General features: G+C 38.8%; 1 protein-coding gene across 4 annotated transcripts; it reads right to left on the bottom strand.

Annotated features, from left to right (window-relative positions):
• Positions 1-9,556: 9,556 nt before the first annotated feature.
• On the bottom strand, positions 9,557-119,413 carry ST7 (suppression of tumorigenicity 7). Of its 4 annotated transcripts, none has more exons than XM_039222879.1 (15): positions 119,334-119,413; positions 107,711-107,870; positions 97,354-97,408; positions 96,609-96,724; positions 95,069-95,144; positions 92,841-92,909; positions 90,786-90,940; positions 87,810-87,907; positions 61,493-61,607; positions 41,981-42,053; positions 40,446-40,548; positions 24,412-24,562; positions 14,348-14,440; positions 11,442-11,581; positions 9,557-10,605 (listed from the first exon to the last, which is right to left on the bottom strand). In XM_039222879.1, exons 1-15 carry the CDS (start codon positions 119,409-119,411, stop codon positions 10,486-10,488), a joined length of 1,602 nt encoding a protein of 533 aa, XP_039078810.1. In that variant the 5' UTR covers positions 119,412-119,413; the 3' UTR covers positions 9,557-10,485. The 4 variants fall into 4 exon arrangements, with proteins under 4 accessions (XP_039078810.1, XP_039078811.1, XP_039078812.1 ...); XM_039222881.1 differs by lacking the exon at positions 9,557-10,605 and adding an exon at positions 10,615-10,765; XM_039222880.1 differs by lacking the exon at positions 92,841-92,909.
• Between the last annotated feature and the right edge of the window lie 24,766 nt (positions 119,414-144,179).

A 144,179-nucleotide genomic window follows, 5' to 3' on the forward strand; every position in this document is an offset into this window, starting at 1 on the left:
TTGGGCTCTGTGTTGTCAGCACAGAGCCTACTTTGGATTCTCTGTCTCCCTCACTCTCTGCCCCTCCCCTGCTCTATCTCTTTCTTTCTATCTCTCAAAAATAAATAAACATTGGGGTGCCTGGGTGGCTCAGTCGGTAAAGCGTCCAACTTCGGCTCAGGTCATGATCTCATGGTTCATGGGTTCGAGCCCCACATTGGGCTCTGTGCTGACAGCCAGCTCAGAGCCTGGAGCCTGTTTCAGATTCTTTATCTCCCTCTCTCTCTGACCTTTCCCTGCTCACACTGTCTCTCTCTCTCAGAAATAAGTAAAACATTACAAAAAATAAACATTAAAATTTTTTTAATTAAAAAAAAGACAAGGCAAAAAGTACGGTTGACTGTACCAACAAATCCAAAACTTGTTTCTTTGAAAGATGAGATCAACTTTGTGAAGCTGACTAAAGGGGGAGAAAGGGAAGAGAGCAAATATATACAAAATTAGGAATCAGAAAAGAGAAATAACCACAGATACAGAAATATTAAATGTATAATATAATTAAATAATGTAATTATAAATATGTATAATTTATAATATATATATATAATGTGTTACTCTGTTGTAACACATTTGAAGGCCTAGAGAAAATGGTAATTTCCTAGAAAAATATCAACAAAACATAAGAAGTGGAATATTGGCACAGAGCAGTCACCACTGCAGGTAATAAAAAGGTGATCAAAGATCTACTGTGAACAAAGCACTAAAATCAGATGTTTCATGTCTGGGTTTTATATAATTGTTGGAAAGCAAGTAATATCAATGTTTAATTATTCTGGGCCATAAAAAATATAGAAAGCTCCCTAATTCTTTTTATAAAGGCAGAATGACTTTGATACTAAGTACTGATAAAAGAAGTCAAAAAAAAAAAAAACCTACAGATCATTCCTATTTGGTCGTATTGTATTATTTCATATATACACTGCTGGATTCAATTTGCTAGTATTTAATTTAGAAGTTTGCATCTGTATTCCAATAAACATGTCTACACTGAAGATTGTCCGGCTGGGAGGAAGGATCTTCATAGAGGAAAGCCCATCCGAATGGATTCTGATGTCCCTTCATATAGAAATAAAAGAAGGCAGGAATGAAACTTGGATTCCAGTGGCCATTTCAACAAGAAGACAGGAACCATGGACCTTGAGCTAAAAGTGTCAAGAACCATGTAAAAATGATCATCTTAAAAACTTTCTGTCATATTGGTTGGTTCTGGCTCTGCCTCTCCACAGGTTTGCATGAAACCCTTAACAAGGCCGGAATGCTTGTCCTCAGCGGCAGCAAAACAAGGCAGGAGGTGAAAAGACAGCAGCGTCCCTGGCATCCAGGCCCGGGGAGATCAGAATGGCAAGAGTGAGTCATGGTCACTCTTAAGAGCTGAGTACAGTGGCTGAAGAGAGAGGCAGGGGAAATGGAGCACTGAAGAGAGAGGCGGGGGAAAGTCACAGCTTCTGTCCAGTGTGACTCTGGGTTATAAGATCAAAGGTTTATTAAGTTGGTTCAAGTTAGAGAAACCTCCCTCCTCCTCACATGATTAGGGCCTCTCATGGACCATGGACTCATTTCCTTCAGCAATCTCTATCATCTGTGTGTCTTCATTCTGTCCCCATCTTTTCTCCACCTTTACCTCTCCCGTTCACTCCCTTTCCCCCTCAAAGTCTAACTTTTACCTCCCCCCTCCATGAAACTGCTTTAATGTCCTAATTTTAAATTCTTGTGTTACAATTCTTTGCTGCATCTCCGGCAACTGCAGTTTCTCACAATTCACACTGGGCCATATCCACTTGCTATTGCCTACGGACTCTGTAAACTTTACCGCTTAAAGCTTATTGTAAGCTAGAGTCCCAACTCAGATCAAAATCTCTTTGGACTTTGGTTTTCCCATCTGTTAAGTCAAATAACTGTGTTAGATAATTACTACATTTTCTTCAGAAAAATTCATATAAGCCACCTTGGTTCTTCTCTGCTGGGACCAAATCCTTTTCTCTGTGAATAAAATTTTATTTGTATCATGAATTGCATTAATTTATTCAACATATCGTTTCAGCATCCACTTCAGGTCAAGATTTTTGTTAGAGGAAGAAGAAGTGAAACTGGGCAGGCACAGCCACTGCCCCCAAGAGTAGCCCTATTGGTGTGGATATAGGGGATCGACCTCTTCTGAGATAATTTCCTCAGAGCAGGAGCCAGCGCCTCTCCCCATCAGGGCTTTGCACAGAGGCAGTAGAAAGAAAGACTTGCCGAAAGCGTGAGGAGCCCTTGTGCACTGAAACACTGCCTGCCTACTTACTTTGCTGGTGGATGAAGGCCAGGAGCCGGCAGCAAGTCCAGCTGGGAAGGAGAGAAGGTGGTGGTGCTTTCCTTGCACGCTGCCTATTTTAGCGCTCCTGGGAAAAGTTTCAGGATTCTAAATAAAACGGAAAACAAACTATGTAAAGGACAGTTCTTTTTTTTTTTTTTAAAGCACTGGATTGAGATTTTAAATAGAGTACTTTTCACTTCAGATAGAGGATTCAATGTTATTTATTTTTATTCTTGTGTGTAAGTAAAGCCAGATGTTCAGCAGGTGTGAATCGGAGGCTTTCAAAGGTGGTGAGGACAAATGACGATTTTGGTTCAGATCGCTAAGATGTTCAAAGAACACTTATATTTAAACACCAAGAATACAAAAATGAAAATAATAATAATAAAGTGCCCTGATGAGAAAACATTGTAAAAATAGCAATGTTGAAAAGTGCTCAGGTTCTACAAGACTGTTGGGTCTGTAGCTTCTCATCAAAAGTTTTTTTCTCACAGTGAATTTTCATAAAGCAAAACCAAAGTGATTCCTAGAACTACATTCTGAGTTCTATTCCATGAGTAGAATCTCTGAACTAGAACAACTTGTCACGGCACATGCATTTCATTTCATTCATGCTGCCTGTCATTCATTGTGGAAGCTGACTTTGTGCATGTGGCCTATGATAAACGACAGTTTGAGGCTGAGAAAGATGGTACATTTTTGCCAAAGACATTCCATTTCTCAAACCGCCGACTGTAGGAGTTCTAAGGGCCTCCTGAGATGAGTTCCATCAGCAAAGAAAACCATTGTGGAATACTCAGAAGATCTGGGTCCTTAGTAAATGAAATATAAACCCATAGATTTATTTGGGACGTCAACACTTTTAAGGCTGGAAGACACAGGAAGACACAACTGGTTGCTGCAATACACAAAAGTTTATTTTTGATTTCTTTTCTTTTCTGAAGGCAAAATATAATAGAACTGAACATCAATGAATTTTGTACAACAAAAACAGCTTTTAATATGGAACAGACAGTCCATAAACGATTTAAAATCTTGGAATGGCTTCCCTTTTTCAAAGTCATGCTTTCTTGCAGTCCACGAGGAGTTGGCACGACGAGACGGTGGCAGCCTGCTGGGTGAGGTGAGGGGAAGGATGGGTGGGCTTCCCTAGATCCGCGTCAGCTGGTGCCACAGGCTGGATGGGAGGATGCTTTCCACTTTCTCCATGACAAAGTTTAAGGGGGCAAACAAAGTGCTGAGGAACTGCAAAGAAACCAGAAAGGCACAGTCAGGAGAGATCTCATTCAGGGCTGTAAAATGAGCCTCTCCAACCTATACTTGCATCTTCAGTCTCGGTGTTACATTGTCTCAAAGGCTGCAATTTTATATTTATGTTTATAGGAAAACATAGTTGATGACCACACCTGAATTCCAGCCCCCATCCCCAGCTCTGACAGGTAAGCAGGGAGGAGGAGTGTCTGCTGGCTGGCCCGTTCACTCCTGACGGCACACCCACAGTTCCCAGGCCTTCTGATCTGTCTTCGGGATCTGCTGGCTGCCCCTGTAGATGACTAGTGCCATCAAAAGGGACTGACAGTTGGGTGACACGTAGACAGGAATTAAAAAAGATGGTGACAACTTAGACCACCTGGCTGCCTCCCTGGGTATAGTAACCACTTTAAGTGGAAAAGGAAATTTTAAAAAGGCAATTTGTTACATGGCTGTGAATTGCTTTGGGATCCTATTGTCTCCCCAAATACCTCAGTAGCCCAGGCTTATTTCTGAACTGCCTGCTTAGTGGAGAGCATCATGGGAGCCTGGGGGCGGGCAGCAAACTGTCCAGTCCATGGAGGACATGTCCTTGTTGAAGATGTGCTGCTCTGAGGAGATCTTTGGGATCTCTTTCATTTGGCTTCTAACCTCCTTTCTGCTTATCATGTAGAGAACAATGCTCATTAACTGTGTCTTTTAAGAAAGCCAAGTGCCTCACCTGAGACTCATTTAACATAACCTCAAATTTGCTCTGATCGTGTTCTTGTGAAGAATCAGCTTCATTCTGCAAACCATCTAGCCTCTGGCAGAAGAGGTCCCCTAACAGAGCCCCACATGAGAGAGAGGGGTTTGGGTGGTTTCCATGCTCTCCGTCTGTTCAGAACCAAGGTATTATCTAGAGGTCCCCTAACAGAGCCCCACACCAGAGAGAGAGAGGGGGGTTTGGGTGGTTTCCATGCTCTCCGTCTGTTCAGAACCAAGGTATTATCTCTTTAGGGTTCAATACCTTGTTCTTAGGCTGTGGTGTCCTTTGTCCTAATCCCTTATCCTCAGCATAGCATGGTCTATACCACCAAGGGTAGTTTGTAGCAGAGGGTGAACATGGCTCTGAGGTCAAAGTTGTAGTATATTTAATGAAGTTAAAACAGGCTCCTCCATTGATCATATGTTCTATGTATTTCAGATCTTCAGGAAGGGGTAGGCAGGCAAGTTTCCAAAATTCACTTGCCGTCAGAATCTTTCCTTTTTTCTTGTTGTTTTTAAGAACCAGTAGAATATTACTTGGGAAGGTCTGTGACACATTATAGCTGGACCATGAAGTGTGACATTAGTATAAGGAAACTCAAGATAGTATAAGGTTTGGCATCTTTCCCCATGCTCTATCTTTTACATCAATTAAATATATTTACTCAGTAAGGCACCTAAGTTCTGGATCAGATATAAAGGAGTCTGGGACAAAACTCCCATTGTCAGGTAGCTCAAAGCCTGGGGTCATGGGGGAGGGATAGGTGACCACTAAGATCTTCACACAGCAAAGTAACAGTGCCAGATAGGCCATCATAGAATGGAAGATGGGAGATAAAAGCATCAGGAAGGTTCAGAAAAGGGAGAGAATCCATTTGTTGAAAGGATCAGGAAAAACTTAAAATGGAGCAACTGAAATAGACCACAACAGATGGTTGGGATATCAAAGATGCAGATGGTGCAATGATGCTAAGGGAGAAATATGAGCAGTTAAGCTTTTCAGGCTCAATAAACAGCTGGAACAGAAATGGGAAAGTAACTAGTATGCTCAGAAGATAGTAAATAATTCAGTTTAGCTCAACAGTGAAGAGTTCAAAAGTGACCAGAAGAGCTCTGGGGAGGGCCTTGAATGCCAAGTTGGGTTTGGAGTTAAGAAACAGGCAGCCATGTTAGCACTTGAGCAAACATGGATGGCTCTTTCACAAGTGGATCTTAGATATATGGCAATTTCTGGTAACCTTCTGAAACTGTCCTTTGTTGCACGCACAAAACCATGTGGGATGCTCTCCCTGTGGCCCAGGAATGAATAATTACTGCCCAAACCTGCCAATGAGGGAGTTTGTAAAATCCTAGTAATGAGAAGATTGTTTATGAAAATCCTAGTTATGAGATTTCATTTGTTTGTTTGTAATCTGAGACCACCAAGCCTCCATAAAACACAGCATTTGCCTATAATACTAGTTCTATAAAGAGGAGCTAGGTGCTAAAGTAGTCCGGATAAACCAGAGATGCCAACAGAGGTTGTCAGATAGGGCTCACTGAACAAGGTGACGCTGCTGGTGAAGTTATCATCTCCTAAAGACTTGACCTAAAATAGATTTAGAACTATCAAAGTTGTGATGGAGCGGGTAAGGAACTACTGAAGTATTAGCATGAGCTACTGTGGTTAGATGAAATGCATGGCTCAAGGTCTGTATTCTGGGCAATTTCATGCACTAAATGTGGGGACATCAAGGAGCCTCAGCTTGGGTAACAGAGTGAATGAAGAGGATGTTACAAAGTTGGTTCAAAATAAGGCCTGTTTGCTTGTTTGCTTTGTTTTGGGCACTGACCTGACTTGTATTAAAAGAACAAAAGTGGGGGCTCTGGAAATCTAGAGGGGTGTCCCCCACCCTGTGTGATGTCTGTAACTGCCCCTCTTCCCATACTGCACAGCAAGACACAGTGGGCCCTGCCTCCTTGGACTTCACCTGCACTTCTCAATAAGGTTCACAGGAGAAATTAAATCCTACCACCTCCAGTATGTGTGATGATTTACTGCTCTCCCTCCTATCCAGAGTGGCCTGTTCTTAGGAGAATTGAGAAAAGAATACCCATAACCTTCTCCTAAAGATCCGAATTCTCTTGCAGAACCCAAGCAGAGATGTATACCTTTTATTACTAAGCTACCTTCCTCCTTAGCACCCCTCCCTGCATCCTCTTCCTCATCCCTCACTCACAGGGAAGAAGCAGACAAGGTAATGAGGTGTCTGAAGCTGATAAGCCCTCTCATTTAGTAACCAGATAAAGGTGAGTGGGTTTCGTCAGGAGATATATTTAAAAAAAAAAAAAAAAAGTTTGGTGGAACATGCCTTGCTTAGGATGTTCATTTATACTTGTTTGCATGTTTGAAAATCAGACAATACTTTTTGGCCAGAGACTCAACCAATGTGTAGAGAAACAGCAATTTCACTTACAGACTTGGGAAATTTATTGCCTGAAAAGTTTAGTCTGAATGAGCAACACCAGGCACCCCTGGAACAGCTCATCTATCTCAACGTCCAAAACTTCTGTCCAGAGGCCAGAGATACACGGTCCAAAATGCACTGTGATTCAATCAGTGTCTTATGGTGAGAAAAGGCAACTAACTAATAAAAAAGAGAGAGTGACACTTCAATCACCTGATCCTCCTTTTCCCGAAAAATCATTATTTAGAAGAAGGTCAGGGCTCCAAACATGCTTCGTTAACATTCAAAATGCCTCTGCTTATCTGAATAAGTTCCAGGTGCCTTATGCAATCAGACAATTGACATTTCACTGTAATCAATATCAGACTTCAAAGAGGTCAAGGCCTATAAGTGAAGATGAGAGGCAGAAGTCAGAGGGCTCAGTCTCAGTGAAGGAGAGGGATCAGAGGAGGAAAGACAGAGCCTTTCAAAGCAGATGGGGTCAAAATGCTGACCTTCCCACATTCTGTGAGGGGCTGGGTTTGGGACGATAACTTATTTATATGAGCAACCTTATCTTGGTAACCAAACATTCTAGGAAGAGTTAGTCTTAAGTCATTGAGGTAGATTAGATTAGGGGGTAAAGCCAGCTGAAGCCTCTCATTTTACTATTTTCTAGTGGCTCCCACTTCGTTGTGAGCTTCCTTACTGGCTGCATATCAACATATAAACACACTGGAGCGTTCCCAAGCTGTATGTAGCCCGGGGGGTGCCAGTGCAATCTCTCCCATCTACTAAAAGTCATTATCCCAGGGATATTATCTCAGGCGGGCTGAGAAAGTCGTTTTCACAAGCTGCAAATGGTTGCGGGCAGCCTATAGGGCAGCTGTGATAACGTGCAGAAGGCTTCGTGAGAGGCCTGCAGCAGTGAGGAGGGTGAAAACATGGGGGAACACTCTGGGGACAAGGTGGGGGTAGAGAGATGGGGCCTGTCTCCTTCAGGCCATCCATCTTTCTTCCACACAAAGTCTCTCTAAACATTTTGGAAACTGTTAAACCTTAAGGAAGGGCAAGATGAATGTGATCTTCCAGGCAGAGATTTAAAAGCAAATTTATCCAAACTATATTTGGAAATTATGAGTAGCTGACCAAACGACTGCCCCTGGTAGAGAATAAAATAGGAGGACCATAGGCAAACTGATATTTTATTCAATCATCTGATCTAGATCCAAAACCAGAGCTTTGGAAACATTAAATGACCCATAATGAGCATATCACTCTGATATTCTGAAGGCAGTAGAGCCTCTTCTAGGGAACACCTCATTGTGTTCTATTTACTATCCTCCGTTCCCCCAGGCCCTTCCCTGCTTAATGCAATTCCAGGCCACTCATCATTTCATTCAATATGGTGGTCTCAGGCCTGGCTGCACACCTGAATAGCCTGGGAAGCCTCTGAAAACTTAAGATGCCCGTGTCGCACCCCAGGCCAGTGAAGTCAGAAGGCAGGCATTAGACACTTGTAAGGTCCCTAGATGATTCCAAGGTATAGCCAGGGTGAAACATCTGTTACCTTAGAAAACTTTCACCTCAGTGGTACTGGCAGAACACCACGTACTTGCAAGTGGCTGCTCAAATGTTAAGCTTGCTAGAGACCAGTGTTCTCAGAAGCAGATATGGTGCTCAACCCCCCACTCAGAACCTGCTGGAATCCTTGTTAAAACCACAGATTTCTGGGTGCTAACACTCAAGATTCTGAGTTTCTGGTGGTGGGGCCAAGTGAATTTTATGTACCCTAGAGGGTGAAAATCTCTATTCTGATTCAAAACTCCCACCAACTGCTATTTGTTTGTTTAATAAAGAATAGTGGAACAATGACATATTTTTACAAAAATGCTCTTAAAAATGTTTAAGAGAGGAACATAAAAGGAGGAAATATAATTGTCTACTGTTGTAAATATATTCCTATTTTAAATTTTACTAAGTTAAACTCTATTCAGAATTTTGGCAACTATTTTTACTCAGAGGTTGGCTTGGGAGCACAGTGATGAAGAGTGGAGGTCCATAAACTACAGAACATCCAACACAGAAGGTCCTGGGTTTAAAAATCATGTTATGTACAGAGGCGCCTGGGTTCACCGGTTGGGTGGCCGACTTCAGCTCAGGTCATGATCTCACAGCTTGTGAGTTCAAGCCCCACATGGGGCTCTGTGCTGACAGCTCTGAGCCTGGAGCCTGCTTCAGAGTCTGTGTCTCCCTGTCTCTCTGCCCCTCCCCCACTCACATTCTGTCTCTGTCTGTCAAATACACATTAAATACACATTAAAAATTTTTTTCAATTAAAGTATAAAAATTATATCATCTACAGAAGACTTCAGGAAATTTGAGATGTTCTAGCAAGAGTCAGAGGTTAGAGGTGGCCATGAATAATACAGCTAATGGATGTATTAGCTGTCATAAGAATTTGTAAGAAGGAGACTTGTTGAATATAGTTTTGGAGGTCAGAATAGGAACAACAGGTGGATATTAGACGGAGGCAGATTTTATCATATAAAGAAGACTTCTGAGTGATCCAACAATGAAATGGGCTTTGATGTTAAATAGGAAAGTCCTCTATCACTGAGAGTATTCAAGAAGAGTCTAGATGACCTCCATCCAGCTACTGTTGAAGGCAATTTGTTTAAGGTCCCTTTCAACTCTGAGAGTCCATGATTATAATTACAAAAGAAGAGGAGAAATGCTAAATGTATCTGATTTTTATGTTGATTCTTTCTGCAGAAACCACTACCATTTATTTATTTAACAATCATTTATTGAAAACCTACTATGTGCAAGGCACTGTGCAAAGCTTTGGGGATACAGATATGAGGAAGACACAGTCCTGCTCTCAAGGAGCTTACATTCTAAAAGGGGGACAGACAAGTTTTCAACAATTATAGTACAATAAATGTGATAACATAGGTATTCGCAGAATACTGTGGGATCATGGAAGAGAGACATCTACTCAGCTTAGGAGAAACTTAGAAAGAAAGCTGAGTATAAAAGAGCGAAGAGGAGTTAGTAGTGTGGACAAGCCAATGTGGTGATGGGGAAGGGCACTCCATGCAGAGCAAACGGCATGTGCAAAGGCAATGAGGTGTACAAGAAAGAGCCTGTGCATCTGGGAGTGGTGAGTCACTATGGTCTAAGAGCAGTGTTTATGCAAGAGTTGGGAGAGATGAGGCTAAAGAGGCAAGCAAGACCAGATCATAAAGAACCTTGCATACCATGCTAAAGATCTGGGACTTTACCCTGAAGTTGGTGGGAAACCTTTAGAGGAATTCAAGCAGGGAAGTGACATGCTCAGACTTGTGATTTTGAAAAATCATTCTGGTGTCAGTACGAGAGAAAGACCGGCAGAAGCTGGAACTGGAAGCAAGGACACCAGTTAAGACTGTGGCAGAGGAGTCCAAACAAGAAATAACAAGACTGAAACTAAGAGAGAAGTTACGGGGAGCGAAGCGGGTAAGGAGGGATGAATTGCATTTACCGAATGCCTGGTAGGGTAGGAGGTTAGACCCGACAGACTGGAGCTGAGACAGGGAGGACGGGGAGAGTGAGAGAGAGGAGCCTGGGAGGCATGCTGCATCTCTGGCTTGAGTAACCGGGGGAGGAAGGCAGCGCCACTGCCAGAGGTGGGGGATAGAGGCAGGGGGTGGCTTTGCTGGTGGGGGAAGAAGGGTGATGAGTTCAGTTTTGGAAATGTTGAGATTGAGGTGCCGGTGGAATTTCCAGTTCATCTTCAACATGCATGAGAATACTCTTGCAATTCCAGTCCCTGAACTCTGCAGACCAGAAAATGTCAATCATCTGGAAAGGGATGAAATCAATCCCGCCAAGTTAGAGATCATCTTTTCTGACTCCACTCGCCTTGAGATCAGAATGGAGTTCCAGCGAAACCAGTGATACTCTTCTCCTTATTCCTTCTGTTTGAAACTCATCTGTGGCAAAATCCTTAAACTTCTCCTCACTGCATGTGCAGGTTAAAATGGTCGGTTTTCAACAGGGAAACAATGGTTCTTGATTGTCAGTGCAGATGGCTTTTCTTATTAAAGCTCCTCTCCACAGCCCTCCTTAAAGACTCTAACTGGATTTCCATATTCTAAATGTCATGTCTGTATACTTCTTCATACAAGTTCTTAATATACTTCTTAATTACAAGCCCTTCACACACCCTCAGTTCAGCCCCCCAACAAGCCAACAGTTTGTAGCCATTAAAATATTTTTATTGAAATCATCTTTGAAAATGTAAATCTCATCTTTATTCAAGGAAAGACCCACAATAGCTAAAGATTAGAAATAATGTCATTCAACTTATGTAAAACTGAATAATTTCCCACACATTTTCTCATTGACTAGGATTCCCTTATTTATTTAATCCTTTTAGACTTCATGCTTTTTTGCAGTCTGGGAATTTTTTGTGAAATGAGGCAAGGCATGCATTCACAAGCAACCTACACTCTTCTCGTCTGACTCTAACCTTTTGATTCTACTGATGAAAATGAAAATTAAACAGCGAGCAAATGATCAATACAGGTGTATCCATTTCTACACGACCCTCCTTCATGTCTCTTCTGCTGCTTCCCTTGCCCTCCCTTGGCTTCCCATGCCCCTTCCCTCAGGCCTCCCTCTCGGCAAATACTCACAGCTTTTGCAAAGACCCCCATAAGTTCCGGGAACTGGTGTGTCAAGAGGGCCAGCATGGCTGTGAAGGAACACAATCCAGCAGTGAAGAGAATGAAGAAGGGAAGCTCCTTCTTTGGGTAAACTGAGACTTCATGGAAAGCTGTGGAGAAGATGCAGATGGGAACATGAGTGATGCAGTGAAATGTGTTCTTGGGGAATTTCTGTATGTGGGACTGGGTTTTCAGAGCTGTGGCCGAAGCCTCTTGGAAATGAGAAGGGCAGGGCACTTGAATGAACCAGGGCCAATATCTGTGCCAGCCTGTGGCTTGCTATCCGCTTCTCCCAAGTCCATGTTCAACCTTGAGTGCTCTACTTGGGAGGCATGATAGGGCTACTTTGAGGATGTCACATATTCTGGGGCAGGAAGAGTAACACCATCTATGCCTAATATGTAGTACTGCTTTCTCGAAAGGAAACAAATAAAACAAAACCTTATTCACACTATAAAATACATGTTCATTGGACAAGACCTGGAAAACCCAGAACTAAGTATGTGGGGAAAAAAAATCTTTCTCTAGATTTTGACCTTCCTGTAATTTTTTAATCATTATAATGAGGTGATATTAGTTTATCTTGTATTTTTTCCTGGCACACTCTAAGTTTGTCGGTGGAGGGAGCCACCCTGATAGACATTCAGCAAGGACCTCACATGCTGGCCAATTCAATCTACAAAGGTTGGAGATCAAGGCTGTAGGGGTCATCCGGCACAACTGCAGAAGGAGAACCACTGTGATAAATACGCTTCCAACAATCACCAAAAAATAAAAAATAAAAATAAAGATAATAATAACTGGTGCTCTTTAGAGCACCTTCCATAACTTTAAAGTTTCAAATGTTGGGTTTGGGGAAACCAAAGAACAGGTGGCACCAATGCCAATGGAACAGACTCCCTGCTTTCTGCTTACGGTGTGGCTGTGGGCAGCCTGGGGATTGGGGGTGCCCTCCAGGGGAGGGAAGGCTGGCCTGCGCAGAGATGTGAGCTCTGGCTGCAGGCGCCCTAGCTGAGGGGGTCATAAAACTGCCTGTGAGCAGCACTGCCACTTAAACCGAGAGGGTCCAAGTGCTTCATGTTCTTTAGGAAATCCAAGATCTGAAGGCCTTTCTGCAACCGTTCAGCTCTCATTACTTACAGTCCTAAATCATAATCCACTCGGCCTGAAAGTGAGGGTGGAGAGAGCAGGGAGGGATACAGCACAAAGAAGTGTGCACACCTGAATCCGGGCCATCTGCCTGCTGGGATTAGAAAGAAGGGTGCAAGCACACTTGGGGCCTAATGTTCAATGAGGGTACTTTTAAATTGCAAAACATGGGTAGCATTTAAAACCATCAGCCCTTTTTGTATCCACACCATCCTTGCAGTCAACGCCTAACCCCCGAAATATTTTGAGGGGAGATCAGATTTTGGGCGATGGCATTCAGTTTAAGAAATGCGAGTCATAATTTTCTATTTCAGGTCTAGAAAGATTACGCCTATGAAGTTTCTTTTAAGAGCTATAATCTTGTTCTAATAGTGAATCTAGTCCCATAGAAACTTAATTAGATTCAATTAAAACATTTTAAAACTTTGCTTTTCAGAAAAACTGCCTTCCTTACTAGGAATGGAAATTTTAACAAGGATCTCCCTGAAGGAGGAGTACAGAGGTAAAGCGTGGGCACACGAAACAGGAATTTCTGAAATCGAATCTAATGTAGCGTGAGGTATTTTCACACTAAAACTTGGATGAGGAGCAACACATCACTAAGCTCTCCCAGCTCCATAAGGAACGAACTTGACATTGCCTCTGGCCAGCATGGAACAGGTGAGCCACCTCCTGCTGCTTCAGTCTAAGACAGAAACTCATTTTGCATCCAGACTCCCCCCCACCCCTTCAGGGATTTATGACAGGCTCAATAGTGTTGGCATTATACAATTTACTACCAGAGCACCGAGGGCTCCAAACTTACACTATTCCTCTGGGCTCTGAGATACACTATAACTGGGGCAGGTCAAAGGGAGGCAGTGACAGGAAAGAGGGCAAGGTAGAGAGAATAGCCAAAATTTGGAGCTTATTATCTGAGGGGGGAAAATATGTTCTAAGTCAGGGCCACATGAAGAGCCTGGACAGGATCCCTGAATACAGTATGATTTGCTAATAGCTATTTAGCAGGCCTTGTCAGAACAATGTTGTATTACAGTAAACCAAATCATTCTTTCCACGTGCAGTATGGACCAAGAGACTGCCAGCTTATAAGGCTCTTGAGGGCAGGGTTCCCCTCTCCCCGCTGCATACAGTGCTGAGGCCGCACATGTGTTCTGCACTTGTCATGCCACCTCGCAACGTGCAGTCCACGAGCTGCTCACGGGAAATCCCTCTGGCCCAGAGCATTGCATCAGCACCGACAGCATGCCCGCCCTGCCCCACGAGGGCCTCTGGCAATGATGCCAGGACCCTGGCGCTGCCCTCTCCTCCGTGACTCATCTGCAGTACCCTCTGAAGTCAGTACTTCCTCTTCAAACTCCAGGCTGTGCAGACTGCATCTGACCAGCTGGGCCATGCAAGGCGGAGCCATGCACAGTCAACCAGCCCGAAACTAGGGGTCTCTGTGCTCAGGCCAACCAGTACGATAGCTCTTCATTTAAATTTCAGTCCTTGGAGGGAGGTCTTTCCCTGGGATGAATCTGGAGAGACTTGGAGTAGCAGGATGCCAAACCCACTCACATAACTCACTTTAATGCATATGCTATCCAATAAGGACAGGGCTTGAGAGAAGAGTAGTAAAAGACAAGGAACACTGTAAACATTTATCATTCCCACCTCTTCCCATCCCCACATTCATTCACACCACCCTCACCGGCTAAGGAGGGGAATACAGAAGTGAGACTTACACGGAAGCAGCTCTCGGTCTGCTGTTTCTGTACAGATTGGGTAAGGATAAAACAGATGCCCCTTTTCCAAGGGATAAGGGATCATCCGAAAAGCTGAAAATGAGAGAAAATATGTTAGAGGTTCAATACTTGTCCCATAACTTCTCAATTTCAAAAGGGGGCTTTCGAGCATTTTTATAATGGTAAATAGTCCTACAAGTAACTCCCAGAAAGGATGCAAGAGTTACCCAAACTCTGAGTTACGTGCCAGAGAAACTGTCAGAGATGCATTATGATGTATGACTCACACATTAATCTCACACTATATATTCTGGGCAAACCTCACGGAACTGGGTGGGGAAGGGGGGCAGGGGAGTAGGGAAACCATCAGCTCAATGCCCAGGATTTCCTCATCTACAAAGTATTATTAAAATGTCATAAGCACTAATTCAATATAGCTCAATTGATGGTAATAACACAAACCTGGATTGCAATGCTTCCCCAAGAAGCAAATGGGGATTGACTAGTTGAAGCTTGCTATAGATGTACAAATATGAGAGGCATTCTACCATGTCTATTTAAAAAATATGTCTATGTGGATGCGAATTCCAACCGAACTGGACAAAAACACAAACCCAAAAATGCATGACTTCGGAGGTATTTAAACTTTAAATGAAACTTTTCAATCTTCAATACCATGTGAGGGGAAAATGGATCTGGAGAGATTGATTATCTGTGTTTTGATGATGTCAGGCCACCTAAATTCTGCTCTTGTGGCTTCAGATAACATGAGGTCTCACACTGAATTACGGCTTTCCAATCAATCCATCCCTTTCCATTATCACGTGTGTTAGTCTCCCTGTTACGGTGTCATCAACATGTTAGTCTCACTGTTGCTATGAACGCAGTGCTCATGGAGTAATTTTTCTTCGACAGATGTCCTTTAACTACAGCACGCTGTACATGTAAAGTATAAAAATGACACCCTATACTGGCAATGTCACATAATAATCCTTGCCTTCATGTGTATCAAAGAGGGGTAGGTAGGGGCAACACAACAATATTTTTAGTCTTAAATGTTGCATTTCAAGGAATCGTAGCTACATCCTCAGCTGTGTAATTACCTCCACCTTCTCAAAATACCATCAATGTACATATTTATCTTTTGCATACTTATTTCAAACAGGAATCAGAAACAAAGAATGTTCTCCCTCAGAAGAAATGACAAGGTTCCATTGTAACCAGCATCAGTGCACATATGGTATTTATTCTGGTGTCTGAATATTATTTAAAAGTAAAAACATTATGTATGTGATTCCAGCATTTGGAATGCAGTCAATCTACACCACAGTGGTATCACTCTGAGGTTACAGCACATTGCCATGGAGAATATAAATCACTAGAAACGTGGGATTAGAGCACAGCCGGTTTGCTGGCAGTTTGCTGAGGTAAAAATGTTATCTATTTTCCTCTTGTAACAGAAACCTCTTAAACAGAGATTAAAACATTAAAAACACCCCAGATTTTAACTCTTCTTACAATGAAAGGCTCACCCTAGTTCAATCAGACTCTTCTTTCATGTGGACAAAGATGGCTTCTGCCCACTACAGCGAACAAGAGGCGCTCTCTGCACAGGTTGTTAGTGCACAAACATCACTCAAAGGCATCAGTATCTCTCAATAGGTTTGCAAGACAAGGAAAAAAAGTACAAAACAAAACCTGTGCGTTTATAGGATACGCTAAAATCTCTTCTGGGAAGCAGTGTGTTTAAATTTAAACAGCAGTATGGCAGGATTTTAATTCTAGTTCCCATAAATGAAGGCTGCTATGAAAGCATCCCAAAAATGTGGAAAAACCTACGTGGAAGTGTGTGTGTGTGTGTGTGTGTGTGTGTGTGTGTGTGTTTTAACTCCAGATTCTCTGTGCACGACAGGGCTGCTGTAATTATGAATCTGTTCAGGTTCACATGATGTAAATAAACCCTCAGTTTTCAAAGTGGCAATAAATTTGAATGCTAAATTTTGCTCAAAATTGAAGTCAGTTTACACTTCAGGGAGCAATTTTTTAAACGAAATATAGGAGTGCAAGATCTTGAGAGTGTTCAACCATAGAAATCAAAGATGCCAGATCTTTTTTGCTGCAGTGTTTGGCGTGCATATGGGATTCTGTGCATCAAGTTAGTCTTTTCCTTCTAGTCAGTTCTGGTCTTTTTGGGGATGGTGATTACATAAAACTTACACACATGCACACACACACACACACACACACAGCCATCTTGCACTGTCCTCCCCACCTCACCCCCTCCCACGGCAACCTCCACGACTGTAAAGATGCTTGTGGTGCTCTTAAAATCTCATTCTCATGTCAGTTGTCATTTACATCGAATTCAGAAAATAAGATTAAGCTTTTTGGCTCCACTAAACAAAAGCAAATACAATTTCTGTTTGCAATTCTATCCTTGAGCCACCCTGCTGTGCAGGGACCAGCAGAGTGAGAGATAAGCAGTGGAGGTCTGGGGAGAGTGGGAAGATGCACTGCAGAAGCCCCCACCCCCCCAGCTTCACCTCCCACCTCTGGTCCCCTCGCTGGAAAGACAAGAACCTCATGGCTTCAGCTGAACATCCAGAAATTTTGCAAGTGCAAGTAGTTACACACTGATTTGGTGGGGGAAAGAGGAATAAGAAAAAAAAGGGCATCTATTTTTATTAATTTTATCTATTTTATAAGTGACTACAAAGTTCCTAAAAATCTTTGTCTGGAAAAACACACGTTTCAGAGGAATTAAAAATGTACATGTATTTGGATAAAAACAAAAAAAAAACCTGGGTCGCTCCAAGTTAATGCAGAATACACACATGGTGTTTCATTTCTTCATTTTCCTCCATGTGCTGTCACCTCTCCTACCTTGACTTCTGTTGTGCCGTTGAGGAAGAGGCAAAATGAAATGGGGAGCTAGTTAATGAACACATAGGGCCTCTTCAGCAAAATCTGAGGCCTTACACTGCCGTCTCGACCCCTGACCAGACATGTTTTCTAAGCCCTGTGCCTTCCACTGTTGTGCTCATCAGAGGCCCTACACTAATACTGGGGAAAAAAATTAACAGAACCAAAGAAGGGGCAGAAGGATGGAAACATGAACAAATTAATTCCCAATTTTCCCATTGATTTCCAGTGACCTCTTATCCTACCTGCTAGATAGGCAAGGATAGAAAATAATGTGGGATATTTTGTCTATGTTGGCCTTTTTTCAAAGAGGATCTCAGAGAACTTTATATTTGTAACAGCAAGAAGCGAGTTTGAATCCTAGCTCCACCTTATTAAAATGTGAGTGCTTGAGGCAAACCATGAGAGACTCTTGAATGCTGAGAACAAACTAAGGACTGACTGGTGTGGGGGGGGAGGGGGGAGATGGGCATGGAGGGGGCACTTGTGGGGATGAGCACTGGGTATTATATGGAAACCAACTTGACAATAAACTATTTGTAAAAAAAATAATAAAAATAAAACAAAAAATAAAACAAAAAAATCTGAATGATCCAAAAAATCTAAAAATATAATTGAAAAGTGAAATCTCTCAGTCATTCTTCTAGCTTGTCATCATAACATTCACCATTTGAAATTGTTGAAGTAATAGTAATTACAATGACATGCTTTTTCAGTATTTTATAAAATTGTTAAGTGATATAAATGAAATGAATTTCTTTTATGTAAGGTCTTTTTGGAAGGATAAAATATTTAAACATAATCAGTGATCATATTCATCTATTTTAAGTGCTTGATTAATAAAAAGTATCTCATTCTAAAAAAAAAAAAATGTGAGTGCTTCCTCAGGCATCAGGGATAGATAGGTGAGCCATACCCTGTCCCTGCATTGATAGAACGCAGGGCCTATGGCGGGAAACAGATGATCCAATAATCATGAAGGTCAGTGTGAAAGTTTCCCCGTGATAGGGCCTCCATGTTGTGTATAGCTAATAAAGGAATAGTGGAGCTAACAGCTAAGGATGAGCTAAACTTGTTTTTGTTTTTTTTTTTTTTAATTTTTTTAATGTTTTTATTTATTTCTAGGAGAGAGAGAGACAGTGTGAGCAGGGGAGGGTCAGAGAGAGAGGGAGTACAGACTGAAACAGGCTCCAGGCTCTGAGCTGGCAGTCAGCACAGGGACCGACGCGGGGCTCGAACCCACGAACCGCGAGATCATGACCTAAGTGAAAGTTGGACGCTTAACCGACTAAGCCACCCAGGCGCCCCTGGATGAGCTAAACTTGACCAAGCTGACAACTATATGACTATATCATTAGTCTGTGTCCAGTGTCTGTCTGTAAAAATGAGACTACTCTAGACTCTGAGAGGCTTTAAGGAAATAAGTGTCTAAACTTGGGGCCGGATGATCCAGTAAAGGTTAGTTTTCTCTTTAACTACTTTCTACTAAACCCAAAGTTCCTGCTTTCTCTATCAGGTCATACTCTTGCTAATAAGTATAAATGCTCCTTGGTTATAAACAACTAGAAGTGCAAATGACAGAGCAGAAAACTACCATCAGAATACAAATTTTACATTCTCACCTTTGAATGTAAAGTAGGTAATTGGCTATAAAGGCTAGTTGTCTTCTGTGAGGCATTTGGACACAATAATAAAGAATTCTAAAGTCAAAAAGCCTGGGTTCTGATCCACATTCTTTCACTAGTTCTGTGGTCTTGGGAAAATCACCTTCCCTTGATTAAACAATGTACCAGTCCAATTCTGAAGGGAAATTCTATAATTTTATAGCAGATTCACTAACTTGCTGAGGACCCCCAACACTCAAACACTCTGTTCCTACTTCCATGACAGAACTGCTGTGTGCACACTGTACGTTACACATGTGTGCTGTGTTTATATACGTATATGTGAGCATACAGGAGCTGATGTGTATGTGTTTGCACACACATGTTCATGTTTCTCTCAAAGCATTTACAGGTCTTATTCATCCTGGTCTCTCCAACACAATGTCTGGCACAAGGAGAAACTCAGAAAGGGAGGTGATGGGCATGGGGGAGGGCACTTCTTGGGATGAGCACTGGGTGTTATATGTAAACCAACTTGACGATAAACTATTAAAAAATTAAATGTTCAATGAATAAAGGAATAAGTAAATTAATGCACAATCAAGAAGAGACAGAGTTTTCCTTTTAAAAACTCAGGCGGATTCAAATTATGGCCCATCACCAAGATAGAATAAATGAAAGGGACAAGCTGGTCCTACTGGGCAGTGGGTGAAGAGGCATTCCATGATATCTGAAGACTGGCTATGAGAATAAGTTAGCTATGACCAGAAACTTTAGCTGACCGTCACTTTCTCCCAAATTATAAAATTTAGCATTAGCTCTAAGGGGTGCGGTGTGGGGAAATCTCTCTTCAGCAGTCCAAAATGTGCCAGCCTTTGGGAGGAAAGGTTTGGTTAGAGGAAATGCCCCAAGGACCACATCTTACAGCAAGTAGCATTTACCATCAGGTTCAAAGAGAATAAATTAGAATCAGAATTTCATCCTATGCTTCAACAATGGGCCATTTTCTCCTCTCAAAGGAAATATTCTGCTTTAGTCCCCCTAAAAAACACCACCTTCAAATCTTATACATTATTTAGTGAATTCTTTGGGGGAGAAAAATCTCCAAAAAGAAAATAAAGAGTCTTACTTGGTCAAGTGGGAAAAAATGGGAACAAAGAAAGGCTAAGTGATTTACCCCATGGCATACTTGTCTTCTGATATATAGAACTAAGATAAGTTAAATCTTAAAGTTCACAGTTGCGATCAGCAGACTACCCTGCTTTATAAAATAAATATAGCTAAAATGCGCCTTGTAAAGACTGAGGTAGGAGGAAGATAAGGCCACATCAGTACTGAATGTAGGTAAACCATAGATATGCCATTTAAAATAGGGCCCCATAAGGCACAATAACTGCTATAAATAAGACCCAGTTCAAATGAGATCCCTCATTTATATGTGTTTTGTATATTCAACTCAGACTTGCAGAAATATGTGTGTGTGTGTGTGTTTGTGTGTGTGTGTGTGAGGATAACCAGAACCTACAGTGTTTAAAATAAGTGTAATTCAGATAAGGTGGCAGCTGCGTAATGACCTAAGAAACATATTTTTAAATCTTGTAAATTAAAGCTTTTCCCCTTTCTTGATTATCTTGACTTTGAGGAACATATTGTGCAATTTCAGAGGGTGGGATAGTGATGAATCAAACATTTTAGAAACCTTTGAAATGCTGATGTATTTGTGGTTGAGGACTCAGGGTTTTTTTTAACCACCATATGTTTCAAACCCAAACAATCTCTGCCATGCATCAGCTGGACTTTGGGGTTTTATCAAAAATGTGAATTATTTTAGCCTGATTGGTGGGAAACTCACTTACTTCCACAAGATGACTAATACTCATAATAAACTCATTAAAGCGCAAAGCAAAATATATCTCCATCCCTACTCCTAAACCAACACTTTTGACAGAAGAATTTTTTTTAATCTCCAGAAGATCAACTGACTAAAAGAATACTCATTTTTAACATGGGAACTGGTGAAATTAGGTACTGTTACCTTCCTCCCTGAATTCCCTTTCTAGTGAAATGGAAAAGTTGGAAGGGAGTTGGGGAATGGCCTTAAATTTCAGAATGAACCAAAAAAGATATAAAGGACAAAACCTAAATGATGAGGCTGGTGATGTCAAAAGGTGCCACCACGTGGTGTACTGCAGGAAGTGCAGCCTCCTGCACTCAGGCACAGGCGGTCTGAGGGACCTTTGAGGGAGAAGGAGCACTTCACCTACTGTTAGATGCCTCAGAGCAACTGCCGTGAAGCCCAACACCCTGGGGTGGGGAGAAGGCAATCAATATCATCTGTGATTCACAGTGTTGAGAAACTGGGTAAATTAAGTAAATACTACTACAAATAGCGAACTCAGAAATGTAATACAAGTCCTCTAATTTAAAAGAACAAACTGAGGATGGATAGGGGTTGGGGGAAAGGGAAAAATGGGTGATGGGTACTGAGGAGGGCACTTGTTGGGATGAGCACTGGGTGTTATATGGAAACCAACTTGACAATAAACTATATTAAAAACAAAACAAAACAAAATCTTAAAAAAAATAAAATCCAAACTCTGATGCCTCCATCAGACAGGAAGCATTGTCAAAAGACTACACATGACTGTCTGAAGTTAAAGTGGTGATTCTTTCTTCTAAACTGCATGAGAGATTTAGAGCTTTGTTCACAAAAAAACTATAACTTTGTAGTGAAACATTTTTTATAAATATATGTATATACCTATATACACATATACATAAATACACATACATAATGTGCTTGTAGATAAATACATATGCTTAGTGAGAAAATTAGAAAAATAGAAATATGAAGAAAAAAATCTCTTAAAATACACTAAAGATGTACTTATTTCCAGTCTCTTTCCTTTGTTTATATGTAGAATTTGTATTTTATAAAACTAGGCTCATTCTATATTTAAAATGTTTAAGTCAACATTCAACAACAAAAATATAATTTTATATAGAATGAGTAACTTTCTAAACACTAGAAGAAGTTGTGGTGTAAATTGAAGTCTTCCAAGCAAACATCTTAGAGATAACTGATCCTCTTGTGCTTAATCTATTCAGGCAAAATCTAACTACCTGGTATAGAAAAGAAGACTGAAAAGAAAGTGGACTTGGGTTTACATCCTGGCTCTCCCAACAGTGGCTGCAAGACTTGCAACGAGCCACTCCTCTCAATGACCGTGTTCCTCTCTTACACAACTGACGTGGCCACCTCTCTCCTGTCTAACTCAGAACGCTGCCAGGAAGGGTACATGAAATGATAGATATGCAAACCTTTGGTAAATTACCCAGCTATTATATACCCACTCCTCAAGGTGCTTGGTATTCTCCAAGGCGCCTGTGCCTACTAAGCACTCACACAGTTCTCATCTAGAACTGAAATGGGATTGGCTCTCTTTTCAAAACCTGAATAGTAGTGCAACTTCCGTGGAGTGGTTTCTATTTATCTGTAAGGATCAAATGCAGAATTTCTCTTTCCTTGAGGTCCTTGACTGCCTTACCTTACAAGTTTATGTCTAAAAATTCATCTCTTCTCTTCATTCCAATAAAATCTGAGGTAATCACATTCCCCCAACATTCCCACTCTGCTAGATTTTGGAGTTCACCAGGTCACTGAACATTTCTCTAGATCCTTTTGTCCTTCCCAATTGATTCAGAAAATCTACCCATTGTTATCTGATTATGTGGGTAACTAATTTCCAAACAAAATTTCCAGGTATTCCTCATGGGATTTTCTTTTTATTGTTATGCCATTCCTAACACCATGTCTCTATCACTTCTTGCCTCCCTGCTTTGATCCTTTCTATACAACTGTAACTTTCTCGTCAATCAACTGGTAAGCTTCTTTTGCTATGTTTCCCAAATGCTAATCTGTAAATATGTCTTTATTTGGTTAGTCAATCTATCCATTTAATTTTTCCACAACTAATCCTAGTTAAGGCTTCTAATGGTCAATCTTGCCGGGCTTTTTCTCTTTCTCATGTTCAAATAAAAATTCCTTTTCTCTTTTTTGGGTAGAACCCCTTAAATGTGATAATAAACCCAGCCCAGCAGGGACTGTATACATGCTCACACATGGCCTCAGTGGAGTGTGCTGTCCTAACTTAGGGCCAGGACACCTGGAGCATGTTATTACACGTATAGAGTGGGAGTGGAAAAATCAACCAAGTCAACACCCCTCAAGTTATGAATAGCAAATTATTTAACTAAACTTACTATAAATTCTCTAAAGAAATATTTTCAAAACTGAACAAACAACTTTGTCAACTTGTGTCCCATCTCTATCAACTTACTTTTACCCCCTTCCCTGTGGCTGCCCACCCCCCAACCCTGCCCCCTTCCTGCATCAGCTTGGATTCCTGCTGGATTTGGGAGGGGCAGGAAAAGGGAAGAGCAAAGGATTATCAAAATAAAAATGGAAGCAGCAAAGATAAACAGAGTGAAGGGGATTAAAAAGACATTCCTTTGTGAGGCTGATCAGAGTAGGAGTGAACTAAGAAAAAATTATCAGAAGACTACTTGTTTTGTTTCTCTATGAGAGGGGAAAAAAAACCACCCTATGCTACATGTTGTGTTTGTTTTGCTTAAACTAATGACAGTGTGTCAATGCACATATTGTCCAATAATCTGTAGTCTTGGGCCTTTTCTCTCAATTTACATTCTTCTAAACAGCCCTGCCACTTAGCATAATGTCCTTGCTTATGACACAGTCCTAGATCTTCAAGGCTTGGTTCAAATCTTATATGACCCATAAGGTTACCCATGACTGCTCCACCCCATAAACCTCTCCCTTCTAAAAAGATCACTGGGAAGCTGCTGTGTGCTGGTTTTTCCTCCCAACGAGACAAGATGCTTCTCCAGGTCAGAGAGCATTGTCTCACCTGCAATTAAAGCCTCTTCTCCTTACATAGAATGGGGTACACCTGCCACATTCTCAGACTGATTTATCCTGGCATCTAGCTGATAGGCATTATCCATGAACACACCAGTGCTACACCTGCCCACTGAAGACGAGGGTCCTGTGGCCACTGCTCTTGTTCTGAAGCATAATGGCTGACCCAGCTGCAGTGGAGAAGAACTATGCCTCTTTAGCCAATCCTCCTAGAAAAGCTATCCAGAAGTGGTAATCAGAGCCCAGCATAAGGCCTAACCCCAAGCCAAAAATTCCCATGATGCTGAGGGGGTGTTCAGTTCTCCAAAGAGGGCTTTCCAGTTATAGAATGCTCCTCTGCCAGAACAGTCCAGATTCATCCTATCCATTGTATAAATTTGCTTTTTTAAGGTTTAAGGACGGCATCACCTTAGTAACACCTACCACTGCTGGGGAACTGAAGAGCCTCATTAACCATCATCGCTCAGTGATGGAACATTGCAGAGAAGAGCTATAGATAGGCAAATTGTCATTATTCATCATGAACACTCAGGGTAAAAACAGTTTTAGCATCTTTTCATGCTCTTAAGAAAATGTTTCAAAGAAAGAAAATTACTTACTGCCTTCCCACGTACAATGCAAAAGATTCAAAGCCCCTTCCACCCTCTTCCAGTGCGCCAGGTGAAAGAACGCATACGCTATTGCTTCACTGTCCCCTCGCTTCAGGATATGTTCTGGGGGTAGAATTAAGCTTTTCATTTCTAGTAGGTACTGAAATAAAAAAGGCAGGAGACAGATGAATTAATACATTAGTAATGTGGAATTCAATACGGAGAATAGAGAGTGTTGATTTCCCTAAAGCCACCACTCATAAGCATTTCATCAAACCTGCATCCTTGTTAGTAGTACATTTGAAGGCAATTATTAAATCATCCACAAACCAAAGTACGCTAACAGATAGTTAGCCTTGCACTAGTTTCCTACAGTGAAGATCAGAGGTGTTCAGGGTAAGATACTCTAATCAACAAAATATATAGAGACTCAAACGGCAAAAAGGAAAATTTAGAAGACACAGTAAGTTGGTATAATTTTGTAACCAGAATGAAAATACCTAAAATGGACACATGAAGGTTAAGAAGTCATATGACTAAAGCAACTGTACTAGAGAATTGAGACTGACTAGCACTGCCCATTAATGTTTTCTATACAGCTTTATTAAGGAGAAGGACTAGTCCTGTGAAAAGAGCCACGCATTGCTGTTCACAGGCTGGAGGGAGGAGGTGCGAAAGCCTGAGCCCAGGAAGACCTCAGGGAGGGGAGCAGCACAGACCCCCAAACTATACAATTCTTTTAGATCCTTTCTCAAAGATTGAAGGGCCCTCAGCTTATGCCTCCTCATTCCTTTCTTCTATGAAGGAGATGGGATCACAGGGCCAGAATGGATTCTTTGCTGTTTACAACACAATAGAAAGGGAAGCAAATTTAGGGTGGTATTTTATATTCGCAAATGTTAACTTCTTTTTGCTGGCTGGCTTCTTCCTGGGCTTCACTACACACACACACACACACACACACACACACTCCACCAACAACCACCACCATCACAACAGCCCATGCATCTCCTTTAGAATGGACATGATCAGATGATGGAGGGATGTGTTTAATGAGAATGGGACAAACACAGCAAAATGAAGTGCTAGGAGAAGAGATGTTCAACAATGTTAATGTTGGAAACAACTGCCTATGGACTTATCTATCAGTGGAATTTATAAAAGAGGGTGAAGGATGGAAGAACCCTGGTATAGGGAATGGAGGTTCTGATATACCTATCAGCGCTCTGTTATCAGCTCATTGTGGATTTATGTGCTTTGGGCACTCTGGGTGTAGTTGCTTGTATGCTTCCTCTCCTGTTGGCACATCCAGTAGCAGGATGCACTGCCTGGCAGGAGCCAGGAAGACACGTTCTGGCCCCTTGGTTCAGCAAATGAAACTTTCCTCACTCTGGGTCTGTGAGGTGAAGAGATCTCTAAGCTCAGGCCTCAAATCAGGACAGGTAACAAAGTGAGACAGTCTGTTCAGAGTGCAGCAGAGAACAGCAATACAGCCGGCTCATCTGGCGGGTTGTACGTAAAAGGCTCTCCTTCGATAGAAAGACCTCCATAGGAAGACCTCTTCCCAGACTGCTCCATGAAAGGTGTTTATTACTTGATGGGAACTCCTCAAATATAAGTTCCAAAAGAACTTTTTGGTCACATGGCTTTTAAGTTCTACAAGTCACTGTCTTCTTCCTCTATCTTGTTTTAATACAGTGCAGAGCAAAAATCTTTTTGGGAAAATTACAATTTTGGTTAGTAATCCAACCAGTATTACATTTATAATGAATAGCAACCATGATATAAATATAAAGGTGAATTTTATGTTCAGAGATATTTGGTTATCCTCTTATGATCTTGTTACCTCAAATGAAGCTATTACACTGTATGTAGTCACTGCTCATGATGGTCTTAAAAGAATCCAAGGTGAAGAGTCAGGAGAACGATATGTAACATGTAAAGTGCTATTAATTAATTGTATTAATTGTTTCAGAGTAAGAGAAGAAAAATCATTTGGTTACTCTTCATAATCATCAGAACAAAGAAAAGGGAGGGGCGCCTGGGTGGCTCAGTTGGTTAGCATCTGACTTTGGCTCAGGTCATGATCTCACAGTTCTTGGGTTCAAGGCCCTCATCGGGCTGTGTGCTGACAGCTCTGAGCCTGGAGCCTGCTTTGGATTTTGTGACTCTCTCTCAATAATCTGCCCCTCCCTTGCTCGCTCTCTCTCTCAGGCGCAAGTGCATTCTCTCTCTCGAAAATAAATAAACATTAAAAAAATTAAAAAGAAAAAAGGAAAGGGAAATTTTCTTGCCTAATAAGAGCCCTAGGATAAGATTTTATTTCTGAGTTTCTAATAATTATTTATAGCCACCCTACCTACCAAACGGTCTAATTTTTAAAGAAAGAATATGCTATATGAACTTTGAAACAAACTAAATATGAAAACCATTAGCACATGTGGCTCAGGTATACAGAAACTTCTTCAAGTCTCTGAGAATCAGATGGTGGCTGAAAGAAAAGCATAAACTACCATTCTTTTTATTTCTATGATTAGGAAAGCCTTTCGAAGAGATTGCATTAAGCATCTATAAGAGAACTCTTTTCTTGACCTAAGGAATCTTCAGGAATAGGGGCCCCTGAGAAGAAACAGGCCTGATAGCCACCCATATTTGTGGGTAGACATTGAAACAAAGTGAGGGTGGGGTAGAGAAAAACTTTGTATGCAGAGGAGTAGAAAATTACCTATAAAGGGATATAACAGATCTGCATTACCCAATATGGTAGCATCTCCCACATGTGACTATTTAGATTTAAATTAATTAAAATCAAATTAAACTAAAAATTTAGTTCCTGAGTCCCACTAGCCATATTCCAAGTCCTCAAGGGCAGCATATAGTTAATGACTACCACATTGGACAATGCAGAGACACTGCTGTTAACACAGAAAGTTCCACTGCACAGCACTTCTGTAGACAATGGAAGTTTCCAATCTTCAATTAACTAAAACAACTTTTAACATAAAAATTTTTATAGACATCCATGATAGGAATTATAAGTATAGTATCTTTTGATTGAAAATAGACAATATGGCAAAAAGCTACAATAAATGTAATAAAGCAAGAATTCATTTAAAAGCATTGTTGGCCACAGGGCATCTAAATATACTGGGAAAATAGTACACGTGTGTGAGACAGATGGTTTACTCAGCTTGCAGCCTGAATGTGGTACATATGGCTTCAAGGACAGCATTGTCCATAGCCCCAAATCGGGCCATGAGGTAATGCTGTTTTTCCTCTAAGCTGCATCTGATCTTTGCGTATGTGTACTTTTCACTCACTGCCTTATATTTGTTATCTGTGTGCCTTTCCCCTCAGCTGAATCATTTGATCCTCAAGAGCATGAATCTCACTTCCTAAAAAGTCTCTCAAAATGAGTATCCTTACTCTAATCGGCCTCATGAGGATAACCAGAGCAACTCACCAAGGATACTTAGTTATCTTCTCATTGAATCTACTTTATGGCAGAAATAGGTTATGCCTATAAAGGAGATTTATACTCCAGTATAGTTCCAAACAAAATGTTGGCTCTAACCAGATGATGAAGGCTAATAACAACAATGTGTTATGTTTTTGGCCAGGCTTAAAAATGGCTGGCAAGATCAGTTCTCAACATGTGCAACATTTAAATTAGAAAGGCATGGAACAACATTTCACATCTTACTTGTCAAGAGAAAAATAAATGGAAGAGGGCAGATCCCTATCCACAAGTATGCAGAAATCAATTAGAATAGCTGTAGCTCACAAATCAGAGAACACTCTCTGCCTGTCGGTAATAATTATTTGGCTTCTATTAGCTCAGCCAGCATTCCATGCTATCTCGCCTGCCACCCTGCCTCTAACTTCCTTCCCAGATTCTCAAATCACATTGATCTTGAAGTACAGGCTTCTAAAGGTTTCGGAAGCAACTTTCAAAATCTATTTGTCAGAATATGGTTCCTTATGTCCATAGGAACATGAAAGTCAGAATGTATAAAGAGAAGCTGATTAGTGCCTTTTTATGGAGGTATTTACGCAGAGGCAGTTCACCTGTCAGGAGATCTGGCCCATCAGAGGTGACTGCTCAGTTCTCTTCTGTTAAGGTCTTAACATTATATAATAATTTTAGTGAAAATTATCCCAAAGTTACCCTTCACATAGATATTAATGTCAGGGAATTAATTCCTATCCCTTTTTTTTTTTTTTTGATTTTCAATACCAACAATGGAAGTTATATGAAAATCATTAGAAAAGAAATGGAAACAAACAAAATGAAAAAGTATAAACTGATTTTAGCACATTTAGCTAAACTTAGGTAAATTCAACAACACATTTAGGTAAATTTTAGCACATTTAGATGATGGCTACCAGGTTGCTCCCAAAAATTAGTTAGTGGAAGAATACTAGCATGAAAAAATGTTCATGATTTATTACCAAATGAAAAAAAAAGTGTTTCATACAGATTATGATTTTGGTAATTAAAAATGTATATGCAGGCATTAAAACTTTGGAAAGTTACAGATTGAATGTTAATGATAGTTAAATATTTGATTTTATGGGAGAATAATTTCTTTTGTACCTTTTTAGTGCTAAGTTTTCTGTAATAAGTCATTTTTATTTCTCTCTTTCTCTCTCTCTATATGTATGTGGATATGTATGTATATATGTAATACAAACCTATTTTCTAGACTTGTAATGAAAACATAAAAAACAAACCATACAAACAAAAACAAAGATAACCAGGGACAGCAATTTTTGTATGATTACAATGCTTTGGTACAACTAAATCTGGGAGAGGCTAAAAGCCCAGAAAAGATGCTTTACATATATCAGTAGAGTTCAGAGAATAAAACTAGTGCTATTTGGAAGACATGCTATATATTTTCAGTTTCAATGTTGCCTACTCCCTGGATTCACTAAGACCCACATTGGAATAGGACAAAAATACCACAAGTAGCCATGGCTCTCTGGGGTCATGCTGTGATGGAGAATAAGGCGCACAGCACCATGGCCCCATCTCCCCTCCTCTCATATGCTCTCTGCCACTTTGACTCACCGTTTGAATCCCAGTCTATTGTTCCACTCTGAGACCTTGGACAAGTTACCTGATTTCTTTCAACCTTAGCCTGCTCATCTGTTAGAATAATGAAAATAGATGTCTTGCTAGTTTTAACTTTTGAAGATTATACAGGAAAATATATGTAAAGTACTGACACAGTACCTGACATCTAAGCATTCACTAAACAGTAGCTACTTTTGCCAACAAAAAATTGAAATGTTCATATTACTGTGGAGATAAGTTATGCTTTTTGTGTGTGTGTCCCATAAACTACTGAGTCTGCTTTTAGATTAAATGCTTCAGCAATTTTACAGTAGTCGCAGGTCAGCTGAAAAGAACTGGCTACTGGGGGTCCCTAACTAACCAGTCTGGAAACAAGCACAATGCAAAGCTGAATTGCCAAATTATACCCGGTGATCTACAGTACCACCCAGGGGCCCTCTTCACAACGTAACTGCTTCTTGCAGGCTCATTTATCTATTTATCAGTTATTCTGCTTCATTCAAAGATACAGGAATGTCCACAGTGTGTCACAAGGAAAGATATGTGAGTGCCCGCAGTGTATTCTAATGACACACCTATGGGGGCAGCTACAATACACTTCAAAGGCACCTAAAGCATACAGGTGTGAATCAGTCAGGTCCCTATCTGGAGGACCCCTAATCTTTGTAGGACTCTGAGTGTGTGTGTGTGTGTGTGTGTGTGTGTGTGTGTGTGTGTATAAAGACAAAGAAGCAATACAATTCAACACAATGACTGCCTTAGGTCAGAGGTATATATAGTTGACCCTTGCACAATGTGGGTATGAACTGTGTGGGTACACTTGTATGTGGATTCTTTTTCAATAAATGTATTACAGTACTGTAAATGTATTTTCTCTGCCTTATGATTTTCTTTTCTCTAGCTTACTTTATGTGAGAATATAGTATATAAAACATATAACACACAAGATATGTGGTAATCAACTTTATGCTATTGGTAAGGCTTCTAGTCAATAGCAGTAGGCTCTTAGTAGTTAAGTTTTTAGGGAGTCAAAAGTTATATGCGGATTTTCAACTGTGTGGGGAGTTGGCACCCTTAACCCCTGCCTTGTTTAAGGGTCAACTTGACTTAGTACTAAGGAAACAAATGAGAGGCGTTGTGTCTGAGAAGGTTTCACAGAAAAAGGAAAGTATGGGTCAGTCTTACTAAATAAATTAGTTTAGCTCCAACGATGGTGGGGGATTAGGGAGGCAGAAGTCCCTGCAAGGCTGGGCAGAGGCACCAAAGCATCAAAGGGCATAATGTGCTTTAATCATGAGGCACGTAAGTACTGACATGGCAGTAACCGCCAACACTGACGAAGCACTAACAAGAGTCAAATGTTACCTCAGGTTCACCTTACAAAAACTCTGCGATGCAACTAATATGATTCTCAGTTTACACGTGGCAAAATGAAGGCATTGGGAAGGTAAGTAGCTCGACCAGGATTGCATAAATGGTATGTAACAGAAACTGCTCTGGAATTCAGGTTTTAAGCTATTCTCCAAGAGAAGCAGGAAATGTCGATTGTAAAAAGGTCTTCCATGACATGCTCCAGAGTGTGACCTTCACTCTGAGTTATTCCATGGTTTTCAAACTTTGAGAAACAGCAAAAAATAATTGTTCAGAAGAAAAAAAGAAACTTAAAAGAGAGTATGTGAAATTGATGTAAAACAAAGCTGTGGGGGACTCTGAGGGAGGGACCCAAGGGAGGTCCGAGGGATTCTTATGGCTCTTAGGAAGACACTTTGAAAACAGCTGCAGGGGGCAATTGGGAAATGAGTTGGTACAGTTTGTGGCTTTGAAAGAAATGGGCAAGTCATGTGCAGAACCACTAGACAGGGACGAGACTGAAATTAGCAAAGTCTTCAAAGCTCCTGTCATGGTTTGGGTGAGGGGGTAACAAAACTTAGGCAGATTTCCCCACGACTTGGTGCCTGGCTGAATCTGAGGGTAAGAAAAGGCATTCAGGGTGACTGTGGATGTCTAGTTTAGGGTACTAGAATCAGGTGCGAGTGTCAGCTAAGATGAGGGCACAAAAGGATACACAGAGTCCTCGGAGGGACAGTGGGCGTGCAGGTCTGGAGCCTGGAAGTGAAGCTGGAGACAGGGATTTGGGTGTGCAGGCAGCGGGATGCTGGGGCAGCAGGAGCACAGAGATCTCACAGGAGAGCTTTAAGAAAGAAAGGACGGGTAGTGAATGATGCTCCCAGAGAACCAACCTGAGGGATGGGCAGGGGAGGAAATGATGCAGGAGGAGAGGGCCCAGAAATCAGAGTGACCCAGAGAGAAGGCAGTATGGAGCCAAGATGGCCTTGTGGTAGAAAAAGTGGTCAGTGGGACAGAAGGCCGAGGAGAGATGATGTAGGATGAGGTTTGACAAAAGGCCAAAGGATCTGGTGACCGAGGGAGGGGTAACCTTGGTGGCAGTGGCCTTGATGGGAGCAGTGACAGTGCTTTTTTGTTAGAGAAAGGGACCTTTCAAAAACTGTCTACTCCTGAGAAATGTAGCTAAAAACTGGTTTCTGCTCACTTTCCTCTGGGTCATATTTCCACAATACAGTCTCCTTACTCTAATCCAAAAAAGCTTTGGAACAAAATATGACTCAATTCAAAGAAACTTATATTGAAATAATATTTCTAAAATGTACCATTGATATACAATATCACAGACAATCTGCCAAAGTATTTTCAGTTTCTGCTTCCACGCTTCAAGCATTTTTAAATGCTAAAACCCACTACACGTTTTGTTTCCTAAACTGGATTAAAAAGCAATTTTATACTCTGTCAATCAGCTTTACCAAGACATAAAGGGAGGATTGCATTAGTGTTTGCATGAAATAGAATTTCCATCACTCTAACAAGGTCCTGTGGATACTCCATTAGCATATACAATTACCAGGATGTTTTTCCCCACAAGCCTCTTAAAATCCCCACGAAATAAGGATTTCTAGATTAACATTAGATGAATTTTCTTAAAAAATGTAAATTTTTTCTGGGAATGCATTTCTGTCATAACATTTTTCATTCTTTCCTCTCTGCTTTATCATGACTTCCCACACTCTGAGACTTAAAATTTAAAACTACGCATCTATTAGCCTGGATGCTCACATCAATATTCTGTCAAGCCTGGACTGTCCTGCTGGGAAAATGAGCTTCAGGAGCGTGGCAAGCCCCTTTCTCCAGCACACTCAGGGCCTGCCCAGTGCACACCCAGCCGCCCTGGGTGGGGCCAGTAGGAGGAACCCATGGGATACCAGTGCTAGTATTATAGGCAAGATGAAGATAAAAGCTTTCCCTTCATTGGTGCTGATGATTTTTCTGGATTTTTCTCCTTCAACAACTCCACCCACAGCACCCAAGAATCTCAAGCTGCTGGGGCTCCCTCAGCCCCCTGCTGCTCCTCAGAATGTGTGTGGGCCCTCTAGTTCAATGGGTCAGACTGCATATGCTTGGGGTTTCCTTGTGGTGGTAGTGATGGGTCACAGGCTTCTGTTATTTTCTAAACTGTATACACAGAGGTGCCTTGGGATTGTTGGGCTACCTATTTCTCATCCCAGTTTCAATCACAGCAGTTCTACTTTTACTTGCTTTGTTGATTAAGGCTTCGCATAAGATTGTATTAGAAGGAAAAGTTTATTGCTTTAAAAAAAATCATTATTAGTTACTTGGCATTGTTGTTTTGGTGGCAAAGAGCAGGGATGGCTATTCCAGAAAAAAAGGAGACAGAGGTTGGAAATGGGTAACTCTTAATCAGCCACAAGCAAGGGACTTACCAACATTTACAAACTGGGAATTCCAGAAGGCATTAGCTGTAGCCAGAACATACTAGAGCCTCCTCTCAAATCTGTAGGCCTAAAGGGACCCTGTGGGTACTCAAGGTCAGGGGCACTGCAGTGCCACTGTTACAGTCTCTAGTTGTCCTTCTCACTAGATGTTTCAAGAAGTACTTGTTAATGCATTTTTCTAGGCAGCATCTATTGTAGCCCAGCCAACCAAAGCAGAAATAGAGCTAAAAGTACCAGGAAAAAGATGATGAAAGCCCAACACACATCAAGCGCCTACCACGTATTGGATGAATTACACAATGTAATTCCATTTACTTTTCATCAGACCTATGAAGCCTTTATTTTTATCTCCATTTTATCAAAAAGGAAACAGGCAGGGAGCTAATCAACTCCCCCTTCCCACGGTTCCCTTTGGACCAGGGACAAGAAGTAGTGAGAGTCCCTGTTTCAAATGCTTTTGGACCGTTTCAATGACACTTCACAGGTCTGCCTACCTTTCTGTTGCTACCCTTCGCTCTATCATTACATTAATGTATTCTCCTGGTAATAACAGGAAGTCTGCATGATGGGCCTGACAATTCAGAAAAGAATAAAAGTCCATGGCTAACAATGTTTCATCTTACTAGTGGTGGCAAAGAAATGCAAACTAAAAGAACAGAATTCTATATTTGAACCTAATCATAAATGTTTATTTTTCTTCTTTGTTTTCTTTTCTCAGTCTTCAGCAAACTGCTCAGTGCTGGTAAGAGTGTGACAAAATGGTAAAGAAAGTGTTACCTGCTAATGGGGGTGGGGGGTGGTATAAACTACCACAGTCTTTTTAGGTAAGCAATTTGGCAATAAATATTAAGAGCCCCGATGTGCTTCTATATGTTATGCTGTAATTCTCATTTTGTATATCTATCCTAAGGAAATAATATAAAGACCCAAATATCTTTATGCCCCAAAGGTTTGCTATTGGAGTTGAGCACCTGATGTCTGCAATAGAGGACACAAGAATTAAATCATTCTTTTCAACAAATAATGCTGGGAAAACTGGATTCCACATGCACAAGAATGTAATTGGACCTTTATCTTATACCATACACAAAAATCAACCTAAAATGCATTAAAGGTTTAAATATAAGACCTAAAAGTATAAAACCCCTAGTGGTAAGCATAGGCAGAAGCTTTGTTGGCTATGACACCAAAAGCATAGGTGACAGAAGTAAAAATAGACAAATAAGACTATATCAAAGTAAAGAGCCTCTGTGCAGCAAAGGAAACCATCAACTGAGTGAAAAAGCAACCTGTGAAATGGGAGAAAATATTTGCAAACTACACATTTGATAAGGGGTTAATATCCCAAATACACAAGAAACTCCTACAATTCGATAGCAAAAAAACAAAAACAAAAACAAACGAAAAAAAACAAACCAAACCAAATAACTTGATTAAAAAATGGGCAAAACACTTGAATAGCCATTTCTCCAAAGAAGGCATACAGATGGCCAACAGGTACATGAAAAGATGCTCAAAATCACAAATTATCTGGGGCGCCTGGGTGGCTGTTGGTTAAGCATTTGACTTTGGCTCAGGTCATGAACTCATGGTTCATGAGTTTGAGCCCTGCATTGGGGTCTGTGATGACAGCTCAGAGCCTGGAGCCTGCTTCAGATTCTGTGTCTCCCTCTCTATCTGCCCCTCTCCTGCTCATGCTCTCTCTCTCTCTCTCTCAGAAATAAAAAAAAACATTAAATTTTTTTAAAAAATCACAAATTATCAGGGAAGTGTAAATCAAAACCACAATGAGATATCACTTCATACAAGTTAGGATATATGAAGCCATTGTCAAAAAAAAAAATAGTGTAACAAGTGTTAGTGAGAAAGTGAAGAAATTAGAATTCCTGTGCACTATGTCAGCAGGAATGTAAAATGGTGCAGCCACTATGGAAAACAGTATGGAGATTCCTCAAAAAATTAAAAATAGAACTACCATATGATCCAGTGATTCAAATCTGGGTATTCATCCAAATGAATTGAAAACAGGATCTTGAAGAGATATTTACACTCCAATCTTCATTGCATCATTATTCATAGTAGCCAAAAAGTGGAAAAAACCTAAATTGCCATCAACTCATGGATGGATAAAGAAAACGTAATATACACACAATGGAATACTATTCAGCCTTAAAGAAGATGGGAATCCTGTTCTGTGCTGTGCCGTGGAATAGCCTAGAGGACATTATACTAGGTGAGATAAGCCAGTCATGGGACAAACACTGCATGATTCCACCTAGATGAGGTATCTAAAGTGGTCACACTCATAGAAGCAGATAATACAATGGCGATTACCCGGGGCTGGGAGGAGGGAGGAATGGAGCGGTGCTGGTCCAGTGGGCATGGGGTTTCAGTTATTCTACAGATCTGTTTTACAACAATGTGCATACAGTTAACAATACTATACTGTATACTTAAACATTCGTTAAGAAGGTAGATTTCATGATATGTGTTTTTTGACATAAAATAAGGAAACAAACCATTCAGAAAATAGTTACTAAGAAAATTTTAAAGTGTTTGACAGTATACGGCTAAAAGACTTGGACTCTAGTGGTAAGTTAGAAGATAGCCTTTTAAAGGTCAAAGAACCATGAAAATCTGATGATTCTCCTCCAAAAAGAATAAATATGCCCACAATTCCCAACCATAAAGTACAAATTTAGAGCCTCATGTTAATTTCTGTAAACATGTATATGCTATGTGATCATGATCCCAAAGTATTAAAATGCATGGGGAAATAAGGCTAGAAGGAAATAGTCTTAAATATGACTAGGTGATAGGACTATGGATAATTTCCTTCTATTTTTAAAAAATATAATAAAAAATTTATTTTTATAATGCCACTACAGAGGTGAAAAAAAATCTAATACCTTACTCTTGTTTCAGAAAGTTGTCAGAAAATGAAAATTTATCTTTAGCACCCTGAAGGAGCTAATGAAACATCCTCCAAACCAAAAAGCTGTCTCTTTGCAGGGAAATACTTGCAATGTAGCTATAGCAAACTAAGGGTATGTAGCATTAGTAAAAACTCAGATCTGTGTGGAGTGATGAATCACTGGCAGAAAAGCACCACCCTCCCAGGTAAATCTTGACATGGTTAGTGATTTCTTGGATATGATCCCAAAAGCATAGGCAACAAAAGCAAAATAAACAAGTGGGACTATATCAAAATAAAAAGTTCTGTGCAGCAAAGGAAACAAAATAGAGCAAGGTGGGTGGGGAAGCATATCTGCAGAGAAAGCAAAAGAAAAAGCTAAAACTAAAAATCCAGTAAGCTATAACAATATATAGATGAAGGTATATATAGAAGAACCAAGACGTGCATGGCCTTTCATTTGTCCAGCATCATGAGTGAAATTTTCTTTCAAAAATGAAGAATATTCCCTGTCCATTCAAAGCTCTTATTTTAATACCATTAAATGGGAGATACCCTCTAACAGTGTAGGGATCTCTTCATCTTTTTGAACCGTGTACCCAGTTCTTAAAAAATCAGCAGCATCATGAAGATCCTAACACACTGGTCATCCTCAAAAGGGGGTAAACAGTAATTTCATAGTCAATGCACTGCAGTGAGAGATCACAGAGGGGAGAGATTGATTCTGGCATGAGGGAGGTACAGGCTTCCTGGTGGTGACTTTTAATGGTGGGGGTGAAGGGTGAGTAGGATTTCCTTAGAGGAAACAAAGGGGGAAGGGGAGGAGAATGTTTCTGGAACAATGAACAGATTGTTAGAAGGAGCTGGAAGAAATGAAAAACAAGCTGGGTCAGATTATGAAGGGTCCTGAAGAACCATTCAAGGAGTTTATAACTTCCTCTGTAGTGTTGGGGACACGGCTGCAGTTCCTAGGGAGAGGAGTAATGCAATTCAGTTTGTATAGGCTGCTTCCTCCTTGTAATTTGCTGCAATCCAAAGCTTCAGAAATACTTGGCCACTTAAGAGGCTCCCCTTCAAAAAGAGACTCGTGGCTTTTTACTATTTTTATTTACTTTTGGGTCCTGAGGTGTGTTTAGGAGAGACGCTCCCTACTCTGCATGTTTGCAGGTGAAGAGTGTTCTGAAGAGTAACCCTCCTGAAGTAAATAACTGACATTTTTCATTGGATACTGAAATATCAATGATGCACCTCTGCTTACTAGAAAGCCAGATAGACCTAAGTTGGATGTTCATGAAAGGCAGTTCTCAGCTACTACATTTGGTATGTTTTCTCCCTCCAACAGACTGTAATTGGGTAAAACAGCATGCAGTTGTTGAAAATTTCTGTGGCAAGCCACTGATGACTTCCTTTCATAGAGAAAAAGAAACCATGGAAGTGTTTAAGGTAAAATAATATCTTAACAAAATGTGAATTGTCCCCAAGTGTTTTGGAAAGTGATGTGCCTGCCATCATTTGAAGGCTTCAAGTCTAGGCTGGTCTGCAACTTGGTGGGAGAGTGAGGGGCAGGGGAGGGTGATGTTTAAGGGTTAGAGAACCCAGAATTAGTTCAGGCTCTGTCACGTACTAGCTGTATAACCTGAGCAGGCTACCTAACCTCTCCAAACCTGCAGCACTCTCATCTGTAGAGCAGGGATAATAACATAATGCACCTCACGGTGTTGTTATGAAAAATAAATGAGACGTTCACTTAGCACTGTGCTCAGCACACAGTAAACATTCAATACAAACCAATATTAAAAATAATCATCATAATATCATTATGAGGAGACATTCAAGCTGAGAATGGGAAGGTGTCCTAGATGATTTCTAAGGCCTCTTCTTATACCAGGAGTCTAAGAGTTTTAAGAGTTTATATCTTTCATTGATGTCTCATTTGAATTAAGGCTATTTTCTGCCTGAAAAGGCACCAGTGTGTGTGTGTGTGTGTGTGTGTGTGTGTGCACGTGCGTGCACATGTTTACCGGAAGTATTAGCAAGCAGTCCAATAAAACAGTAGATCATGTATAAAAGATGCAGGTATTAGCCTGCATATAGTACACATGTATCAAAAGTGTGTGGTTAACTCTGAACGTAATTTTGAACATTGACTCACAGGTCCTTTTCCTCATGAAAATGTCAATAGACAAAGAGGCTCTGGAAAAAAACTCCCCCCCCCCCACCCAGGACAATCACCAACAAAGCAAAGTGGTAGAGAATCGGTTTACCTACGTACCTTATCTTTTCTCCAGTTAATAATTAAAAAGTAAAGTTAATTCAAGTATTTCAAATGTTCCCACTTAAAATAATTCTATTTTGCAGGCAGAGTGCTAGCTGACTCAGTTAAATTTTTCCAAGGTAGCCTTAAACTATTTCTTAGGGCTTTTAATATTCTTCTAGAGGTTCAATAAACCATGTAAGACCTTTATCACAGAATTACACTACAGCTTCAACAAAAATATCTAACCAACAAGTATTGTACCAGTTTTCTATCTACCTCAAGTGCTGGGATCACAAAGCTCTGGCTGGTACAACTGGAAGCATTAAGACCCAGACCCCAGACTTGAGGGGCTTCCAAAAAGTCAAATATCAATAGTTTTAAGACTTTGTGAAAATACAGTGTTGAAGTATTTTCAAAGATCTTTGAATATATTATCTCACTTGGTCTTTATCACAAAAGACAGGTAAGGCTTATATTTTTATCTTCATTTGAAAAATGAGGAAAAACTTTGAGTTCAGAGATGCTAAGCCCTAAGCTCCCCCCAAGGTTAATAAATGACAGAACCAGAACTTAAACCCAAGTTTTAGTCTCAGAAGCTAGGACTCTATTGCTCAATACAACTTCTAAAAGATCCTATTCATGCTCACCGTATGACTCTATAGTTAAAGAACAGCATTCAATAAATATTAATTGATGACCTAAGTTGGCTGTAGTTCAGGACAATATTTTCATGATTAGCTTTAACCTTTCATCAAATTTGAATGAATACTTTTAACTTAGCTGAAAAGATATTCAATAGAAAGAGATATTTTATACCACCCTATATACAATGCCCAAGTCTACAAATACTATGTTGATCATTATCCACTGGAACTAGAGTGTGTAAATATATCCTTCACCAACTGTGGCACTGTGCGCCATTCTTCCATTTCCTGTTTTGTGAGAAAATGAGCATGACCTGAGTAAAAGCTCAGAAATGAGGTTAGGTCACTTATCCCGGTCACTCTGAATACCAACAAAATAAAGTAGGTTCCATAAGTCGTCACATACACACATACACAGACATACACACCATCTTTTGCACAGTACTTCAAGAAAAAAAAGGAAAAGCTTTCCTTTGTCATTTTTTACCAGTGAAAGCCTTCATTAGGCATTTTTCCAAGAAAACTATGCCTTGTAGTGCCTGTTGGAAATTATATAAAGTTTCCCACAGGTCAGAATGCACTTTATAATATCGAGAAACTGAAAATAGCCCTCAGCAATGTGCCTATCACATACCAGGTACTCAAATAGAGGTAAATAATAAATACAAAGCCATCCCCCAAACAAAAGATTATAGAAATATCCTCTATCATGATGACTCCTTTAAAATCAAATTTAGAAAAAAAATATATAGGAAATCCTGGGTATTTATAAACTGTTCAATCATGCAGTTAACAATTAAGACAAACATCTCCTACTATATATACCTACTAAAACAGCACTCACAAGTCAAAAGAAAAACACTTCTTCATACTTGAAGGTTCTCCCTATTATTTTCTTGCCAATACTGATTATCATTTATTTGTAGAGACAGAGAGCATCACATTAATCAGTATTTTTTTCACCATTTCTATTCACCACAAGGTTCATTTCCTGAGTTAGGTCTAAGTTAAGACTATAACTTAACTGGTGTGAAATTCCTATCAAATGCATCATTACTCTTAGGATCTCCATATTTTGCCAGTTTCAGACTTCCTGGCCTGCCCCGCCTAAGCTAGGTCTATCAATATACCTTAATTATATGAAACCTGAAAATCGGCCCAAAGCCTCTCGAATGTAGCTTTTGCTTAAAAATGAAGCCGACAGCCATAGACTAATAGGGCCTCAACATTCACTGGCTGCAATTCACTTTTTTATATGGGGTGTATTCGAGACATGACACTGTGGTCACTGAACACTTTTTCTGCTATCACAACGAGTTTCTGTGGGATTCCACAGACTCACTTTTGGCACGTGTGGGTTGAATTCCACAGCTCTGTGAATGGCCTCTACTGCATTCATCTCTGCTGTGCTCAGCCCCCGCCGAGATGCAGCCTCGGGAGAGAATCTGAAAAGCAGAAAGACAAACACCATCCAGTTGGGACCGCTGCTTGGGCATCAACCCGGAAAGGTATCTACACGTCAAGGGCCCACAGAACCACAGCGAGCCAATGGCATGAGCTCTCCAAACCTCCACTACATGGAACCTCTGAGTGACCTCTCAGACCGAGGCCAACAAAAACCCCAGCAGAAGCAGAAAGCGTGCTTGCGTCTAAGCTCGGCAGGAATGAAATTCAGCTGTCAAGTCTCTCTGTCTAAATAGCTAATCTAAATCTTCTATGAGGTACCTGCTCAGGTCAGGGGAGGGGGTAGGACTGACGAGGGCAGACAGTGTGGGAAAAAGAGAAAACCAGGTTACAGAAGAGCGCACTTGTTTAAAAACAGAACTAGGGAGAATTTTAAAGGAGGCTCCCAACCCAATGTCAGTGCTGCGATGCAGCCTCCTCCGCAGGCAAGCCTGCTTGGGGCCGTTCCGGCAGGGGGTGTGCTGCCCGAACTGCGGGCCAGACACCTGCCCGAGTGAATGAAAAAAACCAGACCATGCAATCTCTTTCTCACCTCACACCCAGGGCTAACTCCAGAGCTGTGCTTGGCAGGCAGACACCACAGGGGAAGCTGTGACAACCCTGGCCCTGCCCTCCCAAGCTGGAGTCGCTGTGTAGGGAGAAAAGATGTTGCAGTAGGTACTGGCGATCTACAGGATAAAAAAGAATGAAAGAAAATTACTTCGGTCTTGAAGTGCACACACACTTAACAGCAAACCTGTCTGACATAGCAGAGGCTGTTTTCGTTTCCTGTTATCTGCTTTTCGGTGCTTCGGAGGGATTGTATCGGGGAAATGGAAGCGTTTATGAACTCAGAAACAGTTAAGCCACTGTTCTCTTTCACCTGCCAGTCATCTTGGATGTTTATGGAAATTCTCTATGCCAAAGTCACCTGCCTGAATAAAACCGAGATGGCAACTCAAAGCAAACGGACCCTGGGTGGGGAGTTAGTTTGGATCTGATGAGTCAAAGAATGGGAGATGATCATCCCCTCTGCCATCTTACATGTCTGTAATGACTACTACCCAGTCTTGGACTCTTGACGGAAGAGGAATACGCAAAAAATGAGTAAAAGGAAGGCATTTTGTGTAAGCCCCAAGCAGGCCTTTTGGTATCTACTGTCTGACAAAAAAAAAAAAAAAAAAAAAGTCACCTCAGAGGTATAGAATTTCACATAAATCCTTCTTTAGGGGCCCATACACCCTTGCAATACCTGGGGATATATATTCTCTCCTTCTAGTAGTGAAAGAAAAGATCAGCAGATTTTAGAAAACGCATGCTCATAAGCGGGGATCTCATAGACTAAGAGAAACTTCCAGAGAAAGCCCTCAGAGGCAACACATCTCCTTAAGTAGGGTCAGGCATTTAGTACCACACAAGTTATTATTCACTTACTTGTCAGAGACAGCTCTTGCTTTGAGCAAGGCAGCTGTATAGCATATTGTTGCCGACTTTGGTAAGCTTATATCTGTTAGAGAAAAAGAAAGTAGAAACTCTTATAAGTTTGCAGGAATAAAGAACAATATTTTTAATCCACTAGCATTTTAATCATGTAAGCCTAATAAAGCACAAATTAAGAATATTTTAATGCATACAGTACACAGCTATTTCTTACGTATAAGGGTGGTATGTAAAATTGTGGGTAATTCATATTTTTGTGAATAATATGTTTAAAATCTACCAGACTGATTCTTTAGCAATCTTCTATTTAAGATATGGATTTTCATATAGTGAATTTAATTAAGCAGAGAATAGCTATAAATATATGCATTTAAATATTACAGGCAAACAGGACCTCTGTGGCACTTGTAAAAAATTCTCAACAGGTGTATGAAATACTAATGTGAAGAAAAAATATTACCTGGATCTTTTTTTAAAAACACACCTAAACAGGGGCACCTGAGTGGCTCAGTTGGTTAAGCCTCTGGTTCTTGATTTTGGCACAGGTCATGATCTCACAGTTGTGAGATCAAGCCCTGAGTCAGGCTCCGTGCTGAGAGCTTGGAGCCTGCTTGGGATTCTCTCTCCCTCTCCTTCCCTCTCTCTCTCCCCGCCACCTCTAAAAGTAAATAAAGAAATAAACTTAAAAAAAAAACCCTAAATAAATTATTTTTTAGTGGTCACATTTAAACCAGATTTGCTTTGCATTAAATTTCAAGAAGCTCATATTCAGTTTTTTGTTTAAAAAAAAAGCAATACATTTATTATAACATATATGAGAAATCTTTATATATAAGGATATATATGTGAAATCTTTGGAAATCTATACAATTTTTGTTCTCTCAAACCCAAAGGAAATCCCCTTTCATATGAAGCCTCATTTGTTTCTCCAAGAAACAGTTCCTCTCAGTTTGTGTAGGAAATTCCACATGGAGAAGAGGGAGCAGGTAATAGATTCAGATGATGAGTTTAAAGGGAAATAAAAGTAAAAGATATGAAAGAGAATAGATAAATTAAAAAAGGGTAGTCCCTTTCAGGGAAAAAAATTGTGTTTAAATTATAACTCTCTTTCTTACCTGAATAGTATTTCTTAAACACTGAACCATATTTATACTATGACAGAGAAATATCATCTTAATTCAGGCCAGGGAAAAATACACCATTCCCAGTGCTGCAAAAACCACTCTAGGTTAGAGAAACTCTTATCACCTGGAATGCCCTGCCAGCTTCTTCACTGGGCTGTTTTCAACTTCAAAAGCATTACATTACAGTGGACAAAATCCAAAAGGAGCAAAGGAAAGAGAGAGAGAGAGAGACAAACTGAGATACAGACTCTTAACTATAGAGAACCAACTGACGGTTACTAGAGGGGAAGGTGGGGGGAATGGGTTAAATAGGTGATGGGTATTAAGGAGTGCACTTGTGATGAGCGCTGCGTGATGTACAAAGTGTTGAAGAGCTATATTGTATATAACCAATATAACACTATATGTTAACTGGAATTAAAATAAAAAGTTGGAAAAAATAATTACATTATAGTAAGAATGGAGGGGAAAGTCCCATAACCAGTCCCATAATAGAGAGCCACAGAAGAAAATAAGTTCATAAAAGAATAACAGTCCTTAATCCAATAGTATTTACCACCAATTTCAGCATGAGGAATTTCTTACTGAGGGAAATTTCAATGCCATTGATAAAAAAATAAATAAATATTCATAAAAATCCCAACAAAGAACTGAAAGGGAAAGAGGTCTTTGTAACCCTGATCTCATAAATTATATTCAAACAAAATTTCACCACCATATACATAGTGTAAATGATGTGCTTAGGACTAAGAAAAAGAAGAAAAGAAAGCCAAACACCTATGGATTTGTCTTGTTGCTTTTCCAGCATCTAAACATTTAACTGCTTCCCAGTGAAGGAAATCAATCCAAGAATCAAATATCTTGTTTATTAGGGTTCATTCATTGACCCTAATTGGAAGGTAATAAAACTGCAGATAATACACATTCTACTTAAAAGTTCAGATTTTTTTTCAAAGTTCAGACTTTTTATATAAAAAGTATCCTTATCTTGTTTCCATCCTTCCTGGTGTGATCTGTGTTCCTTCTGTGCTAACCTAGCGTCTTTCCATGAAGTAGGGACTGATGAAAAGTCCAGGAAAGGAGGTGAAGCTCAACACAGTGGTCATAATTATCTGGAGGTCACAGCACAAGATGAAACCTCACTTGATAAACTAAAGAAAACCTGTTGTTAAGGATTTAGCTTCCCAATGAGAAAGATTAGATTGTTTTGATGGTTACCTAAACAAGCAAAGTGACATATTCACCCAGTTGGAAATGCAGAAAAACATAACAATTGAGGTATACCAGTGAAATACAGATGCCCAATCAATGTAAATCTTTAATCTAGAACCAGACCTCCTCATGCTCATGAACAGGACATTTTCAACTAGAAAGATGCAACAGAATTCTGCAACATTACAACTGCTATAGTGCAATTTTCCCATAAAATTTTTTTAGCCATACTCCTTCACTATATGTAAAGTTGGTGGTATATGTGCAGAGTCATAATGCTTTAAAAATAACCAAAAATATCCTTTAATCAATATCAAATGGGAAGAGGGGGGAAATGTAAATACTCCATTCCTTCCTCACTGGTGGCATGTTGATTCCATTTGTTTTCTTTTTACTTGAGTAAATTATTTCTATTCTTATTTCTTCACAAAAATAAAAAAAGCAAGAAATTCTTGCATAACTTGTTTATTTAGGTAGTTTCAAAGTTTTTCTTCTAATGCTGTCAAAACAACTTATCTATTTAGTAATGGCAGTTGTCTCTAAGTGAGAAATCATTCTAAAGAAATTGATCCTAAATTTCCCTGTAGGTAAAGCATCCTGTTATTCAAATAAGGTTTTCTTTTACAACATATTTTTATAATACTAAACCTCAATTTAGTATTTTTTTTATGTTTTTTATTTATTTCTAGGAGAGAGAGAGAGAGAGAGAGAGAGAGACAGCGTGAGCAGGGGAGGGTCAGAGAGAGAGGGAGTCACAGACTGAAACAGGCTCCAGGCTCTGAGCTGGCAGTCAGCACAGAGCCCGACGCGGGGCTCAAACCCACGAACCGCGAGATCTTGACCTAAGCGAAAGTCGGACGCTTAACTGACTAAGCCACCCAGGCGCCCCTACAACATATTTTTAAAATGATGTTTATGTTTGACAATAAAAAGCAAAAGCTTTACATTTTGCCTACCCCAGCAATTCCACTTCAGACACTTTTTCCTAAGAGAAAAAGTCATGTGCATTAAAAATGAGCCTTAAAGATGCTGATGACAACAGTTTCCAATGGTGGAAAACTGGAAACAACCTAAATGTTCAATCACAGAAGATTAGTTAAGGTGCTGTACATCCACAGGGTACAATTCTACGTAGTCATTAGATAATGTGGTGGAAAAGTATTTAATGATCTGAGAAAATGGTGCATTGTTGTACATACACCAATAAGTAAAATAAGTTTATAAAATTATGATGTCATACGTTTTTAAAAAGCATTTATATGCGCAGGGATAATAAAACTGGAATTATATACACAAAATATCAATAGTATTTCTTTTTGAGTGGTGGGATTATAGGGAATGTTTTTCTATTTATCTTTATTTCCAAAGCTTCCCATGATGTACACATAAATAAGTGAATTTTTAAAAGATAACAATGATGCTATATAAAAGAATTCTGTACTACAAACTATTGGAAGCAAGTTCATAAGCAAATATGTTGGTGGAACCAGACAGAGACAGCATAGAGAGACAAAGGTAGAACTTAAATGAAGTGAAGTCAATCAGAGACCTACTGCATATACTTACATACTTCACGAAAGTGTGATCCTTTTGCAATGTGCACTGATTAACCACATTTTAATCTAATAACTGCCTAACATCTAAATCAGAGGCCAGAACTGCATGTTTTGGCTCACTTTTAAGAAACACCATATACAGTACCTTAGGAGAAAGCTCATTACTATGGGCTGCTCACTCATGAGCACTACCTCTTTCTTTAAAAATTATGCTGAAACTTGGTTGCTGTTGCCTGTTATAAGTTTGAAACTTACAGACTCATAGAAAGTTTGAAATAATTATAGGCTCACAGAAAGATGTGAAAATAGATGTGAATGCTTCTCTCAGCCTCCCCCAATGATGATATCTTATATAACTGTAGTATAATATCAAAACCAAGAAACTGACATTGGTACGGGACTATTAAGGAAATTGCAGACCTTGTTCAGTTTTCACCTTTTTTTTGTACATGCATTTATGCGTGTGCATAGTTCTATGCAATTTTATTCCATGGCCAGATTCATCTAACTACCATCACCACCAAAGTACACAACTGTTCCAAAGGAACTCTCTTGTGTTACCCCTTTATTTGTAACCTTTCCACCCATACCTGTCCCCCGGCGACCACTAATCTATTCTCTGCCTCTGTAATTTTGCATGTCTGCCATGATTTTATGCTTTTACCACTAGGGAAATGGATAAAATGATAAGGGAAACAGAGTGGCTAACAGTAGTGATGAAAACAAGTAGTATCAGAAGTTCTGAGCAGGAAATAACAACAACAAAAAAAGCTGAGTTCCAATATTGCTTGTAATTCATTCAGAAATTTATTTTGAGGAAGGAACTTAAAAATCATTCTAAGTCCAATTTTGTATGAACACACTCTGAACTATGCAGTGCCTGTCTTTTATAAGTGCCACATACCTACTGTTATTACAAAAAGTCCTTCTAAGAATTAGAATCCACATAGTCTCTTCACAATGGTGTTGGGAAAACTGGAAGCTACATGCAAAAGAATAAAACTGGAGCAATTACTAACAGTATACATAAACATAAACTCAAAATGGATTAAGCACTTAAATATGGTACCTGAAATCATAGAAATCCTAATAGAGAGCATAGGCATTAATTTCTCAGATATTGGCCACAGCAGTATTTTTCTAGATATGCCTCCTCAGGCAAGAGAAACAAAAGCAAAAATAAACTATTGGGACTATATCAAAATAAAAAGCTCTGTACAGAAAAGGAAACAAGAAAAAAACTAAAAGACAACTTCCTGAGGGAAGATAATATTTGCAAATGACATATCAGATAAACCCCAATATATGTATAGAACTTATACAACTCAACAAGCACACACACAAATAATCCAACCAAAAATGGGCAGAAGACACGAACACATATTTCTCCAAAGAAGACATCCAGATGGCCAACAGACACATGAAACAATGTTCAACACCCCAATCATCAGGGAAATGCAAATCACACCTGTTGGAATGGCTAAAACCAAAAACTAAGAAACAAGTGTTGACAGGAATGTGGTGAACAAAGAACCCTTCTGCACTGTTGGTGGGGATGCAAACTGTATAGGCACTCTGGAAAACAGTATGAGGTTTCCTTAAAAAATTAAAAACAGAATTACCATATGATCCAGTAATTCCAGTACTGGGCACTTATCCAAATAATACAAAAGCACTAATTTGAAAAGATGAAAGCACTTCTATGTTTATTGCAGCTTTATTGTAATAGCCAAATTATGGAAGCAACTCATGTGTCCACTGATAGATGAATAGATAAGGAAGATGTGGTATATACATGCAATGGAACATTACTCAGCCATAAAAAAGAATAAAATCTTGCCATTTGCAAAAAATGGATGGACCTAGAGAATATAATGCTAAGTGAAATAAGTCAGAGAAAGACAAATACCATATGATCTCACTCATATGTGGAATTTAAAAAACAAATGAACAAATGAAAAAGAGATAAACCAAAAACAAAGTCTTAACTATAGAGAACAAACTGATGGTTACAAGGGGGGTGGGGGATGGGTGAAAAAGGTGAAAGGGATTAATATTACACTTACCATGATGAGCACTGAGTAATGTGTAAAATTGTTGAATCACTATATTGTATACTTGAAACTAATATAATATAGCATATTAACTATACTGGGATTAAAACCTTTCTTAAAAAAAGAATTGAAGGAGGAAAGAATGTTAGCTACAAAAGTTAATGTTCTTAAAAAGGAATATGTTCAGAGAAGTCATCATAATAACAGCTGTGAAACTTGCCTAGAGATCAAGTGGACCATATTAGAGATGGATGTTAGAGTGCTCTAATAAGAATGGGTTAAAAAAGAAAGTAGATGCCATGTAACATAAAGTATGAGTAAGAGAATGAATAATCTTAGATAATGACACAGATATTTGCTGTTATAAAAGAAGAAGGGGAAAATAAAAAGAAACTTCAGGAAGAATACAAAAACAAATCCAAACAAACAATTAGAATCCAAGAAGGACATAAAAAGAAACAAAATAATGAGATAGCACATAATTCCAGAAACAAGGAATGCTAAGTAAATGTTTTCACTTAAGCAAAGCTGAAGTCTGGGCTTTAGTTTAATTTTCCTTTCACTTCTTGGCCATTTTTTGTTTCATGCAGGTCCTTTTCGGAAAGGGAAGGAACTTTCTCCAACTGTCACAGGTTTTCAAAATCAAATTGTCATGAAAGTCTTTCATTAAAACCTACAATTTTCATATAATTGGAATCATAGAGTATGTTCTTTCTCATGTCTGGCTTCTTTCACTCAGCATCATGTTTCTGAGATTCATCCATGTTGGAGCATGTATTAGTACTTTATTCTTTTCTATTGCTGAGTAGTATTTCACTATGTGGATATACTACAATATGTTTATTCTCTTGCTAACGGCTATTTAGATTGTTCCTCAGGTTTGGGCTATTATGAATAAAGCTGTTGTTACCATTCTTGTGAAAGGTTTTCTGAAAAAAAAATGTAAAACTCATTTCTCTTAGATACGTAATTAGAAATGAAGCTGAGTCAGAAAATAGATACATATTTAAACTAGTAAACAGTGCTCCAAAGTGGTTGTGTGAAAGTTTGCAAAACTAGTATATGGTGACAGAGATGAGAAAAAAAAAAAGTGTTACTTCTGGATTGGAGAGCAGTTATTGCCCAGAAGAGGGCATGAGGCAACCTTCTGAGATGATGCAAAGTTCTATGATCCTGGGTGGTGATAACACAGGTGTATATAAAAGTGAAAAGTCATCCTGCTCTATGCTTCAGATCTGTGCGTGTTACTGCATGTAATTAACATCTCAACAAAAAAGATTTTTATAAAACACGCCTATAATCCTGTGCCACCTGAAACTGTCTTCTCTTACTTCAGTCTAACTTCCATAACATTTCGGTTGCCTTATATCATTCTACCCCCACCCTTCTCTCTAAGAATCCTTATTCAAAAATTACTTACTAGTTTTGCCTTCCATAACATAACAGAATCTGATCATTTCTCAAGTCAGCCTTTCAAATATTAAAATGGCTTAAATGTCTCCTCTAAACCTAATCTTTTCCAGGATAAATACTTCTAATTCCTCAACTGATATATTCTTCAGAACTTCTCATTTATTTTTGTTATGGAGCCATGAGTGATTTGAAAACATGAGAATTAGAAGTGGAAATAATCCTCTAAATCCCTGAAACCTGACCAGTACAGAGCTCTAGGGAAATGCAGTTTGAGGAACTACAGCCGTAACACCTCTCTGAAGAACAGCTAGGATGACCCTGGTGTGGGGCTGCTGGAAGTCCTCATTTGTTCCTGTGACTGTGTAGTCAACAAAACCGCCCAGGTTCTATTCAAATTAATTTTGGCCAAAGTCAAATATTTTCTCTTTTACTTAAGCCATGAAAGTTCATGAACCTATAAGCAAGATTTCATATTTGATTCCATTAAATTTTAAATCTTAAAATGAAACTTAAACCATTAAATCTTAGTTACTGGTTTCAGAATATCATTCTAGCCTATTAGTCATCAGTCTGACTCAAGCTGCCACCCACAGCTTTGTGCCATACAATTCATAGGCATACCTCCCTCCCCATATGATTGTTATCATCATCAAAATTACTGCTAACATTTATCAAAGGTTGATTAAGTGCCAGACACTGATGTTAATCACTTAAGCACATTATCTGCCTAATCCTCAGAGCAACCCTCTGAGATAGTACTTAACTGCTAGCCTTCTTTTATGGATGGGAAAAGTGACACATATAATAGTTAAGAAATATGCCAATATCAAATAATTAAAACAAATATGAGCTATCCCCAGAGCACATGATTTTGAACTGTGCTATGTTGTCTACAGGGTCTGATTTATTAAAATACTAACCATGGCAATACCAAGGAAAGGATCCAGGAATGATATTCTAGAGATCACCCTAAATTTACAATGGTCTACAGTGATGTATGTGTAATCATTTATTAATGTTAACAATAGGCATTATATATGCCACTTAAACCATTAAATCATACCATTTATTAAAGATACAATAGGTATTGGGGCGCCTAGGTGGCTCAGTCGGTTAAGCATCTGACTTCGGCTTGGGTCATGATCTCACGGTCTGTGAGTTCGAGCCCCGTGTAGGGCTCTGTGTTGACAGCTCAGAGACTGGAGCCTGCTTTGGAGTCTGTGTCTCCCTCTCTCTCAGCCCCTCCCCCACTCATGCTCTGTCTCTCTCCATCTCAAAAATAAATAAATAAACATTAAAGATACAATAGATATTATGACTACATTGCTCCATATTACCTAAAATGGTAACATTCAAAACTATAAAATATTTTAATTAAATAAAGATATAAATATGTCTATGGCATTCCTCTAGTTCAGAAATATGAAGAAAACAGCCATATAAATTAATAAGGAACATTTAAATGTTACTGTATAGACCACAAATATTTTCGTATCCACTTCCCATCTGTTTTTATTTAGCACAACTTCCTTAGTAAACCCATGTTGGCTCTTCAATCACCTCTTTGTTTCTTAAATTTTAATAAACCACATAGTCATCTCACAGAATTTTATCAGTATTGACTTATTTGCTCAAATTCTAAAAAAGCAAAAGAAGAATCACAATTATTGAGGGCAAAAAGAATATAGGAGTGAATAAAGTTACATTTTTATCAACTTACAAGCACATTACTTTCTTTTCCAAATAGGAGAACTAGAAGATAGACCAAAGAATTAGAAACAGCACACAACTGTGAAGGTCAATAAAATCTTTTATTTTCCAGATGAAGAAATACAGACCAGAGAAGCTAAATGAAATGCTTACAAACTTACTTACTAATTAGTGACAGGACTGGTCTCACAGTACCAGGGTCTGGTCACCACCCCACACTGCCAATGTGATGCTTGCTTTTATTCCTCTTACAGTCAAGCCCTATACTTTCTGCCTCATTTTGCTTGGAAAACAGCCTCACAAAGAAAGTCTCGAGACTTTTGCCTCCTCTGAACTTTAGCCACCTTAAAAACCTGCTTACAGGCTCTATCCCACGTGTCTATATTTATTTAACTATTTGTCATTCTGACGTTTCATATACTTTAACCATTTGTGTTTCCTTTACATTCTTTTCCAGTTGGGAATACTTATAATGTCATCTTTAAGATTCTCCCATCCCTCCTGAACTGCTCTCCACTAAAAATCTCTATGTCTCCTATGCCAAATGGTGTCAGCACAAAGTTGTTTACTGAGTCTCAAGTTAGGGGTTTATATTTATCTTCCCTCTGACTTAAAAAAGTGCATAGCTTTTGGCTTTTTGTTATTACTTGCTTGTTTTTAGATTCAGGAAATCTGTCTATGACTAATGTTCCCTACTTTTACGACTATAAGCTATAAGACAACATGGTCTCCTTCTAGTAAGGTTCTGCCATTTTTGGTAAAAAATAAATTCAGCATATTAATTGCTCTTAGGCTTTGACTACTTTAGTAATAACTGAGGTGTCAGCAAAGCACAAATTTATCAGATGCTTTGCTTTTGACAAATCAGACTTGTAGATCACACACAGGCATTCACATCCTGTACTGTACTCTCTAAATTCACAGTCTTTAAAGACGAGGTAGACCCTCTACCTGTTGCCCACATTCCACAGTTTTTCTCCCCGTGTCATTGTTTGACGCAGCAGAAGTCACCTGATGCTGATGGGCTGGATGAGTCTTGGCAGGCTCTATCCGTGTCTTAGTTACACCCCCACTAATAGATTATCTAAGGTTTAGGCTAGGTCTACATAGCATGGCTCTACATAGGCTTCAATTTCCTGTTAAGAGATCACCAGAAAGCAAATGAAATTAAGTGGTTATAGCTTAAAATTAGAAGTTTTGATAGCCCAGGAAATAAAAAAGTTTCTGCACTGGGATTCCCATTTGTTGCTTAAAGATGAAAAACCAAACTGTAATAAACTCTTTTAGACTGATTGGTTGAAAAACTAAGCACATCTCTCCCTAAGAGAATTCTGCTTCTATGCAGCCTCTGAAACCCCCCTCACCGGTGCTCTTCAGTGGCTTTCCATGCCCTCAGGTCTTCATGCTTCTAACACTATGTGTTCATCCCTAACCACCTCAAGTCAAAAAAAGGCAGAGTATGAATTCTCTGTGCTACTCTCTCCACTTTGAGGTCAGACTGGAGTCTGTCTCTGCTGAGACTGCCTCATGGTCACTCTCTAGGGCCTGAAGAATAGGTACAAAACCCTGTGAGGTCTCCCTACCCAACTTGCCCAAAGCATATTCAGCCCTTTGCTGTAGCCTTCCACCATCCCCCCTGCTTTGTAGGATGCACAGAGTATTCCACACACGCTGAGTCAATCCCACTCCTGAACCTTCCCATAAACTCTTTGTCTCTAGTATTTTCACTGTCTGGCTCAACTCAGATCCCACGTCTACCCTGAAGGCTTCCCTCGCAGTCTTTACAGCAACTGTTTTCTTACTTCCCTTCTACTTACATGATGAGTTTTAGGAATAAAACTGTATTTCTTCATCACTTTGTACCCACAACCCAAAACAATGCCTAAAACATAGCTGGTGGTTCCGTGTTTGCTAAATGAAATCTTAAGTTAATACACTAACATCTCAATCACTTGATGTTAGCTCCCTCTGATATGTAAACATTTACACCTAATTTAGCTTCCGGAAGCCAAAAGTGTCAATACTGATGGGTGTTTAAGGAGGGTGTCAGAAACTTGTTATTTCCAACATGTATACTGCATTTATCACTGCTTATGGAATTTTAGCAAAATGGGTAAAACAGTACTGGTGCTCTAAATCCAGATGTCTATTTGAAACAGCAGTGGAATTAAAAAGTGAGGCAGGAAGAAAGCAAAAGTACAAGCTGACAAGGTTGAAAGAAAGTAGAAGGATTTTTGGCCAAAAACAAGGAAAGCAAACCACACCTCTCTGGCTCCCTAGGACCCTGGATGGGAATGAGGCCACTGAAAGAAAAGGTCATCTCAGGGAGAATGACTCTTAAGTTTTCAGAAGTCATAAATGCTCATAATATCAAACTTGAAATTCAGTGTAATAATCTTGGGAGAAATTTATGTAATTATGAGTTAAACTATCAATTCGATGTGTCTCAGAAAACCCATGGGGCAAAACTTTAGATAGAACAGTTTTTTCAGTGATCATTTTTTAACCTAATTTCCTTTTGTTCATCTATAATAATAATAATAAAAATGTAATTTTAAAAGGATCATTACTGTTCCTATGCATGAGCTAGGTCAACTGAGGGTCAATTTCATATCTATAATTTTAAAACAATGTTTTCAAGGGTAGCAGCTAGCATAAATAAGTCCCACAGCACCTCACAAATGAGGACATTATGTCATAGTGCATCTCCAGCTAACAAGTCATTCATTCACTACAGCTATTCTAAATGTCTACCGTCATACATGAGTGTCCAGGAAGAGAACATGGGGCTTGTTCTCAAACGGTTCTTTCTCTGTACCTCTACAGCATGTTTCAAACAGAGCATGTTTCATCACTGAGCACTGATACATCTCACCTCAATTTACTGTGGTTGGTTTTGTTTTTTTACATCTTTCTCCACCAGACTGAAAGCTTCTTGCAACACAGAGTAGATTATACTCATTTCTGAATCTGGAAGCACCTAAAAATCAGTATCTTCAATATTAAGGATCTGATGCAGCCTTGCTGAATGGATCTGAAAAAAAAATCTAATTACTCTCTACAGCCATTTAAGATTATGGAATATCAAGTATTCCTGAGATACCTGGGTGGCTTAGTCAGTTAAGCGTCCAACTTTGGCTCAGGTAATGATCTCATGGTTCATGGGTTCGAGTCCCATGTTGAGTTCTACACTGACAGCAAGGAGCCTGCATAGGATTCTCTCTCTTGCTCTCTGCACCTTCCTCACTCACTCATGCGCTCTCTCAAAATAAATAAAATAAGTAAACTAAAAAAAAAGTTTCCCTTTTCTTGGTCAGGCAACATATTGATAAGCCGGAAGTTTACATTAATCCAACACATTTGGCCTTGACAGACATTTTTGGAGCCATAAACTGACCAAACAAAAATTAAAAACAAATAAAAATGCAGCCCACTTCACCTAACCTATTTATGGATGAGATGTATTATTATTATCCCATTATGTGATACTGTCTTCCATGGGGCTTTCTTCAGTAAAATTTCTCAGTTTACTTCTATATAAGATATGACACAAAGAAAACAATGGAAATGTGGAAATCTGTCCTAAGATTTGTTTTGTTTTGTTTTGTTTTTTGTTCAAGACAGTGTGAGGTCTTTTTGTCCCATCTTTTAAATTTTTTTTTAATGTTTTATTCATTTCTAGGAGAGAGAAAGAGAGACAGCGTGAGCAGGGGAGGGTCAGAGAGAGAGGGAGTCATAGACTCTGAAACAGGCTCCAGGCTCTGAGCTGGCAGCCAGCACAGAGCCCGACGCGGGGCTCGAACCCACGAACCGCAAGATCATGACCTAAGCGAAAGTCAGATACTTAACCGACTAAGCCACCCAGGCGCCCCTGTCCCATCTTTTAAAAGCCAATTCAAGGTCCCCTTTCAACCCAAGAGAAAAGCTTCACTGAAAAAATAAAAAGGATTGCTGTACCATAACCTCAAAGAGATATGCCACCTGGGAGTTCAATGATTCAATCAGGGAATACTACATGACCTTAGTAATTTGGGGCAGGAGGAGGGGCAGGCAACACAGATTCAACTACACCCAGAAAAATTCATCTCGTACTATAAAGCCAAACACCAGATGTTATTTGCAACTTTTGGATTGGATTACCCCAGAAGGTCTGTGTCAGAGGGCCCTTCTGTGGCTAGTGTCCTGAAGTCCAGCACAGCAGTTTATGGGATGGTAATGGCTGGCTGGGGAGGGATGTTACCTTGGTAAATTACAATAATGAGGCAATAAGGGTTACTAAAGCCAATATAAATTTAGAGGGTTTGTTCGAGTGCCAACTATGTGAATTACATATGTACGCATTCATAAAAAATCTTCCATCATCAGAGACTATAGAAGTTTCTCATGCATACAGTCTTTATTGAAATAACATCTATTATTAGAACTCCTGCTCATTGCATATAATATGACAGTCAATCATTTGCTAATTTCAAAGGCCTAGTCCACTGGACAGATCTACCTCTTGGTTTCCAAGTCAGCAGGGCACCCAGTACAAAGCTATAAAGGGCCATCATTTCTCAGTGATTCATACTTACCAGCCTGAAGCCATAGCCTACAGTATCAGTACTGATATATTTTTTTCTCCTACGAAGCAGCAGTGTGATTCATTTGCCCATCTTTTACACAAGGATGCTCTTGAACATTTGCCTTGGGATCTTGACCTTTTCCATAAAAGCCAGCCCAGGAAAGGGAGCTAGATGGGGCTTACAGTGTGTCACTAGGTGCTGATTGTATTTCAAACCTTCTTCCTTGAATACAGTTTAATCTTGTAGTAGATACATCTCAGAAGTGTTGTACCTGTGGCATCAAAACTCACAACTATATACATGACTGAAAAACACTGTTTTGGAGATCTGGACTGTCAAAGCCTGATGCCAATGGCCTGAATACAGATTTTACTGGCCAGTCCTCCTGGCATCTCAAATCCTTCCTATTCTTGCCCATTCCTTAAACATAAATGGAAGATAGCTTCATGAAAAGAGAGAGTATTCAGTGACTACTTCAAAGGAACTGTTATGATAGCTGAGTGGCTTGTGTTAGTTGTAAGGCCCTGGGCAATGAACAAGGTTTACGAAATTTTTACTTATAACTACATGCTGACTCTGCAAAACAGTATCGGCAAAAAGCTTATTCTCTGAATAGTCTCAACATAGAGTAATTCCCCAGTGCTTTCTTTAGAACCTCTGTTTTCAATCTACTGAGATGAAAGTATTTCCCCCAGTGTTAGAAACATGTCTTGTTTTTAAAAGTATACCCTCTGCACATTACCAGATGGCAGATAATAATGTAATTTAGGATGGGCTCGATGGCACCAGTAAAAATGGTCTTGATGCATATATATATGCATTTATATAACATTCATGACTATATAAAAGACTAGTTGTCCCTCAAAGGGAAATTCTGTTCCCAAATTTAGGGCAATCACTAAATGACCTAATGGAGTAAATATCCAAAAGAGCTTGGATTTGTATTTCCATTGGTGCAAATTTCCTCAAGGCTAAAACAATTTGTCTTTTGATCAGGAGTGAAATTCCTGGCACTTTTTTTTATCAGCTTTCCAAAAGCTTAAGAATTATTTGGAGATAAAACTAAGCATTTTCATTCTTATCAAATGTCTATCTACCTATCTGTCCTACTAGATCCATAATTAATTTTAATAGTAGGTAATAACACTGTCTTTTTGTGGGAGCACAAGACAAGGCTCTTATTCCTTCATTTTAACTAACATTTTATATATGATTTTCCTTTTGAACAAAACTGATTGAGAACAGTGATGAAGTTCAGAAATGGTGACCTTGACTTTTTATAATGGCTAGGAGTTATGGAGCACTTAATGTGTATCTGACACTGTTCTAAACATTTAACGTGGTTTAGCTATTTTAATTCTGACACCAAATTCCCAGCTGTGTGATCTTGAGCAAGTTACTCAGCCTTTCTAAGCCTTGATATCATTTCCAGAGAAGGAAACCAAGGCTTAGAAGATGAATTTGCTGAAGTTTGCTCAGCTAGTGAAAGGGAAAGCTGGAGCTTGATCACAGAAGGCTGGCACGGGGCATGTACTCTTCACCACCACCTGGGACTGCCTTTGGTGTCCCCAAGGATCACTAACTAGAGACAGACAAAACTAGACACTCCCAAAAGTTGTAGCACTCAAGTTCACATTCAGTTGTTCTATAAGATTCTTCTAAAATTGAAATGCACAAGTGATAATGAATAAAAAATGCATGAATTATTTTCCACATCGCCACCCTAATCTTTGAGACTTACATTTTCAACATAGGTGGTCTATAAGCTCCTTCGAAAGGCAACCCAAAGCTTGTAACAACTTTCTCAATTGTTCTAAAAGAAGGTTATGATGACTTAATGATCTCAAAAACATTCCTGTGTTTATAGCTAATGTATGACTAAAAAAAAAACCTTGATAAATCTCAAATTAAATGAACACCATACATCATATCCCCTTTGTGACTAAAGAAATCAGGCACAAGGTGATTGAAAATAGAAAGCCATATTTTGAAGAGAATTTCAGGAAGACAAGCAAATAGAGATATGCCAGGTTCTTAAAGCATCGTAAAAGACAGTTTGGCATCACTGAAATTCTGCACCACGGCTCCAGCCGCTTAATTCATGCCTTTCTAAAAGGAGTGAGAGAAGCAGAGCGAGTCATTTCAGCAAGGCTTACATTTATGAAAAACACATGGGCTTTTAGAGCCAGAGAGACCTGGATTTGAATTCCAGTTCTGCAGTTTTCAAGAAACGTGATCTTGAAAATTACTTAAACCCACAAGCCTCAGGTTCTGCATCTGCTAAAATGGAATAACTACCCCCTTGCAGGTTATGGAAGGCTATAGGTAATGTGCATAACATTATAGGTAACATTATTATTGTATTATAGGAACATGTATAGCGAGCTTGGCACAAGGTAAATTCTTAATAAACTATAGCTAATAATAACAATAGCTCTAATAAAAACATTTAAAAAATACTGCCAAGAGCAGAGACAGTGGAAGCAAGATGGCTACGACCACCTCAGTTTTTACCCTGGATTTCCATTCTTCATGGAATTCACATCTTACTTAACAAAGACTGACCTCAGTTTATCTCTTTTCTCTCACAACATAACATCTCCATGGCTTTACTTTAACATCTCAGGCTCTGCCTACGTCTGAACAAGTTACTTAACTTCTCACTGTACCAGTTACCACAGCTGTAAAATGGGGCTAATAACAGTATCTACCTCCTATGTTTGTGGTCAGAATAAATGAGTTTATCTGTGTAGAGCTTAGAATTATGTCTGATCGTGACACAGTATAAGAACTCAATGCTAGCTGTTGCCCCTATTATTTTAGTCATTGTGTGAAGGACTCTAAAAGCAGGATCAACCACCTGGATAAAAACTGCCCACCCATCATGTGAGTTAGCAAATTGAAAAAAGATTATGAAAACTCCTAAGGACAGCAGACAGCCCTTCAGACTAATGGCTGGAATATATGAGAAGATATCTCAAGGGCAGAATCAAAATTAGACTGCAGATTACAGATTATGACCAATTAACTGGTAATCCTCCGAGGGATCCACATGCTTCACTTCAAACAGAGTTTGTGAATGTCAATTTTAAAAGTCAAAGCCAAAAAAATTTTTTTTTAAGATAAAGAACAAAAAGACTGAAGCAAAGGGATACATGTTACCTTCTTTCTTTCTTTGAACATGTTGGTCTCCCCCTGCACCTTGCCATATTTCTAAATCCTTTCTCAAAGGTCAGAACAACAGTACAAACCCCACTGTGTCACTTCCCAACATACCCTTTAAAAAATTTGGCCACTGAGCAGAATTAATAAAGAAGGACTGTACCCATAAACCATCCAAGAAACAGCTACCCAACCAGAGCATTCCAATTTGCGAAGATAACATATAATCCTATTGCTCTGGGTGTGGCTCTGTGAACAGGAATGGAGAGGCTTGGATTCAAAGTGCTGTCTCCAGCATCTCAGAGATTAGACTGAGGACGTTAAGGGCGAAGAACAGGGCGCCCCTAACTGCTGTCTGTACTCCGAGCCCTCAAAAGCACCCACACTTCCTTGTACAGGGCCAGAAAATGAGGTAACAATTCAGTCAAGATCCTCTGGGTCTCCTGGAAAAACGGCAGGGATGAACTTGAAAAAGCCCATTTTACGGTGTGGAGTGAGGAACAAGAGGCATATTTTTTAATAGTCTTGTGTGGTTGCGGCTCGTTCTACAAGAGCAGTAACTTCAGCAGCCACTTCATTATATTTCTACTGTAAATGACAGAGGCCTGAACCAAGTCTGCACCAAAACACCCTCCAAAATTCAGTCGGGGTTAGGTCATCTGCAGTCTATTGACAACTGTTGAACTTGAAACCCCTAACAAGCATCTCAGCAACAGTATGTGTCCTGCCACTAATGAGGCTCTTTTTCCATGAATAATGAATAAGAACATCATGTCTGTTGCCAGGTACACAACATAAACAAAGCTCAACACAAGGGCCCTGGTATGGTGAGTTTGTCCATTTGCAACAAAGGAATTTTGCAAAGCATGAGCCAAGTTTTAGTGGAGGGTGGGACGGGCTGTTGTAACAAATAAAGTGAACATATGTTATCAGAATCTAATAAATCAGCGTTTGGTTGTTGTGGAACAGAGGCTGTGCAATGGGATAGATAAAGATGACAGAAAGCTCCAAATGAGTTCATTTCTCTATTTGACAATTGGTCTTATAACACAAAGCTGATGATTTCTGTAATGAACTGAGACCATTGTGAAAAGAGCCTTATGAGATCTGAGATATCGAAGGCTCTACCAGTTAGATCTTTTTTTTTTTTTTTCCCTTAAGCTTTGGTGTACCAGGTTGAGCATAGGTCAGCACTAGGGATGAGAAGACTGGACCCCTTGCTATGGCACTGATGGCTACAGGGTAGGATCTGGAAAAGGTGCATGGCCACATGAACCCAGTGTACAGGACTGGGTTCTTTTTATATCAAAAGGTCCTCTATGTATGAGCATTTTGCCTATAAGCTAGACTTATGGCTTAGATTCCCAAGGTCAGCCAAATAGTGAGATTCCAGCAAATAAACAGAGAACAAAAGTGAGCTGACATGAAGGCCAAACAGTCTTTATTTTGTTTACTATAAAGTACGCCACAAATACTTTTCTCTCTTTCTAAAATCAGTTCCATATTAGGTAGCATATATCTTGTTACACAGGGTGCCTGTGTTCACATAGTCAAGTAATGCCATCATTGGCTAAGGGCTTATAGTTTCCACTGATCTGAGCAAGAATTAACAATAAAACAAGACAAAAACAGTTTCCCAATGCCTTAGTTTCCTCAGCTGTAGGAGATAACAACTCCAACTTTCTTCAGAAATTCTTTATGAAGAATTGTGTTTAAATAAAATGGCTTGTTCTGTTTGTTTGATGAGTTCCTGGAAATTTTGGCCTTAACAGTTCTTTAAATGCACTGAAGATGCTTACTAAAAAAAAGAATATTTCATAAAGCAAAAAACGAGTATGTGACAAAAGTCATCACTCCCTAACATCCATTTTATAAGCAAACATGTTTATTTTGGGGAGAGAGTTAATTAAATATGGTAGGATGGCATTAAATTCTGCAGAGATTCCAGTAGCTGGGTCATAGCAGGTAATCATGTGGGCAATTCTTATGCAATTAATCAAATAGTGAATTCACAGACAACGGCAATATTAACAGAAGAGTTTTGAAATCTTTGAGATGTGTCAGTTTATTTTTCTGGTTTATTAAGAACAGGCAAAATGGAATAAGCTCACAGGTAAGTAACCTGGATGGTGAAGGGATTTCAAAGCCCATGAAGAGATAGGGGGTATTCTGCTAATGAGGAAAAGAACTGGGAAGAAGGGCATATTATTTTATCTTCAAATATACACGAGCTGTCACAAGGGCTGCAGCAAGGGCCATTCACTGTTCTATACTGCTTCAAAGGATCAACATGACCAACAGGTGTTGGTCCCAGTCACCCAAGGTGGGGTCGTAGCAGGAACTCGAAGAGTCAGGGCTGTCTTAACAGGATCTGTGTTGTCTGCAGAGGTTCTGAGTGATTCCTGACCATGTAGGCAATAGAGCAGAGCATGCAGAGCTCTTGTTGATGGGAAGAGGTCAAGGGGAACCTACTGGAGGGAGGGGAAAACAGGAATGTGGCACAGGCCACATGACATTTCTGCCCCTACTAAAATCAACCATTAAACTCTAAGATGTTAAAAAACACCATCATGAAACTGTAGGTGAAAACTCTAGAAGTGGATAGTTATCAAAGTGCTGTACTGTTTGAAATGATCTTTCCAATCTAATCACTGAAATACATCAAGAAAAGAAAACTCCTCAAATAGATAAAAAATACCCATAGACTCACCATCATACTTTGCTAAGACAGCCTGAACATCAGCATATGCTTGTAATTCCAGAAGGGCTTCTAGAAGGTTTTCATGGATGTTGAACATGCTCAGCAAGGGGAACTCCTTCATCAACTAGGAAAGAAGAAATCAAGCATATTTAATATATATTTCTTATTTTCTAAACATGTGAGTACTGAATTGTAATAGACTTATGATAAAAAAGTATAATTTTAGAAGTATAGATAATACTGACCTATAAGCATTCATACCAATTATTATTTTGTAAAGCATTAGATGCCCAAATCTTTTCCTGCTATTTTAGACAAATGGCAATTTGAGTTGGTGTGAACCTAAGGTGGAAGAAAACCCATAAGTAGAATGAAGTAGACGCTTAGCAGTGGTGCTCAGTAATGTTAGAATATGACAGATGCAAATTAGGGGAAGATTAACACTATCTCACAGGCATTAATAGTTTAACTTTGTAAAGAGCAGTTTGGATGAAAGCCAGAGAACAGAAAGGTAAGCAAGCAGGCACTACTCCTTGGAGCAGCTTGGTGACAAAGTTAAGGAGAAAAAGCAGGAAAATCATTAGATGGCTTTATGGGTTGAGGAAATGTGCAATTAGTGGTAGAGAGTAGTAGAAAGGAATGCTGTTCATGAGTCCCTGCGTGGTGGCATCAATAAAACAGGAGTCAAGATCATTTTCCAAAACTGAGGGAACAGGTGGCAGGGAGGAAGTTTAAAGATGGGGTTGACAATGTAGGACAGCCAGAATGAGATTTATAGGATTACTCCGGCCATCTTGAGGGCTTAACAAATTGGTGACCATGAATTCACAGAGGTTATATGCCAGTTATAACTGGCATCCTTATTAAGTTTTGGTTAACAGTGCTCACCAGCTCAGGTACAGTAGCAAAGATGTCAAATAGTGAGGTTGGGAGCCTGGGAAGAATGGATTAGATTCAGTAAAAAGTCACAGAGCAAGGAGAGTTGGCTAGAATTAGGAAAGAATGATTAAAGGAAAGGCCTAAAGGTTCTAGACATGATGGGGAGGAAGAGTGGTCCAAAGGGAGGTAAGGGATATAATACTGAACTTCACTAGAAAGCAAACAAAGGAGAAAGGACCAAGAATTTCAGAGTAAAATCTTACCTTGCAGAAAGATAACCAGGTTCTTTATACAGCAAAATCATATGCATATATGGTATGTATGTGTATATATGCACTGATGTATTTGTACGTGTATATATCCCTTATTTAATATTTTATATGGATAGCTGTTTTTCTATTCTAACACAATGCCCTCTTTTTTTGATGCCAACATCTTTAAAACAATTGTGCTGAGAGAAATAATACTCAAAAACTGGCTAATTCACTTTTAAGAAACCTCAGGATACGTTGCCTTGACTATCCACTTCTTCCTACATTAGAAAACATTTGCCATATTTTGTTTTTTAAAGGTCAAGAATCATTCAGCTTATCTCTAAAAAGAAATAATTTTCTGCAGTCCCAAAGAGCATCATATTACCAGTGAAGAACACCTATCAAAACGATTATGTGTTCAATAAGACTGCTTGAAGCCCCTGAGGCAGTCTGCAGTATTTTCACTGCGAGTAAAGGAAGTGAATGACACTATACCACACATTGTTGATATTCTGTAACCAATAAAAGTATTTCTTGTTCTGGTTCACTTTGATTCTGGTTGACATCAGTCTTTGATTTTTTCCCCCTCTTTCTAATTAGAGCTCATTAGAATTAAATCTCTCTGTCATTCAGCATTTGGCAACACAATAAAGACATTCTCTAAACTGCAACATTTAAACATTTGCCATTTTTGAACAATTCTTCAGGTAAAGTCAAACTTCAAGGACATAAGTCTTATCCTGTAATTTTAAAAATGTGATTGCAAATAGTAGCATGCTGTATCTTAGAAACTGAGAGGGGAGTCTCCCTAAGACACAGTGAGATCATGTGAGCAAACACAGGAGTCTCAGCCTGTTTCAACAGAACCTGAAGCAGCATGCTAGGTGTCTGGGCAGCAGCACTTTCACGGGAAGCCTCGACACCGTACACAGCATCCGAAAAAATAATCACCAATAATAGATTTTAAACATGGCAAATGGCAAACGATGGAGAAGTAATCAAAGTCATATGACAATTTGGAAATCTAGCTTTCCTCGTTTAACATAAACAAGGAAAAGCGAGCCTTCTGCCAGCTCCGGCTCACTGCAGCTATCACCTTGCCCTCCCCAGCCCCTCACAACAAGGGCTCTTAGGAAAAAGCCATGCACTCTCTGCTCCCTGGGCTCCCTTCCTTCCTCACTGGCTTCCAGACCACAGCTCCTTGGAATCTGCTCAGCCCACATCTACAGGTGACAGACTGTTCCTATGGATACTCTCCAGTCCCTTTCCCTGCTTGACCTCGGCAATGTCTGACAGTTTGATGACTTCTCCCTCTTAACTCTTGTCTCTCTTGACTTCCTCAACACCATTCTCTTCTGGATTTCTCCATACTTATCTCCTCACTCCTTCTCTAGTTTCCCCCTTGCCTCCTGTGTAGCACTAAGTAGTTTCCCCAGTTATGTCCAGTACTCTTCTCAAACACCAGGACTACTCTTGTGTCCAGGATCTTGATACCAGCACCGCTGGAAGAAGGCTCCCATGGCCTCACATCCTGCTCTGACCTCTCTCCTAAGCTATTAAATCCATTTATAAGCTATCTCCCTGACAGTTTTACTTACCTGATGCATCTAATACTGGGCTCATAAATTCTTCTTCCCCAAACCAACCCTTTAAACCTGTTCTTCTTTGTTGACCAGGTAGGTATTCCTCTCTCAGAGAAAAGAACCATTAACCCATTACTCTCTTTACCCTACCAACTACAGCCACCTTAGAATCCCTGAACTACTATGTGCAAAATGCTGATAGCTTTCAGCAAGTTCCTAGAAAGTTGTTATACAAACAAACAGCAAACAAGCAAACACCTTAAGAATCTTACCATGTGCTCTTTTCTCTGACCTTGCCGCCAATACCTTAGTTTAGACCCTTATATTATATATGGCCTAAACTGCTCAAATAGCATCTTTTATGTCCTTGGCTCTCTGGATGATTTCTTTCCAATCCACCCTTCACACTGCTGTCATAACAGCTTTTCAAATATACACACTTAAGTCCATCACACTCCTGCTTAAGAGGCAACCACTGACATGCCCCAAGGAACTGGACAGATGTGGACACATATTTACAAACAAGGCTATTTATCACAACATTATTTATAATACTGAAAAATGCAAGCAGCTTAAAATTTAACCCTTTATGAGGCATTCAAGTAGAATAAGACACAGTCATCTTTTATGCTATTAAATGTCAACATTAGAGGTTAAATTCTCAAATAATTTTTTTAAATTTTCTTTAATGTTTTATTTATTTTTGAGAGAGAGATAGAGACAGTGTGAGCAGGGGAGGGTCAGAGAGAGAGGGAGACACAGAATTCGAAACAGGCTCCAGGCTCTGAGCTGGAGGCACAGAGCCTGACGCGGGGCTTGAACCCACCAACCATGAGATCATGACCTGAGCTGAAGTCAGACGCTTAACCGACTGAGCCACTCAGGTGCCCCAATTCTCAAATAATTTTTGATGACATGACCCAGGAAATGCTGACACACAATGTTACAGTAGAAAAAGCAGGATACAAACTATATTTTGCAATAAGATCATGCTTTTCTTCTCTACCTATGCATACACAGAACCACACTTGGTTAAAAATACACCAAAACATTTTAACAACTGTTATTTATGGTTAGTGAGATTAAAGACAATTTTTATTTCTACCTTCATATTTTCCATATATTCTCATAGACTTAAAAGGAGTATATGTACATTCTATAAATTCTGGAGGAAAAACTATTATTTTTAAAATATTTTCATTTATTTTTGAGACAGCACAAGCAGGGGAGGGGCAGAGAAGGGAGACAGAGGTTCTGAAGTAGGCTTTGTGCTAAAAGCAGCAAGCCTGATGTGGGGCTTGAATTCAGAAATCATGAGATAATGACCTGAGATGAAGTCAGATGCTCAACCAATTAAGCCACCCACATGTCCCCAGGAAAAATGATTTCTAAGAGTACTGACTTCTCTGTTAAAAACTGAATGAAATCTTGCCATTTGCAACAACATAGATGTATCTAGAGAGTATAACGCTAAGTGAAATAAGTCAGTCAGAGAAAGACAAATACCATATGATTTCACTCATATCTTGAATTTAAGAAACGAAACAAATGAACAATGGAAAAAAGAGACAAACCAAAAACAGACTTTTAACTACAGAGAACAAATTGATGGTTACCAGAGGGAAAGTGGGGAGGGAAATGGGTGAAATAGATGAAGGGATTTGGGATGAACACTGGGTGTCATATGTAAGAAATGAATCACTGGGTTCTACTCCTGAAGCCATGACAGCACTGTATGTTGACTAACTTGAATATGTTAACTAACTTGAATTTAAATTAAAAAAAAAAAAGACTACACTTACCACAGTGAAGACTGAGTAATGTATAGAATTGCTGAATCTCTAAATTGTACACCTGAAACTAACTTAACACTGTATATTAATTATGTTGGAATTAAAATTTTAAAAATAAATTGGAGAAGAAAATGCAAAAAAAATATTGACTTCTAATATCAAACACACACACACACACACACACACACACACACACACAAACACACGTAAACTCACTCTAAACATGAGCAGAGAACATGAACAGAAATTGTCCAAAGAAGACATACAGAGAGCCAACAGGCACACAGAAAGATGTTCAACATCACTAATCATCACGGAAATGAAAATCAAGACCACCATGAGATATCACCTCATACCTGTCAGATCAGCTATTATCAAAATGACAAAAACCACATGTTTTAGGGAAGATGTGGTAAAAATGGAACCTTTGTGCTCTGTTGGGAGGAATATAAATTGGTGTAACCACTTTGGAAAACAGTATGGAAAAAAATAAAAATAGACTTACCATACCCTCCCGCAATTCTACTTCTGGGTATTTATCTGAAGAAGATGAAAATACCAATCCAAAGTTCATTGCAGCATTGGTTATAATAGCAAAGGTATGGAAGCAACCTAGTGTGCATCATTAAATGAATGGAAAAAGATGTGGTTGAGGCACCTGGGTGGCTCAGTTAGTTGAGTGTCCAACTTAGGCTCAGGTCATGATCTCATAGTTTGTGGGTTTGAACTCTGTGTCAGGCTCTGTACTGACAGTGTGAAGCCTGCTTGAGGTCATCTCTCGCTCCTCTCTCTCTCTGCCCCTCCCCCACTAGTGCTTTCTCTCTCTCTCTCAAAATAAATAAATGCACTTAAAAATCTGTGGGATTACATGCAATGGAATATTACTCAGCCATAAAAAGAATGAAATCCTACCATTTGCAATAACATGGATGGACTTAGAGAATATTATGATAAGTGAAATAAGTAAGTCAGAGAAATACAAATACTCCATGATCTCATTTATGTGTGGAATCTAAAAAAAAAACAAACAAACGAATGAACAAAACAAAATAGAAACAGACTCATAGATACAGGAAAAAACCTGTTGGTTACCAGAGCGGGGAAAGGTTGAGGCTGAGGAAAAGGGGTAGGGGATTAAGAGTAGAAACCTCCGGTTATAAAATAAATAAGTCATGGGGATGTAATGTACAGCATAGGAAGTAGAGTCAATAATACTGTGATAGCTTTGATGACAGAGTGTAACTAGACTTACCATGAGGATTATTTCATTCAGTATAAAAAAACTGAATCACTATAATATACACCTGAGACTAACAAGATATTATATGTCATTTGTGCTTCAATTAAAAATACATTGGCTTCTCATCAAATTCAGAATATAAAATCCTTAGCATGGCATACACAGCTCCTCATGACCAGTCTCTCTGATCATGAACAGCTCACCATGAACAGCTTTTAGTTCCTTAAATAGGTCACATTCTTTCTCATTTCTGTCTCCATGCTCCCTCTCTCTGGAGTGCTCTCCCTTCTGCCTACTGATCAATCTGGATAGTTTCTCAACTTCCAGGAACTATCACCTGCCTTTGACTCTTCGCCGCTTATCTCCCAGGTTAAGCACTTCTGCCCCCAAATTCCAGGATCCTTGTCACAATTATCTACTGGTCTATCTTCCCCATGAGCTAGGAAAGAGTGTAAGAGTAGAAATTTTGGCTTATCACTAAATTCTTGGTTATTGACTGGTCCATCATAGGTGTTCCATATATATTTCATGAATGAAATGCTTTCTAAACGTTTTTAACAGTTATCTCTACCTTTGGTGTACATATTATACGTGTACTGCAACAGGTCTACTTCAGGCCCTTGGATTACTTATCCCTAAACGTGTTCCTCCACCATCAAATATCTTCCAGTGACTTTATCTACACCTTAGAAAAGGTATAGTTAGAACTCAGAAGCTTTGACTCAATATAATGAAGAACACTCTTAGAGCTGTCTGAAAATAGAATAGATGGCCTAGAGAAGTCTTCTGGAGCTGCAGACAGAGGCCAGCCACTGGACAGAGATGCTCAAGAAAAGACCCAAGACCTTTCAAATCTTGTAATTCCAAAGAAAAAAGTCCCCAGCTCCTAAGTATAACTTTCAGACCCTGCCTCAGCTCCGTGCCAGATACATCTTGCTTTTCTGTCTTCCACAGGGTTAAAGTCTAGCCTTGTCAGATGAGACTATTACACACCATTCCCAGCATTCTTTCTACAGTTAGTAGCCACTGTGTTTTTGCTCAGTGTTCTCAGCACCTGGAATACCTTTTCCTGTCATTTACAAGGCAGCGTGTCAAAATCACCCCACCCTCCAAAATCCAGATCAAATGCCACCTCCTAAAGTCACAGCATCATAGAAAGTGAGAGCCAGAAGAGCCCATGGAGATCATCCAAACACTCTCCTCAGTTTACAGATGAGTTCCCTCCCACCCCTGCCCCACCAAAAAACAATGAGGGCTGCAAATTTAAGTGATTCAGCCAAACTTAGTGCTGCGACTATGATTCAAACCCAGTCATCAGTACTGATTCCAAATTCCAACACATCAGAACCCCAGTCTCTGGCCTGCCAAGTCCAGGACCACTACACCATTTTGCTTAAGCTTCTCCGCTACGACACTTACCTACCTGTTTTGTTCTGTATTTACATAAATATATGAAGATAGCTGTATTACACAGGAAAGAGCCCCATATGTGGAGTTATTCCTGAATTTAAAACTCACTTCTACCACTTACTACCCAACTGACATTGCACAAACTACTTACCCTCTCTGAGCCTTGGTTTCCTCATCTCCTGGTTCTAGGCTCATGTGGCATTTTCTCAGACTTTGTCCACCACTCCATCTAATGTTCTCATCCCACTCACATCACCATTTGCTACTGACTCTATCACCCTCTAAAATCATCTCATTTATAAATAGATTGATAATGGGTAACACTATTATTACAGGGGTTAGTAGATTCTTTTCTTAAAAAGCCAAAAAGTAAATATTTTGGGCCTTGTGAGCCATCTTGTCTCTTTTGCAACGACTCAACTCTGACATTGTAGCATGAGAGCAGCAGTAAGCAGTTACTTACAAAACCAGGCAGGAGGCTACATCTGACCCTCAGGCTCTAATATGCAAACTCCTGGTTAACAGGAATAAATTAGAAAAAGTAAAAGGTCTTCATAAGAAGAGTTTCATAGTGATATTACATTTGAAAAATGTAACATCTCTTAGACACAACTGATTCGGCAGACTGTAATAAGATAATAGATGAAAAAGGCCTACCCTACAACCCAATATTTCTGCTTCCAGATCTGCTCCCTAAAAATCATTCACATGAGTTTCTGCGCAGTTACATCCTATTCACACAGGATGGGAGCACTGTCATAAATGGTGGAATGGATAGGTCAAGTGGTGTATATGCACATGACAGAATGCTTTCAATGGGCAAAAGGAGTAAATTAAGCCTACTATATCTCAATGTAGAAAAATATCAAGCAATTTTAAGAAATACTCTGTAGAGAAATATGCTGTAGAATAGAATTTAATTAAATATTTAAATGCATACAATTCTACATTTCATATATATGGGTATGCATTATGGAGATGTATAGAAAGGAAACTGAAAAAGATGCTGGTGCCTCAGGGGAGGTAAATGGTGTGAGTGGTGGTCACAGGACAGCTACAGCCTTATATTGTTCTATTTCTTTCAGAAAAGAAGGTGAACAAAGACAACAAAATTTTTTTAATGTTCATTTATTTTTGAGGGGGTGGGAAAGGGGCAGACAGAGAGAAAGACAGAGAATCCAAAGCCTGCTCTGTGCTGACAGCAGAGCTGTAAGATCATGAACTGGCCTAAGTCAGACACTTCACTCACTGAGCCACTCAAGTGGCAAAGATAACAGAATTTTTAACCAATGTATTACTATTTATTATTACTTAAAATTAATTCTGGGTAGGGATGCTGTTTTTATTATTGGCTCCGTGTGTATATGTGTGTATGTGTATACACACATATATTTTAAAGTTGCTTCCTCAAACACAGGAAATTCATTAGCTGTCTTTTTCATTTGTAATTCCTCAAGTTATGAACAGTCTAAGTTTCATCAGTTAGACTTTGTTTTCTATTTTCACATTGTCTTTTGAAGCACAATTACTTCTCCTTGGGCATGACTCTACAGTACCTTAAAGTATTGACATCTGAAAAAACAACATTTAGAGAATTTTCTCAAAAAATAATGTGATCTAATAGATTTTAATACACTGTACTTGAGTCCTATAATGCTATCAAGATAATAATCCAACTTCAGATGAACCACAGTTTAGAATCCCACTTCTGAATTCTCCTCCACCTGAATTCCAAAGTAGGTCCACTGACAGATGTGGTGTGAAGAATATTATTTCACCTTGAAAGATGCTTCAGAGTTAAATGGACTGTAAGGTAAGTTACTTGCCTCTCTAACCTTTAGCACTAGGGCTAGGGGTGGGCTTAGACTTAGATGAGACTCCTTTATAAGAAAACTCTTTTGTCATAAAAGTTCCTCTTGGTTCTTCTCTAGAACCACAAAGCTCCCATGGCACATTGTTTTTAAAATAAAAGAGAAGGCATTGGACATAGCAGTGGGGCTGCTGGAAAGGGTTCATCACAGGAAAGATGGCACATTACAGTTACCATTGACTTTGGAATCAGTTAGGTCTGGGTTCCCATCCAGGGACAGTGGAGCTTCTGAGCACCAAGTGAGCTGATTTTTCTCATCCTGCAAGAGCAGGATTACACCTGGCTCACAGTGCACCCAGCTTGACAAATGGGAGCCGTTATCCTTGCGTAATGTTTATCAGGTATACTGCATTTTCAAAGTGCTGTCTGTTTGTTTTGCTATGAGTGACTAGCTTTGGTGTTGGTTTTAGTTGTCTAATATAGCATATATCAATTTATTTCTTCATTTTAAAATAGTGTACAAAAAATGGTTTGGTGGTATAAGTAGCCTTTCTATTAAGAAACTTGAAGAATGAAGGTATATGATAAATACAAAGGCCTGTTTTCTATAAGCTAAGTCATTCTAAATAAATCTTTAAACTCACTCACTATCTAGCATAGCTCTGTTTATTTACTTCCAGGTATCTTCTCCATGCTGGTAATTGCTTTCTCCTGGAAGTCAGAAATTTATATGCCCTGTTTTGCCCAAATATTGCAGCTCACATGCAATGAAAACACCAACTCTCCTATGACTCTTCTAATACCTATGGGGAAGAACATGGGATGGGCCAAGGATAGAATTTCAGTTTCAATTTTACATCATCTGGTTATTGTCAGTTCAAGTTTATTTCAGTGGAAGAATCTGAGGCACTTCTGAGGTTAACATTTATGAGCTCAAATAGGGGGAAAAAAGGAGAGTTAATTCACTGGATTTGAAATACTCTACGGACATAATTTAGAACTACAGTCTGTATGCTTTTTCTCAGCTGACTTACAGGATGAAAACAACAGTTTAAACCTTTCAAGTTTGATTTGTATCTATTTAAACATTTTATTAGTTTAGCTATCCATGCATTGTTCTATGAGTGAGAAAAGCAATGTGAAAATTCTTACATATTTTAAGACAGAGGTAATTAAAAGAGATCCTCAACCAGATTCCTACTGAGGTCAATGCAAGCTTGGCTTAATTAAAGTTTATAGAATTTGGCCTGTATTATATTCAAACAGCAGATACTATTTTGTTATATTTGCAAGTTTGACATTATTTAATTATAGTTTCAAATAAAGGCATAAACAGAAAATAGAAAAGACACTCTGTATTGCATGGTTATTACTTTGTCAGTGACTTTTACTGATACTAAGGGCCATGAAAGGAAAGAAGGAATTGTTTACCAGAGTCCTGGGAGCTTCATGAGAGTCCCATTTACACAGACCACTATAAAATGCAGCTGTCTGAGGCTTAAACATACATGTATAAAAATGTCATTTTCAGAGCTAATCTAAAGGAAAATATTAAGGTGCATCTATTGAAAAATGACATGATCAACACATGACCTGTCTGGACAATTAAATCTCCAGGTAACTAGTTCTTCATGGAACTGAGCATATGATGCAAATATACCCACCACTGATGACTGAAGAGGGAAATAACAGTTGTAGGCATGACCGCAAAGCATCAATGACAGTTCTATAAGGATTCAAAGGGCTGTAAAGTTACCTAAATAATTATCTATCCTTCTCATCAAAAATTACACTCCACACATTCCAGGAAGTGAAATCTTCCTTAAATTTTCTAGTGAACAAGACAAGCTTTACGTTTATACAGATCCTAACAAAAATACTTTCAGTATAAAATGCTCTCTTCTATTGGTTCCTCAATCAGATAAGGGTAAAACAAGCATGGTCAGAATTTAGGAATCTTCTTCAAGAAGATTCTCTTCTTGGGGGTGCCTGGGTTGCTCAGTTGTTTAAGCATCTGACTTCAGCTCAGGTCATGATCTCATGGTTCGTAGGTTCTAGTTCTATCAGCACGAGCCCCACTTTGGGTAAGCTCAAGTCCCACAACCAGTGAATATGAGCCCCACTTTGGGTGAGCCTCACTTCTCTCTCTCTCCCCCCCCCCACCCCTCTTGGGATTCTCTCTCTGCCCCTGATTCACTTGTGTCCTCTCTCTCTCAAAAAATAAATAAATAAATAAATAAAAGCAAGGGTCTAATAGTACCACTGTATTATCTGTTATCACGTATATGTAAAATGTCCCTACTTTAAACTTATAGCAAACTGTAGTTTCAAGAACTGAAAGGGTGAAGTTGGAGACAAGGGCAAAGAAAAAGTCAACCTCATCCTGTTTTGGGGAAAAGAATGATTTGTACCCTCCTCAAAACTGACAGGTAACACTTTGAGTAAAGCATTTTCTTTATCATCTTAAACAGCTTCAAATAGGGCTGTGCCCTGGCCTTGAGATCATGAACAAATCTGAACAATGTGATGCATATTTCAAATGGCTTGGAAGCAGGCCCGGTAACGGAAAACGGGATGATAAGCATCCTTCCCTCTGTGATGACATGGCATTGCTCTCCTGTTCCAGGAGTGGCCTCAATGAGCAACTTAACATACCGGCCAACAATTACTGTCAGAAAAGCCTCTTTATGCCAAAACCACAATAACTACATTTGGCACACACCCTTCCACGTTCACATGGGTAATGGTAAATAACTCTATTCAGGAGATTAACTCATTTGGTTATCCGGGGCACAGCTAACAAATACTCATCCTGGCAGGCATCTCACAACATGGTCATGCTGAAAGTTAAGTAGTAGAGAAGATTCTTTTATAAAGCAACAGGCGGAAGGTCAGTACCTCAACCTTTGACATTAATCCCCACACTGCTCCGTCATCACTTTGCCTTCCAGTGTTCCTTTTCCTCCCAGGTCTTCCCACTCTACCCTGCTGTAGCCTGAGTCCCTGATATACAAATTCCTCGATGTATCCATGAACCGTTTACGCAGCACAAGCCTGAGCTCACTACTCCTGTTTCGGCTGTTAATTTCCCCACAAAACTTGTGTCTAGCAGGAAGGATGTGAGGCTGGCTTCTCCGCATTCCTCAAGGCACATCTAACCATTACTGCTTGGTCCTGCCCTTGGGCAGCAGTTCTTATTCCCCTGAAGCTCATGCCATGATGTTCCAGCACTTGTCGCCATCCTTCAGTAATGTTTTCTACCAAGTATCAGACCCTCATACACTGAAGATTTGGGCACCTGGCTGCATATTCTTACTTTTAACCTCAAGCCCTAGCCTCAGTGGAGATTGTTACAGTCCATGTAAAAATCCCATGTACTATCCTAGACTCTCAACTGTTTTACTATTTCAATCCCTCCATTGCGTTAGGTTAATCCAAGGTTACCTAGCTAAATTCTAGACCTTGACATCTAGATGTACATGCCTCATATAAATTATGCAACTCTGACCATAATGTACTGATCTCCAGATACCTCATAGAGCTGCTCATACCAAACTTCCTCTTTAATTTTACTAAGACCACCAGTGACTTATCCTATTCACTTATTGTCTACGCTTATCTTTCTCAGGCCACACCTACTACTCTTTAATTTCTTCTTCTTTTAGCTTCCCTGATAGCACACTCTCTTGGTTTTCCTCCTCCCTTTCCCGATGCTCCACTGGATGTTTCTCCTCTACCTAGCCTTTCCGTGTTAAAAGACCACGAAGGTCACTTCTTAGCCTTCTTTCTTCTCTGTCTACATCTCTATATGCATGATCACACTCAATACTATGGCTTTAAATCCGAATTCTCACACTTCTAACCTCTGAGTTCCAGACACATATTCAATTGTTGTCATGATATTTCCACCTGGAGGTAAATTTAACATGCCCAAAAAGAACCTCTGCTCTACCTCTAACATGTTTCTCCCCCAGTTTTCTTCCTCTCTGACCATCACCAAACTGCTCAGGCTAAAAACCCACAGACTCATGAGTATCACATTCTTTGAGAAAACGATTTTTTTCTTTCCACGTCCAATCTGTTCAGCAATTTATTTTTCAGTTAGTTACTGAGAAGTGACTATGCACCAGGCACTGTTCTATTTGGATACAGTAGTAAACAGATACAAAATTTTTACTTTCCTGAAAGTGACACTCTAGTGGAGGCAGAAAATAAGCATAAAATAGAGAGAGAGATGATATATATGGCAATATATATCACCATAAGGTAGTAATAAGTTCTAAGGAGATAAATAAGACAGGGAAGGGGGCTAGAAAAAGCTGGCATGGCAAGAAGAAGTAATTTTAAATACAGAAATCAGGGAAGGCAGGGCAGGAAAGGTGGGAAGGTAACAGTTAAGAAAAAACTGAAACAGGTGAGGGAGTAAGTCATGAGAGTGTCTTGAAAAGGAGCATTCCTGGGGAAGATTACAGCAAAGATCCTGAGGTGAGAATGAGTCGGGCATGTTCAACAAACAGCAAGAAGCTAGTGTGGCTGGAGCAAAGTGAACTGAGAACAGAAATGAGGGCTAAGTTATGTAGGGCCTTGTAGACCACTTTTAGGGTTTAAATTCTGACAGAAGAGACTAATGAAGGGTTTGAAGCCAAAGAATGACATGGTCTACTTTATGTCTTACTGGCTCATTCTAGCTGCTCTGTGGAGAGTAGATGCAAGGAGACAAGAGTGAAATCAGGGAGCCAGTTGGAAGGCTAATATGGTCCAAGTGTGAGATAATGATGGTTTAGACTAGGGATGACTATGGACACAGTAAGAAGTGGTAGGATTCTAAATGTATTTTAAAGGTAGAGCCAATAAAATTTGCCATTAGTCAAATCCTGTGGATTCTATGTCCAAATATATCTCAAAATTGTCCACTTCTCCATGGCCACCCCTAATTCTAAACCATCATCAGCTCTTGCCTTATAGTATAAGTTATTATAACTTACCTGGACTCCCTGCTCCCACCCTCACCCTCCGTTTTCAGCAATGTACCCAATAATTTAATAAAAACATAAGTGAGATTATATCCCTCCTCTGTTTTACATATGTTAATGGATTCCCACTGCACTTACAAGAAATCTAAACTCCTTACTATTTCTTGAAAAGCCCTAAATGACAAAGCTGCCTGCCTTTTCAAGTTCGTCTCATTCCAACCTTCCCTTCACTCACCCTGAACTCCTTTTCTTTCTTCTTCTTCTTCTTTTTTTAGTATGTACATATGTATATATGTATGATTTTGAGAGAGAGAGGTAGAGAGTAAGCAAGGGAGGGGCAGAGATAGAGGAGAGAGAAAGAATCCCAAGCAGCCTGTCAGTGCAGAGCTCAGTGTGGGACTCAATCTCATGAACTGTGAGATCATGACCTAAGCTGAAATCAAGAGGTGGATGCTCAACCTACTGAGCCACCTAGACACCCCAACTCCTTTTCATTATTACCAAATTCTTTCCAAACTCAAGGTCTCTGAATTAGCTCTTCCTCTGCAACATCTTCCTCTGAAGCCCCTCCCAGTTACCCTCTTTCACAGCAGCCTTTCTAACACACTGCAGTCTGTAATTGTCTTTATGGACCATGTCCCCTCTCTTATAACTGTTCCATTACAGCTGTAATTGTTGGCTCTCTTGTTCTCCACTATGCTCCACTGTGTACTTAATGCTCAGAACTGGGTTTAGCACCTTGCAGGCCCTCCATAGGCACTTGTTTTTAGAAACAAGGAATCCATCATCCCTTCTTACCTTCCTCCCCCCACTCCCCTCTCCCACCTAGAATCCAAGGCTCATCATCTTACCACTTCTTTGGCAATCCCTCAAGTTCCTGACTTCCTTGTCTGTCCATTTCACTCACCCAGTAATACCTGACATTGAATCAACCCAGATGATTACCAATTCTGCCCCAACATTCAAGCCAAAGAACACAACTGGAGGAACAACTAGTTGGAGGAACAACTAAAATATAATAATCTCAAACTTCAGAGGGCCTGAACCTGCTCAGTAAACCTCTAGTAAATTTCCCTGGTCACCTCTCTCCCCCATTCTACCACTCCCCACACATTCTTAACCCACATCCTCACAATTCACTCAGAAGAGCATCTTGTCATCTAATTTAATCAAGAACACAGGAGTCAATAGGAAGGACCCCTTTCCATTCTTCAGTCCTATCTTTCTACTACAATCCCCACCTGCATCCAGATCTATCTGTGTATCCTTGTGTAACTATCTGTGTAATACCTTCCCTCCTGTTCTCCAGTATTCATCACTGCACACTCCTCAGGACTTCATTCTATCAATGATGCCCTCTCTTTTATACAGATGTTCAACTGTTCCCTTCTCGGTATTTTCCATCAACATCTGAATGTGCTCTTGTCTTCTGCTGCTTACATGTTCCCTTCTAGGTACAACTTCCTCTTTCTTTTCCTTTTATTTATAAGCTTATTGAAGGAGCCATCTCCAGGAGACACATTACCTCACAACCAGGAGACAATGCAATGCAATTTATTATAAACCTTTACATCCCACTGATCTTGCTTTAGCCAAATTACCAACCACCTTTTTGAAGTAAAACATAACATATATTTTCTCCATGATAAATATTTATTGAATATGTAATGTGTGACAAGTACTGTGCTAAGGATTGTTCTGATCTCATATTCTTTTTCCTTTCTTTCTATGGTTTTCATAATACAATATTCTCCTAGATTTTCTATCTACTACACTCGTCACTTCTTTGCAAGTCTCCTTTGATCAACCTATTCTGCATTTCCCTCCAATTTTTTTGTTTGTTTGTTTTCCTTTAAATTTTATTCACTCTTCCCTGGATGACCTCATCCTCATTTATGGTCTTAATCACCTTCTATGCTGATGATTCTCAGAACTTCCTCCAGCTCAAGTCTCTCTCTGATGCTCAAGGCCTATATATCCTACCACCTAGTAGGTATTTCCATTTTGATGACCCACAGGCACTGTGAAAGTAGCATATCTAAATTCTTCCTCTTTCCCAAACCAGGTACTATGGTACAATCTCAATCCCCATAATGGCACCATTGCCTCCCCAGTTTCCCAAGCTAGAAGTTCAGAAATCATCCATGATTTCTCCTGCATGTTCTCTCCCTCACATAACAACCAATGCCCTAAAAGTAAAAACAAAAACAACAGAAATTCATCCAGTAATCCTCCAATTTCTTTATGTGTGTTTCCAGTGATCATCTCTCTATTCGCCCTAGAAGTCAACAACTTCACTGGCTCCTGGTCACAGAAGCAGCCCAACCAAACCAAAGGAGACTCATATCAGTGCTTCCTGCAAATCTCACAGAAGAAAAGAGCTGCATACAAATTTCTCTGGTGTGAATCTAGAGAGGGGACAGTCATAGACTCAGTTAAGTGTATCACTGGGAAGAAGATGATAGATATTGGTAAGCTTAAGTAATCAAGAAACATAAACATAAGTATGGATCTTAAGTAAGTAGAGACCACAAAAAGAATGAAATAAAATTTTTAAATGATTAGCCAGCAGGTCTATTCAGTGGAAGAAAGGAAGAGGGGAAGTATGATAGATACAAAAGATGAAAAACAGCAAAAATGACTCCAAACAAAATAATGACAATGAACTCAAATAGGAAAAATATACCAACTGAAAGTACAAAACTCTACAACTAATAAAGACAATATTTGGTAAAAATTCTATAGATCCCAACTGGCCCATCAAAAAGTAACAGAAAATAAGATTTGGAACTAAATATATTAGGCAAATATGAATCCATTTAAGCTAGAGCATTCCATTTTAATAGAAGGTAAAAAAAAAACAAGGAAAGAAAAAAAGACATAAAGGAGGGTGTTATATACTCTTAATGATGTATCAGTAAGACAGAATAATCATCAACATATATGCATCTAACAATACAGGCTCAAAATATATGAGCAACAATTAATGAAGCATGGAGAAAAAGCAAATAAATAAAAAATTGGTGAATATTCTCTCATATTCCTCTCTGAAACTCAGAGAGGAAGCAGACAAAATAAGTTAAGATACAGAAGAATAACAGGGTTAATAAGATCAAATTAGTTTACATGTATAGACTTTTATAATCAATGGCGAACATATTCCCTTCAAACACAGATATAACAATTACAAAAACTATGTAGGAGGCCTTAAAACAAGCATCCTAAATTCTCCCCCAAATCAGTACTATATGATCTTTGTTCTCTAAGCATAACATTAAAAAAATTACAAATCAATGCCAAGGAGCTAAAAATATACTATATGAGATAAGATGAAATAAGGGAATTCAGGAATACTTAGAATTAAATGGAGGTAAGTGTTCAACTTAAGAAAATTTGTAAAAAGGCAAGAAACACAGAGGATGGAAGAGGGAAGAGAAAGAAAAGAAAAAAAATAGTACAAACATGGGCAGAAAAAACTGGAATAAAGATAAAAAAGTTGAGGGGCACCTAGGTGCTCAGTTGGTTAAGCATCTGACTCTTGATTTAGGCTCAGGTCATGATCTCACAGTTTGTGGGTTCAAGCCCCCCACAGGGCTCTGTGCTGACAGTGAGGAGCCTGCTTGGGATTCTCTGTTCCCTCCTCTCTCTGCCCCTCCCTCATGTGTGCTGTCTCTGTCTCTCTCAGAATAAATAAACTTTAAAAAATATTTTTTAAAAAGGTTAAAATGTTGAGAAAATATATGAAACCAAATCCTAGTTCTGTGAAAGATTAATAAAAATTGAAACATGTCTGTCAAAACTAATCATGGAAAATAAAAGTGCAAAGAAGCAAATAAACAATACAAAATGAGAAGGGAGAAAAAAAGACATACTATTCTTTTAGTTATGAAATAACATTATGACTAGTTACATGTAATAAATTTGAAATACATAACATATACAGTGCTTAAAACAGCCTAGTATTGAGTATAAGGGCATAGTCATGTATTATGAATGAGAATTTAAACAGTCAAAGTCACCCATTCTGGAGAATGTACTAGCAGGGCATACTGAAATCAAACATGCAGATGCTGTAATATGCAGCAATCCCACTCCTGGGTATGGACCCTAGAATTCCCACTCCTGGGCAAAAGTTTCACACATGTCTATAAGGATGTTCACTGCAGCAGTGCTGGGATAATGGAAGGTTGGAGGCAACCCCAGGGCCCCGCACCAGGGGTAAAGTTAAGTAAAATAGAATAAGAATATAATATAGAATATGATGCAGCAGTTAGAACCTACAAACTATATATAAGAGATACACAGAACAAAAACGAATAGACCTGAAAAATAGTATTAAGTGAGAATGGTAAGAAAAAGACATGTAAATTAAACATACATATGCCAATGTACTGTATATTTTATAAGACTGTTATGTTCTTGGTTTCGCTGTAAACAATTATGTTTTACCTTGCTGGCATTTTTAAATGAGTGGTACTATAACAGAAACTCCTCACCAACCATATTTTAGAAGAGATTCCATCGAACCCAGATGACCCATTACTTAATGTGTTTTTAATGGTTTCCTCACCTTGGCAAAGCAAAAATTTGCTATGGTTCACAACAAGATCAAGAAGCCATTATTTAAGATGAAAGTGAGTATGTGCTCTCTGAAATGTAACATGTTCAAAACTAACCTTCCTAACATTCCACCCTACAAAAAAAAAAAATTCTATATGAAGACTTCCACATCTTAGCTGATAAAAGCTCTTCTCCTTCTAAGACAAAAAATTTTTAGAACCATCCTTGACTTTTTCTCATGGCACATATTAATTGATTAGCAAATATTGCTGGTCCTACATTCAAAATATATCTAAAATCTGACCACTTCTCACCACCTTCTCTGCTACTACTCTGGCCTGAGTTACCATCATCTCTCACCAAGATTAATACAAGAGTCTTTTGATTAACTTCCCTGATTCTCCCTTGCCACATAGCAGCCTGTAAAAATTAAAAATGGCCATGTCAATCCTCTGCTCAAAACCTTGAAAAGTTCTCCATTTCTGCCAGGGTAAAAGCTGAAGTCTTTATTACAGTCCAAAACTCTATGTGACCTGTAACCCTCCCCCCTCACTACTCTATTCCAACCACACAGGACTCTTTTTCATACTCCTGCCTCACAGCCTTTAAGCATATATCACATGACTAAATTCTGCAGCTCCTTCAGTCTTTGGTAAAACATCGTTTTTTTAAATAGAATGGTCAGGTGTATAAAATGACAAATGCTGGAATATCCTATTAAAAACTGTGACTTCCATGACCTTCCCACTCTCTGTCCCTTGGCTTTCCTAATCCTTCTCATCCAGCTCTACTTTGTTTTCCACTAGTATTTATCAATTTTTAATATACTACAAAAATACATACTGTATTTATTATTTTTTCATCTCTTCTCCTTCCTAGAATGTAAACTGCATAAGGTCAGCGGTATATGTTTTTTCACTGAATATACCTGGCGTGACATGGAGGTTTTCACTGAATGAATGAATGAATGAGTGGGTGAATGACTAGTTGCTTTAGTGCAATCTGGGTATATAGCAAGACTAAAATCAGAACTATAGGGTTAAAAAAAGAGAGAGAGAAGATATGGAACCAGAGAAATAGGGGGTATGAATGGAGCCACTGAATAAAACCAGGATTGAGTCCTGGGAAGGTAAAATGCAGAAGAGCAGGAATCCAAGAGAAGAACTGGTTGTAGACATAGTTCAGAAGCAGACGGTGAATACCTGGGAAAGGAGGTCAGGGAGTTTGGAGAAGGGATGCTAAATCAATCTTCTAGATGACAAGAGCCAGCCACATATATTTTAATCTTTACTCAGCAGTGGACACTACTCACGACCCTGAAAAATGTGGGCCCAGCATAGGAAAAATTCTGATAGTGAAACTTATCATTATACTTAATATGCCTCAAGTAAGACTTTCATGTAAATTTTAACAGCTAATAGTAAATGAAAAACATTATTTCTAGACAAAATGCTCATCCTCCTCAGGGACTATCACCTGCTCTTTATATAGTGAATACAGAGTACAATGCTGATTAAACCATGGTTCACCTGGGGCGCCTGGGTGGCTTAGTTGGTTAAGCGTCCGACTTTCGCTTAGGTCATGATCTCACGGTTCGTGGGTTCGAGCCCCGCGTCAGGCTCTGTGCTGACTGCCAGCTCAGAGCCTGGAGCCTGTTTCAGTCTGTGACTCCCTCTCTGACCCTCCCCTGCTCACGCTGTCTGTCTCCTAGAAATAAATAAACATTTAAAAAAAAAAACAAAAAAAAAAAAACCATGGTTCACCTTTATCTGACACAAATAGGGAAATCGGTAATTAATAAATCTATTACTTGCTCTTATTAAACAATTTTCCTTTCTATATAAACCACTAATTGCCAATGGTTTATAAATAAGTCGACTTAACATTTCAGGCAAATTCAAAAAAAATCATGATAAAAAGCAAGGGTTCATGTAAAGTCTAATTCTGAAGATCAGTGAGTTACTATTTACAGCATTTGCTTCCAAGATTCACTTTTTCTTTATTTCTAAGTACAGCAAAGATAGAATCGAGAAAGAAGCCAACAATTACCATAGGAACACTTCCTAGGAATGAACATGTTTCACTGTAGACTTTGTCTTCAGCTCAGTGATACATCTGGTTATCTTAAGAGCTTGAAAGCAACTATGCTCAAGTGATACTTGGTTACCTAAAGGTATTAAAATACTCTTCTTCCCCTGCCCCATGTCTGCATAATGTTACTGTACTTCTTCTAACAATCAACTGAACATCTTCTAAATTTATTCATCAACCAAGTTATCCATAATAATTCATGACTATTTTAAGGGAAAAAAGAGGGATATTGATAAAAGGGAAATAATGTGACTTGGGGAGTAGAAAGGCAAAAGAAAGGAACAAAACTAGATAAGTTAAGAATGAGAAAAAAGATAAAAGGCAATAGAAATGAACTCTCAAAATATTCACTTAAAGTTTTCCTCCTAGATTTTTTTTAACCAATGTAATAGAAATGGAATTTCTGCTGTAGAATATTCCCTAAAATGAAATTTTAAAACAGCTTGGGAACAGGATACTAGATCTCTTTCACAGATCATTGATTTAATGAAGATTTTTCTTCATGAACATAAGTAGGCGAAAATGCAAATCAACAGTCCTTAATGCTCCAAAGGCTTTGATTAGTCCCAGAGGTGTATATTTTCTAAAGCATGCTTTTCAATAGAAGAGCTACTCTTCACAAATCATCTAAAGGGCATCCTCTTACTATTACTGCTGTTAAATTAATTCTCAAAGGTCAATTGCTCACACCGTGGGATACCTCTAATGACCTAAAAGGATATATAATGAACAGCTACAATAATTTTCTAAATAGAACTCATTTTAATCTACAGTAATATAAAAACAAATGTTACCATTTCCCTAGGGAATAAACAAGTCACAGCCTTGTTTTAAGCTCAAATTTTAGGTGGGTGGATTTTTTTCTTTGGTATCCACATTTCTCTGCATGTACCCATTTTTAGGGTGAATGAAAGTATATACGGAACACTATACCTATATTTTTTTTTATAGATTATTGGGTATTGTGAATTGAATTATGTCCTCCAAAAAGAAAATCTGAAGTCCTAATCCCTGGCTCCTGTGAATGTGACTTTATTTGGAAATAGGCTCTTTGTGGATGTAATCAAGTTAAGATGAGGTCATAAATCCAATTCTAAATCCAACATGATTAGTGTCCTTTACAAAAAGATGGAAATTTGACTGCAAAGACATACACAGGGAGAAAGAATGCCACACGAAGGCAGAGGCAAAGATTGGAGTGATGTGCCTACAAGTCAAGGAATGCCACAGACGGCCAGCAAGAAAGAACTCTTTCTTACAGCATCTAGAGGGAGTATGGCCCTACCCACACCTGGACTTCAGACTTCTGGTGTTCACAACTGTGACAGAATACATTTCTGTTGTTTAAGTCACCTGTCTGTGGTAACTTTCTTACAGACTGTGACATTTTAGGAGAACTAAGAAAGCATGCTCTCCCAAAATCAAGTACATGAAATGTTTCAAGGAGGTTGTGATGACCTGTGTCAAGAGAAAGGCCAGGATATTGAAAGAGGTAGTGTATAGGGGGAAAGAGTGAAACTAGAATGTGGGAGAATGACATGAAGGTCTATGGAAAACTATAAAAAAGAGGGGAATCCGGGGACAAAGTCTGAGAGCATATGGTCAACTTCCAAAAGAGCTGTGTGTTTTAGGGCAGAGAGGCAGACAGCGATCTGGAAGAGTGCACAAGGACCAAGGAAGACCACCCGACATCAGGACTTCACATCCTCCTCTCTGTTTCATCACTCCAACCAAGACCCCACCAAAGACATGTCCCATTTAAGACAAACAACCTCCTGAACCAGCTTGGTCCGAGGAACTGATCCACTCTGGGGATGCCACAGAGCACTGTGCTCACAGCACAGAAGCTCTGACTAGTAACAATTAAGACCGAATAAACATCCAATGTCTACCCCAAAACAGATCTACTTTCTTTAAGATTCTTCAGGTCAATGGTTCTTAATGTGGAATGATTTTGCTCCCCAGGAGATATCTAGAAACATTTTTGGTTTCACACTGGGGAGAAACAAAGGGGCAGGTTGCTACTGGTATCTAATGGGTAGAAGCCAGGGATGCTACTAAGTATCCTACAATGCACAGGCCACCCAGTACAATGACTTACATGGCCCAAACGGTCAACAATATGAGACTGAGAAACTCTAGTCTAGACCAAATGACCTGGGGCAAGAGGAGCTCTTGGGTTCTTTCATATGGGCAAGAAATCCCATCCATTTCAGTTTACCCACAACAGTTCTGACAGGGTATGGCTATGGGGCCAAACCGAACAGTCAGCCTTATGACTTCTAGTCTAAATCTACTCACATAGGGCCAGGAAAGGCAAGGAAAAAAACAAAAACAAAAACAAAATCCCCTGAGGTTAACTAAATGGTAAAAGTTAAAAAGAAAGAAGAAACTGTGTTCTATGTCAGATGTTAAAGAGGCAATTTTAAAATGAGAACAAGTGGGGCGCGTGGGTGGCTCAGTCAGTTAAGTGTCCAACTTCAGCTCAGGTCATGATCTCACAGTTTGTGGGTTTGAGCCCCACGTCGGGCTCTGTGCTGGCAGCTCAGAGCTCAGAGCCTGGAGCCTGCTTCAGATTCTGTCTCCCTCTCCCTCTGCCCATCACCTGCTTGTGCTCTGTCTCCCTCTCGCTCTCTCAAAAACAAATCAACATTTTTAAAAAATGAGAACAAGCAAAGAGACTTTTTTTTAAATTTAAGAAAATAGAAAATGTAACCCTTTTCATTTTGAATAAATAATACCATATAGTAAAATTCAAAAGCCAGCATGTTCTCTTAGTCCTACTCACTGCAAAACATTCCTTCAATAAAATGTTTCCATATTCTTGAGTGCAAAAGGAAGCTAATTAAGTGAGTTTTTTGAGAAAATATTCTAGGAATTAAAAATAATTAACGTGTTGCTTTTTAAATAAGAAGCCATGAATCTTCACATTAAGGAGCTTAGGTGTTTGTACCTCATCAATATTTCACTTACAGTATCAGTATTTTATGAGATTCATAATCATCCATAGTTGGCCTTCCCAGAATTCCCATTCATTCTTTTTTAGGCTATCTCATCAATTAACAGTTTTTCCTTCCTTTAAGGGGTTTCAAGAGAATTGTTTTGAAGTGTCTACTTTCTACATGGAAGGCATTCTGACTCTACCATTTCTGGCCAACTGCTCCCACGAGGCTGATGACAGCTGTAGCTTTAACAAACACAGGGGTCCTCAACCTCTGATCCTCCATTTTGGGTGCCAGGAGTTTGTAAAGGAAAGAGCACTATGAATATTTCTCTTCAAAACACATCTCCACAATGTCTGACAATGTCCCTCACAGGACTGTTACAAGAGCAGGGTCCATATCTACTGGAGGCTCTATAAACCCAATCAAAAGATAACACATATAGGTATTCCAATAATAAAACAGAATTCTTTAAGGAAAGTAACCCAAGAAACACATGTATACACACAGATACACACATAAATAAATCTGTGTCTGTATGTATGTGTGTGTATGTGTGTGTGTATGTACATATGTAGAAAGAAAGATTGCTTGACTTACTAATTGATTCTTTCAAGAAAAAAATACATCAGAAATGTCCCAAAATGTCCATCAGGGGAATGGTCAAGCGAATTATATCATACTTGCATAATAGAGAAAAAACAGGGAAAAAATGTGAGCATGTCTATCATATGCCAGGTGTTTTTATATTATCTTATTTCATTCTTCCCAGTGCTCTATCGATTACCCTTATAGGTAAGAACCACTAACCACAATTTACAGAAGAAGACGAAAAGCCCATAAAGGAAGAAAGTGGCCCTGGGTCACAGAGCTAGTGAAGAGCAAAACTGAGATTCACATCTAGGTTTTCTTACTCTTTGCCCAACATTCATTCCACTGCATTCCAGATTTTCCCCTAAGATCTTCATTTGGACCAAGTCAATAAATGGAATTGTAAATATAAAATAATGTCCAACAAAAGTCAAAGCATAGCATGGATGTATTGGTTTTAATCACATGAAATTGTATATGCATATACTAAAACTGATGCTAATCAGAATGAGACAGACAGAAAAAACTGGAATTGAAATCACCCCCCGTTTGGTTTTCCTTTGAAGTTGCTTCAGCACATAATAAAGAAAATCACCAAATCTGCTCCTCCAAGCATGCCTGTTACAGCCTAACTAAGGTTAAGAAGAGGCAATAAATTTAAAACAACTTGTTAAAGGTTGAATGTCGCTGGTCCAGTTTAAGATAAATATCCCACCCTTCATAAAATTCTCAGCTCTTTCAGAGACAAAGGGACTGGCAGAGTTTCTTCACTGTATCAAAAGATGGAATTTCTGCAAGTTAAAAAGCTTTGAGAGCAAGTTCACGTCTCTACAGAATTCTCCTTTTGTAAAAATTAGCACTTACACTGTATAACAAACATTCTTTAAATCCTTCTCTCAACCAAAAGAATTTAATCCTGGGACAACCCCTTTGCAGTGGCTTTGCCTACAGAGCATCTATCACCTTCAGTCAAACAGAATTATCTTGGAATCCCCCTCCTCTGGTTCATCTCTTCATATAGTCTGGAAGCTATGCTGCCGTTTAAATGAGTAGCTGGACCCAAGCATGAATCTCACCTTCACAGTATGCTGTGACTTGCAAAAATAATTAGGGATGGGCCTGGAGTGCAAGCCCCAAATACCAGAGTAACTGGGAATTCATATGAAGAACTGCCCTTCCAAAGATAAACTGAGAAGTGGCTCACTAGAGGTTACACAGTCCTGTTCCCAAATCCAAAAGCTGAGAACTGGACAAGATGTCACTTTCATCTTGCCCCTCGGTTCTTTCATTTTTACAATGGGGTGGTTGGTTACCTACATCTTCTGATTCAGGAGGGCAGTACATGCATGAAATGTTGGCAAGAGTTTTCTGAAATTGCTTTTAAAAAGAAAATGGCTTATGAATAACCATTCACACTGGTGTCAGCTTCTTTATGAAAAGGTATTTCTTATTTTTTAAAAAATGTGGAAGCAAAAGTTCCTCTACTAGTTTCCCTTAAGACTACTGTTTTTGATTTAAAGTTACATAAAAATAATCTCCCTTGGTTCTCTCTTGTTTTAAAACTCTTACCTACTTCCTCTTTTGTTATGTTGACTACTAGTAATAAAATATCCTGATGCAAGAATCTAGGATTCTTGCTTGAAATATGCTTGAAAAACGCTTGAAATAACTACAATCAGATTAGATCATAATATTATTAAATTCGAGGGTAGCAATTAATTAGACCCATAGTTTATTCAAATCTTCCTGACGACTGTCCACAAAATATAAAGTCAGTTAGCTAAACCGGCAGATCTCATTCTTGGCTTTTGGCTATAGCTCCACAGGTTTAATAATAATCTCACCTACTGAATCTTTAATATGCCAGTGTCTCTACTAAGCTTTGCACGTTTTATCTCATTTAATCTTCACAATAATCCTCAGTAGTCATTTTTTTTTTGTTATTAGTATTGTTACTCTTAAAGTTCTTATTATCTATCACCATTTCACAGATGAGGAAACAGGCACACAGAGGTAGACTCACTGGCCCGAGATCACTCATCTAATACACTGGGAGCCAGCGCAGACTCCCACACTGGCTGGCTCCAGCAACCACGGGACTGCCGTGCCGTCACTGCTGCTTTCTGTTGTGGCCATTCACGTGGCTCCTCCTTTAAGTCAGGTATATTGCTACTGTTCCCAAACACAAATTTAAACTCACATCTCTCATCATTTTCACTGCTTCCCTGGTCCTCCCGAGTCTTCTGGCACACATGGCTAGCCTTCTTTTGATGTAGACCAAGACATTGGTATCTCGTCCTGAAGAAGGAAATATGAAACACCAACATTTAAAAATACAAAAGCTTTCAGCTGAGCAGCAAGAAAAGTACAGAGGCCCCTTTGCCATGCCCTTAAAGGAAAACCTCAGAGAGAACACACTGCTCCTTTGGCTTTTTCTCACTGCCAGGAGCACTGACGAGTTTGCTAACAGTAAAACACATACAGTGTAGTCAAAGCACTTAGGCTTCCAGAGGTCAAATCATGTGACTGATTACCTAATCCATGCTTTTGAGTTAGGATGTTGAATTTTTGATAAATAAAATCATCTGCCACAAAGTGCTGGGAACATGAACATACCCATGTTGAATGTGGTTTACAAGCAAGCATTCCATATTCTTCAAGTTTGCATGCTTTTGCTGAACATGCAAAGAGGTGAATCTCAGGTTGCATCTTGATGAACTATTTTTTTTTCCTGCTTGACATTAAGTCTGGAGAAGCCTCATCTTGAACTTCTGTTTTATATTATTCTTTCCCTAATACTAGTGACATCATAATCATCTCCAGGTCCCCAAAGCAGTCTATTTTAGATGGCAATATAACACATTCCAGATATGACAATAGAGTATGCAACAAAATGAAAAACTACCCTAGTGTTAGAGAAAGCATTGACAAGCTAGTTATAATAATAGTCACTAAAATGGCTCTTAAAAAGTACATTAACAACTTCTCATCTTAATCTTTTATTTAATTATATGTCTCTTTGGATATGTTTCTGAACCAGTGAGAACATGCATCTATTTAATCCTCAATAAAATTACCATGTTTTGGAAAAATATGACACACCTGTTATAGATTAAGTACATGTATAATATGCAGCTATTAAAAGATGTTAAGACCAAATCCTAACATTTCAAGTTTTAAACAATGAGAACAAGATGTGTTGCTGAAAATTTGCCAAGTGCCTACAAATTGCTTTAAAGATGTGATTATATTTTTTGGATAGATTTAGGCAACAGGTTGAAAGGATTTAATTTACAGAAGAAACGGAATAAAGAAAATTTCTTAAGTTATATTATAGCTTATGTAATGTTATGTGTTAATTCTCATGTAGTTCAGAAAGCAGATATTAATATACATATGCCTTCAAAATTTATTGTTATCAATTTTTTAAAAAGTAAGATACAGATATGATTAGAGACCTGATTAACACATATACCTACTGCTTACAAATAAATATACTTACTGAATACAAATAAAAACAAATATTATTGTGTCATGTGGACATACTCCTGTATACACACAAAAACCAAAGATCTCTCTGTAATTTAATTGTAAGGACTAATGCATTCAGTCTGTGTATCAAATCCAAGTTTAGCACTAAAATTTAATTCTAAAATCTCAAACATGAAGGAGATGCAATCCTACTCCCCAAGATGCAGGAGGGAAAAATGAGGCGAGAAATTCCACCTTAAGGAAACAACCTGAAGTCTGAATGGACGACAAAAGGTTTGCTACATTTCTACTTAAACCACCAATAAACTGACAAGTCAAGTGCTCTGGGAATTCCAGAAACAATTTTGTTGTCTTGTTTTTTTATACCATTCCAAAATATCACTGACCCTCTGACTTTAGTGTACTAAAGTAAAAGGTTTCATTTTATTTTATTTTATTTTATTTTTTAAAATTTTTAATGTTTTATTTATTTCTAGGAGAGAGAGACAGCGTGAGCAGGGGAGGGTCAGAGAGAGAGGGAGATNATAAGAAATCTGAGGCCCAGAGAGGTTAAGTAATTTGCACAAGGTCTCAAAGCTGGTAAATTGAAATGCCAGGATTCAAAACCAGCATATCTGGCTCTAGATCCAACGTTCTTTTTTTATTTTTTTTTAAATTTTTTTTAATATTTTATTTATTTCTAGGAGACAGAGAGAGACAGTGTGAGCAGAGGAGGGTCAGAGAGAGAGGGAGACACAGACTCTGAAATAGGCTCCAGGCTCTGAGCTGGCAGTCAGCACAGAGCCCGCCGCGGGGCTCGAACCCACGAACCGCGAGATCATGACCTAAGCGAAAGTCGGATGCTTAACCGACTAAGCCACCCAGGCACCCCAAAAGGTTTCATTTTAAAGAATTTTCTTAAATAAAAGCAGCCACTATTTTTAATATAAGAAAGAGAAATAATTAGGAACCCATGGATTTTTCTCTCTAGAAGCCAATGCCAATAGGCTAAATACTGAGATAATCACCAATAACTGTGATATTCTTAGTTGTCCTAGTTCAACCCATGCTGTAGAAGACTCTTAAGAGAAAACCTTTGATTACATTAACATGAATTTAAGCTCTATTTCCCAAATAGGACTTAAGTTATGGGGCAGAGAAACAACTAATAAACAGAGAAATATATAAGAATTCTTAGAAATAAGAAAGGCTACCATTAGAGGTTATTACCATTTATTTCTGGAGTTAAGAATCTTAAGAGCAGAAAAGAGAATCTGAACATTAAGTGAACAATAATAAAGCTATAAGTTAATTATTCATTGTGCTCTTATGAAAAGGAAAAAAAAAATACTGAAAAAAGGCAAAAGGGCATCAGGGTGGCCCAGTCAGTTAAGCTTCCAACTTTGGCTCAGTCATGATCTCATGGGTCATGTGTTCAAGCCCCATATTGGGCTCTGTGCTGACAGCTCAGAGTCTGGGGCTTGCTTTGGATTCTGTGTCTCCCTCTCTCTCTGCCCCTCCCCTGTTCATGCTCTCTCTCTCTCAAAAATAAATTGACATTAAAAAATTCTTTTTAAAAAGAAGGCAAAATTTAATATTTATTCTCATCTATGAGAATCCTATTTTGAACTGGACTGAAAGTTTGTTCTGATTAATAGTATTACAGTTCTGATCCCCCATTATGTCAACCTGGAGAAAACCTTACTATGTTGGGCTTCATACTGGGATCCATGATGCTGCAGCTGCTGAGAACGCCGGTAACAGCCATCTCCAGCCTTCAGGGCCTGCTTAAACAGCTTTTCTGCTTCAGCAATGGTTGTTGCTTCCTCTTCAGCCAAGAGAATATAAGCAGTTGCACACCTGTCCATTCAGATAATAGCCACCATCAATTACGAATCCAAGGACACTGTAATAGCTGCACGGGTACATGCAGAAGGGCAAGGAATTATGCCAAAAACATGCAGAGTGGCCAACTGGTTCATGCACCCCTGGTCTATAGTCATTGACACAAAATAATGGCACAAAAGAAATGTCTGTATTTTAGCTTGAAAGGTAGGATGTGTAGTGTTAGGAGCATGGGGCTCACGTATGGACTCTGCCCCTTATTAGTATGTCACTTTGGGCAAGTTATTACTCTGCCTCCCTGATGGAGAACAACATGGAATCTATTTGTTCACACTGTTGTTGTGAAGGTTAAGTAAGGTGATGCATGTAAAGTGCTCAGTACAGTAGCCAGTATGTGGTACATAATCAATGTCAATTGACTGTAGCAATGAGAATAGCTATTGTGAAATATCTCCTTCCAGCTCTTAAAGTTAGAGATCCTATATATAAATTTACTTCTTTTTACTAAACACGATTCTCTTTAAGGATTTCTTCAGAATGAGAAATTCATTAAATCAGATAAATTACTCATTAAGACAATAACGCTTCAATATCTCATTCCAGTTAGCACTGATTTTCTGTCAGAGAAGAACACTAGAAGAATAGGTAGTGTTATTTCTGAAGAGCTCAAAATCTGATTCAGCCTCAGTAGTGAACAAGAGTTCAATCTCATACCTTTAGCAGTAACAGCTATCACCTGTTGCTTAGGATGTATTAAGCACTGTACCAGGCACTTAACATATATCGTCTCATTTAATCCTTTCAACAACCTCTAAGTTAGGAAGCCAGAAAGGATAAACAGTTAACTAACAAACACAGGACCTCTCAGAAATTTAAACCTTCCCAATCATATAAGCACAACCCAACTGCCAAAGAAAGGGAATGTAATCAGGAAATGGTGAGGCCAGAGCAGACCATACAGGTCCCGATCTGTAACGATCCCTTTGCTTTCCTTCTTCTCCACTGCCCCTCTTGTGGTCATTTCCCTACTTATTAGAACCTCCATCAGACCACAGGAGAGAAAATAAACAGAAAGTGAAACCAAATGTTGCTTTTACCATTCATAAACTGCAACAGCCAGCTAGGAAAAGGAGGCTGAACTTACAGCTAATGGTAGGTTTGGGGTTACTAGTTAATCTTAGCCTTGAGGAGGGGTCTTATAAATTCATTAGTCAATCCCTGTAATTTCATGCAGGACTAATCAATGGGGCTTTAGGCAGAATGTGGTGTAGGAGGGAGAAAAATGCCCAGAAAAAATGCTGGAAAAACCAATTACTAGGGAGGGCAGCAGATACATGATTTAGAAAGAATAATGATACTGAAACTGCCCAGGGATCCACTGCAGAAAATAACAGGGATAGGCATCACGAAGCAATACTTAAGGCTTCAGATGCTGACATATAAATATGGCTCAAGGGTAATGAAGTGAAAATTGAGATTATAAAACTGAGTGGTAGATACAGCATCAGAGGAATTAGCTATAAGATTATAGTTGGTGGGCTGGGAATTCAAGATAGGTTGGGGCAAGTTGCTTGCTTCATTTATTTATATTTCAAATAGTATTCTTAGGAGAGGCAGAGTAGCACTACTAGCCAAGAAAACATATATCTATGTGGAAAGTCATGAGTCTGGGGTAGAAACATGCTAAGAGCTTGTGAGTGAAGGAGAAAGGAAAGAGCAATAGAAGTGCTAATGGTTGGGGAGTACAGAACGACTGCTCAGCTCGATGGAAGATATAGATGATGCGTCCTTGTCACAACACAATACACATACAGAAGCAAGAAAGTATGGTGATGGGGGTGTCAACCATCCAGATATCTGCTAGAAGAAGTCTCATTTGGTTAGAAGTAGGGCACCCAACAGTTTCTTGACTTACTTTGGTAACAATTTTATCTCCCAGATGGTAGAGGAAGCAATTAGGGGAACTTCAACTCTGGACCTAATTCTGACCAAGAAGAAAAAAATAGTTGGTGAAATGAAAATTGATAGGAACATTCAGAGAGAGTTACTACGTCATTTTGGAGTTCAGGGCAATCAAAGAGGGTAAGGTGGACTTCAAAAACTTCAAAGAAAAGAGATATGATTCAATGGCATGAGACTCCGAAGGGAAAAAAGGGTTTAAGAGGGCTGGGCAGCTTCCAAATGTCCAATTGTAACCGTAGTCACAAATGAGCCTTTCAGGAAGAAAAGAGGGGTGACAATTAAGTAATCAATATGGTTGCACAAAGATCTCTCACAAGGTCAGATTTTTAAAGAACATGTAAAAAAAGATGGAAAGAGGGCATGTAATGAAGGACTACAAGAGAGTGGAATGAGCTTATAAGAATAGTGTCAGGAGAGCTAAAACTTCAAAAATTACCTGAAGTTTGCAAAGTAAAATAAAGACAAAACAAAATGCTAAAGACAACCATCTATTCCCTGTTTTTAAATTATGTTTAAAACCCTATTACCATCCCCATTTCTCTAAAGCCATTGCAAAATTAAATAAGCAAAAAAGACAACACAACAACAACATCAAAACAAGAAAAGTTTATAGTTAGTAGCAGCAGATAATAAAGAGAACGCAAAACTCTAACTCCTATTTTGTTCCTGGCTTCTCTATCAAGGAGCATGATTGTCAGGCTGAAAAAGGGAGAAGAAATTAAACCCTCAAGGAAGTAAAAAGATGTAAGATAGCAAATAACTGATCCATTCTAAACGAATTACTGTACTGGGATGGGCAAATCTCAGGAAGGCAACAGACCCTGCAGTCAGGCCATGGAAGTGCTCTCTGTAGAAAGTTAAGGACTCACAAAGAATGGACAGGTGCTAGAAGATGAGATGACAAATGTATTAAAAAATGTTCAAAACAGGAAGAAGGCAGACTTCCCAAACTATAGAACAGTGATTTGGAGAGATATTCTAACCGATTGTTAAAGGGATGGTCTCCAAGCATTTTTAAAAGAAAAGTTGTGAACACTTAAATCCACTAAGAATAAATTAATCAGGTTGTGCTATGTTAATTTACTTTAAAGGATTTACTATACATTAAACATCCATAGCTACAACTAGTATTCTTAAGATCAAAATGCAGAAATGTGAGCTGAATCACAGTGTGACTAGGTGGCCTAGTTAATCGGTTGACCGATACCAAAGGATGATGACTCATGAAGACATGAACCTGGAGGACAGTTTCTATATGCCATGCCACAGGGGTCTACCCCTGAGCCTCATATTTCTATCAGAAACATGGATGACACACAGAAGGCAGGCATATCAAATTTGTAGATGACAAGAAACTGGAAAATAAACATGTTGTATGGCAGAATAAGAAACCAAACAGCTCAACAGGTTATAATGGCAGGATTTCCAATTCTCAAGTGAATCTTTTTCCTAAGACCTCCGAAGAAGAATCTGTAACCTTCTTTAAAAAAAAAAAATCATAAAATAGTTTAACAATGACCACTTGGAAGGGAAATTGTTGAGGTGATTCAAGCACCAGATGGGTGGTTGAGCTAAATGACCTTTAAGGTCTCTGCCAACGCTGAGATTTTATGACTTCAATTTTAAGAATCTTTCTCATTTTCTAAGATCTCCAGAAGATATTTCCCAGCCTTCCTTGGTAACCCACAGAATGTTTAACAACACTAATGACAGTATTTCCTCTTATCTTTGTCTTGATCTTGAAATACTTTTAAAGTGTAATTTTTTCACCTTATGCTTTTGTTATCTTTTCCCCGCAAGAAGACCTACCTAAAAAATGTGATGGCATAGATGAACATTCCACATCTGAAAAAATTTCCCCATGTTATAGATATGTAAAGAACTGTATTTATTTTATGTCCTTACAATATCCCACAGATAGTCCCTGAAGGGCTAAATAGCCCTTGGAAGCTATTTAAGTTAGGGTCATAGCAGAGCCACTGAATTGCTCTCTAAAATGACTAAGACCAACATCACATGGACGTCCTTCACAAAAAAATATTTTTTACAAATTAATAACCCCTAAAACAATCCTCAAGTTCAAATGCATAATTTAATATAAGTATACCATTAGTGAAAACTGAATACATTCAGCACAGGATGAGATTTCTTTTTTAAAAGCAGTATTTTTCCTCCACTTACTCATTTATCTCTAAGGCTTCATGAGCTGCAGAAATTCTAGCTTGTGGGTTTCTTTCTCTCCAGGCTTTCTGCATTACTGTTTTACAAAAAGAGGAAAAAAAGCAAGTCCATCAATATAAATTATTAGGAAGACTCAACACAGGACAATAGTTAAATTAATAGCTTTCATCTTGAATACAAGAGAATATTTCACTTACCAAGGAGGTGAGCCAAAATCTCCAACATCACACAAATACACTCTAATTTGCTATTCCATTGTCCTTCCATTGATGATATCAAACCTTTCGTGTGCTCTTAATACTACAGATCTAAATCTAATAGACTAACTCATGGTCTATAATCTTAGAGGCTTAATCTTGATTATGATTTCTTTTTTTACTGATGTACTTGTGGACACACAATGTTACAGTAGTTTCAAGTGTATAACAATGATTCCCCAAATCTGTATGTTATGTTATTCTCACCACACTGATTAAGGTTTCTTAATCAAGAAAGGGAAAGATTCTAAAAGAGATTTAACATTTCTTTTGCTCATTAATGTCATTTGTTGTTAAGAAGCATATTTTACAGATGAGAGGAGACTGAGTTTTACTTTGAGATTGTTACTAGTCTCTTCCTTCTACTTAGGCACAACATAATTTCTATTGTTCATTTTCCCAAACCCTATAGGCTCTGGGTATTGTAAAACCATTTGAAGAATTATGAGTTAGATCAGAAAAAAAGTGCTTTGGTCTTTTGCTTAATATGTGTATATGTTCCCAAAGTTTGCTGCAAACACGGTTTTTACATACCAGGGCAGTTTGTATATATACTGTGCAAAGCTCAATGCCTGGATTATTTATTGGACTATGATGTTCCACCATGATAAACACTACCTTTTTCAAAAGAGCAACAATCTCCATATTTGTTTTATCAGTATGTATCGTTGAAGTCAGTGTCTTAAGTGCATGTACATATTCCTCTTTTTAAAGATTTTTTTTTACTATGTAAGTTTGGCAACATAAAAAACATCAGTAGGATTATCTGGATCTCAAACAATGTGATATGCATGCCAAAAAAAGCCCTTTCCAGGTTGATAAACAAATATGGATTCCAATAGCTAAGGCCATACCCCCATTCACTGCTAGAGAACATATAAATAGGCATACAAATCATTACAATATATTCATTTATCATTTGGATTCACTGAATCCCAATTTCTAACTACACAATCATCGAAGAGACATGACCCTTCATTCTACCTCAACCAAGGATTTAATTAGCTTCATATAAGATTTATGTTTCTTCAAAATACATAAATCCAATGTTACTATAATTTTTTAAATAGTATTTTAAATTATAACAAGAAGACTCATTTTTATATTGATACTTCATCAGGATAAATCCTTTAATTAAGTATCAGAATTCGGGTTTTGCCATTCTCCAATTTAATAGTTTATTCACTGGGGATTTTGTAGAGCAGATATTCTATAAGCAATAACCTTAGTACTTAAATCAAAAAGTGCTCCCACTCAGCAACTATCTAAAGGAGTGTCCATACTTGCATCTGCGGGACGCAGGTGGTCTGAGTCACAAGTAAAGAACGTCTGGTGGTCCTGGGCAGAGAGATTCATGTCATAGTAAGTGAGAGGCTCTCGCCCTGTTACCCAGGTGTACCTGGTAAAGGGGAAATAAATGGTCAAACACTGAGAGAAGAAAGCAAGACCTACAAGATATTAAGAACTATAAAACATTGACTGCGTACTAAAACAGCTTTGGCAATAAATGAAAAAACGTTTTTTAAATCATCCTGTTCTCCCTTTAAGGAGGTATATCAGCAGAAAAAAAAGTAAACATTTTCCCCTACATTTTTCTCTAAAAATTTTACTAGCACTAGCTAATCAAAACTTTCCCTCATAAGTCTTATGAATAAGCATTTCCCAAAAGCCATGAAAATTCTGATATGCCTAATTACTTTGCAAAATTAAATTCCAACAAAATTTTTATCACATCTTTATAACAATGTTCTAGGTAAGCTTCAAAATATTTTTATTGTATAATGCATAATGAAAAGAATAACTGTAATAGAAAATTTCTAAAAACTACATATTTTTGTACATTATCCCAATTCTAATCCCCAAATAATTATAAAACAGAAAAATCAAAACATTTGAGGATTGTATCAAAAAATAGAAGCACTACACAGACTGTTACAATGACCCCTAAATGAACCAGCAAAAACATTTGCTGCTGTCTTTACTCTCTGAACTCGACCCATTTGTTTCCCAAGCTGTCAAAACACTTACCGATTATATTCAGCTCCCCTAAATAAATTTAGTGGATTTCGCCATACTTTGCATTCTGCAACAAAGCGAAATATGAAAACATTATACAGAGTCCAGAGACACTACAAGCTAATTAATTCAGCATACCACCCTTCCTGGCCATTTGATAAGATAATTTTATTCTCCATCCTCTACATGGGAAGCAACGTGGAAAAACTTTGGGTGGTTGATCAGGAAACATAGCTCAGACACCAGGACTTTGGAAAGTTTCCCCTAATCTCTCTGGGCCAAAGTTTCCTCATTTGCTAAATCAAGGTATATGCCAACATCAGCTAGTTCAATAACTTCAACAGTCATTGCACAAGGTCTACACAGATTCTATAAATTTAATTCTGAAATTACAGACACAAGGTATACTTGTAGGCTAAACTTAAGCTCTACAGTATAGCATACAATTATTTAATTAGGGTCTATGTTAATTTTGTGATAATTCACCAGACTGCTTTTTACATTTCCATAAAACAGATAAGAAAACTAAAAAAGCTATTTTAGGAAAAATGCTATGAAAATAAATTGTTTTAAAGCATTAACACTGTTTACTTATACAGATACTTGGATTAATCATTATACTAATATTATAACTCAGCATATACTAATAGATTATATATCTTTCTTCTACAAAAACCATAGAAATTTAGAACCACAGGACTTAGAAATATCATTAGTTTTTAAGACTGTTTTATAAGTGTGTGACTAATAAGCTACAATTCTTTTTTAACAGCCTATGATTAAGACTTTCTACTGATTCAGAATACTACATTTCTTTGAGTAAATAATGTTTTATTAGAAAATAAAATAAGTCAACAGTACTTAAAACATCTTTGTGTGTGTAACTGGCCAAAAAACACACCCAAAGACATAGATACACAAAAGTGAGCAATTATTGCAGAAATCAAAAGAGCACTGAAGGGTCATTCATTAAGATTCTACCCTCACGCCTGTTATATGCAACATCCATCCTTCCACACCCACTCACCTATCCATCCATCCATCCAACGAGCATTGAGCACTCAATGGGGAAAACAAACAAGTAAACCATCTATTACAATACAGCATGTAAATGAAGAACACTATAGCAACACTGTGTGTAATCTCAATAAATTTTTTGTTAAAATAGCGAATGAAGTGTGTACATATAACAGGAAGACGTGTTTATTTTATGTGTGTTTTTTGTTTTTTTTTTTTAATTTCTGAGAGAGAGAGAGACAGTGTGAGCAGGGGAGGGTCAGAGACAGAGGGAGACACAGAATCCGAAGCAGGCTCCAGGCTCTGAGCTAGCTGTTAGCACAGAGCCCGACATGGGACTTGAATCCTGTACTTAAAAAAGATAAATCTATCTTTAAATGAGGGCTAGAGCCCACCTAAGGTTTGCACAATGTTTATAAACAATAGCCCTAAATTTTCTAGCACTTAACTCATCATTTAGGAAATGATCTTTGTTCAGTTAACTCAGCATCTTTGAATTTTGTTCTTGAGAAACTGAAATTCTGTGGCTGTCACTGCATGTGGCACCAACTAGAAAATTATCATTTCTTAAATAATTATTTTTCTTACAGATGTAAAGTCCCTTGAAAGGGTAACTAATGAATTCCAGATCATGGCTTGAATCACACCGGTGAGCCAAATAACCATGATACCTGCTCTTAATGCTATTTTAACTTTTAGGTCCTCATTACTCCCACCCTCTCCTCAAAGGATGTCTTCAAGATCCAAGTGCTCTACCTAAAGCTTGGTGAATATTGCAAGTTTTGTATTTAGCATATAACAAACATGTACACAGATAGTACAGAGGATGCTCATGGTGGTGTTTATTTTATTTTTATTTTTATTTTTGCAAGAAAACGGGAGCATTTGGGGAGATTCCTCTCCCTTATTGAATTTCATCTGAAATATTAGTAAAAAGGTTAGGGCAAATAATTTGTCTCTAGGGAATACATTATTATATTGGCCTAGAAGGACAAGCGCTGTTCAAATGCTCAATTGACAAATTTTAAACCAAAACACCCTCAATTAAAATCTCAACTCTATTATATATTGGAACAAATGACATTATTTCTAAATAAAAATAACTTCAAAGAGAAATACTGTATATACCTAAAGTATTTTTGAGCAAAACTAAAGATGCAATCTTCATTTAGGAAGTGCCACAATACAGCCAGCAGGGGGTGCTACAAACATTTTGAAATGTTTTTATGGCTTTCATTGGAGAAATGAACTTAAAAAATCACTGTTAACATTAGTGTCATACATATGGTCTGTATTGTTTCTTCAAATATCCCTGAAACTTAGAAATGAGGATCCAAGTAACTAACAAATGTAAAATATTGCGAATGAGAAAAAATATGTGACACAGAGCTATGTAAAAAACGTTTCCATTAGTTATATCCTTCATTTGCTATATCCCCTTCAAATTGGTGCAAAACAGGTATAATTTTTTAAAGAAATATGTGATCTAGAGGTCAAATATGAACACATGTCAAAGTTTCACCTGGAATTAGGTCATAGCTATGCTAATTTCTTCTTCGCTACTCTGTTTAACAATCTTATCACTACTACAAAAACTCTCTCAGCCTAGAATCACTATAGAGCACATATCCCATAAATATCAGACTGCTTAATGGTTTCGTGATACCAACAAAAGTTGTAAATGCCAAATGTATTAGAATGTGACAACTTAAGTCAAGAGTTAAACTCAGATATCCAGAGGGTAAAAGTTTTTCCACATGAGGTCCTGTTCCTAATCTTATTCATGTCTTTGAGAAATAAATTCTTTATTTAAGTCAGGATTAAAATTTTACCTCCAAAAGGAATTTTTCATTCTCCATTAATATCAACATTTTCAGTGCCCTTTAGAAGCTTTTCAGTCAGTAAAAACAACAGAGACTCCATCAAGGGCTTGCTGACATGAATAGTTCAATTAAAAATATGCCCCAATACAATAAACATACTCCCTATGGTTCCATCTGTAGCAGCACAGAAGAGTCCTATCCACAAAGGCCAACAGAAATCTTCAGGCATGCAAGAATGCAGTTCAAGAGGAAGAGAAGCAATATGTCTTGGAATAGTACTTATTTAGTTCCCAAGTCTGCAGAACAGATTTCCCCCTTTGTGATAATAGGATGGTTAAATAAGTTTTTATGTGGGAGACAAAGAACACAAAAAAGAATGCTTACTACCATCAAGGACTCCTAAATTCAAGCTGCAATCTTTTCTTCAGTCTTCCTTCTCACAAGTCCCTACTAAAACCTTCCATCTCAGTGATCGTTATTTCATGTCTTTTGTACTCAGTTACCCCTCTAGAATGCCCACACCACCACTCAAAGGACTGTGTGGTTTAAACATATTTAGAATGCCTATGATGCACTAGTCCCTGCACCAGGTCCTGGGTTACAAAACAAGAGGAGCTTATGGCCTTGGAAGAAAAATAAAAAGGGCATCCCGCTGAGGAAGCTCTACAGAAAGAACAATGTACTGACAGAACCACAGACTTTCCCTTTGTCACAGTCCTCAAAGAAAAAGAGAACTTAATTCTCAGAAAAACCAAGAGGCCCTGAAGTCATGAGGCTTTTATTCACATGGAAGAAAATATTACTTTACATCCAATTTATGTAACTCTGAAAATCTTTCTTTCTTAAAAGTAATATATAATCTCCACGTCCAGGGCCTTCAAATATGTAAATTATTAATTCATAGCCTAGGAAGACTTACTATACTGAAAAGTTACCACCTCTTCCCAGAATCTAAAAATCTAATAATGATGGTAATATTATTATTACAACAGTGGCAACAGCAACTTTTGTCATAGCTATAAGCCTGATTTTCATGGAGCCTTGCTATAAGAGGTTTTAAAGCTCAAGTCATCTATATTCCTTACATATATTAGTCAGGGGCATGTAGGAGGCCCTTTTTACAGAAGAGTAAAGCACAGAAAAGCTATATAATTTCCCCATGGTTCAGAGCAAATGAGATTAAGGGCTGGTGTCCAGACTGTTCAACAACCACCCACTATATGCAACAGACTGTTACCCTGCAACATCATATTTCAAAAATCCTATGACTTCATCAATTAAATTTTCCACTAGAAAAACAGTTTTGAAAACTCCTCTGGGGAAATGTTAGGCACTTTTTAACAATACTTTTAAACACTTTAGTTTCCAAAGTACAATAGAAATGGGCCCTAGATAAGGTTTAATCAGATGTATTATGACAATCAAAATTAATCCCAAGCGGGTCAATTTCTGATATATGATGCTGCCATGTATTTTTTAGCTTTAATATCTCAGAAATGAATACCCAGTTCTCTACATCATACAGGCTAATCTTAATCCTTAAGAGAAACAATATCCACTTGCTTAAGTAAGCTTTAACTATCTTCATAACTTTTGAAATAATTATTTTGAAAAAATATTAGTAGTAAAAGCACAAAGTAACATGTAGGTAGCTTTCAACTCAACAAATGTATTATTGCCTCAAACTCTATGGAATGAGAAATGGTATAATGATGGGTCTCAAGACCTTTTTTATTGATCTGTTCTATTCAAGATAGTGTAATAGTTTCAAGTATTGCCAAAATCGTTAAATCTTTATTGTATTTTCATAGATTTCTCACTGATCATTTTTGACTTAAGTCAAACAACTTGACCAAATGATGTGGAAATCATGAAATAAATTTATTAAATAAATGTTCACCAGGGACTGAAACTGTTTTAGGAATTTTATCATTCAACTGGAGATCAAGTCTATACTACAACACAAATTTGAGTGGCAAAAGATTTTAAAAGATATAATAAGCATTGGCTAAGAGAATCATTTTCAACACCTACATTGACATGACAAGGACAAACTGAGTTTTCTCTAATTGAGACGATTAAAGAGCAAACCCAAAGGTCCTGGACATGTGGCAATTTGCAATTTTGCCAAGGGATATATTTGAAATGCAAGTACTGAAAGGCCTGGGTCTAAAAGTGAGTCACTGAGCTAATGAGTAAACCTCACTGCACCCACCGCCATATCTCCAGGGGCTGAGCCATCTTCCACATCATATTCATAGAAAAGCCAGTTCATCTGGAGGACACTGCCAAATGGCTGTCCTCTGACTTGTTATTTCTGCGTGACCTCATGGACTCCTGGAACTACTTTGTGAAGTAGATACTGTTGTTTTTCCCACATATGCAAATTAAGATACCAAGAAAAGTTAAGTGACTTGCTCAAGGTCACACACTGTGAGGGATGGAAGTGAGCTGAGGGCCACATCTGTCTGACCCCAGAGCCTGAGCTCTTAGCCATCAGCAATCCTGCCACTGAGCTGTTTCTAAGTAAATTTGGCTAATGTCACTCCTGAAATAATGTCATGTACCACAGTACAGGTTTTTAAAGTAATTATTTCTTTTAATAGTTGAGTAATTACACTAGTATTGAGTTTACAGACCTCACAGAGGGTCTCAACTGAACTTTTTTTTTTTTTTTTAATGTTTATTTCCGAGAGAGAGACAGCGTGAGCAGGGGAGGGTCAGAGAGAGAGGGAGACACAGAATCCGAAGCAGGCTCCAGGATGTGAGCTAGCTGTCAGCACAGAGCCCGATGTGGGGCTCGAACCCACGAACCATGAGATCATGACCTGAGCTGAAGCCGGATGCTTAACAGACTGAGCCACCCAGGAGCCCCTAGACTGAACTTTTTAGTTAAGTGCTTGAGACTTTGGACTCTGAAGTGAGACCACCTAGGTTATCAGCCCTGTGACCTTGGGTAGATGACTTAACCTTCCTGTATGTCAGCTTCCTCAACCATAAAATGGAGATAATAATAGTATCTGCCTCACAGGGCTATAGTGAGGCCTGAATGAGATATTAATGTAAAGCTGACAGTAGGCACTAAGAGTGGAGGTATTATTATTAAAATTATATGGCTTTCTATAAAGAGAATTATTTGCTCTGATTTTATGAAAATTTGAAGATCTACAAAGGTCTCAGGGTATCTTTGTGCTCTACCTGAGTTTCTTCATCTCCATTGTTTTTCTTTAATTTATTATCTGTATTTAATCAGTGCATGAACTGCCTCTAGCAATGTTATGAATTTTAATTTAGAATTTCAAGTAAAATCTTATAAAAAGTTTTACATAAAAGATACATATATGACACATACATATTATATACATATATGATAAAAAGATTAAATGAGATTAAAATGAAATGATTTGAGACAGGAAGTTAAGCAACTATCACAAGAGTTTGTCTGAAGATCCAGCTCTGTGCAACAGGATACTAAAGCATCTCAGGGAATTTATTTTTTTTCTTTCTTTTTTTTTTTTTTTTAATGTTTATTTCTGAAGGAGAGAGAGAAAGCATGAGCGGGACAGGGGCAGAGAGAGAGGGAGATGGAGACACAGAATCAGAAGCAGGCTACAGGCTCTGAACTGTCAGCACAGAGCCCGATGTGGGGCTCGAACTAACATGCTGTGAGATCATGACCTGAGCCGAAGTCAGATGCACAAGAAACTGAGCCACCCAGGTGCCCCAGCATCTCAGGGAATTTAAACTTTAACTTTGGCAAGGATACTTCTCATGTGATAAAGCACCCAGCACTTTTCTAAATATCTTGAAGGTAAATGCTGTAAACTTTGTCTTTATGGCACAATACTCAAGAACAGGGCGAATTATCACACAGATGTTCCCATGAACCCAAATTCAAAATGTTACCAGTCCCTGAGAACCTACGCCTCTTAAGATAGGGAATGGTTAGCCTTGTTTTAAATCCCCATAAACCATCAGATCATAGGCTGAGTTGAATTAAGAAATGGAGGTGAGAAATATGGTGACGTGAGAAATACATCAGCAGGGTTTATCAAGAAAAATGGCAGGTTAGCTCCCAAATAAAGCAAAATAAGTGAAATATTCATAAATGTTAACCTAAGCCAACCCACCTAAAATGTGGCTACATTAAGAAATAATTAACACATTTCTTCTCTGACCCACAGAAAAAAGATTACTACAAATTTTTTAAAAGTCTGCACTCAGGCCACCTTGTACAGACACAAAAGTTAAATAAGATATAAACAGTCTGACCTGTTACGGTCATAACCCTCTCACCCCCACTTCTCCCGCCCCAAACATTCTTAAGTAGGCCAGGTCTTTCAGCTTTAACCAAAACAAATGATTCTATAAGAAAAGAGCTATACTGTGAACCTTCATATAGACCAATGTTTATAACTGGTATTTTCAGTCTACTTTTAGCTTTTTCAATGATTTTTCTCAAATAAGCAATTAAACTGCCTTTGCCAATATCCATGGGACTTTGTCAGCTATGTTGTATTTCCTGTAAGATTCAGCAAAGAGCTGTCTTGTCATGTTCCAATAAAATCAAAAGATTCATCTATCCATTACTAAGGTAATAGCCATTTTATTGTTATTAAGGAAATAGGAATTTTTAAAAATTTTTCTCTATTTTAAGAAAATGTATTATTGATTACCCTCTGCTTTGGACTTTTCTTTATCCTTTACTTAGTTGAAATTAGACTATTAAATAGAAAGTGAGTAAGAGTAGAGATAAACACAATGTACTTTAGTAATATTTTTTATCCAAAAATAAAACTCACCAGAGGAAAAGAGGATTGGAAAATAGTATCAGTCTCATTGTATCTGATACTTCCATACCAGCATAAATGTTTGTTGAGCTGAGTTAGCTAAATTTTAGCCAAACTGACAAGGAGAGTTAGGCAGACTGATCCTGAATATACTTAGACAAGGTAATTTCCACTTTCCTAATTGTAACTATTTGAATATTGTTCTGAGATCAGATCATAAATACTATACCTATTATACAGGAAATGAAATAGAAATATTGTATACATAGTAGTAGATATTCGGCAAATACTAGTAGAACTTGAATTAATATTCAAAAACTCAATCTCAGCCAGGTAAAAACAAAGCACAAATAAAACTAAGAATTTCCATGATTATTTTTAAAAAATTTTTAATGTTTATTTATTTTTGAAAAAGAAAGAGAAAGGGGGGTGCTGAGAGAGAGGGAGACACAGAACTTGAAGCAGGCTCCAGGCTCTGCACTGTCAGCAGAGAGCCAGACGTGGGGCTCAAACTCATGAACTGTGAGATCATGACCTGAGCTGAAGTCGGATGCTTAACCGACTGACCCATTCAGGTGCTCCTCCATGATTATTATTTTTGAATATACTTTTATAAAGGGCTTAGGTGCCCCCTTGAAAAACTGCTATGAAAGCACTAAGAATAGCATGATGATTTATGTTGAGTAAGGCTTACTTCAAGGCATCCACAGAGAGACAGCAAAATAATAGTGACATAAGAAGAGTGTAAATCCTACGGAATGATGCCAAGAAATTTAAATTGGGTAGAGAGAGAATTTTAATGAAAATAGAAATGTATTCACAATGAAGAATGGCCTCAAACAAGGCTGTTTTCCATTTCCAATCTGTTAATTTCCTATGTTTTGTACCATTCCAAGACTATGGTAACTCTAATCACACAAGAGCACATTTAATCTGTTGGGTCCTCAAAGCAGATGCAAAGTGATGGCAGTTCTCCAAAAGTGTTTACATGATGATGACTAAGGGATCAAGACCCTCCATTAGAATAATGTACCACACTTGTGAGAGTGGCAGTTACTGGTTCACTTTGCTCAGTTCTCTTTCTGTTTCTTTCACAAAGTGGGTACCTTGACAAAGTCCCAGACAATTTTGCTATCTGAGTGGTGCCAACTCTCACATGTGTACCCTTGAGGATGAAATAAACATGTATCTGGTGGTGCCCACTGCCACTCACAGCTGGCTGGTAAAGGTTCTATTGAAAGGGCACTGGATCAACAACAAGAATAAAATATATGTGCAATGCTCCTTGATGGTTATCACCTGGCTAGACAAGTATGCAATGTGGCCTGAGTTATTCTAGGAGAACAAAAAAAAAAAAAGATAGAATCCAGTTCTTTAATTTCTTCCTCTTCATCCTTCAAGTATCAGAACTGGTGCTCTCCCCTTCAAAAAGCAAACTTCTCCTAGGTTTGGTCAGGAACCCTTCTCTGGCTCTCCATAGCACTGTATGTTCCCCTCATGTAATCACAGCACTTACCACTGTCTCCTTCAGTAGACGAGAGTCCAATTAAGACAAGAATTTTGGCTTTTTAAAAAAACATAATAAGAACCGGTACAAGGCCAGGTTCATAGTAGGGACTTAGGAAATGTTTACTAAGTTAATAAAGAGACCAAGCTAGGAAATCATATTCTTCCCTCTTATGAATGTGGAAATTACAGGACTTGCATGCACTCATTTGTTCATTCGCTGAGTTTCAACGATGGAGCAGACACTGTGCAAAATGCTAGAAAATCTGCAATAAAGCAGTAAGCTAAAACATTATAGTGCAATTTGATAAATTTTTTAAAAGATAAAAACATTACAAGTCACGAAGGTGGAGAGATATTGTACAACCCATCAGAGAAGGTTTCCAAGGAGGTAGCACTGGAGCTGGGTTATGAAAGGCAAACACATGAAGGAGGGAGATAGACTTCTAGGGAAAGAGTCATGAGAAAACATGGCATGTTCAAGAAATGAAAATGAGGAGCGCTTGGGTGGCTCAGCTGATTAAGTGTCCGACTCTTGATATGGGCTTGGGCCATGATCTCATGGACGTGAGATCAAGCCCCATGTTAAACTCCATGTCAGGTTCCATGCTGAGCGTGGAGCCTGCTTGGGATTCTCTCTCTCCCTCTCTCTCTCTCTCCTTCATCTGCTCATGAGCCCTCTGTCTCTCTCAAAATAAATAAATAAACTTAAAAAAATGAAAAGGAGAGGGACAGGATTGTGACCAAGCCAAAGTTGGCAAGATAGGTTTGAAAGCATATGTTTAGGCTATTTATGCTATGCTAACAGATCTGGAATCTGGGCTTTCTCTTCAGTGTAATGGGAACTGAGGAAGCTTTGTAAGCAAAGGAGTGATATGATCACATCTAGGTAGGCATAAGGTTCTGCAGTTAGCATGGAAGAGAATAGACACATTCAGTAAGGATTGAGAAACAAGGGACAAGGACACCAGAGACCCAGGCTGGGAACACTGACCTAAATGAATGACCCTTAGCTAAACCAATATGGAGAAAAAGTAAAGCTAAACAAAAATATTTCCTTTCCCTGTGATGCTTATATTCGACTTCTCTAGTAGATGCTGTCACCTCCTTGGGAAAATAAACTGCATTTTTCTCTAGAATCTCAGATTTAAATAACAGCATTATACTGTCTTATAGTCATAATAATTTAGTAAAAACAAACAAATAATGTTCAAACCAAAGGACTTTGCATACCTGAGACACTTTGCCTGTTGGAATCTGAGTCCCCATTACTGGAGTTTGAATTGTTGGACGAGTTGTTGTCAACCCCTCCCAGGAGGGGGCGCAAGTGGCTTACTGACACTTGTTCAATGAATGATGTTCCATACTTGCGAAAATACCACCATTCAAATATCTAGAATAGAAAAATAGGAAACGTGATTATGGTCTTTGTTACTGTTCATGATTTTTCAACACAAATCATAAAATATGCTGCATTACAAATTACATCCACCTTAAACACTTAATTTTTTATTCTAAAAATTTTGCTTAATTAATTCTAAAAATTACAGAGTTTAATAAAATTAAAACACCAATCACATTTTAAATTCTCAATGTAGTTTTCTCCCCTTAAAAATGGCTTTCAAGGAAAATCTATAACGACAATTATGGATAAAAGAGCACTGTTAAGAGCTGCTCAATATTATTTTCCTCCAAATTTACATAATATTCTAATATTCTAATAACAAAGCCATCATAGCTATAGACAACTCCAGAAATGTATACACATGAGCAAGATTGAGAAGCTTGGTTTATGAAATATCCCAATTCTTGGCACCTTACATTCTGATAAAGCCATACCTGCATAAAAATTTTAAGATAGCAAAACTTTATTTTTATTTTAAAAATATGTATTTCCTAGAGAAATGCTGGTTTTACAGAAAGAATGAAAGGCATCCCACTTCTTGTACGGATGGTCCTCAATTCCTGAAAGACTCAGCACTGTCCTACCTGCTAAGAAGTGCTTTATAAGCACAAGCATCTGTTGAACACCATTAATGTTTCCTAGTTCACCAGCTTACCAATTATTACGTACCATGAATTGCAAAGGAAAAAAGAAATCATTTTCATTAATAAAAGGAAAGAAGCAGTAACACTCATATGACTAGGCTGCAATCAGGACTTGTAAGCACTGGGGAAGCAAGCGACAGCCCCCAAGCCTACTTCCCTCCCCTTGGTCCCTCTAATGAACACTCCCACCATGGTTCAAAGCTGCTCTCTCCCACATCTTTTCCTCTCCTCCCTGTCTGTTTAGGATTTGTTCCTTAAGCAGCCACAAACCATCACACAGAAGAAATTTAAGAATCAGCTACATCCCAGAGTCTCACAGGGTTAACGATACCATGTTCTTAAAATACAGAATGTGGAACTAACAAAGAATTAATCACCTTTATCCTTATTTATTTCATAAGAACAAGATTTTATTATCAACTCTGGGAAGGACTTTGGGCTATTATTTAAAAATCAGTGTTGTCTTTTTTTTGCTCTACAAAATAACAATAACAACAACAACAAAACTCTTTTAAGACCAGAAAGAATATCTATGAATGATCAGAAAGAGCTGTCAGTCAAACCAAATGTTTCTAATTCTAGAATATGACTTTAATTTAATTCCAAAAAGCTACCCCTCTGATTATATGAATTTTCACATGTTAAGACATTCAAGTAATTTCACTGGGGAGACAGGGAAGAATACGATATGAAAGCTTAGAAAGAACAGGACTAGTCTACAACATTTGGAATGCTAGCAATAAGAGATCTTGCTTAACGGAAGAAGAAAGTTAAAGAATGGTAAATTTACAAACCATGAGTCTAGGGAGTTTATAACCTCAGGTAAGTTATTTCATCTATTTGAACATCAGTTTCTTCAATTATAAAGTAGAAATCATATTCATTATTCGTCTTTAAGGTTCCTCAATTTTTACACCCAGGTAAAATACCTAGTTTCAAACCCCATGTAAAAGAAAGGGCTCAGCGCCCACTGCATGTGTGGTTCTCAAAGGTAATAGCAAAGCTACCATTGATTATACTGACGACATACATGCCTCCTATGTACAGCACACCTGACACACCAGTGCACTCCTCTTTCACTTATCTGTGACTCAGGCTAGTATAGCATCTTCTTGTCTGTTGCTAAGTTGTTGGCTGAAAGCCCTAGAAATCATTGTGAAAAAGGACACTGCTCACCATTCAGTCCTGAGCACTCAACAAGGGCCCTGAAGAGATTCATGGCTTTGTCTTTATTAGAAGAGAAAAGCTCCAAAGGACCCAGAACACTAGGCACAGAACTGGCAATGGCTCTCAGCCACTGTGGGGGAGAGCTTTCGTTGTCCTAAGCTTTTGCTCTGCTTTCTATATTATGCTGCTTGGGCACCTGCCAGGCCTTAGTTCATTCATTCAGTCACAGAGCAGGAAGTGCTCCACACCAGGCACAAGCTGTGCTCCAGGGTTACATAACACAGATGTGGCCCCTGATACAACCAGTCCATGTCACAGACCACAATGCTTCTCACAGGTTGCTCCCAAAATAGCCCATACCCATCACAAAAACAAGACAAAACAAAACAAAACACCTTGGAACTCTAGGTTTCTCAGTTTCTCCAGGAGAATCACAGAATATCAGCACTAAAAGGGACCCTGAAGGATCACATACAGTCTCTATTTACAGATCAAGAATGAGGAATAACCAAAGCCATACAGAAAATTAAGTAGCTGTTTAGACTGAAGCCCCAGCTCTGTGCCCCTAATCTCACCAGGGCCCTGTAACAAGACACCTTTTTGTAACTCTAGTGCACATTGAAACACAGATTTAGCCTATCATTTCCCTTTCCAAATCTTAATTTCCCAGTGCCTTCCAACTCCACCGTCCCTTTACTTTTTTAGCTATCAGAACCAATTCAGAAGGAGTCTATCAAATGGGACTGGGTAATTCATCCTAAGCTATAAATGATTCATGTTAATAAGGTACTCCCATTATAAGGAGACAAACCTTCCACTCATTATTTCTAATGCAGGAATAACAGATCTCAGTAAAGACTGGGTTATTGATGCAGCTGTTTGGAGGGAAAAAGAAGGTCTCTCAGGCCTGTTTTATCACAGCAGTAGATGGCTTCTTAGCTATCACAGTCCTTCTTTACACTGTATTAGTGTGCCTAGTACCCTAAGGCAGAAACTCCAATATATATTCAAGGAACAACTAGTAAAAGGAAGTAGGAAAGGACATGTAGCCATAAACTTCAAACCAAGTCTTCTAATCTGGGGCTACCATAATAATCTGACCCTTATCCCAAAACATGACAGACTTTGGGCCAGCACCCCACAGATATTTTAAATAGCTGCACAGATCCAAATGGGCAGATGGTGTTGTTTAACACACACATATTTGGTGTCACTTTGAATACTTCTCCCTGGTGCATAACCCACAATGTAAACAGCAGAGCTCTTATAAACAAATTTAGATTTTAAAATTAGTCTTTCACATGCTAGTAGCTTAGTGGGCTTGCCACAGTAGAATAAAACTGGTTTTAGTCTGACAACTATAAAATTAAAATATAAATTTACTATTTCATAGTCTTAAAAATATAATCCCTCTACTGTGTTTTCCCAACTCATGCTTCACCTCAAAGATTGTATAGATCAAGTAAGATGAGAACTAAAAAGCATCAACTGGATTGGGCATTTAGGAAATCAAAAATGGCCCTCCCATCTAGCTGAAAGATCAAAACCCAAATACACTCGTGATAGCAAGTTTTGTGACTGTTTGATTCTCTTGATTCTCTGGGGCTCAGTTATCTAATGTGTAAAATAAGGTCACAGTAAGCATTGAGTTAATGTTGGATGGATACACAGATGAATATTTACTGGATGGACGGACAGGTGGACAATTAAATGGATGGAGGACATGGGCTGGCCTGGTTATTTCATGGCAAAGTCTAAATCAACAGCAGGACCAATGAAAGACTTTGTGTTCTTTTTGTTTCTTATAAAAAAGACAGACTTACCTATATTCATGGAAGAGTAAAGAATCTAGTGAAAAGAGAGACACTAAAAGATGCAAAAGAGTACAAATGACCAAGAGGCAGGATGCCAAGAGCCCAGAAAGCACACTCACCCTGCCTTCAAAAGGCAACCTACCATTTCTTGCTCTGGGACAGGAAGAAAAAGAAAGATGAACGCATAGAAGAGAACATTCTATTTTGGAAAGTAGGGTGTGATATGAGCTGTTTCACCTGTCAGAAGGCAACAAAAGGATTAAAATGGGTGACACTGATCTCAGTGCAGATGCAGGTAAGGTTGGTTTGTCTTCTGAGAATCAGGGAGGTGGGGATGTAACTGGGAATGTGAGAGTGGTAGAAGGGATTTGGATCCAAACTTTGCAGGACAGAAGTGCCAAAAGCTATACTTGGGACCCAGATCATATTTAAAATAAAGACCCATTTGTCAAGGACCCAGTTACCTATGTCTCATGATCTCCTCCTTACTGTTGGCAGAAACAGGGAGGATGACCAAAAACCACTGGGACTATGGCTGGAGATTCCGGTTTGGAGCTGACCTATGGTACAAACTTGTTCCATTTTCCCCCACAGGGAAGGATCAAAAATCTGGTGAAGGGATAAACAAACAAGACCTTTCTGTCTATCTTGCAAACCTAAAAGCTGAATTTTTCCTGAAGATGCTTAGATTTTTCCCAGCCAATAAAGCCCTCTTCATCTTGAACTGCATGCTCTCTATATAAAATACTTCTCTTTGTGAATCAGGGACTTCCCTATAACCTACACCACACTTAAAAATGCTTCCAGATTCCCATACAGCAGCACCTTAGTAGTTCCATACCAATTTCATTAACCCCATGGGAAATGTAATGATGTCTCAGCCTGAAATTGGCTAAGTGCTTCTTAAGATTAAAGTAGGTAATGATATCACAGGAGAATAGATACAGAGATGATAGAGATTAAGCAGGAAATCTGAAACTTTCCCGAAGCCTACTCCCAAATGGAAAGACTGCAAAATTGACACCTGCTGTAAGTCTTCAGAAATATATCTGATGGTGAACAGTTTTTTGGCAAAGGGGGATCTTCTGGGCTTAAGATAAATCAAGGCAGCAAGCATGGATTATATAATATATATAATCTGCTCGTTTCTTGTTAGAATTCTCAAATACATCCTTTTTTCTGTACCCACTAATCCTTTCAGAGTACTCTTCATTTCCACAGGACAGACTTTTTCCCCCTTTGGCTCCTGTTATGTTCTGTTTAGGAATACTGATGTGCTATGGAATGGGTCTTAGCTTCCCACTTCTTTGGTCTCAGGCAATTCCTCCTCAGTCACTGTTCCCCTAAACAGCTGAGGAGGGCTGTGTGAAGAACCGGTATTTATGCCCTTCAACTCCCTGCTTCCTGGCCACCTATCACCAAGGCTTTAAGAAAAGAGAGAAGACAGAAGTGAGGCTCTTTTCAAGGTCAACAGTCAATGATCTGTCCTCACCTCCATGCTTGTATGTTCCCAGAATGAGATTTTCCACTGTAGCATTAGAGGGGAGGGTCTCTCTCCTGAGGGAAAGTCATGAAGACTACTGACCTTGGGAGAAGCCATCTTGCACCGTGCACCTCAGGCCCTGCCAGGTCATGCTGTGGTGGCAGCTATCCTCAAGGTCCTTCCAGAGATTCTGATTCAGTTGGTCTGGAGTGGTGGTCAGATCCATCACTTTAAACAAGTCCCCCAGATAATTCTGACACAATCAGCTAATTCATCCTCTCACTGGATCTCTGTGCTTTCAACAAACATTTTATAGGAGTCTACCCAGGCATTATATTTACAAAAACAGAGATATGAAGACAAAACAAAACAGACAAACAAAACAATAGATATGGTCCCAGTCTTTGTGAAGCTTCAATTACAGAGAGGACAAAAGCAATAAATGATGACACATAAAATATCATTATAAATTGTGGTAAGTGTTGGTCCCTTTTCCAGATTGGCCAAATCTGACCCAACCCACAGGCAAGTGAATAAAGAAAATAATGTCTCCTCCAGAGAAGGTTGTAGTCTCACTCCTTCTCTCTTTCTTTTCTCTTTTCTTGTTCTTTTCTTTTCCTTCTCTCCTTCTACCTCCTTTCTTATCTACCTGGCCCATTTCTGTGGCTCTCTAAAGTGAAAACATCAGCTGTTAGATACTATGTTATCCACCTTATTAATCAACACCTTTAAGAGAGGCAGAATGATATTATGTCAATGACATGGAAATTTAAATTCTAGTCCTCACTCCACCCTTACCTAGCAAAGTGACCTGACCAAGTCATAAGCTTTCTGGATGCCCAGTCCTTAGGTCTTTACTGGTTTAAACTGGATGGCTTCTATTTGCAAGGACATGGATGGAACTAGAGTCTATTATGCTTAGTAAACTAAGTCAGTCAGAGAAAGACAAATACCATAGGATTTCACTCATATGTGGAATTTAAGAAACAGATCAACACAGGGGAAAGGAAGCAAAAATAAAATAAGACAAAAACTAGAAGGGAGGCAAACCATAAAAGACTCAACTACAGAGCACAAATTGAGAGTTGCTAGAGGGAAGGTGGGCAGTGGGATGGACTAAATGGATGATGGGGATTAAGGAGGGTACTTGTGATGAGCACTGGGTGTTGTAAATAAGTGATGAATCACTAAATGCTACTCCTGAAACCAATACTACACTATATGTTAACTAACTTGAATTTAAATAAAATCTTGCAAGAAAGAAATAAAAGTGATGAGCAGCAGACAGAAGTCAAAGGTGATAATTCATGAGTGACTTTGTGAAACACTGGACATAGACAATGCTTATGTGTTGATGTTTGATGTTTTTGTTTTGTTTTTAAGTTTATTTATTTTGAGAGAGAGTGTGTGTGCACAGAGAGAGAGAGGGAGTGAGGAGAGGGAGAGAATTCCAAGCAAGCAGTGCAGAGCCCCATGTGGGGCTCAAACTCACAACTGTAAGATCATGACCTAAGCTGAAATCAAGAGCTGGATGCTTAACCGACTGAGCCACTCAGGTGCTCCTGATGTCTGATGTTTAAGTGTGGACATTTGACAATGAACTGAGCAACAGCGGCAAAAACAAAAACCTGGATTGAATGGCTTCTGAGAGTTCCTTCCCTGAGCCCTGCAACTGCATGATTTTCAAGCCTCTCAATTTGTGCTCAAATGTAAACTGATAAAGCCAAAAGGGTAGTTTTGTCCCTTTACTGCCATCAGCTTGTTCACCTTCTTCACATCTGCCATGTCTAATCATTAATCCGATCCACTCAGATACTCATGTCCACAGTCAGACCCTGACAGGCATATGTCTACTCTTTAGCCTGGCACTTTACTTGGGTCTCCTGTGGAAAATCATTAATTTTTATGGTGATCCCAAGAAGCTGTAATCTGATAAAGCTGAATGAGCCCCAGTTTCTTCCCATTATCTGCAGACCCCTATGATAAGGCCCCCACAGCATCTCTCCTTCTTTATACTACAGTCAAGGGACAACTTTCTTCATAATTAACACAGCCTGACATTTACATGTAGTCTCCTACACCCAAGAGCCCTTCCAATCAAGTTTCCTTGAGTCTTTCTTTTTACTCTTAGCTTTGGAATCACCATCATTTTGGTGATTCACATGCCTGTCAATTAAAATTCTATCTCAAGTGCAGGTCAAGTTCTTTAGACAAGGAAAATTTGAAAGGAGCCGTAACAATCTTCTAGTCCCATTCCCTTGCTTTTGAGGATAGAGGACAGCATCAGAGAGATCAGGATTCATATCTTACCATTTGCTATAAAACCTTGGTCAAATTATTTAATGTTTGTGTCCGCTTAACTCAGCAGCATAAAGCCACTTAGAATTTCAAAGAGAATTAAATGAAGTAATATATGCAAAGTACTTACTATCAGGCATAGAGTGGTAACTCAATAAATGGACCTTTGATACAACTTATTCCTACCTAATTATCATCTCTTCTATACTTTCCCAAAAACATAGTTATTTTTACATGTAATCTATGAAGTAAGTATTTTATTTACTATTCTAATTTCCTCCCCTTTTAGTTCTTGATTCTCACTTTTCAGAATTATGTCCCAGATGCCTCTCTTTATAGCTACTTAATATATATGTGTAGAATGTAGGTATAAGAGCATGTCTATATTCATGTTAATGGGATATAGGGTCCATGTGTAAATGGTGATACAACATACAGCATTTTCTCCATTCTACCAACATTTTAAGAAAATTAAAGGAAACATTTTCTCCACATAACCATCTTACCACTCTCAAAACAAAACTAAAACCCAGAAATTTTCTCCATTGAAATAAACATTGCCCAGAGAGGCTACTTCAAGCAGACTGGGCATGTCCTTGCAAGAACAACTAAAAGACTAAACTGGTGGGTTTGGGCTGTGATGACAGGTGCAGCTCCTGTGGCTGGAACTGGATTGAGATGGGAAGGCTTGTGCCAAGAGGGCAGAGAGGCTGCCTGGAGGTAAGCAAAGGAGAGAGTTGGCCAGATGGGTATTGGGCATGGGACCAGAAGGGAAGAGTGAGAGGTAGGTGGTGTAATAAACTCATTGCTGGCTTTCAACCTGCGAAATTAAGAACTAGCAGTGATACCTAGTAAAATACACACCGATTAGTCCTCATTTATTTTTTAAACACATTAGTGTAAAAGGCAGCAGCATTTGCCAAACACATTTTATTTTTATGTACATCTGTTCAGTTTGATGACTTTTCAGGGTATTTTTGTTTGTATTTACCCCTCTTCTCCTAAAACATCATATTGCACAGTTTCAGTCTCCAGCATAGGAATCCTGAGGTCCCCAAACAACCATCTCCCCAGGGGCATACCTGTACTTTCAGTGTTCACTGCCTGGCTCTACTTCCAATGCTCAGGGGAGAGTCGTTAGGTAATTGTCTCTCCTTGCCAGAAAACAAACCGCTAAGCACCTGATCCTTTACCTCAGTGTTGCCTCTCCATGAACACACTTGTCAGAAAACAGTGGCTGACTAGGAACCTCAACCCTGGGTACATTTCACAGGCTAGCAAAGCTGAGTCCCCAAAGGCAGAATAATACTGATGCTGATAACCTGTAAAGCAGAAGCCTAAAGCTATCAAGAGCTATTCCCACACTGTAGTGAATCTGCCCTCAGTACAGACCAAGCATTTCTGAGAAAAGCCTTTCAAAGTCTTCAAACAGCAGAGGTTTCCACTGCTCAAAGTTTCGCATCAGTCAGGCATATCCTGTGCTTCCTGAGAATGCTGAAAGACAAACACACCCTGAGATGGTGCGGCAGTGACTGTCAGGTTTCAGCAGCTGCGCTCCACACACAGGGAGAAAGCCTCGCCAGCCTGGACCTGCAAAGGTGGTCACGGTCTGTGAAAATCCCTTTATTTGTAAAAGTAAGCTGAGGACTTTGCCTCCTGGAGTTAAAAGGTAAAATGACTGTTAGGCCCTGCTTATCAGAGTGAAAAGAAATAACCCACACTTTGGCAATCAGTTTATACTCTCATGAACCCACATCAACATAAAATCCATACCTGCTGTTTGTTCAGTGAGCTAGAAAAACAGCTGAGAACTTAACCAGAAGGTGGTGAAACGAGCAACAGACTGTCTGGGCTGAATTCCTGCTCTTCACTATTTGCCAGCGATGTGACCTAAGGCAGCTTACAGACTTGCCTGTTCTACCTGTTCGGCCTATGCATTAGTAAGATGGAGACAACAGGAGCAATCTCCTCCTTGTATGGTTGCAAAGACTGAATGAATTAGCATGTACGTTCCTGGCACACAGGAAGCACCACCTAAGTGGGTAACATTCTTAAGCAAACATCCCTGAGAGAGGAATACGCAAACAAAAAACAAAAACCTACCTTGTGCATCAGACTGAATTACTGATTTCAGCATTAAACCACTCTTCAAACTGGACCTAAAAGTTCACTTTTTTTTCTTAATTGTTTAACCAAAAAATACTTCAAAGCTATTTTAGAAAGGAAGTATTAAAATACTATTTTAAATGTAAATGATTGTTAGATGAAGACCTGTAATACCTTCTCCTTTCCCCCAAAAAATATATATGCTAAAAGGCTGCCATGTTTTCAGCATATTCTTATTAATCATTTATCAAGCATTTGAAAGCATTTTTCAAGTTTGAAGTTTCTTGGGTTCATTAAGAATATCAAGGTGCAGATCTGAGGACATAGGTTCTAGGCCTGGCTTTGCCACAAGTTAACATGAGTTAAATAGATCACCTTACAGCTTTATGAACAACTCTCTAGAGTGTTCTTGTTTTTCTCATATCCCCACAGAACAGAGATTTTAGAGACACAGATGGGTATGCAGACCTGCATTTAAAAGGTAATAGGGTACAAATTACTATTCACACCTCATCTCAACCCATTTCAAAGAGAAGTTTTAACTTTTTTAAACTGTTTTATTTCTTTCTGAGAGAGAGAGAGAGAGTGAGCAAGCATGAGCAGGGAAGGGTCAGAGAGAGAGAGAAACACAGAATCTGAAACAGGCTCCAGGCTCTGAGCTAGCTGTCAGCACAGAGCCTGACACGGGGCTCGAACCCATGAACCATATCATGACCTGAGCTGAAGCTGGACACTCAACTGACTGAGCCACCCAGGCGCCCCTCAAAGAGAAGTTTTAATATGCCTCCCTTCACCTTGGCTTGCTCTCTGCAGTCAGCATTATGCTTTCTGTGTGGACCTCCACTTATATAACCATGCTGGAGCAGTAATTGCTGATGTCTTTCACATTCCTGGTCCAGTAATATCAACTTGAAACATCTCCTCCCTTGAGTCCAGCAACCCATGTGATACAGCAGAGCAAGACTAACCTGAATATGCTCTGACCACATAACAATGCTCTCCCTACCAACACCATTCCTTTTAGCTCTTTGCAGGTTTCTGCCCTGCATATGTTGCTCTATCTTTTTAGTCTGGCTCCCTGTAAACTCAAGCTGAAATCTACTGGTCTAGATTCACCTATGCATTTGTTCTACATTTTTGTGCCCTTCTCCCCTAAAACTTTTGTTTTTCTACTGATCTTAACATTAACATTCAAGTATCTTTCTTGTCTCCGTAAAAATTAGTAATCACAGCATTATATGTAGACCAAAAAAAAAAAAAATCTAAAACCTTTTTCTCCTTAAAGATCACTTAATTATATTAGCATGACTACAGTGAGTTAGATGGCCCTATTTAAGTTCACTTACTTCAGGCGTTATAACTTACCACATTTCTAACTATTTAGAGCATAAACTAATGGGACCAAAGAGATGACTACCTCTGCTTTCGCCTACTTGGAATTTTTGAAAGGAAGAAATAGGGAAATGTAACTTTTGAGAGAAAAGAAGATAAGGGGGGGGGAAGCTTAGAACTGCCACATCTACTTCAATCCATTTTTTAAAAACTGGGCTCTATTTCTACTGATCTTGAATATGGCCAATAATCCATTTTGAAAAGAATGATGAAAAACATTGTCGACCTGAATCACGTGTATTTTATAGTATCTCAGACACTAGAATTTGACACAGAATTGTGTTCCTTTAATTTCCATTATATTTATATTTTGTTTTTCCCCTTCAACAAAAGTAATATAGGACTATTAAATTTTTTTTCAAATATTTTAGAAATATGTAATCTGGGTAGTAAAAGGCCTCTATACGTACAACCACCCAACATAAACACACATACAGGATAATCACTGTCATCTGCTGGTATATATTCTTCCAGAATTTTTTTCCTGTACCTATATTAATATATTAGTAATCAGCATGCGTTTAAATAGGAAGGATCCACCACTTACCAAAATGAGCCCTGATATTAGTGAGGAAGTGCCTGTCAGGGCCACGTAGAACTTCGGTGTTAATGTGTTCAAAAACATGCTCACTGAAAAAAAAAAGGGGGGGGAGGGGAGAATAAAGAATGCATAAGTATGTTTTTTTTTTTAATGTTTTTATTTATTTCTAGGAGAGAGAGAGAGAGAGACAGCGTGAGCAGGGGAGGGTCAGAGAGAGAGGGAGTCACAGACTGAAACAGGCTCCAGGCTCTGAGCTGGCAGTCAGCACAGAGCCCGACGCGGGGCCCGAACCCACGAACCGCGAGATCATGACCTGAGCGAAAGTCGGACGCTTAACCGACTAAACCACCCAGGCGCCCCAAGAATGCATAAGTATGTTAATAAAACAGACTTCCATTTTTCTTTTGTGGTGAAATCATTTGTTTCTGATGACAAAAATTCTTAGAATCATATAAAGTCCCATTAAAATAGTTCAGTATTACAAAGGCTTGGAATGCTAGGTGTCAAGGTGTATTTCCTGAAAGAAAAGAGCTACATACAAGAGAAAAGAGCGGCTTTTTAGTTTCTGCCTTCCAAAACCATTGTTGTGAATGGTTTTCATGGATTCATAACCACTGAGGAGTCTAATCAAAGATGGTTAGTAGGGGGCGCCTGAGAGGCTCAGTTGGTTAAGCATATAATGATTTTGTCTCAGATCATGATCTTACAGTTCTTGAAAACTGGCTCTGCACTGCTAGTGCACAGCCTGCTTGGAATTCTCTCTCCCTCTCTCTCTCTCTCTCTCTCTGTCCCTCCCCAGCTCGTGCACTTTCTCTCCCTCAAAATAAATAAATAAACATTTTTTTAAAAAACTAGTTATTAAACTGTCAGTCAGAAAAAGGATCCTTAAATGTTTTGTAAGACCCACACATTACAGTCCTTGATGAACGAACAAGGAATATTTTAACCTCAGAACAAATGGAAAGTAACTACAGTTGATCCTTGACCGGTGTGGGGTATTAGGGACACCAACCCCCTACACAATAAAAAATCTGCATATAACTTTTGACTACCCCCAAAACTCTACTAATAGTTTACTACTGACCAAAGCCTTAGCAATAACATACACAATTAACACACATTTTGTATGTAATATGTATTATATACTGTATTCTTACAATAAAGCAAGCTAGGGAAAAGAAAATGTTTAAAAACACATAAGAAAACAATACATTTACACTACTATACATATTTATCAGAAAAAAATCCATGTATAAGTTGTCCTGGGAGGTTCAATCCCATGTTGTTAAAGGGTCAACTGTATATTGGCAGTTATTAAAGATTTTAAGACTACTGTCACTCCTAAGAAGGAAGGACAAATTGACTAAGTTGGCATGAATTAGTAAAACTTTTTTCACCTAACTTAAATGGCTATTAGACTGCTCATCAAAATAAGTGGAGTCAATGAAAAAAAGATAAAAAATAAATCACTAAAAAATGTGCAGTCAGTTACCTCTCTGATCAATTTCTGCCACTCTGTTCATATCAACTATATAGTTGCTCTGGCTGCCCACTAAGTAAGATTCATGGCTACATTTCATTATCATTTATATCGAGATATTGCATAAAACTTTGATTATTACCAAAACAATAACTGACCTAAAGGGCTTTTTTCATGCATATTCACATTCTTTCCTGAATTTGTTATTGAAGGGGATTGCATTGGTCTGGTGTTAGAAACAGGACTTTGATATCATTAGGGGAAAAGGCTTTGGCATTTGTCCTGAGCTCAGCCCACAAAGCAAAGTCACCAACATGACCACAGACTCCATGTTCACTCATTCAACAAATACTTCTCTGTTTATGAATGAAACTATGCATAAGGAATGGAAGCATGAATGAGATACAGTTCTGACCCTCTAGAAGGCCACAGTCTAGTTGCGAAATGAACAAGTAAACAAGCAATTACCATCAAGTTTGATAAGTCCACTCAAGTCCTGAGCACAGGATATTATGAAAACACAGAAAAGGGATGCACTTCAGGCTGGGGGTTGGAAAAGATGTCCAGGAGAATAAGCAGTAGTTAACCAGACCAGAGCAGGAAGGAGGAGGGACAGAAGGGCAATGTCAGCAGAGTAAAGGGCCTGCTTGGAGGTGTTGAGAAAAGATCACAGCCTTTCCAAACCATTGCACAGCCTGAGGAGGTGAGGAGTTCAAACTGTGGACCCTTCACAGAGAAGTAGATGTAGAAGGACGCACTGATTATCCTTCCTGGCTACTTAGTCATGCTTCCTGGCACCTCCTCTTAAATGAGTTTTTTGTTTGACTTGTGGGCTGTTGGTTGTAATCTCAAGAGTCTGAACTAACATAATGTGCTCAGTTGATAGTCACAATTTGAGTAAGAGGACTCTTTTGGAGAAAAAGAGAAAGGCACAGTAGGAGCAATCAGCCTGGGGCTGTAGAGGTACAGCTGAGTTAAGGATGGGTTTGCTTGGCCATTAAAAAACCCAAAGACATAGTGATTTGTCACTTCCTAAGCACATCAGTGGGAAAAGGAAGATTTTTTTAAAGAAAAAAATTAAACCCAGTCGAATTCTGAAGTGTCTAAAAGTCTCAAAATTTCCATCCACTTAAATGACCCCACATTCTCATTCATTCATTCATCCATTCATCCATTCATTCATTCATTTAGAGAATGTGCACTCATGAGAGAGGGGCAAAGGGGAAGAAAGAGAATCTTGAGCAGGCTCCAAAATCAACAAATAGCCTGATGTGAGGCTCAATCCTATGACCCTGAGATCATAACCTGAGTGAAAATCAAAAGTTGGATGCTCAACCAACTGAGCCATCCAGGCAGCCCCTCTCCATTATTTGTTAAGTCAACAAAACATAGTTATTTGCTTTATTTTATAGCTATGATTTCTCATATTTTTATGATACACTTTTCAGTAGATTTTTAGGGACAAAGTGAGTATAAAATTCTATGAAATCCATTTCTTAAAGAAAGAGAAAAGATGTTCCTGAATTAGAAGTGCTTTAGTAGCCCTGCTGTAAAGATTTTCTACTGAAAATCACTGAATCCATTGTGGGCAAAAGACTCAAGAACTAATTGGTCAGTGCAAAAAATGTGTATATATGTTTTCTAGAGAGATAAAACTAAAACTGTCCCCATTTGGTTTTACTTACTTAAGATTATATAGCAGCAGTGATTAATAATTAAAAGGTACTTCTCTGTTATATCCAGTTGTAGAAAGCTACTAGAGTGGGGAGAGATAATGAAGTCATAAAAGAAATAGAGATACACATAGAGAAGTATGAGAAGCAGAAACACTTGAGACAGTGGGAGGTGCTCATTTAAGAATATATTAACCTTATAGTCTTACTGAATATCCTGGCTCAAATCACTAAGACCTGGCACTTGGCAATTCTGGGCATAAATAAGCATCTTCACATATTAGAGAGTTTAATTCTTATTTCAGCTCCATGAGGACAATATTCTTATTCATGTTACTTCACAGCTGGATATGGGCAAAGCCCTGAACACCAGCAGTCCTTCCCCCCAAGCTCAGGCTCATGGCATCACAGGGCCAGGCAGACATTGCTGACAAGCATGAAAGAACAAAACAGCGAATGGAAAGCCTTTAACTGTAAAAGAAAAAGAACTCTAAATAAATGATACTAAAAGATGGACACTTTTAATACTGTACTTATTTTTACCTGTGACCTTTAAAGGTAAGTTTTCTGTGATCTTACTACCGGTGTGTGCAGCATCAGGGGGAAAGGCAGTCAGGCACACAGAGAGAAGAGTCTAGTTGATGATTCCCTCATTATACTTGAAGGGCTGCACGCTGCAGACCAGAACACCTTAAAACAAGGAACACCTTGCATAGTTTCATCAACAATGACGACCACTAGCATTTATTTTTTAAAATGTATGGGGTCCTGATAAAGTACCTAAAAATTGGACCAGAAAACTGTGGGGCAGTTTCTTTGAAACATAAACTTGGATTCTCCTGAAATTTACAGACACATCAATGTCTCCTCCATACCAGCTGGGGCAAAGCAAAATAAATTCAGAAACAAACAAAGGCTAATCTAGCTTTGTAAAGAATAGATTCATATAATGTCAATAATGTCCTATTTCAGCCCAGAGACAACAATTAATAAATCAGAAGGCTTTTCATCTGATCCAGCAGGGCACTCCCAACAGATCACTGCTCAGAGAACACTGCATGAGTTACTCAAGGGTGGCGCCTCAGGGACTGAATCGTGGAGCATTCTGATGATGCTGAAATTCAACTTAGTACAGTCTTCCCATTTAATTAATGAGGAAATAGGAAGGAATGAAGCATGGCTCTGAGAAGAAACAAGGTAGGAAGGATGGGTACATGGAATGAAAATTAAATGACTTAGGGGTGCCTGGCTGGCTCAGTTGGTCAAGCATGAGACTCTTAATCTCCAGGTTGTGAGTGTGAGTCCCACAGTGAGCAAATATATTACTAAATTTAAAAAAATGGGGTGCCTGGAAGTTCAGATGAATAAGCCTTCAACTTCAGCTCAGGCCATGATCTCACGGCTCATGACTTTGACTTCCGCATTAGGCTCTGTGCTGACAGCCTGGAGCCTGCTTCAGATTCTGTGTCTCCCTCTCTCTGTGTGCTTCCCCCACTCACAGTCTGTCTCTGTCTCTCAAAAATAAATGAATGTTAAAAAAGAAACTTTAACAATAACCCTTTTTTTAAAGAAAATTAAATGACCTCTCTGGATCACAGAAGTATCAGTCAACTATGGTAAGCAAAGGATCACTCCTGTGAGCAGCGCTTTAGCGCTTACTCAGGAATCCTGTGGAATGGAGCCAACCACATTTCTGTCTCTTGAGACGGTGACGGGCTTTCCCTGAGATTCTTCAGAGCTTGAGCAATCACCAAACTACATTCCTGGAAAAGACCTTCTGCAAAACAGAGTGAATGCATACCCCTATGTTTGTCTCCTCAGCCACATTTCATCTCACACAGAGAAGTCCAGGAATAAAAAGCCTAAGGCAGCATCAAAGACTTGGAGGTACTGACTAGAAAGAACTGAATAAGCAGTGTGATAAAGTCTGTAACACCCAAAATTATGGGTCTGCTTTATCCTGTGTCCCTTTTAATGCTTTTTTAAAATACGGCAAGTGAAATAGAAAAACTTGAAAAAGTTATAAAATAACTATCACCAATCACTGAAAATGTTAGAAATAAAGTCTCTAGGAAGAAAAGTTAAAGAAACTAAGTTTATTTAGGCTGGATGAAAAAAAAAATTGAAGAGATTTTATGTAAAAGCATGATCCCTGGGAAAGAGACCTGGGTTAGGAGACTTGGTCTGTAAATGAAATCAACCATGATGTGGTGGCCCTGGCAGGGTGTGGGACCCTCCCAGGGCTGCTCTCGGGCTCTGATGAAATGTGCATTCCCTCCTACTTCAGCACAGACTCACTGGATGCCTACCCCGGGGCCAAATGCTGGGGAGCACTGCCCCTGCTCTGAATGGGCTCACAATCCAATGGGTGAAGGAGGCAAGGAAATGGATAAACAAATATCAGAGAGGACACATCAAGAGATAAGAAAAGTCCAGGGTATCCAAAGGGGTTAAAAGATCAAGAAAAATTTCTGCGAAGAAAGAGCATCCTGTCTGAGACTTGTAAGATAAATCAGGAGTTATCCAGATGTTGCCTGCGGATGCAGGGCTGAAGACAGTGAGAGGTAGAGCTGTAGGGCATTCTGCATGGAATACTGCAGCTCAGGGGCCTGCAGGTGTGTGCCCTTGAAGGAAAGGGAAAGGCAACATAGGTGCCACAGACTTGCACGTGTCTGCTGAGGTCCCAGTGGGGAATTTCTGCTAAATGTGTGAAACTACTTTCTATAGTGCCTGCTATACAAATACACAGAATATTGACAAATGAAGAGCAAATGGCTATTCTCAGAGGAGACAAATTAGAATGGGTCCAAACTGTATTTCTAAAACATAAGGGTGTTCTCCAAAATCATTGAGGGAGGACATCTCATTATAAAACATATGCAATGAGTAGATATACAATGCAGCTTAACTAAAAGGATACTTAAAGAATAGGGGATTCTGATTTGCTCACTTTTCTTAGTAATAAAGGAACATTTATCTCAACACAGGCAAAGTCTTTACTTTTGAGGCTGTTGCATTGTTCATAAAATAAGAAGAATAATATCTAACTTGTGGGTTGTTGTGAGGACTAAATGTGTTAGTCTAGATAAAGTACCTAACACAGAAAACCTCAGCAGATAATATGTATCATTCTTGTTGTTAGTTATGTTTTATGCTACTCTTCTTTTTGTGGTATGACATCTTATACCTGGTCCCTTATACCTGGTCCAGGTATAGAAAGCAGAAGAAACTCAGCAGAATGTATTCGTATAAAAGTGGTGGTGGCAGCAGTTTACCAGCATTTACTCAGCATCCCCTTCTATGTGTCAACCACTGCGGTACAGACCACAGCCCAGGAAGTAATTCACCTGCACTGTGATTTGTCCTATGTAAAACATGGATGTCCTACAAAATAAATGAAGAACCAAGTAATGAAGGGCCCTTTCAACTGAAGTTCAGTTGTTGCAGGTGGTAATAAACTGGAGGGTGAGTTTGAGGGAACCATTCTGAAGGCAAAGAAATTATTGAATCCCCCAAGTATACCATGTGACCCTAAATCTCTGAACTCAGTCTTTCTAGAGGCAATGGGAACAATCAATTCAGCCCCAGGCCACATGGAAACCTGCAATCTTGTTCCTTAGTTTTTTTTTTTTTCAAGTCCCCTCGTGACTTGGGGCATAAACTGCGTCAAAGCCTAACCTATAACCCAAGCATGATGGTTTACAAATGTTTTAAATACAAGGAACAAATCATCAAGGCCATAATACTTTCCAAGCCCTGAAACAGGGGCATCAAGGTAAACTAGAAAATTGGCCATTTCATGCAAAGCAACATTTCTGAAACAGACTTTTTTTTAAGTAGGCTTCTCACCCAGCTCAGAGCTCAGTGTGGGGCTTGAACTCACAACCTTGAGATCAAGACCTGAGCTGAGATCAAGAGTGAGACAATTAATCGACTGAGCCACCCAGATGCCCTGCAAAGCAACATTTCTGATTTAACTACAGAAAGTACAGAGGCCCAAGTCTATATAAACTGCATTAAGGCACATGCTAGTCTTTCAGAAACCTTCTATCAAACTGTTTTCTCAGACCTCAGGCCTCTCTCAGTGGGTTAGGGAACACACTGGAATAGTTTAATCCATCACTTGGATTTTTCTGGGTGAGAATAGGGAATATTCTCTTCTTTCATTGTATAGTTCTTTCAACCCTGCTAACCCCTCTCTTCCTTCATGTCAGATTCCATTTCAGTAGAGTTGCAACTTCACTTATTTTCCTCATTTACCAAAGGACAAGAATATGAAAAATGTAAACTTTAATAATCTAACTTGCACATATGCTAATTTTGAACAGATTTCCAGATTGCACAGCTTTTAAAATTAAAGAAAAAGGTGCCCTTTTTCTCAGAATAGCATTGTGATAGACAAACTCTAAAGTGACCCACAATGCCCCCTACCTCCTGATGTTCGTATCTTTGTGTAATTCCCTTCCCCTGAGTGGTTGGATATATGACTTGTTTCTAGCCAGCAGATATGTAAGATACTCTCTCAGCATCTCCTTGCCAGTATAATGAAGAAAGTGGTCATGTTGAGAAGACTATGTGGCAATGGACTATGAGCAGCCTCTGAGGCCAACAGCCAATATGAATCCGAAGTCCTCAGTTTACAACAATGATTTTTGCCAATAGTCTGAGTTAATTTGGAAGTAGATTCTTCCTTAGCTGAGTTTGCAGATAAGATCACAGCCTAACTGACACCTTGATTATAGCCTTGTGAGACCCAGCGCAAAAGTCCCAGCTAAGCTGTGCCTGTACTTCTGATCCACAGAAAGCATGTAATAATAAATGTATATTGTTTTAAGCTGCTATACTTGTTGTAATTTGTTATGAAACAGTATAAAACTGATAGAACCATGTATACGTCATGAAAGTGGAGGCCCCTGGGTGGCTCAGGTGGTTAAGTATCCGACTCTTGATTTCAGTTCAGGTCATGACCTCGTGGCTTGTGAGTTCAAGCCCCACATGAGGCTTTACACTGAGAGTACAAAGCCTGCTTGGGATTCTCTCCCTCCCTCTCTCTGTCTCTCCCCCATTCATACTCTTTCTCTCTCTCTCTCAAAATAAAATAAACTTTAAAAATTAATAATAATCATTCATGACAGTGAAAATCAGTGTGGACATCTGATAACTGTGGCTAACTGCAGTATGCCCAGAAAGAGTGTTAACATATGCCAATTCTATCTGCCCCAGAGCTTCTTTCTCAACCGTTCATTAAAAAAAAAAAAATGCAACTTCAATCTCTGTGCCATGACAACATGTTATTCCACATGCTGATCTGTAATTGTCTTTGTAAATCCACTTATATTAAAGTAGAAGCTGAGAGAATTTTTTTAATATGGAAATCAAGCCTCTCCATTTTACCCCAGTAAATGGACTTTCTTTTTTCTAGGCACATTTTATTATTTTTTTTTGTTTATTATTTTTTTTCTAATAGTTTATTGTCAAATTAGTTTCCACTAGGCACATTTTAAATACACAACATTTGCATGTTTCCAAAAAATCAGTTTTACATCTGGACACAGCATCAGTTCAAGAGAAGACTAAAAGCATACCATAAACACTTTTTCTCATTTGTTGCTTTTGCTCCTCCTCTCCTTGTCCCTCACCCCAGTCCCCTTGGGCTCTGAAAACATCTCAAGCTTTTATGCATTATAGCTCCCTTGATAAATCCTATGAAATTTATCCTAGTGAGGAAAAGATATGGAAGTATAATTCTAGACCCATTCCAATGGCAAGAAATTCTCATAAATCATTCTGTCTACTCTTCTCTATACCCTTGATGTTGCCTTGGCAACTTTACAGGTATACTATTTCTGCTTTACTGGGCATTTGGCTATACTGAGGTGTAGAGCCAAGCACATTCTTTCTTCTTTCTTTTCTCAACCGTGATCTGGGAAACTATGTCAGAGTGTTCAGTCTTCATAGCTCCTGGTCCTTGCTTCTGTCAAGTCATGAAGGACTGTCCAAAGCCTGGTCACATGTAAACCTCAGTAACCCTCAAGGGCAAGTGAAGCAAGATCTCAGATTATCTGTTTGCTTTTATTTACAAACAGGCTAATAATATGAGGAACTATACCTTGGTCAAGAACAGGATAGTGGCTAGTATAAGTCTTATAATTTTAGCCATTTAAGATATGATTTAATTTAGGGTTAAAAATCATTTTATGACTCTGTTTTTTTTTTTTTAATATTTATTTACTTTTGAGAGACAGAGAGAGACAGAGTGCAAGTGGGGGAGGGGTAGAGAAAGAGACGGAAACTTAGAATCTGAAGCGTACTCCAAGCTCTGAGCCTGCCCAATGCGGGGCATGAGCCCACAAATATCAGCACAAAGCCTGATGTGGGGCTCGAGCCCACGAACAGCAAGATCATGACTTGTACCAAAGTCAGACGCTCAACCGACTGAGCCACCCAGGCCCCCTAAATCTTTCTGTTTCTTATAAAGTATTTACCAGCAGAAAGAAAAAAGATATCTGTCTCTGGGGGAGCAAAACTTTCCCATGGTTATACTTCAAAAGACAGAAGCTCTGCACAGACATGGCTTTCCAGGCAGGCCCCAGGCACCTCTAAGTGGAAAGCATTCACTATGCCTCAATCTCCCCTGAGCAACCACCACAGAGCCTGGTCCATGGAAGTATAACCACTGATATTCTTGCTCAGCAAGTGCTCTGTAGTAATGCCAGCTAGTCCATTGATTTATCCAAAATGTAATTAACTTATAAAAAGGGCAAGACACTGAACCAGACACTGGAGTTTGTAAATGAAATGATATAATGAAACTGATGCTCCCCTTCAGAAGGTAAAATAAGATGCCCACACAAATAACACAGGATGGAATATGAAACATCAGAAGAGAGGTACAGATAAAACCTAGAAGAAGAAAATATTATCTCTAGTTAGAAGGATCAGAAACACTTAATAAATGAGATGTCCTTCCTTCTGGGCTCTGAAAGAAGGATAAACTTTTATCATGAAATTGGAGAGAAGTAAAGAGACACTACAGATGCCACGTGGATATGAGAGCATACACAAAAGAACTGGTTTGGAGCATTATAGGTAGGATGAAGAGCAGCAGTGGGAGTTTATGCTGGCTCAACTGCCAGGTCGAGAAAATCAGCCTTGCTATAGAGACAGTGAGAAAATACTCACTGAACAGCCATGTGAATAAAACACATCTAGTATTCATGAGGTGATGTGGGAAATGTACAGCTCAGACAGTTACCTCGGAGGCGAGCTCCTATGAGACTACCATGGTGGGAAATTGGTCATATCAGATTTGCAGAGGTAAATTCAACAGTATGTGGCTTTTAACAATGTGACATAAAGGGTGAGACTCTGGAGAATGTTGGCAAAGTGGGGCCAAACTCAAAGTTCAAGTGTTTAAAGCCAGTGAGTGGTAAGGAACTATGGCTGCAAGCACATGCTACTTCTACAGGCAGTCTGGCAGAAAGGAGAAGAAAAGAATGTATTATTAAGCATGACTTAAGTTAAAAGAAAATACAAAGAGCACCTGGGTGGCTCAGGCAATTAATTAAGCCTGAGACTCTAGATTTTGCCTCAGGTTGCAATCTTAGGTTTGTGAGATAGAGCCCTATGTTGGGCTCCACACTGACAATGCAGAGCCAACTTGGGATTCTCTGTCTCCCTCTCTCTCTGACCCTCCCCTGCTCATGCACGCGCGGACATGAGCTTGCTCTCTCTCTTTCTCAAAATAAACATTGAGAAAAAGAAAGAAAATATAAATAACACTGTATGAGCTAGTAAATGAATTAAGAATAAAATTTAAACCTTTATTCTACTGCAACAAGATCCACCCTAAGAAATCCAATACTGGTTTATTCTTATACCACACTTTTAAAGGCATCTGATTACTCTTTGGAAATGTTTACTTTTTCAAAGATTCTTCTTTTTATGTAGATCTTAAAGAATGATTGGAGAGAATTATGTCACCCTAAGTGACATAATTTTGAACCTGACCATTTACACTACATATATTCCTGTTTTATCAGGTGCAATTAAATGACAAAACTAAAATAAATCTATTTCCTATTCTATTGATTCTAATTTTTGTACTTTCTGTTAATTTACATGCTTTGTTTTGAAACCTGCTAACTTATAGCTGAAGAGATTGTCCCAATGGAAGACAATAGCTTGAGCCAAAGAAGCAAATCTAGGCCATAGCGTAATAAAATTCAAATCTGACTTTAAGTTAGATTTTTATTTTCATGACATTCGCCAAAAGTTTAATGACGAATTTACTTCTCTTTTGAGTGAAAATCTGTCCCACAACAGATGGTCTGCTGTTGTGGGACAGCTGTCTTGCTTGTCTCTTTCTCGATGAGGATGCCTAACCAACAGAGATAAGAAGCCATAGGAGAAACCATTAGACAGACCAATATTTTAAGTATTCAGCTGTTCCAACGGCCTGATTGTTAAAAGGCTGGCTTCATTATTTTCAATTTCAGTAACTAGACTTGGCTTTGCATTTGCATCAAATGACTGGTTACTATTCCAAAGGGCACCTAAAATGATCTCTCCAGGTCAAGGGCTGGCAGCAAATTATAAGTGGTAAATCACAAATGTACCCAGCTCTAAGTAAGGTCTATAGATGACAGTAAATAGAAACTGGAGTGCTGGTATTTTCAAATAATGGTAAGGCAGTTTTTCTTATAATGTATGAAAAGATGCATCCAACTTCCAGATGCCCTGTGTCATCCCTAATACATATGCTCCCAATCATTAAAAATGGCCTTTAGAGAATCTACTCTTGAATCTATTTTTACTATCTCCAATAGTTTTCAGACATTGTCATCCCTCACTGTGAATGACCCATTCACCTGTAATATTAAAAAAATTTTTTTGTCATTAGAAAATGTCTAATGTGCAGATCTTTAGAGCAGTTTATCTCCAGGAGGATCATGTAGTTGGTTAAAACCCAAGGTGAATAAGGCCAATGTTCTGGGTGTGATCTGAGTCAGCCAACTTCATACCAAGAAATCCTGCCCACAAACTCAGAAGGCACCTCTGACTAGCTGTATTACAAATGGTATTATTACCACTCAAAGGCCAACCATTGCAATACTATAAAAACAAATACATTTTAAAAGAAAAAAGTGGATTAATTTTCAAGCTTGTTTTCCCAAAACATTCTAAAAATTATAGGAAAAAATTGTAAACACCACCCCCCACAACTCAACACTGACAAAAAGAAACCAAAGCTAGCACACATAGCACTACTAATGATAACATGCAAAGGCTGTTTCTCTTGGGAATAATATGCTGAGATAAAATAATGCTAACTGACAGATGTAGAGACTAAAGCACAAAGAAATACCTAACTTGACTACTCAGTAAGCAAGTACAGTAAATGATTTGCAAAAACACCATCCTCAATATCATCTAGATCATTATCTGCAAAATTTCCAACATCATTGTTACAGGGACAAAAAAGGTCTTATCAAGCCATACTTTTTTTTTTTTTTCTAGGAGAGAGAGAGAGAGAGACAGCGTGAGCAGGGGAGGGTCAGAGAGAGAGGGAGATACAGACTGAAACAGGCTCCAGGCTCTGAGCTGGCAGTCAGCACAGAGCCCAACACGGGACACGAACCCACAAACCAAGAGATCATGACCAAAGCGAAAGTCAGACGCTTAACCGACTAAGCCACCCAGGCGCCCCTATCAAGCCATAGTTTTAAGCACTTGTTTCAGTTCAACAAGTACTGTGGAGGGCTACTACATGTCAGGCATTATTCTGGGTGTTTAATGCATATTTTAATTTTTATTTATTTATTTTTAATGTTTATGAGAGACAGAGCAAGAGTGGAGGAGGGGCAGAGAAAGAGACACACACAGAATCTGAAGCAGGTTCTAGGCTCTGAGCTGTCAGCACAGAGCCTGATGCGGGGCTCCAACTGATGAACCACAAGATCATGACCTGAGCCAAAGTTGGAAGTTTAACTGACTGAGCCACTCAAGAGCCCCTAATGTATGTTTTTAATCATTTGATTCCCTCTACAGCCCTGCAGTTAGATTACCCTCATTTTATGTGGATGAAACTGAAGCTTATTGAGGTTAAATGATACACCTAAGGACACATCCCTATTAACGGCTGAACCTTAATTTGAACACATTTCTACCTGACCCCAAAACCTTAGGGAAATACCATTCTTTTAGATAATTGACCCTATATTTGGAGAGATAAAACAAAGAGAAATGTTTACCCATAAGATGTGCTTTTTGAGATTTCCAGGATTCACTGCCTCTTCTGAAATGGCAATCTGGTGCTGGCTTCAAAGCCAGGACTTATGGTTGGGCTTGGGGAGCCCTCTGGGGTCTGACAGCAAGGGGCTGTCCCAAACCACAGCCTCAGTCTAGGGCATGCAGGCCTGGCAATGACTTCCTCCTGAGTTGAGGGTGAGGGGAGGATGGTGGCTGATTACTGAGCCATTCATTACCACACAAACCTCATGTTAAATAACTGACTCTCCCTCAAGGCTATTATGAGCAATGAAGGATGAAGTCTGCACATTCTGATGCATTCTATTCTGTATTCTATTTTATTCTGTATCTTGTTCATTTATCTTACTATGGGCCCAGATAAAATCAGGGCCAGATATTTTACTCAGAAAGTGGCAGCACAGTCTAATGTCTAAAATCAAAGTATTCAGGCCTAACATACATATACCATTATCCTGGCCTTAGTGAGGATTAATTAGAGTGGCAGGCTCCTAAGGCTGTGCTGGACACCAAATAATATCAGCTTTCTAAACAGTAGCTATTACAGTTACTATATCTACAAAAGTATGGTTCTATTCTAATAATTACTGTTTTAATCAACACTTGAGGTAGTGTCCTTTCATATTTTCAATTTATAATTATTTTTTCTTTCATTTTGAAACAAAATAATATATTTTCTCATCCTACAGTGAGGTCTGCTAAAACAAAAAAGAAACTTAAAGCATCCTAAAGTTACCATACCCTTTGTTATACTTGTTACTGAGAATCCCTTAAATCCTGTGTTTGGCTCTATTTCACTTTAAATTATTTGGTGTGATGTACACAGTCCTAAACGTCCAATGGATATAAAACCCAGGGACATAAACAAGCATATATTAAAACAAACACCATAGTCTTCCCTTGCACAAATGTGGTGATTATATATTCAACTACAGGATTTGAATACCTGAACCCAGAATGTTTAAACCTAGAAGATTATCTACATACATTAAAAGGCTTAAATCTGGAATTTTCTAATTCACCTGCTAACATCATCCTAAAAATACGATGAAACCTTGTTCATCCACTTGTCCATCCTAGAAGGTTTATACATGTGAATTGAGCACATTTCTATTGTTTTTAAATCACCACACATCTAAGAACTTATCCTAAGGAGATAAAAATGGATTTCTGTATATATTTATCTTCAGGATATCTGGCAAAATATATTTATATATATATATATTATTTTAAAAGCAAAAAAACCCCAAAACACTACATATCCAAGAAAAATAGTTAAATACTACATGCCACTATAAAGGAATAATTACACTATGGCATTAAAAATCACACTATGGAGGGTGCCTGGGTGGCTCAGTTGGTTGAGCACCCAACTTTGGCTCAAGTCATGATCTCATAATTCATGAGTTCGAGCCCCACATCGGGCTCTGTGCTGACGGCTCTGGGACTGGAGACTGCTTTGGATTCTGCATCTCCCACTCTCTGCCCCTCCCTTGGTCACGCTCTGTCTCTCTCTCTCAAAAAAAATTAACATTTTTTAAAAATTAAAAAAAAATCACACTCAGAAACTTAGAAACTGTACCTACGTAGATAGTAAATATATAATCTGTGAATTTTTCAGTAAAAGCTGTCGAACTATTAATAGTTATATAATCTGCTTTTATAGTAAAATGTGATCATTTTTCATGTCATTATATGTGATTTTTGGGTTTTGATTAGAGAGAGAGAGAGAGAGAGAATGAGTAGGGGAAAGGGGCAGAGGGAGAGAAAGGGGCACCTGGATGGCTCAGGTTGAGAATCTGACTCTTGATTAGGCTCAGGTCATGATCCCAGAGTCAGGGACCAAGCGCCATATTGGACTCTGTGTTGAGTATGGAGCCTGCTTAAGATTTTCTTTCTCTCCCTCTGCCCCTTTCCCCTACTCATTCTCTCTCTCTCTCTAATCAAAAACCAAAATCACATATAATGACATGAAAAATGATCACATTTTAGTATAAAAGCAGATTATATAACTATTAATAGTTCGACAGCTTTTACTGAAAAATTCACAGATTATATATTTACTATCTACGTAGGTACAGTTTCTAAGCACAGAAAGAAATGTGGATGATACAAAGCAAACATTCCAATAGTGTTCACCTCTGAATGGTAGAATTACATGTGATTTTTTTTCTTCACTGTAGACTTGAAATTTTCTACTACATGCAATGTTGCTTTTTAAAATTGTTTTAAGTTTCTTTATTTTGAGAGAGAGAGCACAAGCAGGGGAGGGCCAGAGAGAAAAGAAGAGAGAATCACAAGCCGGCAGTGTCACCACAGAGCTCAACGTGGGGCTCAAAGTCATGAACTGCAAGATCATGCCTTGAGCTAAAACCAAGAGTTGGATGCTTAACTACCTGAGCCACTGAGGTGCCCCTGCAATGTTGTTTCTTAATCAGAGGGAAGACAATATTTTCAAAGCATGACATAAAACTGATGTCATAAAATCATAAAATAATAATCTTCAAAGGTGGGATTACATGGAATTTTCATTTTACACTTTTTATATTTTCTATAGTCTGAAATCTTTTACACATCTGAGTATTATTCTGGTAACCAATCAACACATATGCAGATTTAAAAACAGGGTGACTGGGTGGCTCAAGTCAGTTAAGCATCTGACCTCAGCTCAGGTCATGATCTCACAGTTCCTGAGTTGGAGTCCCACACTGGGCTCTGTGCTGACAGCTCAGACCCTATAGTCTGCTTCAGATTCGGTGTCTCCCTTTCTTTGCCCTTTCCCCCTTGCACTTGGTTTCTCTCTCTCAAAAGTAAGTAAACATTAAAATAAAATTTAAAAACAACCAATACATGCTATTTTCTATTTTAAAGGATGAGGTATTTTCTAAAGCAGCAATTTAGGGGAATTTTTAGAAGAATATTTCAATTTATTTTGGTTTAAAATTAGATATTTAAGGATAAATTGGAAGATTAACTGCAACAATAAGAGTAACAAAACTCTCTTATCTTTATTAAGAAGTTTTGTAGGAAAAATAAATAGAAAAAGTTACATATGTTTATATGTATCTGAATTCCACTTTCAAAAAGATGGTATATGAGGACAATGATTGTTTCTCAAATTTTTACTTAAATTCTAGTTAGTTAACTCATAGTGTAATATTGTTTTCAGGAGTAGAATTTAGTGATTCATCACACTTACATATAACAGCCAGTGCTCATCACAGATTTTTGATATTCACAATACTACAGTCTTGTTACAGTCAAAATCTTATATGGAATTAGTTATTTCAGTGCATTTATGATTATATATGGATAACACTCAAATTAACTTAAAAGACTCTTCCTAAGCCCAAGAAGGAAAGCCATTTAAGAATTCAGCAACTCTGGGGTGCCTCAGTGGCTCAGTCAGTTAAGCATCCGACTTCAGCTCAGGTCATGACCTCACGGTTCGTGAGTTTGAGGCCCATGTTGGGCTCTGTGCTGACAGCTCAGAGCCTGTAGCCTCCTTTGGATTCTGTGTCTCCCTCTCTCTGACCCTCCCCTGCTCATGCTCTGTCTCTCTCTCAAAAATAAATAAACTTTAAAAAAAAAAAAAAAAAGGCCAGCAAGTCTGATTTATTATGCATAGTCTGCATGGAGCTGTGCCACCCACCCAAAGTACTATCACCATCCTTCAGTATCACAGTGGGCTGGTGACATGATTTAATTGCTGAGCTACAGCTAATTATAAGGCAAATGAAACACTAAGAAAGAATTCACCCCAACCAATTAACTAACAGAGTGGACATTAATTGTCTTAGAATACCCTGCATATGCTAATTCAAACTTTATCACCCATAAAGGCATTCACACAACCCTGACCCTTTGTTGTTACATTCTTTTCCATGCTTTATAACAGTAGAAATGACCCTGCCACAGAGCATCCTTCTTGGCATTCAGCTTTTTCCAGATGGGCATGAATCTCAGTGCTTCCCCATGGGCTTTAAGGAGCATTGTACAAATAATGGAAATTACTGCATGGTAATAAGTTGATAATAGCATAATTCCATTAGAAAGAATAAAAGTAATATGATAACTTGGATTCACAATGCTTATATAATAACCCAATAAGTGCAATTAACCTGTGTTACCAGATGGCTAGGTTAATACATCTAATCAGCAATGCTCCTAAAACTAAGATTGTAAAAAGAATGATTATAGTTCCTAAAATTCTTATTTTTTCTACTCTACCATTAAATTGTTGAAATGCTAAGTTGTACCTTGTCAACATTAAGGAGCTACAAACTATGCTTGGATTCTATATCAATGTTGTATAAAATCATTACATAAACACACTGCAACTAAAACTTCTTCCCTCTGTCCCTCCATTCCTCCTAGCTAAAGTGGAGCACTTCTTCCTCGAAAAATCTGGGGATCAGATTTGCTCTCCCTTGAGCCAAAAACTTTATGTTTCTCTGAGCTAATTTTCCTCATCAATAAATTAAAGCATTTGGACCCTAAGGGTCATTTTCAATTCTAAGACAAATGACAAATCTCTAATGACAAATCCAGCAAAAGTTTAAGCTATAAAGTACAAACTTTGCAACTCATATCCCAAAGGACTCATCTCACTAATAAAGAGCTCCCAGAACTTCTGCAACGGAACAAAGTAAAAATTGTCACCATGATGAGTTCAATGGACATTACAAAGTATATTGAAAAATTTTTAAAAATTATAAACCTTTAAACAATGGGCTCTTATATCCTTAAGAAACAAGAAAGATACTAGTCAGTATAATTTTTAATAGAATATATTTGAGTAGATTTTCAATGTGTTTTATAGTAATTATTTTCATCTTTATTTTTCATGAAAATTCTCATGAAGAGGTAAGAATTCTTTTCACCAGAATGCCTGGGTGGCTCAGTTGGTTAAGCGTCCAACTCTTAGTTTTGACTCAGGTCATGATCTCATGGTTCATGAGATGGAGCCCCGCATCGGGCTCCACACTGAAGTCTGCTTGGGATTCTTTCCTCCTCACCCCTCCCCTGCTCATGTGCTCTCTCTATTTCTCTCTCTCTCTGTCTCTCAAAATAAAGAAACTTTAAAAAAAAAAAAAAAGAACTATTTTGGGGCATCTGGGTGGCTCAGTTGGTTAAGCATCCAGCTTCGGCTCAGGTAATGATCTCATGGTTCACAAGTTCAAGCCTCACATCGGGCTCTGTGCTGGCAGCTTGGAGCCTGGAGCTGCTTCAGATTCTGTGTCTCCCTCTCTCTCTGTCCCTTCCCAGCTCGCGCTCTCTCTGTCTCTCAAAAGTGAATAAACATTAAAAACTTAAAAAAAAAAAAAAAAAGAACTATTTTCACCACATGAGCTGGTATCACCTTCACCAAGAAATAATTTTTAAGTGTTTAGTTTCTTGGAATTAAACTAGAATGAAATAACTGTACTTAAAATTATTAAATGCATTCAATATCCAAAATTGTGATATCATCTCATAGTTCCACTGCAACGCTAATTAACTTGAAATCATTCTCTGAAATTGCACATCTGTACCAAAACAGTACAAGTACACAAAGAGCATTATTCACCACAGAATCACTACTTACCAACAAATAAACAAGTCAGCTAAGTATAGCTCACTATGTCAGGAGAAGCCAAATTTCTAAATTTTACAGGGACTCTAACTAGAACACCATTATTTACTTATTATCTAGTGCTGGTTTCCTTAACTTTACCTGATGGAATTACAAAGATCTAGAAGGTTTAATCTCTCAAAGCCTTATTATAACAAAAGCCTATTACTCTATTTCATTGTCTGAAGTCAGCAGGGTATCTAATGACCTTTCTTTTCCATGTACTTATCAGGGCCATTCACAAGGTGTAAACTACATTATCTTCTGTCAGACTAGCTCATGGTGTGGGTGGGGCAGGAGCCCAGAAATAGTTTTTGTGTGGTTTAACTTTTCCTAACTGTCAAAGCACTCTCCATGAGGGAAAAAAGACCAGCCATCCAAACTAGATACTAGATTAACTGTATATAAGACATCATGCTAACAATACTCATTATACCATTAGAGGACAAATGCATAAAACATCCAGCTTAAAGTAACTAGTGGGATTTTCCCCCTTAATTTCAGAAAGATTAAGTTAAAAAATCCAACCCAGTGATCAAACAAAAGTTTTAAATGTATTTTTTCCATAGTGCATGAAACAGTACTTTGCAAAAATTTTAATGCCCTAAGAGAAAGACATCTACATAAAATAGAAAGAAAAATCTGAGGTTAGTTCCTGACTGATTCCTAGAAACAGACAAAAAGGTGTTTTATTTGCTTAATGAACATTTGTATAGAGCCTATTACAAGCCAGATACTGCCGTACATATTTTACAATATTTTACAATCCTCATAACTATTGTGTGAATTAAGTACTGTTGTCTCCCTTTTACAGAGGTTAGAACAAGCACAGAGAAGTTAACTGATTTACTCAAAGTCAAACAAGTAGTCAGTGGTGGAAGTAGGATTTAAACCCAGGCAGCCTAGATCTGGAGTTTGTGCCTCTAACTACTCACACGGTGCCCTCCGTGATACTCTGCCTCTCCTCTGGAGTACCAATGGCATTTGGCGACTTTAGGTAGTTATTATTCAATAACTGTAGACATTCTCAGGGAGACAGAAGAATGAAACAAAAGGCAAACAACCTGTCTCCCTAAAATATGCCTGAGGTGTCTGTATCATTCATCTGAATAGAGTTCTACTTTACCATATCCCAAAGTTCCTTTCACTGTGATAGTATATTTATCCCAGAAAAAAGACCTGTTATATAATATTCTATAATCTTGTCACTTAATATCTTGTATAGGTTTCTATTTCAGAACATCCAGACCTACATCATTCATTTAAAATGCTACACAGCAATAGACTGTGTGGAGGCCTAGCAATATGGCTAAATAGCCTATTAATTTCTCCCAGTGTTTATTACTGAATTTCTGCTTTTCTCCCCAAGTCTCATTCCAGTAACCTGCTAATTTCACATCCCTTTTCAGTCCTGTTCTTCAACAACTGAAGGCCAGACTCAGTGCTCCCTGGTGGGTGCCAGCATAGCCTGCCTGACTTCTGAGAATCATTAGCCTATGATTTTTAGTTACTACTCTCTCCCTTTCTTTGTCTCAAGCTCACTTCTGCAATAGTCGACCATGTGCCTTAGTGCCTGAGCACCTCTTTGGACTCTGGACTTGATGTGATACTTTTCATTGACTTCATCTACCCCGTAAGCCTAACCAATTACAAAGGCTGCATCTTTTCCCCAATTCTGGCTCTTGCCCACCTATCTTACTTTGCTAGAAGGAATTAGCTTTGCCTGTCCAAGGCCCAAGAAGTACGAAATCGGGGCACCTAGGTGGCTCAGTCAGTTGAGCATTCGACTTTGGTTCATGATTGGTGAGTTACAGCCCTGTGTCTGGCTCTGTGCTAACAGCTCAGAGCCTGGAGCCTGCTTCAGATTCTGTGTCTCCTCTGCCTGCCCCTCCCCTGCTCGTGCTCTGTCTCTCTCTCTCTCTCAAAAATAAACATTAAAAAATTGTTTTAAAAAAGAAGTGCAAAATCAAACTCAATCAAAAGGTAGTAATTAAATTTCTGCCTCCAAAACCCAGAAGAGGTTGTCAATGGGATTTCACAGTAGATTCCTGCCACTAAGTAAGGATGCAATTTTATATTTGGTTTTAAAACTTGAACCAACAGGATTCTTAGAAAAATAATAAAGAGTGAATAAAGGCAAAAATAAGAGGTACTCTAAGGGGGAAATGGCAGTAAGTGCAAAGATAATCTAGAGAAGATCTGGCATTTCTAAAATCAAAATATCTATTACTGAGTAGACCATGACTAATCTTCATTTCTAGGTGAGCTGAAGAGAAACACTAAATGAACAGTGATGGAGGTTATTTTCAAATCTGGGGCGCCTGGGTGGCTCAGTCAGTTGAGTGTCCGACTTCGGGCTCAGGTCATGATCTCATGGTTGTGGGTTCAAGCCCCGCGTCGGGCTCTGTGCTGACAGCTAGCTCAGAGCCTGGAGCCTGCTTCGGATTCTCTCTCTCTGACCCTCCCCTGCTCACGCTGTCTCTCTCTCTCTCTTCTCTCTCTCTCTCTCAGGAATAAATAAAACCATTAAAAAAACAAATCTAACATGTTCTCTTAGTTTTCTTCCTTCAGGCTAAAAATTTTATGTAAGCCATTCAGAAGATATAATACAGAATAACAGAAACTGAGGGGAATAGGGTAGAAGATGAGGCCTGAGGATGACTTCAGTTAAGAGTCTTACTGTGAACTGCTGCTTTCACTCACTGATCTACACCATATTTAAGAACGCACTGGGGCATCTGGGTGGCTCAGTCAGTCTGAGCATCCAGATCTTGATTTCAGTTCAGGTCATGATCCCAGGGTCCTGGGATGGAGCCCAGAGTTGGGTTCTGTGCTGAGCATGGAGCCTGCTTAAGATTCATTCCCTCTCTCTCTCTCTCTCTCTCTCTCTCTGCCCTCTCCCCTACTTGCACTCTCTCTCTCTTAAAAAAAAATGCACTAATATGAGTATGATTTTCTTCCCCACATCCAATCTATATCATTGCCCCAGATAATAATTACTTTAGGAAATGTGAGGTTGAATGAAAACTATTCTGCTCATAACACTAGTACATATGCTCTCACTTTAAAAATAAGAGGCTATTGAATTTGTCACTGAATTGCTTTAAATAAACTGTGGAAGAGTATTATCCTGCCAGAAAATTCTTACCCTCACTCTCAAACCACTGGAAATTTCCAGTTAGGTCTAAAAGCCAGTAATAACTATAGGTCAAAAGAGTTTCTGGTTTACCTAAAGCGGAAACCGTTGCCAAACAAAAAGCAAATGAAACAGTTTAGCATATTTTATGAAAGAAAATCAAATGGAACATAGTTTAGTGCATTTTGCTTTTAATGCCTCTTTCAAAAGTTGAACATGACATCTGAAGAACAAGACATTTCATGCTCAATGTTAACTTTTTACAGATCTGATTACCAGACCTTTTTTAAAAATTTTTTATTTATTTCTGAGAGAGAGAGAGAGGAAGAGAGGGAGAGAGAGAGCGTGAGCAGGGGAGGGTCAGAGAGAGAGGGAGACACAGAATCTGAAGCAGACTCCAGGCTCTGAGCTGTCAGCAGAGAGCCCGATGCAGGGCTTGAACCCACATACCACAAGATCATGACCTGAGCCGAAGTCGGACACTTAACCAACTGAGCCACCCAGGCACCCCCTGATTATACCAGATCTTTATCCAACTGGTATGCTGATTGGGTAAACTCCCAGCTCTGACCCACCTTACCTGTTTAGCTCACTGTGTTATTTGGGTGTTATTACTTTCTATGTCTGCCATTATGCGGGAAAGGTTGGGAAGCCTTTATCAGTTGTGCTGTCTAGGCCTCACTTTGAACAGCCCCTATTACCATATGACATGGCATGGTAACATGTCTAACCTAGAAAAGACCTCAGATTACCTCTTCCTAAATGGGGTTCTTCCAAATGTAAGTTTCATGAGATATTAAGAGATGTCAGTTTAATTGGGGGAGGGACAATTTGAGATATACTGGGTTAAAGTTAAGCAGATTTTTCTTAGTACAGAATTTCTCAGAAGCTTCCACACGCTGAATACGTTGTGACACTCCAGAAAGGGAACTTAATATACATGCTTATTTAAGGGTAGATAGAGCTCTTGGAATACTTTTTCTTCAATTGTGGTAAAATATATGTAACAAAAATTTATCATCTTAACCATTTTTAAGTGTATACTCCAGTAGATTTAAGTATGTTCACACAGTTGTGCAACATATCTCCATAACTTTTCATCTTACAAAACTGAAACTCTAAAGCTACATTAAACCACAACTCCCCACTTCCCCTCTTCCCAGCCCCTGGTAACCACCCTTAAAATACCTTTAGAAAGTAATAATCCACAAAACGTATTTTGGAAAATGCTGCTTTACATCTTATGATTCACCCCCTCATTTTATTGATGAGAAAATGGGTCTATCCAATGTCACAAGTTAATTGTGAGTCAAATCTAGAACTCAGACTTCTGGACTTTCAGTCTGACCTCTCTTCACAACACTGTGAATAGACAGGTGAAATAAGTTAATAATTATCCAAATTCTACCACCACATGTTCTGAAAATACTTGGTATCTACCAGGTTCATTTCAAATAAAGGATTAAGTATTAGTAAAAATTTTTCCAAAGTCACACTAAATCCACAATTTTCCAAACTGGAGTGCATGAAACATCAGGAAGCCCCAATTTAAACATGCCAAACCATCCTAGAACATCAATTTCATTTGATGATTAAATGACAATTAAGTATTTTGATACTAAAATTATCTGAAATAATCTGGATATACTAAAAAGCAGGATGCAAAATTAACCTAAAAGGATTTCAAGGGCACTCTGTTTCAGCAGTGGCCTGCTCTGGCCTGTGGCCCCACCTGCTTAGGGCATCTGTTTCCATATCTGTCTCTGGGGTACCTGACAAAGAAAATGAGAAACACTTCACAGAGAGGAAGAATCTAAAATCTATAGCAGGACAGCAGCTCAGGAAGGATGCACTGGAAACCCAGAGCCAAACTCTCCTTCCTCATACACTGAGGGAGTTCATGTCAGTTCTGATGCACTTATAAGGCTTGTGTCTCAGTGAGCATCCAGACTCCAGAGAAAGAACAAGCTGGGGAGTCTTTCAATAATAATAATGAGTCAAAAGAATACAAAAAGAAGGGGTATTGTTTATTGTTAGACCTCAAGTTTAGGATGAAGGGAGCAAGCTGATAGTGGAAGAGAAGAGTTTAATTCCACACAACTTTTTACTTGGAAGGTCCACTGTGGGATGACATTTAAATTCCAGTAGGTACTTCTTTCTTTGTTTCTAAATCCACAGAACTTTAGGGGCACCTAGCTGGAACAGTTGGAGAAGAATATGACTCTGGATCTCGGGGTTATGCGATCGAGCCTCACACTGGGTAGAGAGGTTCCTTAAAAATAAAATATTTAAAAATAAATAACCCACAAAACTTTACATAGCTAACTGCCCATTCACTTTTGCAATGTACTTATTAAGATTCAGTTATATCTAATCACATTTCATAAAAGTGAAAATGTTTTTTTCCTTTTTTTTCTGAAAAGTACCCAAAGAGAGAAGCTAAAAGCTTTTTAAAATAATGCTGCAGACTCTAGAAGAATAAGCTATTTTCTTTTAGATCTTGAAGGTATTAGCTTTCATCCCTCTGCTGCTGTCACCATTCTAAACTTCAGAAATAGCTGGTAGATTCTCCAATATAAAATATACAGTGAAAACCTCCTTGCCTTTATTTCAGCTGGGCCTAAGCAGCTGGCTTCAGGCAGCTGGCAACCAGAGAAAAAAATGTAGCATAGTGAAGCCA

The sequence above is a fragment of the Hyaena hyaena genome, unplaced genomic scaffold, assembly GCF_003009895.1.
Source record: "Hyaena hyaena isolate Hyena2069 unplaced genomic scaffold, ASM300989v1 scaffold_1206, whole genome shotgun sequence".
Taxonomy (NCBI): Eukaryota; Metazoa; Chordata; class Mammalia; order Carnivora; family Hyaenidae; genus Hyaena; species Hyaena hyaena.

Coding starts and splice junctions, on each gene's coding strand:
- ST7 (XM_039222879.1), bottom strand. CDS start 119,411: ATGTTTTTGAACACATTAACACCGAAGTTCTACGTGGCCCTGACAGGC. Junction 92,910..95,068: donor GAAGCCTTAGAGATAAATGA/GTAAGTGGAGGA, acceptor CTTCTTGGTCAG/AATTAGGTCCAGAGTTGAAG. Junction 11,582..14,347: donor AGACCGAGAGCTGCTTCCGT/GTAAGTCTCACT, acceptor TCTTCTCCACAG/CTTTCCATGAAGTCTCAGTT.